This window comes from Peromyscus eremicus, chromosome 4 (assembly GCF_949786415.1).
Source record: "Peromyscus eremicus chromosome 4, PerEre_H2_v1, whole genome shotgun sequence".
Taxonomy (NCBI): domain Eukaryota; kingdom Metazoa; phylum Chordata; class Mammalia; order Rodentia; family Cricetidae; genus Peromyscus; species Peromyscus eremicus.
This window is the reverse complement of record NC_081419.1, coordinates 84,153,740-84,269,864: the sequence shown is the minus strand read 5'-3', so window position 1 is coordinate 84,269,864 and position 116,125 is coordinate 84,153,740. Positions and strand designations below refer to the sequence as shown.

Sequence of the window (116,125 nt, the reverse complement as noted above, 5' to 3'; positions counted from 1 at the left end):
CATTGGGTAATACTTCTCTGTAAGATTCTTATAAAGAATAAAAATAACTACATCATATTTAGATGTGACCAAATTGGCCAACACCTGTGACAGGAATTATGTATCCTGGCGGTCCCAGTATTGAGAGATAAAAGCAAGAGAACAGAGCAGAAAAGATTACAAAGGCCTCAGTATTGAGTGTTGAAAAGGAGGGTGAAAAAAAAAATCCCATCTGGAAATACTTGTCTAGTTCAAGAAAAACACCATAAAAACCATTATGAAATTGCTGAGGCTAACCCCCTAAACATTCAAGAATTGTCTACTTGTAAACCCTCCTCTAAGTTACCAGATCTTCCTTGAGAACACGGAAAGATTAACAATGAAAGAGACATTGATTTACTCATTATAAAATGGTTATGAGCATAGTCACATAGTCACATAGTCACGGAACTTTTGATTTGGGAAATAAAAGCTGGAGTTACTAACCCGAGTGTATGTTGGTTGTGCTGGGAGCAGAGCCATGGAAAGCGTGAATAAACTTAAATTACTGGGTTTCAGGACAATGAATCAGTTATCTAGAGTAGGTCACCTTATTTTTGAGATAAACAAGTTTTTAATGTGTGATGGTTTGGGGTGAGATATTTTCTGCTGTTAAACTTCATATTTTTTCATGGACAAATGAAGAAAGGAAAGTCTAGAAACAAAATCATTGTGGTGCTTCCCAAAGTCATATTAAGAGCATGCATCAAGAACCTGATCTATTCTTCCTGTAATTTTGACATGTGTGCCTTTGTTAAGTGTGCTTTGTATTGAAAGATCTGGGCAGGTTGTACATCTTTCTCTTGGCCTGGTGCTACATAGGTACATGGTGGGAGTAGGGGCTCCACAGCACATTCAAGCAGCCAGGTTAGGTTTTGGGTCTGTCTAGCACATAACATCATCTGGAAGCATCCAAAAGCCACCACTTCATCAATTTCAGGTTCCCATCACTTCGTGATTAAATTCCTTCAATTAGTTATAACTTGTTGTGCATCAACTATGTGCCAGTCATTATTCTATGTGTTATGATACAAACAGACAAATAAAACACATCTCCATGCTTTAGTTTATAATCTTGGCCATGAGTTATAATGTAGTTCAAGGGCCATTTGTGAATTTGCCAAAGATGAAAACTTATGCTGTTTTGCTTGCTGTAGGCTTGTTGTACGGTGTAATACTGATGATCATCTGCATGCCCCATGTATTAGTGATGACAAGAGGCTGAGGGGGTACATAAGAGTTAGGGAGGGCACACCACAGTTAACTGGCACCTCAGTTACTGCTATTCTTGGTTAGCTGTGTTTTCATAAAACAAGCAAACAAGAGTGGAGAGAGTGCTTGAAAAGAAATGGGGCAAGTGATATTTATTGGCGGTAAATCATTTGTTGGCAAATGATTAGGTAACCTTTTTTCTTAAAATATTCTTTGTTCTTTTTATCTGTATATATGATGTGTATTTGCATGAGGTTATGTGTACCACATGTGTGCAGGTGCCTGGGACTGGAATTTTAGGTAGTTGTGAACTATCTGATGTGGGTGCTAGGAAGGAAACCTGGGTTCTCTGCAAGAGAAGTATGTGCTCTTAACTGTAGAACCATCACTCCGGCCCCAGGAGGATTTTTTTTTCTTCAAAAATGGTGTCTGGGAGTGGTGTGTGTGAGTGTGTGTGCTTGCTCATGTGTTTGTGTGTTCACGTGGGTTTAAAGGCATATGTATATGTATAAGGAAGTCAGATGTCAACCTTGGCTGTTGTTCTTTGGGCACTTTTCCTTCTTAAAGTGCCATACAACTGTTTTTTTTTTTTTAGAGAAAGGGTCTCTCACTGGCCTGGAGGTCTCTGAGTAGGCTATGATGCCTGTCTAGCAAACCACAGAAATCTGCATGTCTGAACTCTACAAGCCACCATACCTGGCATTTTAAGTGGGTTCTGGAGGTCAAACTCAGGTCTTCTTAAATTTTGGCAAACATTTAACAGACTGAGCTATCCCCTGGCTCCTGGAAGGGCTGTTATGGGGTGACCTTGTTCTCCTCCCTACTTACAGGCTTGTCATAGTAAAGCAGAGAAGTAGATTGAGCTTCTCTCTCAGAACTTTCAGAATCTAGCAGTGCTAGCACTTGGAAGCTCCTCCTTGTAGCCTGTTTTCATTGTTGTTACAATTAATATCTTATTTCATTTCATCCAACCTTACTGCAGATGAAGAACAGCTGCGTATTAACTTCCTGGTGTTGCTAAGTCACCACTCACACTTTTCTTATAGCAGATCAAATCTCACAACCTTCTTCATAAACTCCAACTTCCAGTCCATTCATCACTTCCCTTGCTCTACCCTGGACCTCCTCCAAGGTCTCCATATTCTTCTGAAAATGTGGAGTCCTGCACTCAACATGTGTGTGAAATTATCCAGGACTCAGGAAACATGGGAATCTTGAGTTATCTGAACACAGCTGTTGGGGGGGGGGGGAAACTAAGGGAGAAGAAGATTCAATCAGATTGACAAATCATCCCTTGTGAGTTGGAGACAGACGTGGTTGGTTTATAAAAGAACAAGCCTTTGTATCAAAGCTGAATCTTTATCCGTAGCATAAACATGCTGCGTTTTTTCAAAAGAAACAGATCCTGAACAGGATATGCAGTCCCCCACTCCCAACCCAGCCGCACACAACATTGTCTAAGTGTAAATGATGTTCTGTACTCTAGTTAATATCTCAAGTTGTGGACTTTTAACTATTAAATCGTAATGTTATTTTCAAGTTTGTGTTAATACTTTTGTGCACTATCTTAGAAAAATAAGATTTATGAAATATGACACTACTTTTGAAAACCATTGGTTTTTTTTCTTCCATTTTGTTAAGACATAAAACCTAATCAAAATGAAGTTAATAAAATAAATGCAATCACATAAGAATTACACTAACCATCCTGATACCTAGAATCAAACTTTCCTGCCTATTTCATCCAACAAATATACTTCTATCATGATTTCACAATCCACACCAAATGTATAATGAATTCAGTCTCCTTCCTTGCCAAAATTGGGGTAGAATTGGAATAAGTTCTTTTTATAGACTTCAGCATCTTTAATCCCTCATGTGACTTTAGCATCTCTGAGAAGACCATTGACTTGTGCTAAGATTTATCAACATGCCTTCAATCAACCATTTTAAACCACGCCATGTTTGCTTTCCAGGAGAAGGATGGATGCAATTTATCAAGACATCCAAGTAGGTGTATGACTCCCTTTTCTATGCTGTCTTATTGTGCAGTTACCCTTCTAGAGCTGGCGTTTTTACTTCTGAGTTGGTGCAAGACACAAAGGACCCAGATACCATTCTTGGCATTCTCCCAAATGAGATGTAGTTCCAGAGAGGTTTCAAGTTTGGAGTGGAGCCCTTAGAGGAAGAACACTGAATTGCACAAGGAAAGCCAATAAACATCTTAGTCCCCAGCAGGAACTATAAGCCTGCAATTACGTTTCAGGCTGTGCTTGTCCATTTTCTTCTTCTCCATATCTGTAAACAACATGTAAGTTTTGGAGGTTTGTCATTGACTGTGTGTCTTTGGAGAGGGTGTTCCTCATCTGAGCATCTGCAGTACCACAGCCAGTAACAGTTAGAAAAGGCAAACTTATGAAATGGCTTCTAAACACACTAAATCCCAATCTAAACAATTTATAATGTTTCTTACTCAATAACTCTTAGAAGTCAACTCATTTGGAACTGTTCTAAACAAGAAAGGAGTGAGACATCCTCCATTGGGTAATAAGCCAAAGTGAGTGCAAGAAATGTGCAGGTAAAGAGCTTCAGATCTCTAGCCGGGCTAGACACTTATTTCTGGAAAATTCTGTATTGATAGTGTCTGAGACATGACAACAATTACAACAGCTAAAATTGCATAAAGATTTGCAGGTTAGGTTAATAATTAAAAGAAAGCTTTGGCATTAGAAAGACACAGATTGGAGCCCAACTTTTCCACATTACTCTAAAATGAGAAGTAACAATCAGTCACTTGAAAGTCTTCCATTAATTAGCAAATATTAAAAATCATCCTAAAGTAGTGTTTATGACCACTAACATTTGGACTAACATCTATTGTAAAGAGGTATGGCAAGGACTGCTTAAGAAAATACTGTTATTACTTGTGGTGGTGGCACATCCCTTTAATCCCAGCACTGGGAAGGCAGAGGCAGGTGGATCTCTATGAGTTCAAGGCTAGTCTGGTCTACAGAGCTAGGTTCAGGACAGCCAAGGCTACACAGAAAAACTGTCTCAAAAAAGCAAAACATAAAAAATCAAAACAAAAAGAAAGAAGGAAAGAAAAGAAGGAAGGAAGGAAAGGAAGAAATACATGTACAAACCATATGTAAATGAAAGGAAGGCTTTCATGGCACCAAGTATGTAGGAATACAGGACCTCCCTCCCTCCCATCTCCACTTCCTCCCTCCCTCCCTCCCTCCCTCCCTCCCTCCCTCCACCCCTCCCTTCCTTTCCTTCTCCCTTTTTTTGTATTGGGAATTGAACCTAGGTCCTCACACATGCTAGGTAAGTATTCCAGCACTGAGTTATGTCCTCAGCTTTATTTATATATTTATTTTATATTTTAAGATAGAATCTCCACATGTTGCTCAGGCAGGCCTTGAACTTCAACCTCTAACTAACCTCAACCACCAAAAAAAGTTGAATTATAGGCCTGTACCACCAGACCAGGCTTAGAAGGCAGGATTCAAAAATGAACCCATACGTCAGAAAACTTTGGGTCTGAAGTTCAGCTTCACCACTTAAGATTTACTGTGTTTGTTTGGGCAAATTACTTCAACTCCCTGAGCTCTAGTTTCCTTGTTTATATAATTAGAATATAATCTGTCTCCAAGAGTTACTTTGAGGGTTAAATAATATATGTCAAATACAAAGCAAAGAGCTTCGTGCAGGCTAAATGGGAAGCAGATGTCTCCTCACCTCACCATTTGTGTAAATGTTCCTACAATGTAGCAATGACAAAAATGGAAGAGATTTCAGGCTGTTTGAGTTTGCGGAGGTTATACTAGCTTTCTGGGGACAATCAAATCCCCCGAAGTTAATGACCAGGCCTTAAACATTCATGACTTGTTTTCAGCGGGTGGCTGTGTTGGTGATCAAACCCAGGACCTCAGGTATGTGAAACAAGCACTCTACCACTGAGCTATTACCCAGCCTCCTGAACTTCCTGTCCTTTTCACAGGAGAGACCAATTTCTAGGGCTGTGGAGTTGTGATGCCAATACTAAGAATCCATGTTAGGGTGACAGGGAGCTCAATGAAAGAGCCCCTCATCATTTGGTCTTCTTCCCGCTATGTAGCTTGTCTAATAGCAAAAGTGAACTTAAAATTTTTTCTTCTAATGCCAATTTTCTTTGCCAGAAAGGAAAACCGAATGGCTAATATTGACATTGGCTAAAATTCACATTTCTGAATCAATGCTATGTTAATAAGTGCCTCCCACATGTTCTGTTGTCAAACATGTGTAGGGGATGTTATCCAGTAGTATTTGTAGACTTTATTACAAGTAGAAGTTAGACATTTTCATATTGACTGCCAATTGTTAGTTATTTCAAAATATAACAGTGCCTAAGTATCAAAATTATAGTAATCAGTTTGCTGTTAGATCTTATTCAACGTATGAGTACATATATTTCTATATCGTATAAAATATTACTTTTTGCATTATTATTGCTGTATAAAATGCAATTGGTTTCCTTTGTAACTGTAGACTTTTTATTATATTCATTTAGAAGTAATATTCTGAGATGAGTCTACAAAGGGTTTATCAGACTGCCAAGAGTTTATGCAATAAAAATGGCTACAAATCTCATGTTCAGTATGTCGTAAAGAATAAGAGCTTAATTCTTGAATATTGATTATGGAAGTCGTTGGAGAGGAAGACATTCTCAGAGGAGGATGAAGGTGAAAGTCAAGGAAATCATTGTTTCCTACTGAAGTAATTAGAACAATAATGAGCATGGAAGCCAGAGATCAGTCCCTGGGGGCAAATGGCCTGGAGGAATACCCACAGAGAGCCCCTGGATTATTTTTCTACTCAGTTTGTTATACATCTCCTCTCTCTTCCCCATTCATCTATGTAGCCATGCCGCACTCTACTGGCTTCATATTTGGGAGGACATTCATGCAAACACTTAATTTGCATATTTTGTCTTACAGAGGTCTTAATACTTAAAGATTGTGGGTATTCAGTAAGTTTCCTTGAACCTGGAGAGATTTTAGTTCCAACTCCTCCTGGTACTGATACAGATTCTGAGGGGATTTCTATTTATCACAGCACTTACCACATATTCTGGCACCAAGACCTTCACATTTTCTTCTGCTGTTGGATCCTACTTCCTAGTTTTCAAAGAGTATGCCTTCACTCAGAGGTTAAAAACATTGGAAAAGTCATTTCTATTTCTCATAGCAGTCCAGAGAAATGCCCTTATTGGTTTAAAATATCTCATATAAGTTGCATGTTTCTACCAGCTTCAGACTGAGTTGTTAATTTGGGGATTACAAATTGCTAAATGGTTAGCTTATAGAAACTTTCTTAAGGTTTATTTTTTTAGTTAATACTTTGAAATATATTTTGCCATTCATCTAAAATAGAATTCAAGAGTGATGTCTGTCATCCCTAGTGCATCAGAAGTTATTTTAAATATGGCATCTTTATAAAAGTCAATAGCTGCCTCATCAAAGGGCAATCATGTCCAGTGTGGGTGGCTGTGCCAATTGTTTTTGAACTACTGTAGCAATCTAGCCCATCCCAGGGAATGGCTTGCAGTCTTTCTACACCCACATTTTTTCTTAATTATCTCCACCAGGCTGAGTTAGCTAAGGACAGATCTATAGCATTTCCTGGATGTCCAAATGCCCACACACCTTCTGCAGGCCTTGAGCTACCACTTCTCTTTCATGTTTCTCCTGGTTGGTCCACCTAGTTATCGATTATCATGTACATATAATGCATTATTTATAAGAACAAGACACTTTCAGCATGCAATATCTTTAATTTTAAAAAGAAGTTACATAAAAAAATAGAACACTGATGTCACAAAGAAAACATAATAAAATTTGATAGTAAAGATTCTACCACATCACTCCTTTAAAAATAAATCTGAAGAAATTTAAGGTCATTGTTCTATCATAATCATCATTTTTGAGAAAAATGGTAAATTCAATATCCAGATTCCTCCTATGTGGGTCTCAAATAAGTTGCATTTAAGCTTTTAAAACTGTATTTAGACAGTAAAAAATAGATGGTCCCTAAAATTATAAATTATCCAAGGTTAGGGTAACTTAAACTCTACTTCCCATGAAGAAATGGGAAATCATTACGGTGCATATCTCCTATAATACTGGGGATGACTCCCAGGATCTCATGCATACCAGGCAAATGTTCTACCTTTGAACTACCACAGCTGTCTTTCTACTTTCTGTTTTGAGACAGGGTTCCACTAAGCTGAGTAGACTTTGAATTTACTCAACAGGCTAGGCAGGCCTTGAACTTGTGATCCTTCTACCTCAGCCTCCTGAGTGTCCATATACCCAACCTAGGTTGTTATCTTGCATATCAATCAAACATGGCACTGAAATGTACTTTAGAATTTACTCTGAGAACGTATTTTCTGTTCTATGGGTAAGGAAACAGAAACCAAGTTGACTGACCTTTTAGCTGTTAATAATGAGCTGAAGACAAAGCTTGAACTACGGCTTTGAGTCTGAGTCACTGTGTTTTCTTGAAGAAGGTACAAATCTAGATGTATGTACTCTTCAAGGGACCAGACTTTGTCACCAGCCTACAAGTTCCAGCAAGATAAGGATCATTCAGTCTTGCTCATGGCTGAATCTTCAACTTCTGACACAGTTTGGGACTCATAATTAATTGATATTTAATATGTATGGAATAAAATTACGACTGTTAATTTTCTGCAGAAGGCATACTTTGGGAGCAAATGTCATCATGATCCACTTAAGATATGCAAACACTATCTACCAAAGTAAACAAGTATCCAGGAATCCAAGACCAGGATGAAATTCCAGAGGGTTGAAAGAGAGCAAGCCAGCATGAACTCATGCATCAGATATGGACTGGGCTAAGTGACCTCTGACAAATATCTGGCCATTAGATTCTATGACTCATGAGTAAAAGTAATGTACTTCTTGGCTTTGGCCTATCTTCTGTGTTTGTTTTTCAGGGGAATTAGTGACTGTGACTTAGCTAGTGTGTCAGCCAAGGGAAGATTCCTGCCTACTTTGAGTCTCCAACTTACAGAGAGGAAAAGAATTCAGGAAGGCAAGGCCATGGGCTGGTTAAAACTTTCCATTAGCTTGACCAAGTTTTGGGAATTTTTGTAGATCCTCTTTTAAAAATTAAATATTAAAATAGGAGGAAATGATACCTAAAATTCCCTCAGAGGCTTTAGTTATGTCTGAGGGGGCACGAATGGACACTAAACAAGTATAATCCTTGGCACTGCAGTCTCCTCTGTAAAAGGCCATGCTGATCCCCACCTCATGTAGCCCAACAGAAATTAAATGTAGAAAATCGTAATGAGTTGTCAAAATACTTGAAATGCTCTTACTAGGAAGCATGTATTTGTAGTATTGCACAGTAGTGAAAAGAACGTACAGGATTCTTTTACAGTGTTTCAATGAAAGAGAAAAGGGGAGGGAGGGGAAAAGATGAAGATTTGCCTACATTAAAAACAAACAAAAAACGCACCAAGTAGAAATGGAAGCAGAATAATAACTCAATATTTTGACCCATGGTGTCAAATTCGGGGGGGGGGGGGATGATTACTGTTTATAGAACATATGTCTTTTTCTCAAGAGACACTTGTGAAAGCAACAGCTCTACATTTCCAAATAAAAGATGTAAGACTTTATAGTCTTGAAAATTATACTCACTCTGAAGTCAGAAGGGGAGAGAACATTTTATTGTTTAAAAATTTAATCTTCTCCACTTAAGGCAACCCCTCTACTTCCACAGCACTCAGTAGTGGTAAACGTTCACTGAATGCTAATGTTTATTTTATTATTAACTACTACACTGCGTTCTTTATGGGGATTACGGTATGTAATTTTAAGAGACTAGCTGCTTGTTAAACGCACTAGAAACACACACACACACACACACACACACACACACACACACACACCACTGACAGATCAGCAGAGAAAAACACTAGCAAAAGAAAGATAATTTGAGATAGTTCTGAGGTAGCAGTTGTAAAATTAAAATAGGCAACTCATTAAATTATCCATAGAGTGAAAAGAAAGCTACAAAAATAGATATTTTTCTGGCAAGTCAGTGCTGTTCTGAACAAATTTAGTTTTCAGCAGAGTTTTTATATCATATGATATAAGTTCATATTCGTTAGAATCACTTGCATGGTTGGACAAGTTTGCTCTAATTAAAAGCAAAAATTACGTAGAAGAATGTATTCAGTAAGAAAAACTCTTTCATTTTAACTGACAGATTGTAAGCAATATGACCAAATGAATGCTATCTGAGCAATTTGGACTATGGTCTCAAGATCACAGAAATAAATGGAAAAAACAAAAAACAAAAAACCAAACACCTTTTGTAAGTCACGTTTTAGTTTGAACTGTCTCAATTCAAGTTGCTGACTTTTGTGGCTGCTTTTTTGCTCTGTGGTCACCCAGTATCTTGTATTCTTTCTCTCCTTTCTGGTGCTGATACATTGTTTCTTATTAAAGTTTCCTCTAGAGGACAGGCCAGGAAAAGGAAAGTTGCTAAATTCACCACCTTTTCTTATTAAGAATTTAAAGACTTGGTAGGGAAAGTGCAAATGAAAGCAGCTGCTTACACAGGTTGATTCCACATCTTTTCAAAGCTTCTTTCCAATTTACACTGATAGATAACTGACAATATTTAGCAAGCCAATTAACCACTTGCTTTTAAAAACCTCCATTTGCTGCCTTGACCATACAGATGAGACGATCTTCTTAATTAGCAAGGACTCTGGTTCAATCAAGTACAAACTTTGCATGCCTAGTGATGTCGCCCATTTCTGGAGTGGCAGTTTGCAAAGCTTATTCAGACTTTTTTTTTCCCTGTCGTCTTTGCTGCGCTGTGGGTCTTACTATCAATGATACTGGAAAAGATACTGGCAAGATGCATGTATTTTCATCTGATTCAGTATTTATATATCCCACTGAGGGAGTGAGACCAAGGTAAAAATCTCACCTACAGAAATATTCATATGCAAGACCAGGGGCTACAAAAGTAGGCTAGATACTATTAAAATTATATGGTTAAAATCTCTCCCTCTCTTCCTCCCCGCCTCTTCCTCCCTCCCTCTCCACTTACTATGGTCTTTAATCTTCTGACTCCAAAAAGGGCAATTGAAATTCTTTGCTTTTATGTTAAAGATATCTGATATCTGTTTTAATACATAAAAATAGTGAATACCAGGGGCACCATTCTTAAAGTGACAGTCGAAATCATCTCCCCTTACAAATCAAGGATGCTTGGGTGTAAGAGGATGACGTGACACTTTTGAGGCTTATTTAAGTTGTTAAAAAAAAATCGAGGTTAAAATAATTAGACTGGTAAGTATTTTCCCTCCTTGCCGCCCACAGACATGATACCTACAATTTTCTCGGTTCAACTGTCAGACAAATTGTCAAGTGGACTACAAACATAATATTCCCTTAACGAAGCGTTCGTCTAAAGCCCTCGTAACTGTATTAGGCAGCCCCAAGTATCGCAAGCAAGGCATGGCGCGGGAGGGAAACTCTGCAATTTAGAATGACAGATGATTATTTTTTTCCCTATCCATTAAGCCTCCTCTAAATGCCACAATATTTACACCTTGTCCTTAGTGAATTAGATCCAAAGACAGGCAGACATAAAGAAAAAAAATAGAAAGAAAAAAGGAAAAAAGAAAAACAAAACAAAAAAAACTCCAACCGGTTGCCGCTGGGTTGGCGAAAAAGCAGGCGTTGCACCTTTAAATTCTGTCCCTTGGTTCCCTGTCCCCGGCCCCCCTTCTCAGGATTTTGCAATAAATCTCCCAGTTCTGCGTTCAGCCCTGCAGATCCGTATTTAAAACAGCACCATCTGGGAAGGGTGGGTGGCGATGGTGATGCGGGCGCCTTGGAGTTCCTTTGCAGCACGCTTGGAATTGCATCAGACTGATCCGAAATCCCCCCGCCTCCAAGCCCGGCCCCTCCCGCCACGCTTCCCTCCCGGCCCCTCCCCTCCGCTCCCTTCACGTAGATCTGACTGAGAAAACGCCTGGATCCCGGAACTGTCTGTGCCCCATTCGCTGCAGGCTTGATCGGTAAACCCTGCCCTACGCTCCCTTTGTGTGGCGAACAGCCTATGGGCAGTCATCTGATCCAACTGCCTGGTTCTCCCCCCCCCCCGCCCGCCCCCTAAATTTCCACAATATCCTCGCATCGCCTATGAATTCATCATTTCCACCTGCGCAGAGTTGGGATTCTTTCCTTCATTAAAAATAATCTTGAGTCTTGAGTTTGAGAAATCGTTTTTCTCCCCCATAACGCCCCTCACCCTCATCCCAAGCCTTATCTGGGGAGGGGTCCGGAGGCACCAAGCCCTGGATAGAAAGCTGCGGCAGGGCAAAGCTCCTGGCCTGAACAAAGGGCCAGGGAAGCGGTGGGAATGAGGGTTACAGGAGTGTGGCTAGGTGCCCTCACCCCTCCCCCAGGGGCGCGCAAGTCCCTGAACTCCCGGAAGAGAAGCTGGAGGACAGCGCAGCGGCACGCTCTGGGCGCTCTAGGTCTCCCGGGGGCGCAGGCGGGGGCAGGGGAGTTGGAGGAGAAGGCTGGGCGGCTCCCAGCCCGAGTCTAGCTTACCCCCATTCCCTCCATCTCCACTCCCTGCTAGGGTACCAGCCCACCCAGGTGGTGGCGGCAGCTCGGCGGAGAGCCCAGGCCCTCCACCCGCGCCGGTGGACACAACCTCGCCCGGCTAGGCGGTCTGCGCGCCCCGCTGATTGGTGGCTCTGTCCAGCCGCCGCACAGAGCTACGAGTGTTCTCCACCTCCACCAGCCGCCCAGGCCCCCTCCCCGGGGCCGCTCCCGGGCTCTTGGATCCAGAAAGGACCTTCCACTTCCCGAGCGGAGGCCCCCCCTTTCCCTGAGTTACCCTGACTGACTCGGACCTGGGCTCAGTGAGGCATCCGGCCCGGCAGGGAGTGGAGCGCAGTCTCAGCGGCTCCCCTTCCCTTGAGAAAGCGGGAGCCCTCCAAGCCAGCGCCGGGAACTCTCGGGGAGGGAAGATAGAAAGGGGTAAAAATTTAAAAAAAGAAAAAAAATCACCCAAAACATAAAGAACTATCCAGCGAGGATCGCGAGGGCTAAGGAGAGGTAGAGAGAAAATGAGGGAGGGATGGAGGCAGGAGGAGGGGGCGGGGTGGAAGAAGGGGGGCGGGAAGGAGGGAGGGAGGGAGGGGGAAAGAGAGGGAGGCAGGGATACTGAGAGAATGAATCCTCCTCACTAGAGGAGCTGAAATTACCTTGATTCATTTTGTGGGTATTTAGCTAGCCTCCTTCCCTCTTCCCAGCCTCCACCTCCTCTTTCCCACTGCACACTCCCTCCATCGTCTGATTCTAAATGGTACAAAGTCAAATTTTAGGAAATCAAATGTTGTGTAAAAGCTTCATAATTAGTAATGAATCTACTGTACACGCACACACACCACACACAAGCAAAAAGAACGGAAAAGAGGGAGGGGAAGGGGGGAATGAGAGAGATCTTACATTTGAATCAGATATTTGCGGTTCCAAGTTAACTAAACTCATTATATCCGCAGGAAGGTTGAGCTTCCCCCTCCTCGATTTGCCTCAGGTTCTCACCTAGGGCAATTTAAACTGGGCAAATACCAAGAAACAGCCCTTTCTCATGCTCTCCCTCCACTTCCTCCGCTCCACTACGCGTCCTTTCCGGAAGATCGAGTATCAAAATAGCTCAAGAATTGGGGATGCAGGGTCCCCGCCCCGGTGCTTACCTTCTTTGCGGCTTACACCACCCCGGTGGCTAGATCCTGGAGATAAACACTTGCATTTCCCAAAGTTAACCCAGTATACCAACCCGGAGCTTGCCAAGAGTCTATTCCAGCCTACACCGCTAGGAAGCCAACTTCAGCGAGCTCAATGAGGGGACCAAACTGGGGCTCGCTCTCCAAACGCTCCGCTCCAAAATCTGACTCTCTCTCCAGCCCCGATCTCAGTGTGAGCCGAACCTCGGAAAAGACGCTTTTTAAGGGCGACACCGGGTTGGCTTGACAGCGAGGAAAAGAATACCTGGATGAAGTACTACCACCTCGGACAAATCCGCTGGCTCTGTCCAAGGTGCTGAATGGACTCTGCTAGCCCGGATCACACACCCGGCGCAGCAGGAGGAAAAGGCTAAAAAAAAAAATCTCTAATTAAGTGGTACTTGATATTGCTCTAGTCGGTTTCTTCCACTTCCTTACGTTTTGTCACGTGCGGATGGCTTTGCCAAAGCCATCCTGTTAATAGTTGATCACATGTTGATGAGACCCTTTTCATGTATGAGAGCATTACCCATTTCATTATCGATGATAGGCACTTCTGACTTATTCCTGTCTCCCCCAACTCCACCCCTATCCTCGCCTTAACTCTTAGTCTCTACCCCATTCTTATCCCCTCCACTCGCAACCCCAACCTCTAACAACATTATTGTTTTTAGATGGAAATTAACCCCTTTGCGGATGTCAATTACATGCCCACATATAAATCATACAATATGCTCATGCACCATACAGTAAAGCAAAGAATGGAATACAAGACGGCTGGCAGACAAGCATCAGCTTTGAACAGCCAGTATAACAACCCCCTCCAGTTCCAAGTTTGTTCCACGCACTTCCACACTGCTGTGTTAAATCTCAAATGATTCCAATTAAAGTTGCAGTGGGTAAAACCCGATTCCCCTGGCCTGAATAGCTGCTGTTCTTTGGCGTGTGAAGTGCTAGGAAGAGCCGTGATATTCCTGTTGTTAGGCAACATGTCAAGATTTTCAATTATAATGCAGGGCTTATTGCTACTCACCATTGTGGCTTTGCTGTCCTGGAGATTCAGTGTCTTAAAATCTCGTCTCCCCAACAGATGCTGGAAGGTAATGTGTCTTGTTTGAAGTCATCATGTGAGAAGTTCGGCTTTGCTCAGTGGATCGCCCACCACTTGGTGTGACTTATGAATCTAATAACCCTTTGCAATATCCGCAAGCTTAAACTCTCAACCACCTTGACGACTACAGAAGACAAAGCAATTGGCATCGATGTTGAAAACCTATAGGTTTACGCAAACGCCCTCATTTTGAGAGACACGTTTCCCTTTGAGTTCATACGTGATTCTAATGAATGAGCGAGGTTACCAATGACTGTCCAACCGCTCTGCTATATAGCGGATGTTTCTTAAAGCATCCTTCTCACCGCCTGTCACTGAGTCCTGGCACAAAAAGTTCCCAGAGAAAGTGAGGGAGTTTCAGAGTACCCCCATAAAAATATTCAGTCTGCACACCGCTCCTTTGCCCACTGCTCAGGTCACACCTGGGGCTCTGACAAAGATTAGCTCGGCTCAGGAGATTTCCCTGTCGCCAGGTAAGAAAGCCTTCGCCTTGTCAGGCTAGGGCGGGAAGACCGCTGGGGAACTTGTTGCTTTTCTGCACCAGCCGGCTACCGCTTTAATAAGAATACCAAAAAAAAAAAAAAAAAAAAAAAAAAAAAGCGCAGCGGGGAGGGGGCTAGGGGAGGGGGCAACAGCAGCCTCTCTGAGTCGGTTACGTGACCAACCCACTGTGACTCCCTTGGTAAAAAGGAAACTTCTTAGAAAAGTTCGTGCCCCTCCCCCTCCCCCACCATGACTAAGGGTCTCCAGCGGACGTGGTCGTGAGTGACGATCGAATTGGGGGAGGGTGATGGTGCAGCGGGAGTGACTTGTCCTGAGGAACAACTGCGTGCATCGAAGAGCGTGTCAGCCCCGTAACTTTCCCTTTTCCTCTTAGGGACTGATGACTAGGCGAGAGGCACCCGGGCGAGCCACTAGTTGCCCACAGGAACCTGTGTTGTAAGCCGAGCTCTCAAGCGGCTTGAGTTGAATGAAGTTATGACTGCGTTTGCTCTAATGGCTTATGGCTTCTCAAATGCGAGTTAACAGCCCCTGTGTGCAGCTAGGTCCGCCTCGGGAGCCCTGGAGCTCCGAGCCCAGGGGTGAGGGGGTATAGGCTGGGGGCGGGGTGGGGGTGGGGAGATCCACGCCAGACTCTGGGCTGCACGTCGGCTCGGTCCCCCCCCCCCACACACACACACACATACACACCACCACCACCACTTGGTGCTGACATAATACGGGTGCTTCCCGGTAGCCGGGTTGAGAACCAGTGCCCCGCACTCAAGGAGGTGGGCTTCGGAAGCGAGTGCCCGGAGTGGGGGGCTCAACCAGGAAACCCGGCGCTGGCCACCACACTTCCACCAGTGACTGCGCAGGCTGGGAAGTGGAGAGGTCACGTGTTGGCGGAAAGTAAGTTGAAAGGAAAGAGATGAACTTCAAGAAGAAGGAGGCACAATAAAACATCCCCCCCCCGCCCCCGCGCCCAGTGTGTGTGCGCGTGTAAAATAAAGAGAAAGGCGGATGTGGTGGGGGAGGGGCACAGTGGGGGAAGGGCGAGGCACTGGGCTGAGGTCCTGGGCAGAACTCCGGAAATCTCTAGAAACGAGCTGTAAGTCCAGAGGTAACCGCATCCCCCAACGTAGGGAGGCGCTAGCTCCAGGTATTTCTTCACTAGAGCAGTCCTTTGCCTACCCTCGGCTTCCCCTGCGCAGCGGAGCACAGGAACCGAGGATGAATGTAAAACCAGTTGTTATGGAGATGCCGGTAGCTCCGAGGAGCGCGAGTGCACTGGGATGTCCCCAGACGCTTTTCAGGTTTCGCCGTTTTGGCACCGACACCATGATTTTACTCTTCCTCCAGAGTTCCCACCAGTGGAGCCCACCAACGGCCTAACTGGCCCTGGCTGTGGCGCTATTGACTGCAGGGATGAGACAGCGGCGCCGGCGGCGAGGGGGGGTGGGGTGGAGGGGTGTTGCAGAAGATGGTGGAGAATTCTGAAGTTTTAGACCACCCAGTCCTTTTCAATTTCCAGTTTCTTTATTCCAATCAGATGTGCCGTGTTCGAATGGAATTCGTACTTCCTGGTGTATAAAATCAGAGTTACACAGAGGATGAGTTTAGAAGAAGATTAGCATGCAGTGGCTGCTTCGAGGTTCAGCAATCCCTGGCCCACCAAGAATGCTCTCTTTAGGGAAACTAAGCTTTACTTCCTGACTCCTATGGGTTTCTGCTCTTGAAACCTCTGTTGGTACTGGATTATTAGTATTAGTAGTAAGTCCAGTGTTGAGTATCCATATGTACCTCTAGAGAGATGTTTCCAAAATCCACCCAGCCCATCTTCGGCTCCAGCAAACATATGTTTGTACAAAGATTTTCTTCACCACATAGACTTGCCAGACTCCTGGAGACTTGGGGGTGATCATCATTAAGAGGTGACCTTTCACCCATTACAGTCACCAAGGCAACAGCTACCTCCCACTAAAAGAACTGTTCATATTGTTCACAAATTGTCACTTTTTGTCCATCCATGAATTAACCAGCAGATGCTGCCCTAAGACTAGGGCCGCTGGCACAAACCATCCTCAGAGGTCTTGGGGTACAAGTTTTGTGGGCAAAGCCAGTTTACTGAGAATGCAATTCACAAAGGTGTTAGTAACCACCCTTGCCTGTTGGTGAATTCAGACTGGTCTGAAATCTTAGAATGATGTGGGAGGATGAGCTATATGTGAACATACTTATTTCTTATTATTATCTGTCTACTTTGTCAACTGTTTCTGGCTTCTGTAGGGAATAGCCTTCTCTAACGGATGTTTATTTTGAAAATTATTGCTATGTTTTAGAGGTACCCTAAATTGATGGCTTAGGTATTTTTGGATTCAAAATATGAATGAGTGATTAGATTTGAATTATTTAGACAGCACAGGATTGTATTGAAAATATTTCCAAAGGAATATTTTTCCACCTTCCTTGCTTGTATCTATTACTTAAAATACAACTTATGGACCAAGATGAGTTATAAAAACTGCTATATAATGAGATTTATTGTAGTGAGTTGTCGAGAAGAGTGAAGAGATAATATTTGATCTACATAAATATGTGATATGTATATGTATAATGACTACACATGTGTGTATTTTCTTTTCTTGATTTCCCAATGACCTGGGGAGAATTCTCTTCTCTTGGTTTATTATCAGCTCTCCAGGTTTTTATCTGCTCAAACTCACTTATATAATTCCTTCTTGTTTTCCATCTGTAGAAATCCAGTACCTAATACAAGCAAAGATTGCAGTCATTTTATCTGTTAAAATAGATGCCAACCAGTGTACCTGCTACAATTTTAATCTTGGGAGCACTTGTTCCTGCGGTCATGTCATTTTTTCCCACACAAATCTAGTCAGCTGTGATATGAATATCACACATCTCTAAGTTCATCTGACCCCATTCATTTTTAGCAATGATAGGACCATTTCAAAGTAAATGCTAAACAAATGTGTCTGAACTATCACAATCTGAAAATGCAGCCAAATTTAAAGCAAAATATGAACATAACCTAGCAGGAAGGATTTTTTTTTGTTTATATTCACATGGGTCTTCCATCAATGCCACAGTTAAAAAGCTTGTCTTATATATTTAAAGATAGGCACAAAAATGAATAAGGGCTCCACAGAAGTAGACAGTACAAGAATACAATTGAAGAGATGGTTGAAACACCTTAGAATTAGTGGGAAAGGGTAACACAAAACAGAGTGAGAGAGAAATGTTTTTTCCTTAGCAAATTAAGAGATGCTTGGATATCTTTTGAAATATCTTGGGTTTGAAATGGAAATTTACAACATCACAATGAAATGATGGGCTAGGAACTCCTCTAGAGTGTTGATGTAGGTGTGGATGAGATAGAGCTCATATTCTTTCTTCTCAAATATTTTCATCAAGTCAATTTGTTGTTGTTGTTGATGAGTTCTCTATTTCACCCTGTGTTTCAGGTCTTATTTTCTTCTTTCTCTCTTACTACTACTTTTAATCCTTCCTCTTGTACTTACTCTGTGGCAGGCAGAGTGATGAGGGCTACTGAACCATATATTAATAATTCCATAAGGCATCCTTGAATCTCAGAGTTGAGTACTTTGTTAATTACTGTAAGATAGTAATAGTGCCCCCTTTCCTTCCCTCAATATTCCCTTTCCTTATTCATTACTTCAAGATTGCTAGTTATGGTCAATGCAGGGTAGTGGCCACAGAGAGACTTTCCATAGTAGCGGAGTTGCTGACTTGTAGACTAAGAAAACAGGTAACAAAATTTTTCTGTTTATGACATAAGAAGTGATTCTGTCCAGGTAGGAAGAAAGATTGGCTCTCTTAGTCACTTCCTGATCCCTAATGGTTCTCCACAGGCAATAGAAGGAGAGGCAGAGAATCACGATGCACAATTTGGAAAGCTTTCTGAAAACAAGAATGGGTAATGATTGCCAAGAACCTGGTGTTGAGCTCATATTTAAAAAGAACTCACAAAATCTTCCATCTACCAAACCTAGTTTAGCTGGAAAGGAAACGATCAGAGCATTAAGGGGGGGGGGAGAGGACACACACACACACACACACACACACACACACACACACACATGGTGTGGCGGGGGGACAGCTCTTTTGGAAACTCATGATTTAGTCTACAATAGGTCTGATGTATTCCTCAGCTTGACAACTAAACTTGAGATAGAAGATTGAAACATGACCTAACTCAGTTTCAGAAAACCAGACAACCTCACAGCGAAGCTGAAATAAAACCACCATGGAATTTGGAGCTTGAGCTGAGTGACTCCTCTTAAACCATCTTACAGGCAAAGATGAATAAAAGTGAATGTAAAGAGATGGATCGCCAGAGTTAAGATCATGGAAAGGCAAATGAAAATCAGTGAGGAAAACAGCCTGAACGTAATGTGGTGGGCCTAGCAAGAGAGACACTTGAGCTCTCTTCTGCCTGCAGTACCTGGAGGGAAGATCTCACAGCTGCTGAACTGCGGTTCTCATAATTTAATATACACACAAATCTCCTTGGTGGCTTGTTAGAAAGCAGATTCTGAGTCTGGGATAGGAACCAAGATTTGGCATTTTCAACAAATTTCCAGGTGACAGGGTTGCATTGTTTTGCACAGCTGAGTGCTAAAGCATGTTCTTCCAGGCAATGGTTTCACTCACATTATGGTGTGATTGACAGCTAAGAAATCTCTTAAGTAACTGGAGTGAATGTCATACAGTTAAAAAAAAATCAAGGGGAAAAAAACTTGGATTTTTAAACCTTAATTCTGTATTAACTATAGTCTCTAACCCCTCCTTGAACCTATTAATTCTAGAATTGTCTTGATTGTAGTGAACATCAATCTCTTGTAATAAATAGCACTGGCTTAGAGTTTGAATATTTGTCATTTAATATGTACTGGAATAAAAGAAGAATGATATGCTCCGTTTGAGATACACTGAATAAATTGCAGAAGGGAAGAGAAGTTGGAGCAAGCTATTCTAGTCATGTAAAGAGAATTGGTTAGGTCATATGATGAGTCCTGAGCTCATTCTGGGTTTCCTTCTATAAATAGGATATTTTGGAACTAGAGAAGGCAGAGCAGAAGCCAACTAGAATGACAGAGGGACTTGGGGAATTTGTTGAAAGGTTAAAGAAACTAGGTCTGTTTTCCTTTGAAAGGAGAGGAAAGGCAGTGTCTCACTGAGGTGATACCATCCTGAAAACAGTGGAAGTGTTAGGGTAAGACAAGAGTGTCTTATGGAAGCAAGGATAGAAGGATTCTGGAAAGAAATGAAGACCAGAGAATAGCTGTTGCTTTTCTAAAGGGCCTCAGCAAGTAGTGTTCCTGTTGGCAAAACTCCACTGCTCAGAGATCAGGAAGTAGGAGAAAGACGCAGAATGAGGAATTAGCTTTTTGTTCACTAAGGAAATTTTCAAATGGCCATTTATTAATTCTATGGAAACCCTAACTTGAGCATATGGTGAACTTTACCAGTGTTCCCCAGGCTCAAGGACTCTGTTTCTATAACACATCACATTTCTGCCTCATCTCAAAATGGCACTTATTTCTCTTCAGTTCAGCACAGAAATGTGAGTAGCTTCAGTGTACTTTCTCTAAGTGACTTTTCCTTCCATGTGAATCCCGGAAAACAGTCTCTTCTTCACTCGATAGAAAAGTATCTATCTATAGGATGTGTCCTGAGCTTATTCTAGTTTCATATGGTGACTTTACATATATCTTCCCAGAAGCTCCCTCATGTCTGTGAAGTTCAAAGATGGTAGAACCTTCAGGTAATTCTGGCTGACACCATCCTTTTACATCAGAGAAACACAGTGTTTATCCAATTGACCATACTCGTTGCTGTCTGTATGGTATTGAATATGTAGACATGCTAGAAAATGAAAATTTCCTGTGAGCTCTCTGGCAAATGTCAGCCATTCTAGGACTTATCAAAGGACTCTAGTCTTCTGTAAAAATTCATTTTAGCTTTATATTTCTTTTTTTTTCTTTTTTTCTTTTTTTTTTTTTGTTTTCCGAGACAGGGTTTCTCTGTGTAGCTTTGCGCCTTTCCTGGGACTCACTTGGTAGCCCAGGCTGGCCTTGAACTCACAGAGATCCGCCTGGCTCTGCCTCCCGAGTGCTGGGATTAAAGGCGTGCACCACCACCGCCCGGTTTAGCTTTATATTTCTTAGTAGGGTAATCCTCAGAAAGAACTTTTGTAAGCCTCTGCTTTGGGTGGTTTCAGGCTGCTGTGAGTGGTCAGTAATTCAGGAAGCAGGTAGGACAAAGAGGTGGCTTCCTCAAGTGTCTTCCTGGGAACAAATAGCTGACGGTCATGTACATTCTATTGTCTGTAACTCCCCCAACCCAGACACCCAGACACCCCAAGACCATGCATCCTTACTCTCATACAGCCTGCTTAACTATACTTCTTCTTTTTTTTTTGTTTTTTTTTGTTTGTTTGTTTTTGTTTTTGTTTTTCGAGACAGGGTTTCTCTGTGTAGCTTTGCGCCTTTCCTGGAACTCACTTTGGAGACCAGGCTGGCCTCGAACTCAGAGAGATCCACCTGGCTCTGCCTCCCGAGTGCTGGGATTAAAGGCGTGCGCCACCACTGCCCAGCTTTAACTATACTTCTAAATAAGGATCGGTCTGACCAAAAAGGGGGAAAATATTCTAAGAGGAAAAACTAGCCACTATAAAACCCTCAGGGTGCTATGTTGGTTTGCTACTCCATGTAAGAAATCATTCCGAAACTAGTAGCTTACTATGAGCTAAGGATTCTGAATCAGCTTAGCTCAGCATTTCCTGCTGTGGGGGAAGAATAGTGTTCCCTGAAAATGATAAAGTCAAGGTTTATCCAAGGCTGCACTCATGTGGAGATGTGACTGGTGACCCTGTAAAGACTAGCTTAGAGGATCATAGGTTGGGAGTCTAGTTGGAGTTCACTATGGTTTCCAGGTAGAAAATGACAGACCAAGAGAAAAAAGTATGCCTTGAATGTAAATCACAAGGAGGCAGGCGTGGGTGTGGGTGTGGGTCTGGAGAGATGGCTTAGCTAGTAAGAGCTGTTTTTTCCAGAGGACCTGGGTTTGATTCCCAGCACCCACACCCACATGGTGGCTCAGAACCACCTGTAACTTCAGTTTCAGGAAATTTGATGTTCTCTTCTGGCTTCTGCTGACACTAAGCATGTATATGTTGCACAGCCATACATGCAGGCAAAACACCCATTTGAGAGAGGGAAAGGGAGGGGGAGGAGAGAGGAAGATGGAGAGAGAGAGAAAGAGAGAGACTGAGAGTGAATTGGGAAGAGAACTTCAGTTAAGGATTGTCTCTATCGGTATGGCTGATGGACACTTCTGCAGTCTTGTCTTAATTAAGTTAGCTTGTTTGTGAAGACCCAGCTCACAGTTGGTGTCGCTACTTCTTAGGGAGGAGACCTTGAACTGTATACAAATGGAAAAAATGAGTTAAACAAAAGCAGGTACAGATGCATGCATTTATTTTTCTCTGCTCTTAGCTTTGGATGTGATGGGACTAGATATTTGAAGTTCCTGCTTTGAGTTCCCAAACCCAATGATGGACTGTAACCTGAAATTATAAGACAACAATCCCAAAGGAAGTAAGCAGGAGAAAGAAACAGTTTATTGCAGTGTCTCCTTGGAAACATCTGACAGGTATGTGCTTTCCATTGTACTAACTACCTCTCTTGCCCCAGACAACATGGGACTACAAATTTCCACTTTCAACATTCTGCCTTCCTCTGCTTCTGACTGGCTTATGGAACATGAGGAGGAGGAGGAGGAGGAGGAGGAGGAGGAGGAGGAGGAGGAGGAGGAGGAGGAGGAGGAGGAGGAAGAGGAGGGCAAAGTTCTGGCATGACCAGCTGGATGTTTGAAGAAATCATTTAGGAAGTGGAGAAGATTGGAGAAAAATCATACTTGCAAGGTTGGTGAGGAATAGGACACATCAAAAGGGTCAGCTGTTCACTTCTTACAGCCATGTTAGGAAGCATGAAAATGGTAGCTACCATGTATTGGGCACTGATTTATGCCAGGTGCTTTGTTCAGTACCCTACCTATGTGCTTCTGCTTAAACCTCTAACTAACAAACCGTGGATCACAAGGTTTACAACTGATAAAATAAGATTGAAAAACTCTGTGTTTTTAGCTTCCATAATTCATGATGTTGAACAGTATACCACATAAATCCTTTCTGCCACATCCTTCTCTTAATTCATGCTTGTGTGTTTTGTGTTGTGACAGGCCAGTTTCACTTAACTATACTGCATCTTCCCCTCCCCCAACACCATAGTGATACATAATAGAAGCTTAGCATAATTTTATTAGATGACTTAGAATTAAATTACTCCTTTTATCTCTGGGAGGATGTGTCTTTTAATCTCATACAGCATGGAAACATAGATTAGAATACAAGGAGAGACTGCAAAAAGAGCATTGAGCACTAATTGTGCTACATTTCCCTAGAGACTTAAACGATTTCTTCTAACCCCTCTATCCTGGAAGGTAGCAGATGCATCCCAGAAGAAGCCTAGACAGATTATAAGCCAATTTCTTTCTAAGATGCAGGTTATTCTTGAAATCCAGGAGCTGCAAATCAAAGATGGGGTATACACTGCAAATTAGGGGGCACTAATGCGGTGACTCAGAGTCCCAGAATGGGTCTATGTTTGCAAATTACTGTGGAGATGTTCTCAAAGTCTTGACAGCTCTATGTTAAGGTATAAACAAGGACATCATATTCTCCAATATTACTGTGATTCAGAGTCTAAATAGTGACCTGCATTCTAGAAATGTCAGCCAAGAAATGGGAAGAATGAATGGCTCAGAGATCCGGGTGTGCTGAGAAGCCCATGACCTCAGTGTCCTATGATAAAAGTGGTTGTAAGAATCCTGAAATTTCTAAAGAAAAGGGGGAAATCTCTAGTCCCTGCACTGAATCTGCCTCTGTTTATTGCTCCCACAATACAAAATATAAATCTTGGGAAAATTGTCCAGTATTTTCTTAGTGGGCTGCATGGGAAAGAGTTCTCATTCTCTCTGCCAAAGGTTGGGTTCTCTAACCCTAGCAAAATATTATTTTTCTCTTTGGGTCTCCCTCCCCACTTATTTAAAAGCACTAGGTTAACATTTATTGTGGAGTAAATTGCTCATCTTCCTCCTTCCCACCGTCGAAGTCCTAATCTGTAGTGTCTCAGAATATAACCATGTTTAGACCTGGTTTGTAAAAGAGTTTTTTAATTTAAGACGAGGATGTAGTGTGGGACCATCATTTAGTTTTTCTTATAGAAAGAAGAGCTTTAGGGATGTGCATGCACGGTGGAGAGATTCCCTGAGGACAGAGCTAGGGGACAGCCAGGATAGCCATGGGACTACGATAGAGAGAGGCCTCAGACGATACCAAACCCACAGTGTGTTCTGTCTTAAGAAATATGAGAAAATAGCTTCCTCTTTTTGAAACCACCCCAAGAATGGTCTTTATTTTCACAGATCAGAAAACTCATTGAGATTTCAAATGGTCACATTAGTTACCTTCCTATTCCTGTAAACGTTTCATTCCGTAGCTTTAGTATTGGGATAGACAAGTTGATTGCAACTAGCATCTTGGAGCTACCACATGGGGAAGCTGTGAGATTTCGTGGAAACACAGAAGGACGACCTAGGTCTCATCTTCAGTTTGCCCTGAGGTGCTAGGCCTGTGAGTAAAGTGGTCTTGAATCCTCCAGACCAGAGCAGCCGTCAATCATCTAAGTGATCCCTGTCAATGCCACCTTAAGGGAGTTACCTGAATTTGAAACCAATGGATGTCTCAGATATAAGATGGTTGTTGATGTCAACCATTAACTTTTGTAGTTTAATAACAGCAGAATAAACACCTTTAAACTGACTTATTGGGTGCTTACAGTCCTGTCAGTCCGATGTAGCTGAAGTTTTCTCCAGTCCTGCCTGACCCACTATCAGGACAAACCTCTCTCACCTGCCAGTCCCACAGTCACTCAGACCCAACCAAGTAAATACACAGAGACTTATATTGCTTACAAACTGTATGGCTGTGTCAGGCTTCTTGTTATCTAGTTCTTATATCTTAAATTAACCCATTTTTATTAATCTATGCCTTGTCCCATGGCTTGTGGCTTACCAGTATCTTACATGTTGGTACTCATGGCAGCAGCTGGCAGTGTCTCCCTGTTTTAGCCTTCCACTTTTCAGAATTTTCCTCTTTCCTTGTCCCGCCTATACTTCTTGTCTGGCTACTGGCCAATCAGTGTTTTATTTATCAATCAATCAGAGCAACATATTTAACATACAGAACATCCCACAACAGTCCTATATAGGTTCATTTTCATTTCCTCATCTTGTGCTAAGTGAGGAAGTAAGCTGCGGATGTCAAGAGACTGGGCACAGCACTGAGACTGGATTCTGGTAAGCTATAGACAAGTTTCTGGCTTTGCTTAAGACCAGTCACTTGGTGCCTCTGAGTCCTCATTTCTTCATCAGAAAAGCAGGGGAAATGTAACTGTTCTGTGGAGTTTTGTGAGGATTTTGGGGTGTTGATTAGATACCATTTTAGAAGGCAGATAGTGAGTGTTCAGTAAGTGGTCGCCACCTTTATCTTACTTGCAACACAACCTCAGCCGATGATGGTGACAAAATTGGGTGAAGTGGTCTGCACCTGGCAGCCATGCTGGGTGAAATTCCCCTACCAAAGAAGGAGCCAAGATACCACCACTGAGTCCGGTGGCATTCTGGTTTAAGGATTCAGTATCTTCTAAATTTGCAGTTACATCTAGCAAAATTAATGTATGCAAAAATATTACAAATGGGAAGCAATGTAACGAAGTGGAAAAGCATATGATTTAATGAACAATTTTGGCTGCAAATAGCTCCAGACCAAAATAATAATAATAATAATAATAATAATAATAATAATAATAATAATAACAGTATGGGCAATTTTCTACATGTTGACATCCAGTTTTGCCAGCACCATTTGTTGAAGATGCTTTCTTTTTCCACTGTACAATTTCGGCTTCTTAGTTGAAAATCAGGGTCTTCAATTTGATTTCATTGGTCCACATGTCAGTTTTTATGCCAGTACCAAGCTGTTTTTATTACTGTAGCTCTATAGTAGAGCTTGAGGTCAGGGATGGTGATGCCTCCAGAGGTTGCTTTATTGTACAGGATTCTTTTAGTTATCCTGGGTTTTTTATTTTTCCATGTGAAGTTGAGTATTGTTCTTTTGGGGTCTGTGAAGAATTGTATTGTGATTTTGATAGGGACTGCATTGAATCTATAGATTGCTTTTGGTAAGATTGCTGCTTTTACTATGTTAATCTGACCTACCCATGAGCATGAGAGATCTTTCCATTTTCTGATATCTTCTTGATTTCTTTCTTCAGGACTTAAAGTTCTTGTCATACAGGTCATTCACTTCTTAGTTAGAGTTACTCCAAGGTATTTTATATTATTTGTGGCTATTTTAAAGAGTGATGTTTCTCTGATTTCTTTCTCAGTCTGTTTATCATTTGTATATGGAGGGGGGACTACTGGTTTTTTTTTTTTTTTTTAGTTAATCTTGTATCCTGCCACATTACTGAAGGTGTTTATCAGCTGTAGGAGCTCCTTGGTAGAATTTTGGGGTCACTTATGTATACTATCATATCATCTGCAAATAGTGAAAGTTTGACTTCTTCCTTTCCAATTTATATCCCCTTGATCTCTTTCTGTTGTCTTATTGTTCTAGGTAGAACTTCAAGTACTATATTGAATAAATATGGGGAGTGTGGACAGCCTTGTCTTGTTCCTGATTTTAGTGGAATCTCCATTTAATTTGATGCTGGCTGTTGGTTTGCTGTATATTGCCCTTATTATGTTTAGGTATGTTCCTTGTATTCCTGATCTCTCCAAGACCTTTATCATGAAGGGATGTTGGATTTTGTCAAAGACTTTTTCAGCATCTAATTAGATGATCGTGTTTTTTTCTTTCAATTTGTTTATGTGGTGTATTACATTGACAGATTTTTGTATGTTGAACCATTCTTGCATTTCTAGAATGAAGCCTACTTAGTCATGGTGGATAATTTTTTTTGATGTGTTCTTGGATTCAGTTTGCCAATATTTTATTGAGTATTTTTTGCATTAATGTTCATTAGGGAGATTGGTCTGTAGTTCTCTTTCTTTGTTACATCTTTGTGTGGTTTGGATATCAGGGTAATTGTAGTCTCATAAAAAGAGTTTGGTAATGTTGTTTCTGTTTCTATTATGTGGAACAATTTGAAGAGTATTGGTATTAGCTCTCCTTTGAAAATCTGGTAGAATTCTGCACTGAAACCATCTGGTCCTGGGCTTTTTTTTTTGGTTGGGAGACTTTTAATGATTGTTTCTATTTAAATTGTTATAGGTTACAGGTCTATTTAAATTGTTTAACTTTGGTATCTTGTACCTATCCATAAAATTGTCCATTTCTTTTAGATTTTCCATTTTTGTGGAGTATAGGTTTTTGAGGTATGACCTGATGATTCTCTGGATTTCCTCATTGTCTGTTGTTTTGTCTTTATTTTCATTTCTGATTTTGTTAATTTGAATGCTCTCTCTCTGCCTTTCAGTTAGTTTGGATAAGGGCTTTTCTATCTTGCTGATTTTCTCAAAGAACCAACTCTTTGTTTTATTGGTTCTTTTTGTTTCTATTTTATTGATTTTAGCCCTTAATTAGATTATTTCCTGACATCTATTCCTCCTGGGTGGGTTTGCTTCTTTTTGTTCTAGAGCTTTCAGGTGTGCTGTTTAATCGCTAGAGTGAGATTGCTCCATCTTCTCTATGTGGACATTTAGTGGTATGAATTTTCTCTTAGCTTTCATGGTGTCCTATAAGTTTGGGTATGTTGTATATTCATTTTCACTGAATTCTAGGAAATCTTTAATTTTTTTCTTTATTTCTTCCTTGGCCCATTGGTGATTCAGTTGGGCATTATTCAGTTTCCATGAGATTGTAGGCTTTCTGTAATTTTTGTTGTTGTTGAAATCTAACTTTAAGCCATCCATGGTGGTCTGATAAAATACAGGAGGTTATTCTGCTGATACTTGCTTTGTGACCGAGTATGTGGTCAATTTTAGAGAAGGTTCCATGCGGTGCTGAGAAGAAGATATATTCTTTTGTGTTAGGATGGAATGTTCTGTAGATATCTATTAAGTCCATTTGAGTCATAATATCTGTTAGTTCTCTTATTTCTCTGTTAAGTTTCTGTTTGGCAGATCTGTTCACTGGTGAAAGTGGTGTGCTGAAGTCTCCTACTAGTGTGTGGGGTTTGATGTGCAAATTAAGCTTTAGTAATGTTTCTTTTACAAATGTGGGTGCCCTTGTATTTTGGACATAAATGTTTAGAATTGAGACTTCATCTTGGTGGATTTTTTCATGTGATGAATATGTAATATCCTTCCCAATCTCTTTTGATTGATTTTAGTTTAAAGTTTATTTTGTTAGATATTAGGATAGCTACACCAGCTTGCTTCTTAAATCCATTTGATTGGAAAGTCTTTTCTCAGCCTTTCACTCCAAGGTAGTGTCTGTCTTTGAAGTTGAAGTGTGTTTCTTGTATGCAGCAGAAGGATGAATCCTGTTTTCGTATCCATTCTGTTAGCCTGTGTCTTTTTATAGTTGAATTGAGTCCATTGATATTAAGGGATATTAACGACCAGTGATTGTTAATTCCTGTTATCTTTTGGTGGTAGTGTTGTGTGTTCCCCTTCTTTGGTATTTGTTGTTTTCACTTAGGTATTTTTGATAGGGATAGAAAGCCGACTAATAAACTCAGCCTTCTGAAAGAATAACTTGGGTTCATATTAGTTTCTCCAGACAGGCTAACAGCTTTTAGAAAGCAAAGACCTGCTGGGGTTGGGGATTTGGTTCAGTGGTAGTATGTTTGCCTAGCCCTTCATTTGATACTTAGCTCTGGAAAGAAAGAGAGAGGGAGGGTGGATAGAAGGAAGGAACGAAGGAAGGAAGGAAGGAAAAACCAAGCATCATTCATCACATTAATCATAAATTTCCAGAATTTGAGCAAAGGGTTGAGTATAGAAAATACAGTAATAATAGTTAGCTAATTAAATTAAATTGAGGAGTGTGTGGACTTGGGAATACAAAAGGGAGCATGAAACAACAGAGTTCAAACCCAGGTTTTTTCTTTTTTTTTCTTTTTCTTTTCTTTTCTTTTTTTAACCTTGTGGTGTTTTATGCCTCAGTTTTCTTCTGTGAAACAGAAGTCAGAGCTATTGATCTCTAGGATTACAGTTCTGAACCTGACATGTGTGAACTGATCAACATCTCCCACTTTGTATTCTCAGGGTGCAGGTTTTATACCTGGAACTAAGGTGAAATCCAATCCCAAGGCCCCGTGTTCATTAAAAAGGCCCACAGCATTGCTTAGAAGTGTCAGAAGCTGGCTTGACTGAATTCTAGCAGGGATAATTGCATTCCAACTGCCTCAGGTTCCCTTGTATTCGTCAATTCAATAAGGTAAGCTTTGCTCCTTGTCCCAAATTATTTTGAAAGACTGTCCTTGGCTGTTAAACAGAGATGTCACCTCATTTGTAAGCCATCTTGTTCCTTCTTTGGTAGGGCTATGTAAATTTGCTGAGGTTTAATAATAATTTTAACCAGTTAAGACACTTAGATTTCAGGTAATTCTCATGGAGAAAAGTCTGGTCCTGCATACTCTACTGAAACTCTTCTAGGATATTATTTGCTCTTCAGTGCTGAAGGCAGTCATTTTGAATAGCATGAAGATTTCATTAGAGTCATCCATTCCTATGCTCATGGAAGGGAAGTAAAATGAGATGAGAATTCAAACTCTCCTTTGTGTAGACACACACAGTCTTGGTTCTAGAAATTTCCAGGGGTAATATGCGTTGTTTAGTCAGTTAAATAAATATAGCTTCCATTGGGTTAGGTGTTGATTCAGGCATCCCACAGCTGCCGTCATAACCCTTGCAATATAATAAAGGAATGAAAACACATGAGAAAGGTTCCTGGAAACTGAGGTGGCTCCAGAATTTTGGTACGATTATGAAGGCATTTATTTGTTTGTTTCTGTCTTTGTTGTGAAGTACAGTAACTGTGTCCTCGTATTCAGTTCCTGTAAGATACCTTCATCCTATGCAAGCATGTGTTTTCTCTTAAGGAGGTAATTTAACATGTTTTATCAGGCCTTATTTTATTTGAAACTGCTATAATAAGTCTGCATCTAATCATTCTTCTTGGTTATAATAGCATCCTTAGCTTCACAATGATGGAGTTTTCTCCACTTCTTTGCTATCTGTGCTGATTGCCATCTATTGTCATACTTGAGGCTGGAATTGGAATAAGTTCCTTCCTCCATTGGCAGCTCTTAACTAAAGTGAAGTTGTGAACACAGCGACACCAAATCAAACCCAGACTTGAGGTCTAAGACAATCTTGCTTAATAGCAGAGAGTCTCTTCTGTTACACAGACATGGTCTACTCATTCCTTCCACTACCTAATGTTTCCTGAGCACTTCCTCTAATTAAGGATTGGGGATGAGCAGACTATTGTGTTAGACATGGCCCTTTCCCCCTTAACCCTCAGTAATGTTTCATAGGGGAAAAATGAACCACTTAATAACTTATATCTAAAGTTAAGATGAGTGAGGATGGAACATGTAATAAAGAATAATGGTTAAAGAAATACAAAGTAAAGGTCTGTAGGAAGTTTTCTACATTATTTTTTAATTTATCTGAAATCTCCTCTCTGAAAAATATACCCACTTCTCTAATTTTAGAGGATTACTAGATCCCCTAGACTCCTCTATAACAGCTAGAGCCACAGCTGGATGTTTAGATAAAGCAGATAAAATACTGAAGTTCCTACACAGAACATGTGAGGTGCTACTGGTAAGATTGCCCATGTAATCATATTGACCTAGCTCCAGAGCTTTACACATTACTCACATGTCACCCAAGCGAGAAGATTATTTTTAAATGGTCAGACAGCAGGTCTTAAGCTTGCCATCATTCTCAGAGTCAGAATTGTGTCTTGTGACCACTTTGTGGATGGTTAGCCAGTCTTCGAATTGCATGTCCTTTCAGTCATTTTGATCTGATTTAAGGAATTGTCAGTATCCTTTAGTAAAAGACTAAAGACAAATCTATCACATGGTATTTGTACAACCTCTAAGCTAACTCTGTTCACTAATGTTTCACTTGTGTACTACTCTGATAAGCCTAGCAAAGTGATTTTAGCAAAATTAATAACCATGGATAGCAATGAGTTAGACTGAGTGACTATAGGTGAATTCTAGAGCAATACAGGTTCCACTGGCAAAGAAAAGCAACTCGAAATCTCTGCTGTCATATGTTATGAGAGGGTAAGAAGTAAGTGTGTGTGTGTGTGTGTGTGTGTGTGTGTGTGTGTGCATGTGTGTGTGTGTAACATAGTATTTGAATTTAATATTTGAGTCTCTTCCATGTGGAGAGGAAAGAATTTGACAGTCTGTTTGTGGAAAGATTTCTAGTAAATATGTGTAGCAGGAATTGTTAGAAGGTCTTATTAATAAAAACAAACCCAGAGCCAGGTATTGGGGGAACGCTGAAAGATCAGAGAAGCAGAACCATCCACAGCTAACCTCGCCTCACCAGTTTCTCAGCTGATCTCATTTCTTCAATCTGGAAGCCTCTGTATCCTCATCCAAATGGATCTCAGCTGAACTGCTGCTCAAAAGCCTAAAAGCTTAACAGGCTCTAGTTCCTGGTTTTCACACCTTTTATACCTTTCTGCTTCCTGCTGTCACTTCCTGTGTGTCACCATGCCTAGCTGTTTCCAGTGTGGCTTTGAACTCACAATGATCCATATGGATCTCTGCCTCCAGAATGCTAGGATTAAAGGTGTGTGTGCCACCATTTTCTGGCCTTATAGTGGCTGTTCTGTTCTCTGACCCCAGATAAGTTTATTAGGGTGCACAATATTTTGGGGAACACAATATCACCACATTTGGTTGAATAACAAAACTACCATATTTGTATAAAGAAGCCAGCAGAAGGATTGCAAATATCCTTAAAATCCACCATCCTTCTCTGTAACTGGATTAAATGAACATACTCTCTTCTTCTAAGGAAGTCAAAGATGCATTCTCTCTTTTCCTGAAGACATTTCTTTTTAGTGCGTTTGGAAAGCACATGTATAAATATTCTCCTTCCTTGCTCCCATATTATATATTTCTCAATGAACATGTTGCATTCTCAATATAACCTTGTGTTCAGTCTTTTAACACCTCTTAAAGCTTTGGAAAATTCTTCACAATCTGAATGGTACTGATCAACAAAATTCATTTGCCATCATAAATTTAGGGGATAGAGAGGTATCTTTGGCATCAGGAAGACCACAGCCATCAATAAAAATGAGTGTTTTTAAAATATTTGCTATATGTTAAGCCAAGTTCTCACCAATATGTTATCATAGCAGTGTCCTACAGATGAAAAAACTACCTAAAGAGATCCTATTTAGGATCTCCCTATGAAAAGCAAAGAGTTATTTTGAAAGCAAGTCACTATCCTTTGATTGATCTGTTTGATGAGATCAACTGCTTATTGAGTTTTCTTTGTGAACCACACTCCTAAGAAGAGAAAAGGGCTCAATATCAATTGCCTCTCTCAGGTGTGAGATGAAGGAGAACGAGTAGGAAGGAGTGGTTTTTCCTAAGAAAACCAATGTGCAGTAGAGAAGCAAAGTTAAAGACCCCCAAAGTAGAAGAAAGAATAGGGAGACTAAAAGTCTGTACAAATCTCTTCTCTCCTCCATTGAACACAGAAAAAAAAATCATTTCCCTTTCCTTCCTTAATGAAATCAGATATCTGATCCCTGTTAGATTAGCTTTCTTAAGAACATCTAATCCTTAATATGTTAACAAAGCATAGAAGATTTTTTTAAAAGTAAGGTATATCAATTTAACAGGGGCTTTCCTTAGAACCCATGGAAGATTTAAAAAGGTGATGTATATTTGCACACACAATGCAAAGAGAAATACTGCAGCTGCAAAGAGGCTTCATGTATGACATTTGTTAAAGGGTAAAATAAACAAGCACACCACTGAGACAATTTTCAGCCCCATTGAAAGGTTTCAAATAACCTTGTTTTCTAGCTCATTCTTTCTTCTTAGGGACTCCTGGGCTTAAAACGTGTTTGAGTAAACTGGTGATGTCTATTGTGTACCAAATAATAATAAAAATAATAAGTATTGGGTATCTTTTGAGTGCCAGAAACTGTCCGGGGAGCATGATTTATGTGACTTGACATTTAATTTTCTTAAGAGTCCTAGGAAGTAGATACTGTTGTTATCCCAACAACAATTAATTGGCAATTAATTTAGTCAAAGTTATATAGCTGTACTACAGCTGAAATGAGAAGTCTCATAGTCTGGCCCTCATACTTACTCTTACCTAGTGATTCGTCATAGCCCCAATGGAAACTTAGACCCAGAATAGGTATGGGCCTGAAATGTTAATATTAGGACTGTTTGTATTCACGTCTATACTTATACTTTTGAGATTGTATGTTAGTAGAACCATAAAGATGGCCAAGATTTTTTTTTCCTAGAACCCACAGTCTCATTCATTTGATTGTTTTTAATACAAATTAATTACTGGATTAATTCAATTAAATTAATTCAATAAAAATTAATTACATTATTTTGTTTTCTTTTCTAATCACTCCTTTTCCATCTCAGTTTGCTGATTGTTTCTGAATGTGCAGAATCCTAAATTATGATGTTCAGCTCTCAGATTCAGTCCTTGGTATTTTTCTGTGCTTACAATCATTTTCTAATAGACTATTGTGAGTTTGAATGTAACTCATAGTGACAAGAGAATATACTTCTACCTTGGGCTTCTCCCCTCAATACTAGATGTATGTATCTTACTGCCTACTTGACAGACTTGGACGTGTATGAAACAACTCAAATCTCTGGTGACTCAAACCAAGCTAGAGATTTCCATTCCTGCTTCCAAAGCCTGCCTTTTCCATTGTCTCCCACACCAGTAAATGGAAATTCTATTTTTTTTTCCATTCAAGGTGCTATTTCATGTGTTTTGATGCCTCTTGATGCCCTTTTGAAATATACCTACAAATTCCATCAGCTGTCTGTGAACTAAGTGCAAACTAGACAGTTTCCAACCACTTTCAATCTCCATCAATCCAGGCTATCAATATGGCATGGTGCACCTGTGTCATTTTATCAGACCCTTTAATTTGTCAACTGACTCCTCTCTCAATCTGTTTCTGGTAGTGGGTTTATAGTATCCCCAAGCACAGAACATGAAGTAATTATTCTAGAACAGAAGTCAGGTCAAATTCTTCTTCTACTCAAACTCTCCACAGAATATGACATCAATATTGGACTTACTAAAACAGGACTCTGCACTGTTTTCCTGAAGGCTCCTACTACTTTTCTTCTTATCTTTTCCTGTACTCTACATTTCATATATTTTGTTCCAATTATAGTGACTTTATTACTATTCTTAATAGATGTCAACCATAGTCCTTCTTCCATACTGCTCCCTCCCCTGGTGCTTGAACTCCAGACAGCTTCGTGTCTCACTTGCTCACTTATTCTGTCTTTGATCAAATATCACATTGGCAACCTCAGACCACGAACCTTATCATTGCTGCTAGGTTTCACTTCTCCCTGGAATTTCCTGTCATGCTCCTCATTTTTATTGTCTTCTAGTGCATTTATCAACACCTAGCATTGCGTACTTCATTCCTCCATTGGGTGCAGTAAGAACTTTACCCTCCTAGCTGTCTCCTCATCGAACTTGTGTGTGTGTGTGTGATCACATGTGTGTGTGTGGACATGGTTACCCATTTGGGCATGTGGGGAGGCCGGAGCCTGGCACCAGGATGTCTGTCCTTCCCTCATGGCTTTTTCACTTTATTTTTTGAGATTCTTATTAACCAGAAGATTATCGTTTTAACTAGATCGGCTGACTAGTGCGCCGCTGGAGTCCACTTGTCTCTGCCACCAAGTGTTGGGGTTGTGGCATGTGTACTCTCATATCTGATTTTTACGTGGGCTCTTGGGATCAGAACTCAAGCTTCAGGCTTGGACAATAGGCAATTTACCCACAGCATTTCTTTATTGTTTGAGTCCTTCTTTCAGAATATAAGTTCAATGAGGATGGGGATTTCATCTAGTTTGCCTCTAAATCATACATATCTTGTACAGAGTTGGCAGTTAATAAATGTTTGTGGACTGATGGCATGAAAGAAAGAGATCATCCATGACACTTGTCTTGGCACAATGGATTTGGCAGTCAACAAGGCAGATCTGGTTACCGCTCATAAGATAATCACATTGTCTCAGTAATTAGCATTCTTACTTTCTCTAAGCTATAACTCAAATTGTTTCTATGACCCTTGAAAATGAAGTGTAATGAGAAAGAGGGGAAATATACAGTGGTGTGACATTGTCACAGCTAACGAAAGGGAAGGGTAAAAGCTTTAAAGTACAACATATTAGAAGTCACAGTGCCCATTCTACATAAGTTGTATCAGTAATGGGGGTTAGTTAAGGAACCTTCAGGTACAGGCTGTCTCAAAATTTGTCCTGTGGTCTATCATAATGTACCAGCATGGAAAAGAAACGGGAAGTCAGGCCAAACTTCCAGGGTAGTTCTTAGACACACAGACACTTTAGAAATTAATTTAAGTGGTTTTAAAGGAATATTTTGAGAATTTCATATAATATATTTTGCTCATATTCACTCCTACTTCTCCCTCTAACTGTGCCCAGGTGCACCCCCACCTCATTACTCCGCTACCAATGTCCTGTTCTCCTCTTCCTCCTCCTCCTCCTCCTCCTCCTCCTCCTCCTCCTCCTCCTCCTCCTCTTCTTCTTCTTCTTCTTCTTCTTCTTCTTCTTCTTCTTCTCCTTCTAATTAATTCATTGAGTCAAATTTGTGCTGCCCATATACTCCTTGGTATGGGGCTATCCACTGGAATGTGATCAACTTAACAGGGGCCATTTTGTTAAAGAAAATGGAATCTACTTCCTTCAGAAGTCATAAATTGTCCATAGCTCTTCAGTTAGTAGTGAGCACTCATGAACCCCTTCCCACTCTGCTCTAAAATGTTGATTGGCTTGATCTTGTACAGGAAACCACAGCTGCTATGAGTTCATGAGTGCTACAGTCCTGTAATGTCCAGGAGACCCTGTTTCACTCCAGTGCTCCCAGGCCCCCCACTCTTACAACTTTCCTATCACTTCAGTGGTCCTGAGCTTTGGGGACAGGGTGGTATATAGATGCTTCATTTGTGGCTGAGTACTCCACTGACATTTATTCTCTCCACTTTGACCAGTTGTGAGTTTCCGCATTAATCAATGTCTACTGCACAATGAAACTCCGCTGACAATGCCTGAGAGCTGTACTGGTCTATGGTTATAGGGACACTTATTTAGCAGACAGTTTAATACCCTGCCCATTTAGTAGAATAATAGTAGTAGGTTCACCCATGGGGCCTGTGAGCTCCTCTACAATGATCTGGGGGCAGATTTACAGTGTCAGACATGTGTTTCCTTCTGTGGAGAAGTCCTTGAATTCAGTCAGAAGGTAGTTGGTTATCCCTATAACATTTGTGTCAATACTGCACCCATGGGCATGTTTTGTCACACTCGTCACTACTACTGTTCATGGGGTTTAAAGCAGGATAAGACTGTTGATGACTTCCCCACCAGAAGCCTGAACAGCACTCTCTAGTACTATGAAAGCAAGCCAGCAGGGAGCGTCCTGGTCAAGAGTGATAGACTGTAGCAAATCCGTGTGTGTGTGTGTGTGTGTGTGTGTGTGTGTGTGTATGTGTGTGTGTGTGTGTGTGTTGTTGAGAAATATATATATATATAAAGAGAGAGAGAGAGAGAGAGAGAGAGAGAGAGAGAGAGAGAGAGAGAGAGAGAGAGAACGATCTTTTATTTTTTAGGAAACATATTTTTAGGCAGAATCTCTCACTAGGACCGGGGGCTTGTCAATTGGGGTGGCTGGCTCATCAAAAATCCCCAGGGATCTAAAGCTGGAATGTTGTATGTGCCACCATATCTGTCTTTTTACATAGGTGCTGGGATCAAATTCAGGTCCCCTTATGTTTGTATGACAAGCCCTCTACTTGACTTTTTATTGACAGAGCTATCTTCTCAGTAACCCCAAACAACGTGTTCTTTACCCAGTGTTGTTCTTGTAGCTTACCTGTACATGGAAACTTGGCATCTTACCATCTGCTTTCTTCCGTTGACCATCTACTCTTTCTGACTTGTAAACATGCCCAAGGTTTCATGTGTGACAAATCCAGGGAACAACACATATTACAGAAACTCTCAAGGGCAAGTTGAAAAGTTTGAAAATTATTTTCCCTATCTCTACTGAAAATTATCAGGTTGTCCTTTACTGACCTCTTTGCTGTCCATTTTTAAAAGCTGGCTTATGCCAGACAATGTGCAGAGAGTGAGAAACTTTGAACACTCAGTACTAAATGGAGTCTCTTCATCAAATCTCTCCACTCAGGGATCAGGGAACTCTGTAGAAGAGGAAGCAGAGAGAATGTAAGAGTTAGTGGGGATGAAGAACACCAAGGAAACAAGGCTTTCTTAACACAGGAGGACTGGCACACATATGAACTCACAGGGACTGTGGCAGCATGCATAGAGTCTCTATGAGTCTAAGATGAATGGGGGGGGGGTTTCCCAGTTCTGAGAGGAGAAATGGTGGACACAAGCTCCCATCTCTAACCCAGAAGCTTTTTCTAATTGATAATCACCCACAAAAGAAAAATAAGTTATCTCCAGTGGCGTCTCTGGGGATACATACAACTCTTAAGGGTAGGCCCCATACCCAGCAGTAGATGGCCAACACAAATGAACTCAATGGTGTCTTTGGAAAGTCTTTGTCTCATAATATTTTCTCAGGATTTTTTTTTAACCTTACAGGTCCTTTGTGTATATATTGTGGCTGCCAGTTTGGTGTTTTATGGGATTCCTATGTGTATGAATGTGTGCATCTCTGAGTCTATGTGTGTTTCTTGTGCTTTTTCTTTTGGTAGTTTCATCCTATTCTCGTTTATTTTTTTCATCCTATCCTTTGTCTTATTTTATTACTATTATTTTTTAAATGTCTGTGATTTTTCTAATGAGGGACATACAGGGTGTGGATTTGGTTGGGAGTGGAGGTGGGGAGGATTTCAGTTGAGTTGGGAGAGGGGAAACTAATCAAAATATATTGTATGAAAAAAATCCATGTTCAACAAAAGAAAAATAGAAAAACAGAAAATAAATAAAAGCCAGCTTATGTAGGAGTGATAGACTCTTTTTCTTACTCTGAAGGTAACTCCCCAGCTTCTTTGACCTGTAAAGAGGCCATTGGTAGAAGCCGTGCAGTGTAGAGGAGCATCAGCAATCTTTAGGATTCCTTGAAGGCTTTCTGACGTTTTAGGGTTGGCTTAGGACTGTGATTGCTTACTTGCTGCTCAGGAAGTGGATTTTTCATCTTCAGCTGTATGTTTCCAGGATTCAGGAGGAATACCGATGTTTTATAAGCTACTGTGAGAGTCCCACAGTAGTAGAATACCGTACACACATTTTGCTTCTTTGTGTGTACATGCTCATGTGGGTGTGTGCACATATGAGCAGGTGCATATGCATGTGTGCATGGAGGGCAGGGCTTGACATTGAGTGCCTTCCTTTTGCTTGCTCCACTTTAAGTTTTGTAATACAGTCTTTTTGTGAACCCAAACTTCAGCAATTTGACTAGGCTGACTTGTCAGTGAGTTCCCGAGGATTCTCCTGTCTCTTTACTCGCAGCAACGGGATTATGCTACACCCAGCTTTTTGCATGGGTATTGGGGATTCAAACTCAGGTCTTTTAAGTTTGTTTAGTAAACATTTTATTGTTCTATCACCCCAGCCCTTGCTTTGCTTAAGATTAAATTAGTGATAGTGGATGATTAGAATTTGCTTGTGTAATTCATGGATATAAGTTACAGTAACGAAAGGTATTGTGACGTAGAAACTACAGGTATGCCATATTCTTGTAGCTCACTGGAAGTTTCCTCATGGTTTTACCTTAGCCAATGGGTGTTTTCTGGTCACTATTGGGAAACTATGCAGATGGATCTGGCCAAAGTGTTAGGGACCCAACAGTGATCACTTTAAGATGATCATTGGGTAATCACTGAGTAACCTGATGGCTGTTGTGATTGGATAATCCTTGTGGAATGATTTAAAAAAAGACTTTATACAGCCATCAATGTCAGGGTGTATACAGGTATTACAGGAATAGACAGGGAAATACATAGGGGCATTGGGACAATTCTCTATTGCTGGATACTTTAAGAAGTTGCTGGCCTTTAGCCAACTCCAGAACTATCCCCCTGTTTTTATCTAAGACAGTCTCTCCCAAAAATTACCTTTTCAGTCTTGCAATCTTAACTTGGTGTATGAAAAAAAATAATAAAACTTAGTTTTAGTCTTATAAGTTTTTTTCCCCTGAATTATACTTAGGCCTCCGTTTTTGAAATGTAAGAGCCAAACATCTGAATGCCTTTCTGCCCTGCTTCTCACTTAAGGCGTAGAGTGAATCTTTTGCGGTTTCCAGGACTCAGCATTCCTGCACATGAGATAGAAGTGGAGGGAGGAAGCCAGTGGATCAGAGTTGAGAATGTCTTCTCCTGTAAACTGCTTAATTTGCTACATTCATGTCAACAGTGCATCAAACCCTCTGTCAGGCATTTCCTCACAACCCTATAGTAAAGGTACTGTTTTATGATTTAGTAGATGAGCAAAGGAAGTCCCTAAAAGTTAAGAAATGTATACAACATGGATAATTAGGATAACGGGCATTCAGACTCCTAGCTTTCTAACTTCCAAATCAATTTGCTTACCCATAAATTGACCACTGCCAGCCTAGAGAGAGATGATGCATTTTGAGGAAATAACGCTGAGCCCTCTCACTTTATGTGTCTGATTCTAACACCAGGTTAAGAACAGAGCTTGCAAACTGGTGTTGTGAGGTGAACACTTCCTCTGGCTTAGACCTGGGCTATGTGCTAACAGCACACACATTACTGGAATGTTAAGAGGTTGGGCCTCCTTTCGCTGTCTGAGTCAGTGCATAGGCGTCAGCTTTTGTTTTATTTACTGGGGGTGTCTCCTGTGGAATCCTCAGGGATCTGCAGGCGCCCAGCCTGCATCCAGCACTGTCCTGCCTTGGGAGGCTATTGCAGAACAGCAAGCAATTGTTTCCCTTCCACTTCACTCTTAACGGTCTCTGCTTTCACCTGGGCCTCCTTCTAGTAAACTCTATTCTTCACCTTCCTCTGGATGGCTACTCTGGCCCACTGCCATCTCCACAGGAAAACAAGAAGCCTTCCTTTCTGGAATAAGAGATTTCACATTCTCTACTGTAGCTCCCTTAGTAGATAAAGATTTCTGGCATGTCTTCAAGGATGTTGTAGATGAATTATCCACCTCTGTGCTTTCTCCCATCTGCTTTTATGACATTTCTTCCACTCTTCATTATCCCTTGTAACTTTTGTTGATGACAAAAGATACCCTCCATTTATATTTGAAAAAGGATAGCGGGTGCAGTGGCAAAGCCAGAACAATGGTCCCACTTAATTTTATCCTCATTTACTATTCTAATAAAGACTTCTTTTAGTATCTGATGCTGTGTCTGCGAAGTTTATGATGCATCTTTTATATTCATTTCCACGTTTAAATTCTAATATCTGCCCTCTCATCCCAGAGCAGCTTAATACACCGCAAGGAACACTTTCCCTTGATGATGAAAAGAGTATTTGTAAGGTAAGTGGGGCTTTCAGTTTCAGTATGAGCAGGAGACTCATCAAGGAATGTGTTCAATGTCCTAGCACCTGATTTCCCGTTGCTATGTGTGTCTGAATTTAGAACATGGTTATTTGATAATTTTGGAGGATTAGAGAAGAATTAAGCCATTTGTGCTAGATGACTGAAAAATCAATTAAGAACACCTACTGTAGCCTCAATGTTGACAGCACCAGGAGAAATCGGATGACGTAGGCCCTGGCTAGGTTTACAGTCTCTAGAACCTAGAGAGAAGAATTATTTTCAAAGACAGATTTATACTAAGAAGGCATGTTGAGATTGTTATATAATTGCCAATGTCACCTTATGAATTCACAAGTAGCAATGTAATTATTATCTGATCTGGAACATGTAAATGGCAATAGCCAGCACATGAATTCTCATTATTTCTCTGTGTAAAGGTTTGCATGTGAAACTAACCTGTAACCAGAAGTAGGCATGGAAATCATGGACTTCGCATCTCTGTCATATGTACTCTAGCATTCAGCTAATATTATCTAATGTAGCGGTTGCTTTCTACCCAGGTTCTGGCTCCAGGATTATTAGGGCATGCAAAATTTTCAGAAGCCTGGGACAAGTGAAGTCTGGTAGCCCAGGAGTTTGTTCTGGGTACTTAGGAAATTGAAGCAGATGAATTGCCAAATTCGAGGCCAACTTAGGAAATCTCGCAAAACACTGTCAGAAATTAAAAATTATAAAAACCAGACGTAGAGATATGTATCAATGATACAGCATGTGCCTACCTTCAGATCCCAGAACTATATGGGACACAACATAACTACTATTGCTACTGCTGTCATAATAATATATATAGTGATAATTATTATAAATATTATTGTTATTTATTAAGGATTTTACAATAGTGCCATTTTTCTCAAAGTCTATTGGGCAAGATTCTTCTGAGTGGTGTTTGCAATCACACCACCAAAACAAATACTGGCTACTTATCTTTGTTTGGGGAATCAAGGATGATTGATTCCCTTTTCCTATTGGCTTTTGCATCTACACAAGTGCTTACTCTGGCAGGGTGCTTTTAACTTTAGACTGCTTTAGCTGTGCTTTGCTTTAACGTGCGGTGGTCACACACATTCCTTAATGTAGAAACTTGTTATTTTCTTTGCAAACGTCGAGAAGTTCCTGTTATTTTTATCCTACATTCCATGTGCTTTCTCCCCTCCCCAAAGAAACAAATTAGTGGGCAAAAAGAGGTTTCTCTCTATCTGTATAATTGTGTATAGATATAAAATGTTTCATTGAAACAAGGAGTTGTGGATTCTAACAGAAGGGAGGAACAGTTTCCCCTGATAGTAGCCCAGAATGATCTTTATGAAGTAGAAACATGATGTGCCAGTACCTTTCAGAGAATTCTGTTTCTTCTGAGTTCTAAACTAGTTCTCCTTTGGTACTGTGCTTTCTCTGTGAGCCTTTCTGCTCTTCCTGCTGCTCTTCCCAGGTTCCGTTCACCGTGAACTTTTATAGGGCCCTCCACTCATATGATCACAACTCACGTCCTGCATTAAAAACTGCCTTTTGGCCGGGTGGTGGTGGTGCACGCCTTTAATCCCAGCACTCGGGAGGCAGAGCCAGGCGGATCTTTGTGAGTTCGAGGCCAGCCTGGGCTACCAAGTGAGTTCCAGGAAAGGCGCAAAGCTACACGGAGAAACCCTGTCTCGAAAAACAAAACAAAACAAAACAAAACAAAAAAAAAACCAACTGCCTTTTGGAGCCTTGATTCAGAGGGAAGAGATGGGTTCTACCTCAACTTGATGTGCCGTGCTTTATTCAAGTTCACGGGAGGCCTGCCCCTTTAAGAAGAGGAGTGAATGGGAAGGGGGTAGATGGGAGTCAGAGAGGGAGGGAACAGGAGGGGAATAGGGAGGGGAAACTGTGGTAGGTATGTAAAATAAGTAAAAAAATGTTAATAAAATAAAAAATGCCTTTTGGTGTAGTGGATTTTAGGATAAAGTTCTAATTCAGCCACTCCTTTCATAGTGGTAACTTATTTCAGCCATTTTTTTTTTTTTTTTTTTTTTTTTTTTTTTTTTTTTTTTGCTGTGGGATGTTCTGTATGCTGTGAATGTGTTGCTCTGATCGGCCGAGAAATAAAATGCTGATTAGCCAGTAGCCAGGCAGGAAAAATTAGCAGGATAAACAGACAGGGAAAGGAAGGGTGACAGGGAGCAGCAAGTAATGGCACACAGGTAAAGCCACAGAACACTTGGCAACATATAGCTTAACAGAAATGGGCTGAGTTTAAGTGTAAGAGCTAGTCAGTAGGAAGCCTGAGCTAATGGCTGAGCAGTTTTAATTAATGTAAGCCTCTGTGCGTTTATTTGAGTCTGAGCGGCTGTGGGCCTGGGCAGGACCAGAGATAACTTCAGCTACACCTTTTTAATCAAGCCCAAACAGCAGAAACACAGTCCAGCCTTTCACTGCTTTCATTTAAATATATATGGTGATTAGAATTAAGCATAATTTTTACAGATCACAATAGATGACATTAGAGAGGTGTGATATTTAAAAGATAAACTTAATTAAAAATTTGGGGCTTTTAAAAATTACTTATGAGTTTAATTTCTAGAGTTATTACTTACTGTTAATTTGAGTGCTGTTCTTCCCAGCATCTCTATTAAGTGGAACAAGAGTAGGGAGAGAGAGGGACTCCTTTCAGAAGTAAGTTTATGCCATTTCTCAGGGTAATTGAGAGAGAGTTTGTGGATCTGTGTGTTCACTCTAAATAGATCCAGGGCTTTTCAGTGGAGTTGATATATAATGTAACTTTATTGTTTACATTGACATTTTAAAAAATATTTTCCTGAAGGAGAATGTATTTGTAGGATTTTAAAGTTATAAATTCATGAGCTTTCATAAATCCTTTGTTTCTGGTTCTGCAGCCACAGCTGCTTTCTTACAGGTGTTCCGTGTTTCCCCAGCAGCTGGTGAAGGCGGCAATGCTTTTCTGCCCCTTCACCACCTCTCCTCCCATCCTGGGTACCATTCCTCTCTTCCTCAGATGCCCGACTTCTCAGAAACACCTGGATTCGCCTTGGCTTCACTTCCTTCCTACCTAGCTCTGTCACTTAGCACTTATTTTCTCCTCTAAGGGTTAATAATATATGATGAGGAAAATTAACTGGGATGGTATTTGTAAAATATATAACATGGTTCCTAGTACAGATCTAGATGAAAAGAATGAGATGTCTCCATTTTCAGAATATTTTCCATTTTGCAACATACAACCTTGGGTCTCCAGCCAAACCATGCCTATGGGTACCCAGAGTCCTGCCATTCCAGTGACACTTCTCCTCTTACGTTAAAAGTCATTAACTTGCCCTGGTGCTGAACTGTCTCCATCCTTCAAGAGAGAGTCCCTGCTTAATTGTCACTGTCCCTCCTGTGAGAGTAGTGATGGAAGTGGTGCTTCTCCCAGAGGCTGCTGTGAGGGTGCAGTGATTTAGGACCTGCAGATCTCTTCAGAGAGCACATATCCTGCTCTGAGAACTCCACCAGCACTAGCACGGCCATCTCTTTGGGTTGTTTTTGTTAGTGTCTAGCACTGGGCTTTGCACAAAGCCAAGCTCAATGAGGACTAAAGGAGCAGAAGCAGGGAAGAGGGAGGTAAACGTGCTGTTCTTCTCATGACAGCTACAGAGCATCATGGAAATAAATAGCAGTGCGATTAACCCCTGCTATCTCAATGTCCCTTTTTGTGGCGATGTTTCTGGTTTCCTGCTGGAAGCCATCTCTGTGCATGTTGTTCTGTAGGTATTAACCTTCTTCCTTCAGCTTCACAGTGACAAAGCTGTCAATAACTGTTCACTCAATATTTCCTATTCCCTACTCACTGTGACACTAGGCTAATAGGATGGACAACGAGCAAAGGTTTATCAATACAAGTCAGGCACAGGACTTTTGTTAGCACTTCTGAAAAAAAGTATGATTATTTGCTTCAGGATTATTGACTTATTCAGATATAAACCTGGAGCTGCTGGTCGCCATGCTTGTTCTAAGAAAGGAGTACCCACCTGAGAGCAGAGTTAAGCCCTCCTGAGTCCTGACATAGCTAGTCCTGAATTCAGATCTACTCCTGAACCTTTCTCTTAGGTATGAAACTGTAAATGTGGTACAAGCAATCCTAGGGAGCCTGGTATTCTCCTAGGTACTCTCAAGGCTAAAATTAAAAAATTCACAATAATTAGATTTTATGCCTACATTTCTAGTGTCATTTTCTGAGATAAAGTAGAGTTTGAGGAGATAAATTATGAGTGTCAGTCCAATAAACTGAATGTAGGTGTAGGGATGAGAATGCAACTATTTTCTATTAAGACAAACATTGAAGACATAAGAATATGGAACAATAGCTGCCTTCTGATTTTTTTTTGTTTTAAGTATATAGTTACTTTTTGCATAAAAGTTTAAAGTAATTCTTAGAATTAATTTCTAATGTGGTAACTATGATCCATATCAAGAAACACTCTTTGGAATAAGTTCTTTAGGATATAAAGGGGATTCTAGAGTGAAAAAATTTATTAAGCTTTGAATTATTCAAACCAATAAATTCTTCACATACATACATGTAGAGGTCATATTTAGTTGAGATTTCCTCATGGTCAAATGAAGGAGTCTTAATATTGTGTTAATATCCTAGGAAAAAGTTATTAGATGAAGTTAAGGTGCCTATTTGGTCAATAATAAATTTTTGTGGGAAAGAGGAAATTGGTATTTTCCCTTGCTAGAATATGAGTTATAACCATGAGTTATAGAATGGATTAATATTTTTAGATGATGGAACCATTAGAAAGTGAGGCCTCATGGGCGGTCCTTAGGTCATTGAGGATGCTCCTCAAAGGAGACTATAGTCCCCTATTTCTAGTTTTTGTTGTTGTTTTTTTTGCTTCATGGCTCAAGATGTGCCCACTTATTCCAACATGGATTCCCACCATTAATATCTACCATTTTCATTAGAGGTCATGGGGACAACCCATTTTGAACTTAAAATCTTAGAAACCATTTGAGAAATGAGCCTTGAGTCTTTATAAATAACCCGTATCAGGTATCTCATCGGAGTACCACGAACGTGAATAATTAACCCTCCTCTCCTAATGCAAAATGAGGAGATGGATAGTAAAACATGAAAGAAATCAGGAGTGTGCTGAAGTATGACCTAGAAACTCTCTTACTCCAGGCAAATGAATGTATGAAATTTGACCCTGGTGATGGGGTTGTGCTAGGGTCTGTATCTACACCTTTGAGATTATTGGCTATGGTTTTAGGCTGGCAAGACAAATTAAGTTTTTGATTAAAGGGATACAGTTCTTTTGGCTTTCTAATCAGGAGGGAAGAGGGAGAGCTGTGATTGGCATATAAAATGAAAAAAAAATTATTAATAAAAAAAAGTTTAGCCAGGCTTAGTGGCACATACCCAGCAGAGGCAAAGGCAGGTGGGTCTCTGAGTTTGAGGATAGCCTGCTCTAAAGTTCCATGCCTCCCTGGACTGCAGTGATATCCCATTTCTAAAATAAGCATGTAACAAAACAAACACAGGACAAGATTTTATAGCCCTAACTCATATAACCCAAGTTTATAATTTCTTTTTCTTTTGTTGAAAACTGATTTTTTTGTCATATAATATATCCCAATTACAGTTTTCCTTCCCTCTACTCCTCCTGGTTCTCTTCATCTTCTTTCCCATCCGGTTCCATCTCCTTTCTGTCTCTCATTAGAAAACAAACAAGCCTCTAAGGGATAATAATAAAATAAGATAAAACAAAAACAAAGGTCAAAACAAAGAAATGGAAGAAAAAGAGCCCAAGAAAAGGCAAAGAAACAGATGTAGATGCAAAGACTTACTAGTTTGTACACTCAGGAATCCCAGAAAAACACAAAACCAGAAGCCATAACATATACATGAAGGATCTGATGGTTAAAAATTAAAAATTTAAAATACAATTTTTTTAAAAAAAGAAAGAAAAAAAAAGAAAAAAGCCTTGATAAAACATTATGAGACAAGGAACCTCCCAAGATGCTATTGAGTTTGCTTTCTGTTGGTTTTCGAATGTAGGGCATGCAACTTACCCTTAAGAAAAGTTTGTTGGAGCTGGAGAGGTGGCTCAGCAGTTAAGAGCACTGGCTGTTTTTCCAGTGGACCCAGGTTCAATTCCCAGAACCCACATGACAGCTCACTCTGTAACTTCAAGATCTGATACCCTCACACAGACATACATCCCTGGGCTATCTAGTCTCAAGTTCTTACTCACCCAAGTGTTGGGCATGAGTTCCATCTTATGGAATGGGCCTAAAATAAAATCAAATATTGATCGGTTACTACCACAAGCTTTGTGCCACTATTGGACTGTCATTTCTTGCCGTCAGGACACCTTTGTAGATAGACGAATTTGTCACTGTTTTTTTTTTTTGTTTTGTTTTTTTTTTTTTTTTTAGTATGCAGAATGCTAATCCATAGTGGTGAAGGCTGTAGGTAGGCACCAGCTTGACTTCTCCTTGTTCAACTAGTTGTGTGGATGTTGTCTTCAGCATAAGGCCTTGCCATCAGTTTGTATCCTTGGAAACAGCTTGAGTTGTTTGGGACCTCTTTGACCAACAGCTAAATTAGATGTAACCCAGTTCTGGGTACTTTGTTTGGTGACAAGAGATGTCCAGTTGGGGCTCTGTCTCCCCTGTTAATTTGGCAATTTCATTTAGATCACCTTCATATATCTATATATTTTAAAAAATGTCTACTGTATTCAGTTTCCATACTACTGACCAAAAGGCTTTTAATTTTAGCTATCTCTCCCCATATTCCCTCCATCTGTAATTTGTTTTTTAAAACATTATTTTCAGTTTCACATCTTGAGAAGGTGCCATGAAGATGTCTGATGATTAGGCAACGTATTAATCTTGATATTTGGGGAGGTCTAATCTACCTCTATATAAGCCAACTTGGGGAACTACTTTTTAAAAGTAAAAACAAACTTTCTTTTCTCTTAAATTACAAACAAAGGTAAGGATGCCTAGGTGTGTTTGTTCCAGAAACATTTCAGCAGAATGTCATAATGACATGTCATGATGGCAGGTAGAGGAAGACTCTCTCTCTGATGAGGTGACATTTTGAGCTGAGCTCTGTCATGGAAAAAGAAATTTACTGGCAGCACAAAGAGCAAAAGAAAAAAGTTGTAAAGTGCCAAAGAGTCGATAGATTTGGAAACTGGAGGAGGGCGGGGCAAGGGACTAAGCACAAAGGTAGAGAAGGGGCAGGCAGCAGACAGATCAGTAAGTCATTTTATCATCACTGGAGGATGTGGGGCAAGTGTGAGGGGGAGAGAGATGTATGCGAGGAGAAAGTGAGGATGCTATCTTTGAATTAGCACTCTAGAGAAACCAGACCTCTCATGGCTTTGAAGGTTGCTATGTGTTTGTCTCCTTAGTGATAGTTCTTCCACTTCCACCTATGAAATCCAGCCTGAACTGTAGAGAAGCCCCCACATGCCATGGATCCTTGATGAGAATATCAGCTCTTTGGTAAAATGCAGATGACTACTAGAATCCAGAAAGTCTGGTTTTGTTCCTCATCCATTCATTCCTTTATTACTGTGATCTTGCACAAAAAATCTATTCTCTCTAAGATATCTATCTCCAAGAGCTGTTGTGAAAATCAGAGGAGATGTTTTATAAGGGTGTTATATACATGAGAGATGACATAAATATTAGTTTTCCTCTGCATTGAAAAAGCAATATAACAGTGTTTAAGGGCATAGCTATCAACTACAGAGGTTTGGATTGGGGTGCCACTCTTCTGTATCCTTCTCAGGTGATTATAGGTACTATTACACCTCTTTGTGTTCCTGTTTGGAGGATTTAATGAGATAATATACTGAAAGTATTTGGCACCATGCCTGATGAATAATATATACTCAGTAAATACTTTCTGTTAAAAACTACAGTAGTACCTAGAACAGTGCTTTGTGAAACACATATAACAGGGTCTGCTCATATTGTATGTCTGAAAAAATGCTAATAGAGGTGAGAAAACTCAGGTTTGTGGCATGGACAGCTGGGAAAGTTTAGGGATGAGAGGAATAGAGAACTAGTGTGAATCTCTATAAAGATCTCAGGCATCAGAGAGTAGAAACTGAAGGCACACAAAGTGGGCTGAGGAGGTTGATGGTGACAAATGTTGCCTTCTTCCTAATTTTGGTGTATGAACACCATAAATAAATAACCTAAGCTAGAAACAATGAGAGAAAACTTCTTAAAAATACAACTGACTTTCAGTGAGTCATATTTTCCTCTTGATGATATTTGGAGAGATCTAGGGTCCAGACGTGATTGCTCCCACAGAATGCATGTGTCTCTAACTCTGCTGGTGTCATGTCAAGCTTGCCAGCCCCACTCAAAGAGGGGGTGGGCATCCAGGCTGGTTGCCCTTGACTAGTTTACAAATCACAAGCCCTCTACTGCCACCCCCGTAACAAAAGATTGCAACTGGCCTGAAATCTTTGAACAAGACGTCAGTGAAATGCCAAGCAAGAAGACTCCAGGATCAGTATTAATCACTGATGACATGCTGACTCTTTTTCTTGATATAAGCCCATACTCTAGGTCCATGAGTTATAGAATATATCCAAGTGGATGACACACGTTAGTTCCTGCCCTACAGATTTCACCCTAGACACTCAGTTCCGTTTACTGAAGTTATATTTGGTTGTAGAAAAGTGGAAAATCTAAAGGTAGTATTCACAGAAAGTAATAGAGTCTTGAACATCATTACTTTCTTAAAGACATATCTCTGTATAACTCTACTCTTACTGCTGTCAATATAACAATTCCCTCTGGAGTTGTGCAGAGCATGGGCTGTGTGGTCATTTTGAGCAGCATTAGAGTTCACAGACTAAAATATAATCCCAATTCCAAAATTCACAGATGAGTAATTGAATCTTTATTGTGTGGTAAATAATTTATTATAGATGATATTAGTTTACTAAATCCCTGGACTTGCTTTTGCCTCCCTATTTTCTTCATCTTACTTCCAACTCAATAGCAAGGCATCATCTTGAATTTTCAAGAATAAGATGAGCATCCTTAACGCAAAAATCCTGATTGATTTGAAATCCAAAAACCTTTTTTGACAACTGACATGGTAAATAAAATGGAAAATTCTTCACATGACCTCATGTGATGATATGTTTTCAAAATGCATGGTAAAATTATTATATACCATGACTTTTAGGCTCTGCATAGAAGAAACATATGAAATATAAATGAGTTTCATGTTCAGACTTAGGCACCATCCCCAAGATATCATATATATGAATACTTTCCAAAACATTTAAAAAAACTAAATCTTAAGCACTTCTGGTTTTAAGCATTTAACATAAGGGATTCTTAGCCTGTATAATATGAGCCTGATCATTCTACTTTATGCCCAAACCTCATCATTCTATACCTGGAGGACCTCAACTTTACCACCTGTTTCTATTCCCTGCTGGAGGGCTGCAGGGAAATACAAGTCAAATTATGCCACTTGCCTACATATTATCCTCCAGAGGCTTTCTATCACCTCAAATAAGATGCAGCCTTGTTTGGGGGCCTCTACATGGCCTGGGCCCGATGCCTGTCTGTCCCATGCCAGTTCTCCATCCTCCCACTTAGCAGTCGGCCACACTGGACATTTGGCTGTACATGGAAACCTTTAGATAGGTTTCTTCCCTGGAGGTCTTTGCCTTGATGCTCTCTCTTACTGCAATGCCCTTTTCCTGGAGTAAATACTTTCCTCCCTCTTATCATGTTTTCGATAAAATACCTCTTTCTCACTGATGTTTTCCATCACTGGCACATCTGGAATGCCGCTCTCAATGAAACTCAGTAATTCACTGACCAATGTGTGCAGTTACTTGAGATAATCTCAAATGTGGTTTATTTATAGTTCACTTATTCTCTACTTTACCATGATAATGCAAGCTTCATTAAGGGTGGAGCTTTGCCTTATTAACTATTGTCTTCCTTCCATCCTTGGAATAGTTCTTGGCACACAGTAGGCACTCAAGAAATGTTTATTAAATAAATGATCAATAAATTGACTCTTAAGGGCTCTCAAAGCATTGCCCCAAATCAACTAGAAAATTGTTAGGAGTATGCAGTCTTAGCTTCAGTCTCAGATCTACTGCTGAAAACGGGCTGAGCAATCAGTGTTTAGAATGGTCTCCTGCGACTCTGAAACATGCTCAAGTGTGACATCCAATCTGTAAAGTATATATGTTATATTTGTGAGATAGGATCTCATGTATCCCAGGTAGGCCTTGAACTTGCTATGTAGTCAAGGATGGCTTTCAACTCCTAATCCACTTGCTTCCACCTCCCCAGTGCTACCACAAGTGGTTTATGCAGTGCTAAGGATCAAACCCAGGACTTTGTGCATGGTAGGTAAACGATTATCAACTGAAGCTATATCCCCAGCCATAAAGTTATATATGTTTGAAAGGTAATGTAATTAAGCCAGCCTTGGCAAATCTAAAATTCATTACTTAGAGTCACCTTGCAAGAACTCAGTCAATAGAATTAACAATAATACTCACAATCATATCATTACCTATTACTCACTAGGCACTACAATGATTCTTTATAATAATTATTATCAGTAGGCATTAGTGCTTATATTGCTTATATCAACTCATTTAGGCTCAGGAGGGTGAATAATTCATCTCAGATCATCCAGGAAGCAAGACACAGACAGATTTGCTTGCTTTCTTGTTTCTTCTTTTTTTTCAAAGAGATCTAACTAAGGACAGATCACTGATGTGGCAGCAGATATGCAAGGAAAACACATTTGGCATTTTCTGAAACAAATGCCAACTTTCCACATTTGGCAATGATAAATTGTGGGTCCTGACATCAAGGAAACCCTCAGAAAGGGAAGTAGATGCTCTTTCAGCTTAGTGGCTTCTGTTCAGAAACACTGGTGCAAACTGATGGTGATGAATCCCATTTTCTTCTACCTGGGAAACCAAGGCTATTTGAACTTTAGCCATGGACTGGGAAAATCCTGGCATGTACACCAGGAAGTATGACTAATTGTAAGCTCTACAGATCACATGGGCTTAACAGTCTTCATGGAGAGGAACTGACATTTGATGCTGATAGAGAGGATGATGGTGGAAAATATAAATATGTATTTTTCTAAAGTCAAGTCACAGTTGTTCTTGGAACTGCACACCCTGAGTACATATAGAGAAAACCTCACATAGCAAACTCCTAAATTATACTAAAGAATTTTGCTCAATTTAACCACAATTATTGATGGGAGATTGCATCAGTTGGCCTTATGGTTCTTGCTTATTCTTGTCTCTGTTTTGCAGTTTATAACAGCATCAACCCATTCCCTACTTTTTCGTCACACACACACACACACACACACACACACACACGTATTCATGTAACACATATGCTTTTAAGTTTTATTGTAGACAAAACCAGTCTTGAATTAGTTTCCACTCAAAGTACGTATGTTCACAGATGTTCGTTTATGCTCAGGGTTTCCCAGCTACCCAAAGCATCGCTGTTGAGGTTTTTTTTTTTCTGTGAAGGCTTTTGGCTTAGACTGTAAGAGTTAAATGCTAAGGCTAAGTAGAGTTTTAGAAAGCAAAGTCAATCTGTTTTGAATTACCTGAGAAAAGGACAATGTGCTTAGTAGGCATCTAGTAAATGTATATGAAATGAGTGTTCAGAGGAAAAATGTGTAATAGAAACTCAACATTTTTTTTTTAAATAAATTAAAGAAGGAAGAAAAGATGGATGTGATGTGCATGTCTGTAATCCCAGCATTGGAAAAGTAGAGGCAGGAAGATCAGGAGTTCAAGGTTAGCCATGACCACAGTGAGTTTGAAGTCAGTCTTAGCTACATGATACCTGTCTGTCTTAATACACACACACACACACACACACACACACACACACACACACACACACACACCCCAAAACAAAAGAAGAAAGAAAGCAGCCATGCAGGGTCTGTTGCCATATGCACGTTTCTTGACTGAGAAAGGGATGTCAGGAGACTCAGTAAATGTCCGTGAAGGTTCAGATAGATGACTGGTACATATTAGGCAGTTGAGAAGCAGCAAGAACAAATAAGAATCCTATTTTGTTTACATAAATGGCATCTACCAGGTTTAATGGAAAGATGTGGGAATATTTGTCCCAAACAGTTTATCTGCTGGGATTGTTCTCCTTTGATTAGGTCTGTGTCTCCTAAAGCATCAACAGAGGCTGTTTATAATAACATACTTGTTTCTTTTCTCAGGAGCATATAGCCATTCATTTGCCCAAACTCACACATCAAGTGTCTGGTCCAGGCTTCTGATGTATCTGCTTCTTAGAGCCATGAGAGGTCACATAACCTTCCAATGGCTTTGCTTAAACACAGATCCTCTGTGGCAGTTCCTGTGAAGGAGTTCTCATATATGTTGATATTGCGAACATGTGGTAACACGGATTGTTCTAGGCATTTTACTTAATTTCACAGATATGAAAGCCACATAAGCAACTTTGCTCGGTACTTATAAAACACTTTTGGGACAAACATTTTCTGGACAGCAGTAGCACTGTGCCTATGACTGGCATTTCTTTGAAAGGCAAGGTGCTAAATTCTGCTTGCTTTCACTTTCTTTGGGTCAGGAGACTAGTTATCATTGGGTATCTTTCCCCATTCTTTAAATCTTATTCTCTTAGGAGTCATAATCCTTCTAACCTTTAAGCTTCTTGCACATCAGTTTCTTCCTCTGTAAAAATTGTTAGTAATAATACTTACTCCAGAGGATTGTTGTGAAGGTTAGGAATTCTGAGAAAGACTTAGCACAGCACTGAAATGCTTGGGTAATCTGTTTCCTTAGCACAGACTTGAAGCCTAGGAAACCACCTCCACGATGGTAGGGTCCTTAGATTATATGAGTTTGAGAGAAGAGAAAGAAAGACAACAGGGATCTCTGCACTCTTGTGCTATTTCAACCCGTGCAACATGCTTACCAAATAATTCAGGCTTCCAAATCAGATGCCCAGTAGCATGCTCTCTCAGCTACCACTGAAGAACAAAAGAGAACTTCCATTTTTGTAAATGGAAAGGAAGACTGGGGACTGAGGGGTTGCTAATCCCTATACCAGTGATGACTGCATTCTCAGGTCTGCCCTTGATTTTCTCCTTAAAATAACTTTTTCGTACCTTGTATCTACAACCCCAAACTCTACAGGATAGACTTAGGAGAGATTCAAATCAGCACTTATTTTTTGGTTGAAAAATAAAGCCTGTATCTTTGAATAACTTGTCCAAGGCTATGCAGTTAAAAAAGGTGCTTTGGCTATAATGTGGGTTTCTTTTGTTCATCACTTAGCACAGTTTCTAGAACATCTGCCATGTTTTAATCCCTGTCAATACCATTTGTATGTGCAGTCTAGGACACATTGCTTGGGATAAAGCTACAAGAAATGAAAGAGTGAAGAGTCCCATAATGCTTCAGGATTCCTTTCTGAGGTTCTGTTCCCTTTTACTCTTAAGGAGCTAAAAATTATTTAGAAAACCATAAACATTAACCAGTTGACTAACACAAACACCTCATGGTGTGAGTATTAAGGCTCAACCACCTTCATTTGGTACATTTGATTTCTCGATGTACTCCCTTCCTCCTCTTCCTTAGAGAAGACAGGTGAGAATTTTGCTGTGATATCAGTGACTGCAGATGTACAGTTGACAGGGAGGGACATGAAAGGCTTCTGTGACAACACCTAACTGTGCCCACCCCCCACCCTCACCCCTGCCCCAAAGTAACAGCCTAAACAGGAAACTATTGAAAAGAACTCTTAAAAGTGTGATAAGGATGCTCTCTACAATTGATGGTTTCTGGTGGGTGGGGGTGGGAGGCATGAGGAGAAGGATTCAGTTCTATTTGAGGGGCAGGCCACTGAGAGTTTGACCATGCTTCAGGGGGTAAATGGATAATACAAATTGGACTTTAAAAAAATTTTTTTTTCAATTCTTATTTTTATTTTTACTTTTGGAAGGTTGCAAGGGTTTGGGGTGAACATGGAAGGACTGGGAAGTGAGTGTGGTCATGGTGTATGATGTGAAATTCCCAGATAATCAATAAACATGTTATGTTGAAAAGAAAAGAAAAGAAAATGTCCACCCAACAAGGCTGGTGGGAAATCCCACATGAAGAAATACAGTCAAAGCCTAGACTTAGAAACAGGTCTCATAGAAGGAGAAATTCAGTCCACTGGTTTTTTTCTTTTTGATTCACACAGATACTTTGGGTTTTATTTTAGAGTAACTTTGTCCCTACCTTTCCCCATTTGGTATAAGTAAAAACTTCTATTTGTGAACTAGCCCTCACAATACTCCAGTCCAATCCTGTGGTCATCACCATGCCTGTGTTTAGATAGGAGTTTTTTTTGTTTGTTTTTTGCTTTTTGGTTTTTAGCTCTAATCTATGTCCCATGCATTAAGCAAGGCAAGGGGCAAGGGGCATTGTTTCCACTCTTCAGACAAAATAAAACAAAACCCAAACCCCTTGTGTTTCAGAGAAGCTATGTGACTTTTCCAAGGTCATACAGCTCTCAGTGTCTGACCTGGCATTCAAATCCAGATTTATTTGCCTGTCTTGGCTTCCTAGTGTTGAATCTTCTGTTTAACCTTTCCTAACACAAAGAATTGTATTTTTACATAAGACCATTTTAGTCACCAATCAATGGGTGGTAAAAATACTAGTTAAGGAGGTCATTCCACCTTAGTGTCTGCTTCTAAGGCCTGGAAGCATGTGGGAGGCAGGGGGAGAAGCTTGGAATAACGTTCGGCCTCCTCATGGTGAGAGTTGAGGAGGTGGGAGACATTGGGACAAGTCAAGCGTAAAAGAAGGATGAGAGTTTCCAAGCACAGCCCTGTATAAACACAACCCTGACAGAAGGAAGGTTGCCTGCAAGGACACACTTGAGGTTTCCTTGAGTGTTCAAGGGGAAGGGCTGAGTCACCATGGAAATGCCATCACTTTTCCTCCCCCTGCATGCAGACAACCCAAGTGTGACTTTTAAAACAATGGGACTAATGCTTTGGACTCTTGAGCGGCATGCACAGCTGCCGGAGGATGGTCCCTTTTGCTGACCATTTGCTCAAGTCCTCTTCCGTTTTCCTGTTCAAGGCTTCAAATGAAGGTGTTCTTCCAGTTGGGAATCAGACACCTCAATCCTTATTTTTTAAGCCCCTTTTCTCTTCCATAACTCTTAGGTAAAATTTCACCTGCAATTCACAGACGATATGGCACAAAAGTAGCTTAATTTAAAAAAAAAATAAATAAGAAAAGATAAGGAGGGTGAATTAACCTAGAGCCTTCCTTCACAGCAGCAGCTCCCCTTCATCTTTCTCTGTTGTTTTCTTCAGAGGGTTAATCTTTAGACTTGAATGATTATGCTCTTAAGAAGCTTCCATACATAGTCCCAGGTTTCACACTTTTCAATAGAGGTACCCAAATGCAAATGCAGAAAGGGGGTCTTTCTTCTTATATTCTCTCTCTCTCTCTCTCTGTATGTATCATGCACATTCTTGTGAGCGCACATGCCTGTGTGAATGCACACCTGTGTGGCAGGAGCCAGAGGCCAGTGGCGGGTGTCTTCCTCAATTGCTTTCCATCTTTGTCTTTATGACAGGCTTTCTCACTGAAACCTGAGCCCACCAATTTGTCTAGAAAGGCTGGCCAACAAGCTACAGGGATCCTCTCTTTTCTACCTTTCCAGTGTTAGGATGACAGGTGTGTGTTGCCATGGTACCTTTTTATGTGGGTGATGGGGATCTGAATTCAAGTACTCATGCCTATGTGTTTACCTATTAAGCTATCTCCTTAGACCTTGTTTGTTTTTGAACAGAAAATGGGAAAATCAGAAAATGAGGCTTCAGGACTATTATTTTTTTTCTCATCAAATATCATCTTGCCCTTAGTATAAACAATCTATACCAATAGGAATGGAATTACTGTCAATATCTTGGATTTTTCAAAAACTGGTGCTCCATTGACACACCTTTTGACTTGTAACAGTAGGAGCATATTGCACACATTAGAGGATGAATGTGGTTTTATAACATGACCAGATGTCATGGCAGTTCTTGTGTCATAATTATTTGAATTCACAAAGAGGAGTTACACTTAAAAGTCCCAAGTTACATTCAAATTTTGATTCAGAGATCATGTTATATGTCACACAGGCCCCATTTCTGAAGGCTGTCACCACTACTTAGTGTTCATCTGTAAAATGGGTATATTAGATTTCACTTCTTTATAAGTTGAGGTAATTAATGCAATAGTGGGACCCAATTGTGTCAACATCCAATCAATATAGTGATTACATTAGATAAAAGGGAATGACATCTGCCCAGATGCTTGTTTTGAAAGTTACCTTCACACTGGCTTGATACAATAATACAGAACCAAGGGGTTAGCCACTAAAGGGTTTCTACTTGATTCACTGTTAGCTATAACTAAGGTTTTTAAAACTTCTACTCAGAAAAACCCACCCAAACTATGGCAAACAAATTACAAATTTTATTTTAGAGATACAGGAGGACTATGCAGAACTCCAGAGCAAAGACATGTGTCTGTTGTGCGTGGTACCCTGCCATGGTCTCTGCTGCTTCTCTCCCAACAACTGCTCCACATCATTTGAAGACTGACCTCTTGCTAGTTGGCATATACCATGTGTTCACAACTACAGGGCTTTGTGCTTCTCATCCCTGTCTTAAAAATTTGAATTAATAAATATGAACTCTAAGTACAAGTTCTCAGGTAAATCAGGAGTTCTTCCTATAGGAAAAAGGGATAGAAAGGCTTCTCCAAGTTCAGTTGAACAGGGTGGCATCTAGGATATGTGACAGCTTTGCTAGAAAGGGGTTCATATATTTTCTGGATCTCTATCAACAAGATATTAGTACTTAGGGTACTATGTTTTATCCTATGATTATTTATTGGTTATCCAATGTGAAGAACTCCCGTTTGTCATTTAGAAATCCTGCCAAGAGATAGGACTGGACATCCTCAGAAAAACTGTCTCCTCTATGTTCCTCTCAGGCAGAACTACTCTTTATATCTTAGGTGTTGTTCCTTTGTGAAGAAGGCCTGGTGTCCACCCTGGGCAGGATGACTGGCCCTCAGCAGCACTGCTGACAGGTGACAGATGACCCATTGCTACAAGTCAGTAGAGGTATTTTGCCAAAAGAAAAGAGGGAAAAACCCATGAAAGGAGAAGAAGGGTGGGTCTTTAACATTTTGGTCACTGAAGTCTTGTTATCTATCTGGAACTCTGCCATTTACTCACTTGGCCACCATTGGACCAGAAATGATAAACATAAGTCATTGTGGGTTTTGGGGGGTTTTCAAAAATAGAAGAAAAAGAAATGTGGCTAGAATGTGGCCTGTCTGGGTTTCCGGATACATCTATTTATATGAAAAGATAAAAGCCCTAGGGCATGCCATTGTAAATGCCACTACAGGGGTCCCTTGAATCTCAAGGCTACCAGTCCCTAGAGAGCAGAGGAATATATTTTTGCTTAGCTTTATAATTTTTTATGATTATAAATACAATAGACTTTCATTCTGAAAGAAAAAGAAGTTTTATAGAAATGAATGTCCTTTCTAATTTGATACCACAGTATAACCAGTTGAAGCCATTTGGTTCATATTCTGGCACTTTTTTCTCTACCTGTATGTAAATACAAGTCTAAGCATGGTTTCCCAAATAATTATTTTTACTTAAGTATACTAACCCAAAAATATAGCCCTAGAGCTCTTTTTACTGTAACCATGATTCCTTGACATTTCCCCATCAGTACCTACAACTCCTACTCTTTAAGATTTCAGTTTTCTATTGTGTGGGTGCACTTTAGGGTATGGATTCAGAAAGCATGGAAAGTATTTAATGATCATTTTTATCCCCATGAGCTCCTCTTCTTGCATCCCACACCTCTGATTTTATTGAGCAAAGGCGATTCTCAGATTAAAGGTCAGAAGTGGTTTCTCTCCAGCAGCTGCTTGGTTGCTTTAAAATTAGCCCATCTCAGGGACTTACTGTAATGCTCCATTACATGATTATTTAGTCTCAACTTAAAGAATTCACCCTCCATCAGTAAGTTTAATAATATAGACTCTGTACAGACTTACAGAAATCTGAGAAGGATCTTGGTGCTGTGTAGCTTTGTAGAGAATCAGAAAACAGGGCGCAAGCTCTTTTGTAGTTTCTGTACTGCCTTTCGATTTTTTGGCCTTGTTTGGTTTCCATGGGAATTGTGTGTGTGTGTGTGTGTGTGTGTGTGTGTGTGTGTGTGTGTGTGTATGTGTTATGCATGAGTGTGTGCCTGAGAAAAAAGGGCAAAGTAAGCATGAACTCCCAAGAGCAAATGTCTATCTGTGCAAAGTCAAAGGGGGTCAGTTCGAATTTTAGGGTCATCAGGCATTTGGAGATGTGACCCTAAAGAAATAAAACACAAGACAAAGTTTGGATGCTATTTCTGTGGCTTTCATGAATCTGGAAAAATGATTCCATTATTAATGTAATGATGTCTTGGGCCTCTCTGATTAATTAAATGCCTCTGGCCCCCCTTTGCAGACTTTGTGACTTCTTCATAAGAAATGTTCAAATAGAACATCGTGGAAAAACAATCTTAGATAGATCTTCTATGTTGTTTAGACTACAAATAGTGAAAAGGGGCTTTGATTTAACGTGGATGCAGGTTGCCAGAGACTGTGGGGTAGGGAGGCACAACCAGTGTGAGGTGGGAGGCGTCTGAGCTGCATTCCAGGCTTCTTGTTACAGCTTTCAAACACTGTTATCTGCAGTGAGAGAAATGATGTTTCGAAGGGCACCCTGTCTTGGAGAAGCTTTTATTCTTTGAGGGCTAATTTAAGCACAGCGTGGTTTCCCAAGTATCAATACAGATTTAGTGTGTACTCTCGCCTGCTCGAGACACAGATGTGGATCTGCAGAAGCCACCTTGCTCTCTGCCTCAGAGTGCTCAGTGCAGAAAGAACTGCATAGCTTTGATTTTGGCTAGGCACAGAGATGGTTTGGTAGTGACCAAAAAGAGGTCACTGTGCCCTTTGTAATAATAAGTACAATTGTTTACACCACATTATCTTTTTAAAATTTCTTTTCTAATATTTTTATTCTGACAGTTTTATGGATGTCATCTCCTACACCTCATCTCCCAGTACACCTCTTCATCCTAACAAGTCTCTTCCAGTTTTCATGTCTTTCTTTTGTTTTCTTTCTTTCTTTCTTTTTTCTTTTTTTTCGAGACAGGGTTTCTCTGTGTAGCTTTGCGCCTTTCCTGGAACTCACTCTGTAGCCTAGGCTGGCCTCAAACTCACAGAGATCCACCTGCCTCTGCCTCCGAGTGCTGGGATTAAAGGTGTGTGCCACCACCACTGGCTTTTCTTTCGTTTTTCTTTTTTTCTTTTTTTTTGTGACCTACTGAGTTTAGTTAGGGTGACTTTCATGAGTACGGGTGGGAAGTTATTTGTTTGAATGTACCAGTCTCTACATCATATTGAAAAAAAAAAAAATGTCTCCCTTGCCTCCAGAAACTGCCAGTAGCTCCTCAGGGTAAATAACTTCTTAATGTATAAAGCTCCTTCAGTTCTTGATTTCATGTACTCCTCTTTAGAAACACCTGGGATTTAAGCATGAGTTATGCCTCCTAGGTAAAAATGATTTCAGAAATAGTAAGGCAGAGGCCCTGATGGTTAGTAACATGAAATATGGAGTCAGGCAGAATTAAGTTCAAATCCAAGTTTCACCCTTAACTCTTTGAGACTATGGGCATGTTATACAATTCCCTTGCCCTTCATTCTTCTTACTTTAAAGCTAAGATGGTTATTTCTACTATATAGAAATTATTGTGGAATTGAGTAAAATAAGGTATATTAAGCACTTGGTAAGGCTTGGTAAATGAGGAAATTGCACAATATGCTCAAGTACACAAAGACAGTAATTTACAGAACAGAACTACAGTTCGAGACTCTGAAGGGAGTAGCTCGCTTTGTTTGTTTGTTTCTTTCTTTCTTTCTTTCTTTTTCAGTCATCATATTACAGCATGTCCCAAGCTTGTCATAGGGAAGTGAATTTGTTTTCCATTAGAGCAATCTAGACTCATTGGGAACTGCACATCTGAGCTACTATAGGAAAGAAAGAATATTGAAGAAGCTGACAAGTTCTGAGTGCCTACTGGTGTCAAGTACCTTTACAATGTCATTATCTTCTTATTCTCCTTAAAAACAATTGCGCGTGTGTGTGTGTGTATGTGTGTGTGTGTGTGTGTGTGTGTGTGTGTTGAATGTACGTGTGTGAAGGTGTACTTGACTGTGTGTATGCATATAGAGGCCAAAGGTTGGCTTTGGATATATTTCTTTATCACTCTCTTTTACTTTCTTGAGACAGGTCCTCTCATAGAACCTTGAACTTCCTGTTTAGCTAGAGTTTCTTCCTAGCCAGTCTCTGAAATCTACCTGTTTCTACACCCGCAGTACTGAGATTACAGACAAAATTCAGCAGGCCTCTTTCTTTCTTTCTTTCTTTCTTTCTTTCTTTCTTTCTTTCTTTCTCTCTCTCTCTCTCTCTCTCTCTCTCTCTCTCTCTCTCTCTCTCTTCTTTCTTTCTTTTTTTTTTTAAGTCAGTGCTGGGGATTTGAACCTAGATTCTTATGCTTGCATAGCAAGCACTTTATCATCTCCATGCCCCTTATCTATACGTACTTGCTCATTGCTAAGAAAAGGAACAGGAGGCTGAGAAAGTAGATAATTTGCCCAAGGTCATGCATATTATATGAAGTAGGGAGCAAGAACCACAGCCGTCCAACACCACAGCCATCTTCCTGTTGCTTCAAATAAAGGCCACAAGAAAGGCCCAAGAGATAAATTTGGGCTGAGAAGGTGTGGGCTGTATTTGGTTTGCCTGCCTGCTTGAGACTCCTTCTTCAGTCTGACTCCCTGGACTATTTTGGGGCTACCATGTCATTTCAGCCCCACTCAAAGAGCCTTGCAGAATGTGCAAGGGAAAAAAAAGAAACCCAAGAAAATCTATTATTGGCACTAGCCCTTGATTCGCTATTATGACGTCCATTCTGCAAAGTGTTTATACCCTTATAAGGTTCCCAGCATCAATTTAACTGTTATCTCCCAGTAGATGATACAAAATGCAATCTCAGTAGCAGAAGGCAGAGAGAGGTGGGAGAGATTTTTGGCTGGGGAATGAGAGAGAAATTTAAAAGGGCCTACTATGCTGAGTCATTCGGGCGAAGCAGCTTACGGTGGACCACATTCAGACCTGAGCCAAGCTGCAGCAGCAAGTTGGTGATCGGTTAGGACTGTGGAAATGCTGCTCATTGGGAACACAAGAAATTGCAGCCAAAAACTGAGGGGAAAAATACCAACATCCTGAACATTTTAAGTTCATCAGTTATATTTTTATACAGTTAAATCAAGTACAAAAACAGAAAAAAAAAGAAAGTCATATTTCCACAGTTTCCTTGTGCCTCCCCCTACATAGGCTCACCAGCATGATGCCTTAGCTCTTCTCACTTGGTCCTCATAATAATCGACTCAGAATTCCTGAGTGTTGCTCATAGACCAGGCCCTGGGATCAGAGCATCACATGCCCCATCGTTCCTTGCAAAGACCCCACGGGGTGAGTGCATTCATCATTTCCATTTTTGAAAGGAGGAAACTGATGCTTAGCTGTGCTAGGTTATTTTTGAGCTAGAGGTAATGAATCGCACATTTTCTGACACCAGAAACTGAACCATTAAATGATGCGCACTACTATTGTACTACTGAAACAAAGGAGGACAGGATATCTTCCGGTTTACAGACACCCAGGCCTCACTTACTATCCAAATAACTAGTTGAACCTAAAACTAGACTGCTGCACCAGAATGAAGCAAAGCAAACACTTGTACGAAGTCCCGTCCCCCCCACCCCCTCGGAGTGGACACGCCCACTCAGGTTCCCGGGCTCCCCCCTTGTCTAAACAAGTTTTTCTCTTTCCCTCCAAGTCTTCACAGGTTTAGCTGTACAGTTCCTGCTCAGAGGTTTTTCTCTGCTGCTTCATTCCTTTTAACATCCCGGAAAGTTCAAACTGGACCTTGGAAATTTAAATCCATTGAGATGTCTCCTCCTCACTCAAGATTGGGTCTCACTTATCCTACATTTTCAAAAGCAGCAGGTTAGACTATGGCGTCACTGGTACACCGGAGGTGACTCTGGCACGCCTCCCCATATTCCTGTTCCTACCAGCTGATTAATGAACCATGTAATTATAGCAATAAACTAGGCAGTAAGCTTTGGTTTATGGGTTGGGGACAGTGGCATGTGGGGATATTAGTGAGGGCCAGACTCGTCAGAGAAGATTCTTCGGAAGGGGGTAGGACTACATTCAGCAGTAGTCCTCAGCATGCCAGACTCAGTTCTCAGCAAGTAGGACTTGAACAGTTGCGGAATCATGACCAAATCCTGGGTATTTCCAGCAAGTGAGAGAATTGCTAAAAGTATACATGAGAATGAGATTGCTGTGTCAGGACATGAAAATATTCCAGTGGGAAGAAGAGTCCATTACCTAAAGATGAGGAAGTGCTAGGTGAACTCCAAGAGAAAATAAAACAGTTAAAAACAGCATTTAAACAGCCTCCCGGCAGTGAGCAGTGGCCATCTTGCTTGCTGTCCTGAGAGTGAAGTTCCTTTTCACGTCTGGAGTTTTTTCAGTGTGTCTGTGGAAATGAAGGAAGCTGGTCGGATAGTTGATCTCCTAGCCTCTGGAAGATGGTGTACAGATACAGTGCATGGTGAGATACTCCCTCAAAGTTGGTTCCTCTGATCAACTGACTTTTAGAATTCACATGATTGAGGAAAGGAGGCCATATAGGCTCAACAGGGCAAAGGTGAGACTGAGCAGAGGTGGGGCTTGATGTCTGACCAGACTCTTTCTGGCATGCTGCTTATTTATTTGTTCATTCATTCATTCATTCATTCATATTGTGGACATGCCTACTCCCTTGTCTAAACAAGTTTTTCTATCTTTCCCTCCAAGTCTTCACAAGGTTCAGTAGGTTCAGCTGTTCAGTTCCTGCTCAGAGGATTTTCTTGGCTGCTGCATTCTTTTAAACGAGTTAACACTTTTTGTAACCAAGAACCTTGACCTGTGTGCTTTCCATCACCAAAGCCTACTGCTTCCCTGTTACAGTTTCTCCACAGCCTTGATTGTCCTGCTTCAGCCTCTTTTCCTAATAAGATGGCACTTTCAATTGTGTTTTGCAATTTAATTTTCATATGTGAGATAGTTATAACTAAGCCTCCAGTTTTTTAAATATCGGGAAAGAGGAACTCATGATAAGAACATATGAGTCCAGGTCCACACTTTGATACCGAGTTATATGGTGTTGGGTGAACTTTATTAACTTCTATTTTTCATTTAGCTGACTTTGAATAAGAAGCAATGGCATCTGCTTCCATAAGTCACTGGATGACGGAAGGCTCCATGATGACAATTAGGGTAGTCACCAAACTGATTACAAGGGAAGGAAGGCCAGTTCAGGCACCCTCTCCTATGGTGGGATACCTTACTCAGCCTTGATGCAGTGGGGAGAGACTTGGGCCTGCCTCAACTTAATGTGCCAGATTTTGTTGACTCTCCATGGGAGGCCTTACTTTCTCTGAAGAGTGGATGGGGGATGGGTGGGAGGGATGTGGGAAAGAGTGTAGGAGGGATGAGAGGGGGAACTGTGGCTGGTATGTAGAATGAAAAAAAAATTTTAAAAAAAGAAGCAATGGGTACATATCCTCCAGCATTGTTGGGAGGAGGAAATGAATGGTAAAAAAACAAAAAAATCCTGATATAAAACATACCTCAAATAGAAATCATTATAATTGTTGTAACTTTGGCCCCCAGAAAATTCCATGTATTTTAATTCACTTTAAATTTATTATCTTTCAAAGGAATACTATTTATAGCCCAATGAAAGTTCCACATACTAAAGGCTATCTGAGTCAACATGTGAAAATACTGAATAATTTTCAATCAAATTGGTTTTCAACCGCATTCTGATACCAGCTCTGTCAGTCGCTCAGTTTCTTGTCCCTGATGCAGTATTTCTGCTGAGGTCCTGCTGCTCTGTAGGATCCGTGAGTGAAGGCATCTCTTCTGAGAAAGACCAGTCAATATTGACTCAGATGGGTTGGCCATTTCCCCTAAAACACGTCTGAGAATGGAAAGTAAAATTATGTCTTTTAATCGGAACCTCCCGAGACCTGACCTTCCACAACAACAAAGCCACCACTCAGAACATTTGCCAGCCATGCCAGCTCCAGCCACCACCCTGGGTGAAACGCCAAGGACTAATAGCCGGAGGCGTTTGACTTCTTGTCTTGATGCTAACCGGGAAGAAGTGCTTTCTGGGGCACAGAGGCCTTTTCCTTGGAAATGATTCTGCCAGGATGGTGCACTGGTGGCCATTTTCATTTGGAGTCCAAAGGATTCGTGCTAAACTCTCCCAAGGAAGATGGGAGATATTGGTCTTCCCTCTTTGTCCAGAACAGAGAACAACTGGTCTCCTGATCTTGTTTATAGCTCACTTCTTCTTGTTCTTTCTTCTCATGGCTTTTTCCATGTTATTCATGCTGCAGCCCCTCTGAATACATTCTGTGAGCCTAAAATACATTTTTATCTGTATTTATACCTGGTTTTACTCCCTTCTCCTGATTCCCTGCATGACATCTCAGAAGGAAAGATGTCATTCACTCACTCTAGGCCTGACCCCTAGAGAGAGGTCTGGACCCATCTTTCCAACATATTCTACCTTTATTCCTTTTCCTTTTTCCAATTCTTCAATATCTCTGCTTGTTTTGACTCTAAAAGCTGTCCACAAACTATAAATTTCTATTAAAAATAATTACTTAAAAATCATACGTTCCTTCTTTGATATAATTTTCCCTTTTTTTTTAGTTGAGCAACTGGAAAGAATTATGTCAACTCCTTTACTTACTTCATCTTATAATATTTACATCTGGCTCCCACTTCTACCTCGCCACTGAAACTTCTCTTCCTCAGGCTGTCACTCACCAGTCAGTGGACACTATCAGTCACCATGGACTGCTTGTCTCTGAGGACTCTTCTCTCCTCCTTGAAGCACCCTTGCACCAGGCCTTCACTGTTCCTTGACACATCTCTTGGTTGCCTCTGCTTTTCTGCCATTCCTGTTCATCAGCTGCACCTTCTGCATTTTCTTCTTTTCCTGACTTCATGTTGATGCTGTCCAAAAGTGACAATAATCACCAAATCTTTAGCTCTAATGCACAGATTTTATATAGAATGTACCATTTTACAGGTGAGGAAACTAAACTAAAGAATGCTAGCATGGTTAAACTTCACAAAGCTATTATGGAGCCAGAACCCAGAGTCGAACTCATTCTGCTTCCCACTGTCAGAGTCCAATTATCACAAAGTGATTCTTTTTTGAGAGCTTGATCTGCTGCTTGCACACTCCACATTGGCTGGTCATCTTTTCCCCATGATAGAGAACCCTCACAAGTTCCCTTCTTCTCGGGCTAAAGAACCGTTAGAAAGAGGAACTACAATAACTCCATAATGGGGTCTTCAAACTTCTTACCAACCTAACCATCACCCTTCAGTCTAGACACACTCTGGTTGCATTAGAGCCAGACACTCCTTGTGGGACCTAATGCTATCCCACGTGTGTGATATGACCAGGGACTAAAGACATGATCGTGTTCTAGAAATGCTAAACAATAGTATTTGACAATTATTGGTCATTTACCATGCCAAGCCTTTTCAAAAATGTTTGATTCTGTTTTAAAATGACATTTTAATTAATTTTTTTTTGTTTTTTGTTTTTTTTTTCAAGACAGGGTTTCTCTGTGTAGCTTTGTGCCTTTCCTGGAACTCACTCTGTAGCCCAGGTTGGCCTTGAACTCACAGAGATCTGCCTGCCTCTGCCTCCCGAGTGCTGGGATTAAAGGCATGTGCCACCCATCACCCAACAATCTTTTAAGAATTTCATACAATGTATTTTGATGATAGTCACCCCTAAAGCCCCTTCTTAACTCCTGCCAGATCCACTCTCACGTCCCTACATTCCCCAATTTTGTATCATCTTTTTATTTACGTTAATAACCCATCAGCTCCAGTTTTTCTGTCCATATATTTCTGGATATGGGATCATTCACTGGAGTGTGCTTGACATTCCCAGAGCCACACACCTAGAGAAAACTGACTCCCCACTATCCATAGTTCCTGATGAAGCCCTTTTCCTCCATGATGAAACGCTTACTGGCTTGATCTTGTGCCGGTCTTGTGCAGGCAACCACAGTGGTGCAGTGCTTCTACCATTTGCAGAAAACACTGTTTTGCTCTGGTTCTCCCAAAATCCTAGCTCTTACCATCTTTCTGCTACCTCTTTTGCGATGATTCCTGAGCCATGGGGAGGGTGTGTAAGGCAGACGCCTCATTTGTAGTTGAGTAGTCTGCAAACACTGATTCCCTGCACTTTGACCAGCTGTGAGTTTCTGAATTAACTATCATCCACTGCTGATGAAGTCTGAGCGCTACACTAACCCCATTTCAGGATTGGTCCCCATGCTAGGTCTTTCATACACATCAAGCTTTTCAAATCCTTTTCAGATGTACCCTGGAGATGGAAAAAGTGACTGTGTATTCTTAGGGAATGAGAGGTATAGATCATGCAGCAGCTGTCTGCTATCTTGGAAATTCCTTACCATTCCATGCTTTAAAAATGGCAGTAGATTTTTCTTTCTACTCAGTAAAGCTCTCTGTCTGGCTTAATATAAAAATAGGTTGTAAGTGATTTGCCATTGAGTAAAACAGAAACACTGGGAACATGCCCTGTGTTTATGCCATGGCCTCCCATACTCCCAAGCATACTGCCAAATACTCCTAGGAATTTGCCAGCCTAATCTAAAAACTGTAGCCATACATTATTTCTACTACTTAAAACATCCAGGCAAGGGAAGCATATTTTGGCACAGTTCAAAAAAAATAGGCTCAGAAACAACTTGCCCAAATTCTCAAAAAATACATTGACTCTAAACCCGCCCAGATACTTCCCACTAAATTCTGGACTGCCTTCTGAGATGATGTGTGTGAGCATACATCTGAGAATCTAATGTCAATCTTCTGTGGAGCAGAGGATTTAGTTTCTGAACCTTCCTGAGCCAGCTTCATTCACGAATGCAAACAGTTTTCTGTTAGCTCAGCCCAAGCTCATGTGTGGCACGACTAGCTACTTTGCAGCCTGGAAGCATCTTCCAGGACCTGGTACAGGACTCTGTGCCATGAAAAAAAAAATCAATGCTTGGACCCACAAGCTAAACTTAATGTTTGCTTCTGCTATCTTCCTTCCTGCTGTCCTGTATGGCACCATGCAGAGTCCCAGATCTGAATTTGGTGAGCAAAGCTGGTTCTTTACTCTCATCATGTATACTATTATCTAAATTACAACAAGTTTTCTAGAGGACACTTTCAATGGCAGAACTACTAGGTAATACTGCTAATGAAATATAATGAAAGATGTGTGTGTGTGTGTGTGTGTGTGTGTGTGTGTGTGTGTGTGTGTGTTAGGACTCAAACTAGCTTGTTTCTAGCTAAATGGCATTGAAATGCACTATTCATCCTTTTCATTGCATTCAGTGAACATGTATTCTTGGTGGATCTGAAACTAGGATGTCAGAGGATAGGAGGGGCTATCCAGTCCCCGAATTCCTGTCTATTTTCTCTGAAGAAGCACAGAGAGAAAATTTATCCCTGAAAGTCTGCTTGGTGTTCTCAACCAACTGTGAACCTTCTCTTCTCAGAGCCTTTCCCGGGGCTGTTCCATGCTGGTCCACTTACCCATTTCCTAGTCCTCCCTGCCTCACTGTCAGCATCTGGGTCCCCACAAGCATTCTAAGTTCACAGCTCCCACCCTATCATCAAAAGCATAGCCAGAAGAATAGAGAGCATAATGTCTGGGCATAAATAAATAAATGATGGCAAGCAAGAAAAAAATATGAGATAGAGGAGGAATAGAACACAGGCTGTCTGATTATCAGCTACACCAAACAAACTACTACACTTTGTCTGTAGTCAAAGTCAAGTAGGACTTGTTTTCCCTTCATTTACTCAGAACTCCTTTCTTTTCCAATGAGAAAAGAATGTGGTTTGAAACAACTGATCAAGTCTACTTGCATGATGTGTAGAAGGTTACATAGAAACATTTTCTTTCCCTATAGAGAATGTTTTCAGGCCTGACAGTGGTGGCACACACCTTTAATTCCAGCACTTGGGAGGCAGAGCCAGGTGGATCTCTGTGAGTTCGAGGCCAGCCTGGACTACAGAGGGAGTTCCAGGAAAGACGCAAAGCTACCCAGAGAAACCCTGTCTTGAAAACAAAAAAAAACAAAAACAAACAAACAAACAAAAACAAGAAAGAAAAAGAAAAGGAAGAAAAGAGGATGTGTTGGCATCTTGGATGATGCCGTTTTTATAGCCATGGGCACAGCCACAGAAACTCCCCCTAGCCACCAAAGAAACCTTAGAACTGAATCAGCCTTGTTGCTAGTTGTTAACTATTTGTTCTTGTTGGTCAGACAATAGAACACATGCAGGACAACACTGTAGGCCTGCCCTTTCCACTGCTTTCATTCTGAAAACACAAAGCCCAGCATGGAGTCCCTTGACTTCCTGTATCCTTTGGCAATGCACCAGATGTACTGGATTACCTTGGTGACTCTCTTTGACCTTGGGCTTTATATATGTCCACTATATCAATGTATTCCCTGCTGATTGTCTGAGAGTTCTGAAGGGTGAACCTCAGAGAAAGGACTCTTAGTGGAGAAACAGGATCAAGTCATGGTTTAACATTGGGCTGTAATGTGGAACTTGCAGGCTTCAAATCCCACTTTACCCATGGAGCTGTAGCATCTTCTACCTCTGGCAAGTAAACTACTCTTTCTCGTCTTCAACTTTCTCATTTATCAGAATGGTGATAATAACTAAAGCTACCTGGGATTCTGGTGATGGTCAAATAAAATAGTGCATGTAGTCAGTACCCAGTTAGCCATTGTTAACATTGTTAACAAATCACGTGCCTTTCCAAGTAGTATAATGTGAAAGTGGTAAATATATTTAAAGCCCACAGAATAATACACATATGTAAACAGAAAGACTTGGACTCAAGGCTGCTCTGATGTTTCCTTCACTTAGTATTCTTATCTGCAAAATGAAGGCCAGCTAATCTTCTTCTGTAACATACTTTATGCCTCCAATTTTCATGAGCACTGTAAGACAATAGGAATAATATCTGAAAATTAGTGTTGGCTACACATACTACCAGTAATAAGAGCTTTTTACCTTCTTTTCTTGGCTTTCCTTTAACAAAACAATGTGGTGCTAGGCAGCTTTCTGTGACTTTGACAAAGTTCTTGAGAAAATCAACTTGAAGAAGGAAAGGTTTGGGTCCATCCTTCTAGAGCTCTCAGCCCACGGCCATCTGGCTCATTGCTTTTGGGTCTGGTTGAGGAAGCACATGATGGAGGTGAATGTAACCCATATAGCCCAGCAAAGCTGCTCTTCTCATGGTGGCTTGGAATCATCTGGAAGAAGTCTAGATCCCCTTATTCTCTTTACAGGCTCAGGTGCCCCAAGTATTTGACTTCCTTTTACTAGACTCAACTTCATAATAATCATTATCTCCCAGTAGCACCAGAGGCTGCCAATCAAGCCTTTGGCACATGGCTTTTTGGACACAGTTAAGATCCAAACTTAGCAATTAGGGGTAGGAGAGTCTGTGCTTGAGGCCAGAAAGACACAAGGACATTCAACTCATGAACAGACACAATTTGGGGAGAAAGTGTGTGTGTGTGTGTGTGTGTGTGTGTGTGTGTGTGTGTGTTTTAATTAGAAATCCAACAGAGTGGTAGGAAATTAAAATGGTTTTATTCATATGACCAGAAAGGTAAATATGATAGAGTTATGACTAATTTGCAGGTAATGTAAGCTTTAGAGGTGAGCCTTCAGGTAGTAGATTGACATGTGCTATTTTTACTGTGCCCCTTCCTCCCTGACTATCCAGAGTCTCAAGTGAACCTTGCTCACGGACAGGTAGGAAATTTCTTCGATATGCTGATGTAGTATAGTAGCCAGTTTATTTGATTAAAATAGTCAGATGAGCCAAAGCAAAGGATGCCTGGTCACGTGGGAAATGTGATCTCACTTGCGGAGTCCTGACTGAGAATCCAGGCTCCAGACTGTCACTTAGGTTTATGTCAGGCATCGTTCCTATTAGAGGGTCTGGTCAGCTTGTTGCCTTTTTTTTTTTTTTTTTTTTGGTCACAGGAGACATGGTGGACATCTCCACGGTAGGTAAAATTACTATGAGATGTTCATCTGGCCAGAGGGGAGGGACAAAGATCTATGGTGGGTAAGGAGCCCCACACTAGATCCCTGTGAGCTTATATTTTCCCATTAATCCCCATCCATCTCATGGAGCAGGTATCATGGTCCTTATGTGAATTAAGAAAGCAAAGGTCCAGAGAAGTTAAGAAATTGATCAAAGTTTAGGTTACTAAGAGGCGACAAGCTTGGTATTTGGATTGAGATACACCCAATTCCAAAGTCTTTGCTCTTTCTAGAAAAATCATACTTCTGAGTCAGAGCACACCCACAACTATTTATTATCTGCTTTTTATTTTCAGTGTCGCCTGTATATTATTCTGTAAATTTATTAAAAATGGTGAGTAAGGAGTCCAGGATTGCTCCTGCTTGTAACCAGAAAGGAAAAAAGTCTAACTTTGTTAAAAAACGTATTTGGTATGGATCATGTGACTTGTACCATGTCTGGTCCAAGGAAATTAAATTTCAACTATGAAAAAATTATGATTCAGTAATATTATACAAACTACGAAAGACATATTCCTGGGGCTGGTGAGATGGCTCAGCAGATAAGGCACTTGCCACCAAACTTGACAATCAGAGTTCAGTCCCTAGAAATTCCAAGGTAGAAGGAGAGAACTGACTCTCTCAAGTTGTCCTCTGACCTTGATGCTCATATTGTAGCATGTGTGTACCCATGCATGCATGCATACACACATATATACATACATATATACATACACACACAAATGCGCAAATGTAAAAAAATTAAAAGAAACACTTTTCAAGGGAAGAAATATCTTTAAATGTAAATATGTATACCAAGACATATACAGTAACTCAAAGACAGAGACGTCTCTAATCTGTGTAAGGAAGCAGTCAGTCCCTAATCAATCTGGAATTTCTTTTGTAATTCTCATTTTTCAGGGAAACTATTTCAGCTTGAAGCAGCAGCAATGTTTTCCATGAAGAGGCTGTATTTTAGAAAGGTCTTTAAAAATAAGCATTTTATTGGCTAGGGGGATAATCTTTTTTTTTTCCATTCTCCTGTGTATGTGTGTATGATGTGCATGCATGTATGTGAGCTCCCTTTTATGTGAGTTCACAGGTACGTGCAGGTGTGGATGTACACATGTATGTGGAGGCCCAAGGTTGACATAATTGTCTTCCTAGATCACACTCCATACTTGAGGCAGAGTCTCTCAGTTAAACCGAGAGATCACTGATATCACTAGTCTAGCTAACTAGATTCTTTCCCCTGCTTTCCCAGCATTGGAATTATAGGTAGCCACCACAACCAACCAACATTTATGTGGATGCTGGGGATCCAACTGCAGTCTTCATGCCCCCTTTACCTGGTAAACTACCTCCTTAGCTTCATGACAGTGTTCATCTTAACTGAATAGCATAGCATGAGCAAAGTAAGGGAATTGAGGAAAATGTAGACTGATGAGCAATCACTGTCCTGGTGTGTGTATGTGTGTGTGTGTGTGTGTGTGTGTGTGTGTGTGTGTGTGTGTGTGTGTGACCTTGCTAAAATGTTTGTACTTTCCTTTGTTCTTGAGTCACGCTCATGTGCCTTTAGGAATAATGTTTCTGTAAATGTGGAGAAGAGAGCATGAGAAGGCTGAGGAAGCCATAGGAAGTGGAGTTGTGGGCAGGCAGCAAGAGTCTTCAAAACTGTAGTGAGTGAAAAAAAAGTGCAACCAACAAAATAGTACAAATGGAGTTGGTGGAGGGAAGGAAGAAATGGAAGGCAGGGTGGGATGGTAGGAAGGGAGAGAGAGGATGAGAAAAGGCAGGCAGGCAGGCAGGCATTTAATAATTTTGTTTTGGCATTGTTAATGGCTCTCTGATACTGTAGTGAAATGATGGATGATAAATCACTAGTCTTCATATATTTTAGCATTAGATGGGTGGTAAAGTAATAAGTGAGTAAGAAACAGCACAGAGAAGGGTTAATTAAGACAAAGATAAGTGGGGGGGGGAGAAAGTGAAATAGTGTGACACCACTAAAGACATGACTGAGAGAGACCAGAGGGGGAGCCAGGGAGGATTCACTGTGGAGAGAATACTGGGCTGAAATCTGAATGACAGAAGGATCAGCCAGGCAAGAATCTGGGGAATCAATGGCCCTTAGGAGGGAAAGCTCTGTGACAGAAAGGGATGTGGATGACACCAGAGAAGCGTCTCTTTGTCTCTTTGGCAGCTATTTGGAGATTCCACTGACATTGCTTAGAAAACTATCTTAGTATTCCACGCTAAAACTGTTGGCGGCTTGAGCTCATAAGGTGGTCAAGAAGGCAGCAAGAAACATGCAGATTCAGCTTATATGTTAGAAGCAGACATGAGTGCCACTGATTCAAATTAAACTTGGTATGGTAAAGAAATAAGGATGATCTGTAAGTTTGATGGTTGAAAAGCTGGGTGGATGAAAAAAGAAAAGCGATACTAGCTCTGTGACACGTTCCCAGATGGGCTCAACACTAATTACATTAGTAAAGCACAACCCCACCATCGTGGACACTGCATGGTTTGCCAGAGCTTGGCAGCTACTGCTCTGAAGATCACAAGAAACAAAAACACTCATAAAACTTCCATTCTTCTACACTATGGAGGGAGGGAGCACAGTTATAGCGTTTCTGAAGAGCCATTTGGCAAACTGTATCAAGAGCCATAAAAACGTTCACACCCCATTGACTGAGAAATTTGAATTCTAGGAACAGATCCTAAGGCGATGCTCAGAGAAAAGCATAATGGTTGTGAACATATGTTAATGTCAACATTGCTTACAATACGATAACAAATGTGAACATCCTAAATGTCTGACAATAGACAATTACTTAAAACTGTGATATGGTCATGTCATGTTATATTAGACAACAATTACAGAAATAAGGCTTTAGTGGAATAATTAACAACTTGATAAAACTGCAAATGTATAGTACAGAACCATAAAATATATGATCTCAGTTTTGTAAACAGCTTATAAAGACAGCAGAGAGGAAACGCATGACCATTGGTGCTGGGTTTAAGTATCACACACACTGGGAATTTGGGGTCTGATAAGTGCGGGGATGTGTGCAAGCCCCCCAATGTAGATTCAACTAATAAATAATCTTTAATCCTTCCTGTTTCCTGTGTTGATGCATTTTATGGATTGTAGGGGTTACTGAGCAGAAGATAAAGGAAATATGTGGGTCTATAGACAGAACAAGAAGGCTTTTTCTTAAGTAGAGAGGACAGTGAAGAAGCCAGGGTACTGGATGGAATGAGTAAGAAAAGGGAGAAAGAACACTGGGAGGTGGGTGCAGTCAGCCTCAAAGTGAGAAGGTGAGATAGTAAATGTCCTGTCGGTGGTCTGGTCCTGTCCTGGGTTTTTGTTGTAGATTTTCTTCCAAGCCCCTTGATAAACTCTAGTGCATTACTGATTCTTCACTAATAAGAGTTGGTACCATATAGACAGGTGTGGCAAATGTTAGTACTTAAGGAGTGGAAGCAGGGAGATCAGGAGTTTAAGGTTATTGTTTGCAACTCAGTGAGGCTCTCATGGATTACATGAGTCTCTGTCTTAAAACAGAACAAAGCCAGCTGCTGCTTAGTCCTATTCAAAATTGATTCTGTCAGTAACATCTTGGTTTTCTTTTAGGGGAACCACCCATTCCTCTTTTTAAGTTCCTGTGGTTTAAGGGCATTTGACCCACCTGCCAAACCCCTCAAACTGAGGAGTAAATGCACACCTCACACCAGACTAGTGAGAGCATCCTTCCTCCAAGGCAATCAGGGCAGAGATGGGCCTGTAAGCCCACAGAATGAACTGTAGATGTGACAGTTTGGGTCCAAATGTCTTCCACCTGCTCACGTTTTGAGTGCTTGCTACTGGTTCAAGGTGGTTTTGAGGAATGTGGACCTTTTAGGAGGTAGAGCCAGCTGATAGTTGTGGGTCATTAAAGTCAAGTCTTTGAAGATTACATACACCCCAGGCCCTGGTTCCTGGCACCTCTCTGTTTCCTGGTCTGCTGGGTATACAGAGCCTTAGCCAGACTGCTTTTGTTGCCCTGAACCACACTGTTCCTTCTCCTATGACAGACTGAAATCTTAGGAAGTTGTGAAACAAAATTAATCTTTCTTCCACTAAGCTGAACTGTCAGGCATTCTGTCACATAGTTCTAAAAGTACAATGGTGTGTTCTTTTTAAGACTGTTGAAAGATGGATTCTTGCCCTCCTTGGGTTTATAGGGGAAAACATCCACTTAAAGCTTTGGCCCTAGTCTCCTAACCCCCACTGTAAGAAGAAAGCTTACCTATAAATGGAACCAACCAGAAGACAGAACTGAGACACATACTGATACTGGAGTTCAATCATAAAGAGGCTAGATCATCCCTGGATATTGTAGTGAAATGTGAATGTATGAGAAGAGTGGTTGGTGGTTAGAGGGGTGTTCTTAAAAGTACGTATTGTAAACTCATTCAGATTTACAGACATGTAGAGAGCTAATGCAATATGAGCCTGGATACTCATCATCCAATCTGAGAAATAAAACATCACCAACCTAGATACTGGCTTTGCTTCTGGATCACAGCCTCTTCCACCCTCCTCAGCTTAGGGTTTATTGTTTCCAGACATTTATTTTCCCTTTTAAGACATGTATGTATGAGACCAGTAAGATGGCTCAAAAGGTAAAGGCACTTGCCTCCTAGTGATATAATTCTGGCAATTTCCCTTGGAAGCCACATGAAGGTGGAAGGAGAGAACTGACTCTGCAAAGTTGTCCTCTGACCTCCACATGTATCTATATACACTAACAACAAAATTGAAAAAAGATATGCATGTATTCTTGAGCTTTACACATGCAAGGGACTGGAGAGATGATTCGGGAGTGAAGAGTACTGGTTGGTTTTCTAGAAGACTTGTTTTCAACTCCCAGCACTCATATGGCAGTTCACAACTATCTGTCACTACAGTTCCAGGGGATCTAACCCCCACTTTTGGCCTCTATGCACCAGACATGCACATACACAGCCATATATGCAGGCAAAATACTCATGCACATAAAATTATGCATACAATGGAATTAGTATATGCATTATTCTATAACTTCCTTCCAGGGTTATAGTTGTGAAAATTGTCTTTCTTTCAGTGTGTGGTTTTAGTTCACTTATTTTCTTAGCTGTACAACATTTCATTGTGTCCCCACATCATTGTTTATCAATCCCATTTCTTGTGGATAGAGACTCAGCTTGTTACACTGAAAATTTCAGTGATCTAGTAAGTTAATCTTCTGCCTAATCCAGTTTTAGCTGAGTATTCAGTTACTTTAAGCATTCTGATAACTACACAAATTTTGTACATATCAAAAGCCCAAAATAAGGAATAAAGAACATAATCATATAGCTTATAATTATACACAATGAAAAAAATATATCAAGTTGTTTGGTGGCACAGCAGGTAACTGTTAAAATTTTGTTTTAATACTTTCTCTGTTTTCTGTATTAAATATGTGCTATTACTATCACAAAAATAAGCTCTTATAAATAACTATTAGGAGGCAGTTGCTGCAAATTAACTTCTCTAGGGTAAAAATAGCACAGATTCATTAGTGCAGAGCTCGAAAGAGGAGTCACAACACAACCAACATGAAAATACTATTTAGATATTGCTCCAAAGATCTTCCACATGTCACACAGCTCCCTGATGACAAAAGTCCTTATTTATCAGGAAATAAGAGCCTTGGTGGTGGGCCCTCTTTGCTCAGAGGACCTTTCTAGTTTCTCTTAGGTGAGTGTTCTATTGGAATCAGGTATAGCACAACCATTTGGGAGTGGCAAGCTAACTTACTTCCCTCTCAGTGCCATAGCTCCCCCCTTACAAGAATGTATCTTAGTCTCCAGCTGGAACCTAGCTTCGTGAGTCACTCCCACTTAATAGCACTAAATCAAGGAAAAAATAACAGCAAAATACTATCAGTCTTTATATAGGTGCCTTAGAAGGTGGTGCTGAAATGCAAGAGGCAGTGAGAACATGTTACCTAAGTTAGGGATAAAAAGGTTTGGATTTAGAAGCCTACTACCAAGAAAGGGCTTTGAAAGTGATACAGAAATGACTTATGTCCGAGGTCATACCTATAACCATGATAGATGTTGAATTTGACTATGTTTTTGTCCATTGTTTTAGCTGAAGAATAACAGTAAATAGACTGCTTTAGTAAGCAGCTGTGATGAAATCACCACTGTTCACATAAATGATATAGGTTGTCCCTTTTCTAGCTGCATTTCAACCTTTCTCTATCAGCTTTATCTCAGTTTCTACCATCTCTGTGGTCTCTATCATTTCTAATTCTATCTCAGTAGTAGGAGAGCAGAGCAAACAGCAAAAACCTAAAACGTGTCTTTGGTAACAAAGACAACAGATGTCAATCTGGAGCTCTTCAGAGACTGTTGGACAGTAAAAATATTCCCTGTAGTTTGGGATAAGAGAAGGTGAGTCTGTTCAGTGATGCCAGTATGAAGCTCTTTAAAACAAGAATGCAATAGTAAATAGAAAAATTAAAATTAAGACTCAGTGTCTTAGTTAGGGCTTCTATTTCTGTGATAAAACACTATCACCAAAAACAACTTGGGGAGGAGAGGGTTTATTATATCTCTCAAGTAGCATTCCATCACTGAGTAAAGTCAGGGCAGGAACCCAAGGCAAGAACTTGGAAACAGTACCTGAAGCAGAGACCATGGATGACACTGAATATGGGCTTGCTCCTCATGGCTTGCTCAGCTTGCTTTCTTATAGAACCCAGGACCATCAGCCCAGGGATAATACCACCCACAGTGATCTGAGCCCTCCCACATCAATCATTAATTAATACAATGCCTCAATGCCTACAGGTGATCTGGTGGAGGTATTTTCTTAATCATGGTTCCTCTTCCCAAATAATTCTAGCTTATGTCAAGCTGACAATAAAACAAAACAGGACACTCTAGCAATTTTATAATGTGGGAAGTATTTTTCCCCTGACAGGTGGAAAAACAATAGGTAGACATCATTGTCTAATGAGAGCATTGCTAACAATGAAAGATGTTTCTAAACAAAGTCATATGAGCATACATACTTCATTCATTTCTTAAATTGCTGTATGTATGATTTGGTCAAGAGGCAATGAGACTTGATATTATAACTCTGGATTCTAGGAAAGAACTGCTCGATTGCCTTTGGTTTTAGGATTCAATGAGGGCAGCTTTTCTCTCTCTCTCTCTCTCTCTGTCTCTCTGTCTCTGTCTCTGTGTCTCTGTCTCTGTCTCTAGCTCTCTCTCTCTCTTTCTGTGTGTGTGTGTGTGTGTGTGTGTGTGTGTGTGTGTGTGTGTGTGTTTATGTGTGTTGGTTGGTTTTGGTGGACTTGAGACAAACCTAGAATATGGGCAAAAGGCATTTTAATTGAGATAATGCCCCATAAGATGGGCCTATAGGCAAGTCTGTGGGGTATTTTTTAAATTAATTATTGATGTGGGAGGGGCCAGCACATGATGAGTGCTATCACCCTTAAGCAGGTGGTCTTGGGTTGTATAAGAAAGCAGGCTGAGGAAGTCATGAAGACCCAGTCAGTAAGCAGTGTTCTTTGGCTTCTGCTTCAGTTCCTGCCTCCAGGTACCTATCTCAAGCTCCTGCTCTGACTTCCCTGATGACAGACTACAAACTGTAAGATGAAATAAACCCTTTCCTCTCCCAGTTGCTTTTAGTCATGGTGTTTTATCACGGCAATATAAATCCTAAATAAGACATGTGTGTACATGTAGATGAGCATGCACCTGTATGGGGTGTTTGTGTGTTTAGGCCAGAAATCAATTCTGAGTATTTTCCTTGGCTTCTGTCTACCTTTATTTTTTGAGATGTAGTCTCACACTGAACTTGGAGCTTGCCAGTTGGCTTGGCAGAATATCCACCTGTTTCTGTCAACTCCCCCTACTTCCCATTGCTGAGGTTAGAGGTGTTATACACAAGTCTCATATCCGTAAGTTTGTGTGGCAAACTCTGAACCAACCGAGCGATGTTTCTAGTCTCCTGTGTTACCCTTAAGGCAGAAAACAAAGCACAAAATTAAAAGAAACTTTTTTTATATATGTCTTCAAAGGATAAAACTATGTTAGGAATTTTTCCTATGATAACTGGAATAGCCATTTTTTTTCCCTCATCCTTTAAGGCAGTTTCTTGTCCTCCTGTACATAAAATGGTAGAAATCAAAATTTGTATAGATAATTTAAAGGGGGCAGATTTAAATGTTATTGCTTCAAGATCTAGAAAAAGATGAGTCTATAGACAAAAAAAATCTCTAATGTGCAAATGTACTCACCACACTACACCATTTTCTGAGAAGCATCAATGTTCATTTATCCATTTAGGCAAAATTTTAAATGAGTCACTGAGAACATAAATGGTGGAGAATGGATATCTAGGATTGTAAAGCAGAAGCTAAAGCAAATATTTAAACTATAAAATGGAGCTGGGCTGCTGGGGAGACACACTCCAGGAACAAGAACACCCAACTGAGAGCAGGTGGCTGGACCAACAATAGGCTAGGATGTAAGTAGTGACGCCATGACAAAGGACACAGAAAACGGAGAGGAGAGGATCAAAACAAGTTATTTAGAAATATTTGATTATTAACCATGTTCTGTTAAAGGATTTCCAACAGTCTAATGCACACTTTTAAAGATGTTTGCAACTTGTGGCAAAGGACCCTGAATTCAGAATCTGTTTGACAATCATTGTGCACCTACCAGGTTTAGGGACTCCATTCTTCCTTAAACCACTTCTTCCCAGTAATGTTCTTTGTTCCCACATGAAATCACCATCTACATTGCCTGTCTTAACTCTCCTAACAGTTGGTCACCTTTCTTGCTACTCACTGAACCAGCTTCTTGAAGACTTCCATAATCAAGCCAATCAGCTGTGTTCCCTGTCCTCCAGAGATCTCAGAGCATCAGATGATCACTAGTCTCAGAAACTTGTTATTTAGAGTGTGGCTTGGTCATTAGTAGACTTATCTTTGATACCTATATTCCAAATCACCAGTATTAGTAAATTCCTGGAAGAGAGGAAACATTTTACAACAAATGTACAGGTTAAAAAAATCTTTGAGTTTTAATCAGAGAGTCTGAAATACTAATACGTTTGTGATTCTTTTTTGAAAAATTATTTATGTGTATATGTCAAGTGTGCAAGTGGAGGTCAGAGAGTCAGAGGACAATTTTCAGGAGTTGGTTCTCCCTTTTACTGCATGGATCATGGGGTCATTAGGGTTGGATGCAAGTGCCTTTACCGACTGAGCCGTAATACTAGCCTGGGGATTATACTTAACTGTGACTTTATGTGACTCTTTTTTACCTTTTCATCCAAAGTGTTAGTGTAGTGAAGACATAATATTTTGTGACTCAATGGCTATCTCTGCCAAACTGGCTCATGCTTGTCTTGTCATTGATGGAGACACTTTAGTCACCATGAAACATTGACAGCTATCTTTACCCTGCTTCCACTTCTAACCAGCCTCACCATCTTATAGATCCTAGAATAGGATTCAAAGCTTTTTTTTTTCTTTCTATTGCAAACCATTTTTTAAGGCAGCACCTATCTTCATGTTGAATGTTCTACTAACAGGTTATACCTTTCTACCTACCTCTGATTCATCCTCCATTCTACATTCACAATGATCGTTCTAGAACACAGAGCTTGTTAGGTTGCTGGTTTTCCAAATGTTCCTGTGGTTTTCCGTTGCTCCAGTCTTTAAAATGACTTCAGTGACTCTCATCAACTTGATACTCACGTTCTTTGTCCTCATGGTTTGCTTTCTGCCTCTAATTCTTTGCATTCCAACTGCAGCAACTTTCTCTGTTTCATGAGTATAATAGGATGTTATCACAGGCTGTCCTATCATCTCCAATTGCTCCTCCAACCACTCTTATTCTTCTTGGCGGTGGTAGTGCTGGTCTCATCTTTTAGGACTCAGCTGAAATAGTCAGTTCCTTGGGGAAATCATTGCTCTTACAAATCAGAACAATCTCTTTCCTAATCAGCTTCCATTGTGCCTGTCCCTTTCCTGATGTAACCATATATAGAATCAAATGCTTCTTAATGGAGCTGACACATTCATGTCAGTCATCCTCACTAGACTCCCAATCCAATAAAGAAAGGCCTTTGTCTTGTTCATCTTATGTTTCCAACAATTACTACAAGGTCCACAGTATATGATAGGTTCCTATTAGATAGCTGTTCTTAAGCAATGAAACTCAGTATGTGTTTTCCAACATACCTTTTCCTTCCTGAAGTGAAATTCATAGATTATAGAATCTGGATAGACTCACACTTTTAAATAATCATCTAGAATATTGTAAGTATGAAGTAAAGAATTCCATTGTCTAAAAGGAAAGCAAATTATAATAAAATTAGGCATACTTCAGTATGTGTTTGAACACAGGCACACACACTAGACAGTATTATGAAACAAACTAACACTTCACATGCGCATGCACACCAAACCTCCAGGAATCTTACACATGCAAACGGATGCAAGTGTCAATATCAAATGTCACCTTTCATCGTGTAAATTCTTTTAATGGTAAACAACTTCCAGTAGAGTTATATTTAAAAATTACGAGACTTGTGGTTTGTGCGGTATTTGAATTTCTGGAAATCCATTGTATATTAAAACTTGGCAATTGGTATCTTGTTCAGGAAGTTGTCTCCTGTGCCAATGCATTCAAGGCTATTTCCCACTTTCTCTTCTATCAGGTTCAGTGTACTTACATTTATGTTGAGGTCTTTTATCTCCTTGGAATTGAGTTTTGTGCAGGGTGATAGATATGAATCTATTTGTATTCTTCTATATGTAGATATTCAGTTATACCAACACCATTTGTTGAAGACACTTTATTTTTTCTAATTATAATATTAGCTCCTTTATTGAAAATCAGGTGTCCATAGGCGTGTGGATTTACATCTGGGTCTTTGATTCGATTCCATTGATTCTTCTGTCTGTTTTTATGCCAATATCATGTGGTTTTTATTACTACAGCTCTATAGTAGAGCTTGAAATGAGGGACGGTTATACCTCTGGAAGTACTTTTATTGTACAGGATTGTTTTGGTTACCTTGGGATTTTTGTTTTTCCATACGAAGTTGAGTTTTATTTTTCAAGGTCTGTAAAGAACTGTGCTGTGATTTTGATAGGAATTGCATTGAATCTGTAGATTACTTTTGGTAAGATAGGCATTTTTATTATGTTAATCCCACAGATCCATGAACATGGGAGATCTTTTTATCTTCTGATATCTTCTCCAATTTCCCTCTTCAAAAATTTGAAGTTTTTGTCATACACATCTTTCACTTGCTTGATTAGAGTTACACCAATATGTTTTATATGATTTGAGGCTGTTGTAAAAGGTGTTGATTCCCTGATTTCTTTTTCAGCCTTTTTATCATTTGTATATAGGAAGGCCATCTCCTGTGATCAGGCAAATGGAGGGAGTGGGAAACCAACCCAACTACATAACCTTAAACCTGTAGTTTGGACAAATGGGATGTGCTGGGGTAAAGGTTGCTTAGAGATTGAGGGAGTGGCCAACCAATGACTGGTCTAGGCTAAAACCCATGCCAGGAGAGTAAGCCTACCTCTGACACTGGCTGGAGGACCAGGACCCACAGGCTGGATGACCCAGAAACCCAGGATAAAACCAAACATGACTGGAGAAACTAAATGTCAATGTAATGATGCCTAACAATATTCTACTATACTTATAGATTGGTGCCTAGCCCAATTGTTATCAGAGAGGCTTCATCCAGTAACTGATGGAAACAGATGCAGACTCACAGCCAAACATTAGGTGAAGTTTGGGGAATCATGCAGAAGAAGGGGAGAAAGGATTGTAGGAGTCAAAGGGGTCAAGGTCAGCATAAAAAAACCCACAAAATCAACTAACTTGGGCTCATAGTGGCTCACAGTGACTGAACCAATAACCAGGGAGCCTGCATGTGACTGACTTAGGCACTCTGCATGTATGTTACAGTTGTGTAGCTTGTGGAGTGGGAAACCAACCCAATGACTTGTGGGATTCCAATTGTGGGAGCAGGGGCTATCTCTGACTCTTTTACTGGCTTTGGGACACTACTCTTCATACTGGGTCACCTTGCCCAGACTTAATACATGGGGAGGTGCTTAGTCTTATGGCAACTTATTGTGCCATGTTTTGTTGATATCCATGGGAGACCTGCCCTTTCCTGTACAGAAATGGAGGAGGAGTGGATTTGGGGGGGGTGAGAACAGAGGTGTGTGGATAGGGGAGGGGCTGGGAGGAGAGTAGGGAGGGCAACCTGTGGCCAGGATGTAAAATAAATAAATAAAGGAACAAATAAATAAATAAAAATCTTTGCAAATAAAATGAAGTTATATATATGGAAAATGGAACTGGATTCTAGTCATAGATAAATATAAATAGGTTTCTTTTTCATATAGCTGAATAATGGGCAGGGTATTTGAAAGTCTTGTATAACATGGACAGTTTTTCACTAGAGAAGATGGCCCTGCATTTTGTGGCATGTAGGATCCCTGCTGCCTTTTTATCAAAAGCTACCATTGCTTACACTAATCATCCCCACTGTTTTCTAAAATATTTTCCCAAGGGCTGGAGTTTTTGAAAACTATTTGTATTAAGTGTAATTTTCTATCACTCAAAGGTTTTGACACTTATTTTGCATACAGGTAGGATCTTTAGAAAAAAATTATATATTGGTTTTAACCAGGAGAATTGGGCATCAGATACTTGGTTCCCTGATTCCCATACAATAAATAGTCTCTGCAAAGACTGATTGGAAGGCAAGGACAGCAAGTATTAGCAGCTGCCATCTTTTACAGGTGAAAAATAAGTAGACACATTTATTTTCCCATATTCCTCAAACATGAATTTAGCATCATTAAGCCACTAGGTTTACATTAAGGCCGTGGCACCCAAAGAGGAATGCATAAGACAGTTATACCAGGAAGGGACATGGTATTGAGAATGAAATGGAATGTATTCTGTAGTCTGGCAGTCAGCAGAACTTTTTTCTCTTTAAACAAGTTTTTATAGTGTTATAATTTTATTAAAAATCCTAATTTTTTACCCAAGAGAATCACTCTGCTGGAGCAACAAGCAGAAACAGAGTCAAGTGGGTGACCTCTGAGAAAATGATGTTGGCACCGTAACCTGCATGTGCTGTACTATAAATGCCATCAATTCATGTAAACTAGCAAGAGTGGGTAAGAAATCTGTTAGATCGAAGGCACTTTAACATGTCTCACTTTTGCGGCTGTAGACTAAAAGAAAATCACAAGATACTGAAATAGAAACAGATTGCTGTATTCTGCAGAAAGGTTGACAGGCAGTGAATATTTCTGTTAAGAAATATTCCCACCTTAATCTTTTCACCTCTGGGCTGTCTTCAAGTAAGGGGTGCTGGTAGAAGGTAGGGTGACTGAATAGCAGGTTGGCTCTGTCCTAGTGGCCAATATAAGTACAGCAGCTGAAATCAAGAACATTGCTCACTCATTCACTGCACAAATGTAGACTATCTACTCTGAGCCATGTGCTGTTTAGTTGCTGAATTATAATGATAAATAAGATTGAGCTCTTTTCGTAGGCTCTTCCATGTCTGAAAGTAAGTACATAAAGAGGTGTGTGTATTCAATAGGTACCAAGAAAGATAAAGTCATCGTTGATGGGTGACTGAAGGTGAGAAGAGAAGCTGTCTGTCTGGGGATGTCAGTGAAGTTGTCCACTGAATTGTTAGAAGGCTTTTATGTCTGATGTGGTTGCCTAGGAACTGAGATATGAATGAAGGCAAGAGCATTCACTTACTCTACACCCTCATCTCGAAGTGTTCAGGCCCAGTGGAGTGGGTGTCCTACTGCTGAGTCCCTTGATTACTATTGGAATTGGAAACTATGCAGGACATGCCTGTGTTTCTTCCTTTCCTCAGGGAGTACATCCTATGCCCTCAGGAGATGATATAGCGAAGTGAAAAGCTTGGGCTAGAAATTGGGTCCTACTTCTGTGATAGTAGACACACTGGTCATCGGCAAAGTATGCATTTGGGCTTGATTTATTTCTTTGTAAGGTGAAAACATAGTGTGTTCTCCATAAGGAAAGGCCATGCCTGAATTGTTTCTTACTGTCTTCCTAGATTCCAGAATCCAGATCCTAACAAAGGTGAAGTCTCAATAAAATCTATTATTGTTACTTCTATCATCATCTAATAGGTAAGATTTCTTCTAGCCCTAATATTTGACTAATTTAATGTGGTCTCTTTATGAACAAAACAACACGTATTTTTCAGATTCTGCCATGTCTGGCTTTACTATGGAGGATATATCTTCTTTCTGGAACTCATTTCTTTTATCTATAAAGTAAAGGAGTCTATCACTGCAATTTGTCTTGGATCTAGAATTATAGGATTAAAAGGAAATTTTGTAAATAAAATTGGATTTCCAATACACTGGAGGGACCCATGGTGAATTTTAAAAATAAGCGTGTAGTAGAATTTTTTCCTAAAGTGAAATATATCATTTTCTGTATTATTCTTCCATGTTGGGTCTTACTGCATGAGGACAGGTTACCTTTTCTTAGAAGGAGTGTAGCTAGAGTTTTCCTGCCTGGCCCACAGTCAGGACAAATCTCTCTCACCTGCCAGTCCCACAGCCGCTCAGACCCGACCAAGTAAACACAGAGACTCATATTGGTTACAAACTGTATGGCCATGGCAGGCTTCTTGCTAACTGTTCTTACAGCTTAAATTAATCCATTTCTATAAATCTATACCTTGCCACGTGGTTCGTGGCTTACCGGCATCTTCACATGCTGTTTGTCATCGTGGTGGCTGGCAGTGTCTCTTACAAAGCAGGGATGTCATAGTTTTGAAGCATCACTAATGCTTGCTTGCATTAGTGGCAGGGTCCTTTCTCCACTCAAATAACATGTAGGAAGTAGGAGGCTATGTGAGTACAGGATGTTAATATTCTTCTAGAATGGCATTCTCTTTTGGAATTGGACTCTCTTTGTCTCTCTTCCTACTTTCTCCTTTCATATTGTGCCTCCATTTGCTTGTATGTCTTCATAAGAATTAAGAAAGGACTTTGTCTTTCACAATGTTATTCACAGCTTGAACATAAAATTAGATGTCTTGGCTTGGTACTTCTAGCCGCCAAAGAAGAAATGATGTTAGTGAGGTGGTTGTATCACTTAATGTTCACTTTGCTACAAATAATAGAAAACTCAATTAATTATGGCTTTAATCATGGAACATTCATTTGTTATCCAAGAAAAGACTGGAAGTAGATAGATCTAGTCTTCATGCAGGAGTTCTATGGTTTGGGGGTCTTGGGTCTGTCTTAGTCTCCTTATGGTCAAAAGATGACCACTGCAGATTTCTAATTATTTTCAAAATCAAAATAGAAGGCAGAAAGAGTAACAAAAGATACTTCTCCTCATAAACTCTCTGTTATCATTCCATAAGAACCTGGTGGATTTCAGCATCACTGTGTTGCCATTTTTTACTCGGATTAATTGAAAGATTTCAATCTGGAGATAGGAGAGAGCCTCAGAAGACTAGAAAAACTAGTGAAATGTAAGATGCCCAGGGAGCTCCTGAAATCACAAAACTCAGGGGGCAAGAAAGTTATAAGCTCATGAGGCCCTGACCAAGGTTATATATACATAGTAAACTCTTGCTGTATAAGGGACTTTCTTTGGTGGGGCTATCTGCCAGCTGCACAAGGAGTTCAATAGCCACAGCTTTCATGAGTTAACACCCATGTTTGAGCGAGCATCTTAATAATGCAGAAGTCTTTGAGTCAATCAGGCTCTTATAAGTAATGTCATAAAACTTGTTGATTCACCAAGCCAGACTTGGGTAGGATTGTTTCTTATACCTGTCATCAATGCCTTATCTGATGTAGATATACATTTGTTCACTTATCTCCAAGAAAAGTCAAGCAACACAATTAGTGAACAAACACTGCCCAACAGAACCAAAGGTGCTGTGGAAACTGGATGATTTTTATGAGGATAGAGTATACATAGGGACAATCTCAATATGGCTACCTTTCTCTGATACGTGGTATAGGATGATGGATGTTCCCTACTTACAGTCATGAGACACAGAACTTCAAACAAAGCTGAGATGTATGAGAAGTGGAGTGCTCTTAGGGAGAATTCCAGAATAGCCATCTTCTTCTATCTGCTATGGAATGTCATGCCTTCCTGAGGAACTGGGACTACTGTAAATTAATGAAGTTGTTTTTGAAATGACTGATGGACTAAAGACTATATTGTGATCCTTCAAAGTAGCATATATAGAGCAGGACTATAAACAGGCTTGGTTAAGGTTGTGTGTGGTCCTTGCTATGGATAGACATGCAACTGAGGCTGTACTGTCCTCTTAGGACTTGCTTATGTAATGCAGTATACAACAAGAAGATAAAGTGTAGATACTTCTGATTTGTCAAGGAAAGTAGAGAAAAGAGGAGAGGGAGATGATGGCTTGCTCTTTCTTACATTTGGTGAGTCACAAGTGAGAGAGTACAAATTAAATCCATGTTGAAGAGGCCTTTCTGGGATCCCAGAACTTAGAGCCCATGGAAAGAATAAAACATCATGGAAGAATAGAGCAAGGAAAAAATGGTAGAATATATTCTTTAGGTTTAAAAACAGAAGAAGAAAAAAATCCACTACTCAACAAGGAAATGGTAGCCCTAGTAATAGCCCAGTCAGGGAACCATGATAACCAGGAAATATTTTGCTTCTGTATGTTTGAATTGGGAAAGACTTTTAAACAGGAAACCACAGGGCCTCCCACAGATTGGCTTATGTAGTCATGAGACATGAGAGTAGATGATATTCATCTGAGTGCCATTCAAATAGAAAAACTATGTATTATGATTACCCATACCTAAAATCAGCAGAAACAGAGGCAATACGAGAGAACACAGTTCCTGATGGACAAGTTAGTAGGAGATGTTAGAGTCACTTAGTTATCACTAGATGAGGGCCCCATGAATATTAACAACTAAAGGAGAACAGGCAGAGGATGAACATAATTGAGGGAACTGGTCATACAAGAGACAGTGTTTGATGCCCAGCTCACTGGGCCTAAGGGCAATGTGCTCAGAGGAGAATTAAGAGAAGTTGATTCAGCAGGGACTTAAGGTCTGATGCCATGATTTAGTGGCTTTCTTTGGCTCTACAGTAGAAGATGATGTTTCTATTTTTTTCTGATTCTTTGAGAATTTCACACAATGTATTTTGATTATATTTACCCTCCTCTTCTCTTTAAGTCTCCCCACACCCGCCCTTACCATTCTACTTCCTTAACTTCATATCTTTTAAAAATAGTCCATTGAGAAGCATTTGTGGCTTCCATATACTCTGGGTGTGGAGCCCTCCATTGGAACATGACCAACCTACTAGGCCTCATACCCTTATAGAAAACTGACTCTCCCTCCCCCAGAGGCCACTTGTCCCCCATAGTTCCTCAGTTGAGAGTAAGAGCTTGTTAAACCTTTCCCATTCTGTCTTAGTTTGCTTCTTTATTGCTGTGATAAACATCATGACCACAAGCAACCTGGGGAAGAAACAATTTGTTTCACTTACACATCCTAACAATAGTCCATCACAAAGGGAATTATCTTAGTTAGGGTTACTATGGCTGTGAAGAAACACCATGACCAAAAGCAAGGGTTGATTTTACTCACAGTTCCATTTAACAGTTCATCATCAAATCAGTGAGGGCAGGAACTCACGCAGGGCAGGAACTTGGAGGCAAGAACCAAAGCAGAGGCCGTGGACGAGTATTACACACTGGCTTGCTCCCTATCACTTGTTTGTGTGTGGTTTTTTGTTTTGTTTTGTTTTAATATATACCACCACCTATTCAGGGTGGCACCAACCTCAGTGGTCTGGGCCCTCCCCCATCAATCATTAATCAAGAAAATTCACCACAGACTTGCCTACAGGCCGTCTGAGGGAGTCATTTACTCACTTGACATTCTGTTACCCAGATGACTCTCACTTGTGACAAACAAACAACACCAAACAAAAATAATGCCCCCAACACAGACAAACACCCTCCCCCCAATACAGCCATCCAGGAAACATTCCATGTTAAAATGTTGACTGGCTTGATTTTGTGAAGGCAACCATAGCTGCTATGAGATCATGAGTGCAGAAGACATGTTTCACTGTGGTCCTCTCCAGTCTTTAGTTCTTACAGTCTTTCAGCCCTCTGTTCTACGTGGTCTCAGAGCTGTTTAGGGTATGTGATATAGACAGACATGGTTTTTATGAGGTGTAAGAGGCTCTAGTAGACTGGATTGGATTGGATTTATAAAGTGTGCAAATATTCTGGAGGAGAGGAATAAAAGGGAAAGCAGATGATGGAGTACTTCTAAACAACTCAAAACAAATGTGGCAAGATTTGTGTAGAGCGAGAGCTCCTAGGTAAAATAATCAACAGGAAGCCAAATGCTGTGATACAGAGCTATAGATGGCTTTAAAAGACAAGTGTTTTTAAAATAGCCACGAAAGGGGTGAAAAAAGTGATTGACAGAACAATAGAGATGAAAAAGTTCATTGGCCCTAGGGATGGGCAGATATTCCCTCCCTGGGGCATTTTGTGTATATTGCTCCAGTCTGTTGGAGGTGGAAATATCCTAGAGCCCTTTCACAGTCAGATGGGGCTGACGGACAGACTAATGGCCTTTCAGAGACTGTCAGAACCAGACAGCCTGCTACCACAGTGGGTAAGGCAGGCAATATCCTATCCACGGTCTGCCTTGACCCAAAGTTGGATAGAGTGGTAAAAAATACTTCCCCTATCAAGCCTTTAAGGAGTTGGTAAATGAGTGGCAGAATCATGACAGTGCCCCAGGATTAAGAATTGGAATAGCTCATGGAGAATGACTGTGGGCTACAGAGAGTTAAGTAAGGTAGTATTTCCTATCCATATCGAATAGTGATCTATTGATAGACAAACTGACAGACATCATGAAACCTCTTTATGCTTTATTGGATTGCTAATATGTTGTTTATTATTATTCTAGCTGCTGAATCCCAAGACTAACTGGTACTTACTTGGAATGGATGGTGGTGGACCTTCAGAGAACCTCCTCCTTTCATTATATAATGCTAACCCTTGAGTGCCTTGTGATTTGGAAAAAAAATTGAAAAAGAAATAAAAAAGAGCAGATATCATGGGAATGGAGAGAAACCCGATGCTAGGGAAGTGGCCAGGAATTCCCAAGGATGACCCCAGCTTGGACTACTAGAAATAGTGGAGAGGGTGCCTGAACTGAACTGGCTTGCCCCAGTGGTCAGATCAGTGAATAACCTAACTGTCATCACAGAGCTTTTCTCCAATGGAGTCCAATTGAAGAAAGAGAAGAGGGATTCTATGAACAAGTGCATCAGGATTGTGATGGGGAAACCTGCAGAGATGACCAAACCAAACTAGTGGGAACTCATGAAAGTTGGATCAATGGCTGTGGAGCCTGCATGGGACTGGACTAGGCCCTCCGCATGGCAAGACAATTGTGCAACTTGATCTGCTTGGAGGTTCCCCTGGCGGTAGAATCAGAATCCATCCCTGGTGCATGAGAGTGCTTTTTGGAGCTCACTACTTATGATGGGACACCTTGTACAGCCTCGAGAAAGGCTTAGATTTGCCTCTACTGGATGTGCCTCCCCATGGGAGACCTTACCTTCTTGTGTGGGGGAGTGACAGTGGGTTGGGGGGCGAGGCTGAGGAGGCTGGAGGGGGGAAGAGATGCATCTTTGATTGGTGTGTAAAATGAATAAAAAAAATTCTTAATAAAGAAAGAGTTCAAATAAAGTCATCCTGTGTAAGTAGAAAAGAAGCACTTCCAGGGACCATAAGGTTATTGGGTGAATATTGCAATTTTGTAACAACTCCTCCAGACTCAACATTGTAGAAGAGAGAGTGGGAATAAACTCTAAGACAGAGGAATGGGTGGAGTGTTGTGTAGTTATTTCCTCTAAACTGGAACATTTCCCCCGGAGGGAGGAAGAATACTCATAAGAAGCAGGAAGCTGATAAAACTTATAAGGCTGAAGAGTTCAGAAAGTTACAAGATTCATCATGCCCCCTCCCAAAGGTTATACAGGCAGTAAATAGTTGGTGGTTCTATTAGTTACTTGTTTCATTGCTGCAGAAAAATACATGAAAAAAGAACTTAAGAAAAGAAGGGTTTATTTTGGTTTACAGTTCCAGGAGATGTAGTCCATCATGGCAGGGAATGTATTGTGTCAGGAGCTGGAAGCAGGTGGTCACTTTACCTATAGCCAGCGACCAGGGAGTGATGGATGCTCCTGATCAGCTAGGTGTCTCTTTTTTTATGCAATCTGGGACCACAGCTTATGCAATGATGCTGCCTACATTTATGGTGGATCTTCCTATCTCAGTCAACATAATCTCAATAACCTTTCCCAATTACATCCAGAGGATTCTTTTCAGAGTGATTCTCATGACATTTTCTATCAGGATTAACCACAGGGTGGACTAAGTTGAGCAGAGATCTCCAAGAAATAGCTTTCATGAGTTGACACTCACACTAGGGCATATACTTTCATGATGTAGCTGCCTTTGAGTCACTCATGATCCTACCAGTAGTCCCAATAAACTCTTGGGTTCATCAAGTTAGACTAGGTTGGGATTGTGTTGTTTGTTTGTTTTTATTTTGTTGGTTTGTAATCAGGATTCTATCTGGAGTCGACAGGCATTTGTTCATATTTACTTAGGAAAAGTTGTACAACATATGTGTATGGTAAGTCAGAGTCAGTTTACAGACTTAGTGAAAGATAATATAGAAAAGCAAGATGTGGCTTAGTCTTCAGAGGAGTGCTGTGGGCTAAAGGAAGTTTGAAAATGTTTCTCGGTTGCACAATTCACAGGATCATCTGTCCTAACTCAGGTTTGGAAAGCGTGAAAAGTTTTGCTAGTGAACGAGCTGTCTGATCTGAGTCTTGGAGGACTGGTTAACTTCAGGAAAGAGAAGGGAGGAGCCAGAGGGTGGAGACCTTAGGGAACAAGGCTAGAGCCTTGTGAGAACATGGCAGCAAAAAATTCTGCAAGGTGTGGTAAGATCACAGGGAAACCTGAACATATGTGATGAGAGAGGAGGGGAAGAAGTAAGGTCTAAGTGATGATGAAGGGAACTGTACACTGCATGGAAAAGGCAAATTGTATACTGCATCCTGAAAATAAACTATTTGTATTTATGATGTGCCAGGAAGATGTGTGAGATTTTGAAATGTGTGCAATCATGTATCTTATCAAGTACCTGGAAATTCACTATATGGCATCCCAACAGTGAGTTCATGATCTCAATCCCTTATTGAGGGACATTATTGATATAATAAAACATTATTGATATGTCCATTTTTTAAAAATAAAACCCTGCGGGATGCATGACAGTGACAGCAGTGATGATGCTGAGGGCAATGAAGACAATGTTTACTGGGAACTTGTTATACAGAAGATACAGTCTAAGAAGTTTACACACAGCAAATCACTAACTCTTTCTAAAAGCTCTACAAAGCAAGCACCACTTTCTCTTTGGCCAATGGAACAAACTGAGTCACAGATAGGGTAGAGTACCTTGGCTATGTTCAATGCAGCATGTTTCAACCAAGAGACTGCTGTACATGCTCCTGTTTAAAATTCTGAGGTGCTGGAGAACTGGCTTAGCTATTAAGAGCAGCTACTGTTCTTTCATAGGACCAAGATTTGATTCCCAGCATACACAAAGTGGCTCACAACTGCCTGCAACTCCAGTGCCATGAGATCTGACATCTACTTCTGGCTTTCATGGACACTGGTCACACATATTGTCTTAGTTAGGGTTTTATTGCTGCAAAGAGATATACCATGACCACAGCAACTCTTATACAGGAAAACATTTAATTTGGAGCTGGCTTACAAATTCAGAGATTTAGCCCATTATCATCATGACAGGAAGCATGGTGGCATGCAAGCAGACATGGTGCTGGAAGAGAGTGAGCCACACTGGGCCTATCTTGAGCATCTGAAATATCATAGTGCTCCCCCCCACACACACACACACTTCCTCCACACATCTACTCCAGCAAGGCCACACCTCTCAATAGTGCCAGTCCCTATGAGCCAGTGGGGTCATTTTCATTCAAACCACCACACAAGTACATGAAGATACTGACACACATATATAAATTTATAAACCTTTAAAATTCTTCTTTGTGTCTATGTCATTGGATCATCTCTCTCTCTCTCTCTCTCTCTCTCTCTCTCTCTCTCTCTCTCTCTCTCTCTCTCTCTCCACATGTGTGCGTGCATGTGCATGTGTTAGATGGCTAACTTATGAAATAGTTCTGAGGGACAGAAGTGAGAGCTGACTGGTGTTTACTAAGGATTGCTTTGCTAGGGAGAACAGCCTGAAAGCAGGGGGCCTGGTTGAGAGAGATCAATATGTCAATGTGAATGTTTTATTAAAACCTTAGCCTTGGTTTCTGGCCCAATGAAGTGTTTTGTTTAGAGACTAATCAGAGCTATTGCTGCCACCCACATTCTGTGGCTGACAATAGACTCAAGTCAGTTTAGGTCATTGATTTCAGCTCTCTCCCCCCTTTTATTTCCCACCATGAATCTTACATTAAATGCCTGGAATATGATGCATCCTATAAGAGGCCTTGGGGATGGCAAGATGAATAAAATACAATCTTTGTCCTTGGGGAATCAGGAAGTCATGTTTGTTTACTTGCTTTCCTCGAACATGCTGCATAGCTCTCTGTATTTTCCATTGAAAAAAATAGAGGGATATTGTTCATTCAATTTGGCCCAGGTACCAGAGGAACAGCCTGAAATGACATAAAGCACATGAGGCTGGAAGTTAGGAGACTACGCCTCTGCTTTGGACTCTGTATCTGTAAGGCCATGGGACTGACTAAAGGCTGCACATTGGGCTGGTGGTGTGGGAAGATCTGAAGATGTGGACTCTATTATATTATTGATTGGCTGACTGTCTCTGCTTCTAAACAACATGCAGAATGTCTCCACAGTGGCTTAACCCTAAGGAAAGGTGGTGCTTCTGGTGCCCAACCATGTTTTCCAGCCAGTACTGTCAAACTTCCAGAGGTCCTAGGAGGTTGTGTCAACTCCAGAAATTGACTAGAGTAATCAGAAGATCTGCAATTACACCTTGGGGATATATGTACTCTATCCCTTCCTAGCTCTGGGATCTGAGGGCATGTGATAAGGGAAACCCCCAAACAACCATGACCTAACAAAATTAAAATGTCCTTACCAAAAATATGTTTCTTCCAAATAGGCTATTGATGATGACTGTAGTAGCCCATTCAGAGACATGGGGGACATTGATTCCATCTATCTTTTTATTCTACCATCTCTAACATGGAGCTTCTATCTTATGGTTCAAATTTTTTTTCCCAGCTGCAGTAATCACAAGTAAAATCCCAAATGGAGAGGAAGGCTGAACAAGAAAGAATTTTCTTCCTTCATTTAAAAATGTTAACTGTTCTATTAGGATTTTGGAGGGTGAGAGGACATATTCATATCAATATACCCAGCGCATTCACATACTCAAGGGATGGGAATAAGTGTAGCTATGAAAGTGAAATGTCAGATGGTAGGTCTCAGTAATGCCTCACTCAGTTTTTCTGATTTTATGTATGTTAGATAACATGTATGAATGAAGTCAATCAATGCCAGTCTGTCAAGTGTAGCCACTGCTTTTCCTACCATCTCCCCTCACAGGTTTCATGTCTACAGGAGTGACAGCAAAGAGCACATGACAGAAATAACTCTTTAGTGAATTACCTTTCTATGAAATCTATTTTGCAGCAGTTTTCCTAAGTAACTTTTATCAGTGGGGAGAAGTAAAGGTGAGTGGGGACTCCTTCATCAACCAGACACTCTTCATCCTTGGTACAGGCTAGGTAAGTAAAGCTAAGCTGTTAAAACAATGGAGAGCTGCAGCTACGAGCCAAACCAGTGTTGACTCCTTCTATGGGGACAAGTTTCTGGCTGTTACTGATCATATCCAGGCAATGCCCTCTTGGATTCTGTAGAAAAAAGACAGAGCTGGAGGACAGGGCTCCCGTCTACTGAGCAGACATCCACTTCCTAACCATCAATGCCTCTTCCACAGAAGCTGTGCTGCCGTCCCCAAAGACACACATAGCCACCAGGTGGAAGGCATTTTAGTGAAACCACATTTAGGATTTCAAAAAGGCATGCTTCACTGAAAATACTTCCTCTAAGCTCCTGTGAACAGACTAAGGCACAAGAGTGAAAAGTGTAGGAGCCTCAGGGTTGAGCCTATTCCAAGTAGGGTATTAACAAGACCACTGCTTGAAATCCATTTCCCTTATTAATTAGCACATTCATTCATTCTTTCAATGGTGATTATTAAATGACTATTATGTTCAAGATCCTGGAAATGCTTAATACATCCCTAAAGGGCAGCAAGCATTATGATGGAGGTCAAGATGGAAGTGGAATTTGACAAAAATGGAAAAGAGGTGGAGAGATTGTGGTTAAGAGTGCATACTGTTCTTGCAGAGGCTCCAAGTTCAGTTCCCAGCACCCAGAAGTTATAGAAAAACAGAAGAAAATGAATATCCAACATAAATTCACAGGAGACAGAAGTTTTCTCAATTTGTAGCTAAGAACCATCTCCTGCAATTCTCTACTTCCCCCTTTTCCTTGCAGCATGGGAGTCACCCCTAAACAATTCTCAGTAAAGTATGGGGAAGTGGTACAATCTTGTGTAGGAATGGGCTCTTCTCTGTGTTTAGTAATAGTGAGCAGAGACACCCCACAATCCGTTTAAAAGGTTTGAAAGGTAAATTGCCTATACTTAAAGCACACAGATTTGGAGTTTAGGAAATTATCAGGACACTGCAGAGACTTTGAATTTTTAACTTGTAGACTGCTGGAGGGTTTTGAACAGATGATGCTGATGAACGTAGGTAAGTTGAAGCTACTGTGAGGGTCTAAGCAAAATTTGATGTCTGGGAGATGGCTGAATGGAGTACTTGCTGCACAACCGTGAAGATTCATGTTAGAATCCTCGGAATCCTTGCAAAAGCTGAACTGGTAGATCACACAAGCAACTGCAATTCCCTTGCCCCAGTGGACAGACAGGAGGTAGAGACAGGAGAAGCTTGCCTGGGGTATGCAGTGGGAAAACAGCAAAAGAGAGCCTGCTTCAAATAAGATAAGAGGTGAGGACTTACAGGGAAGGTTGTCCTCAACCTTTCACATGGATGCTGTGGCATGACTTGTGCATAACTCCATTTACCCAATGTGTGTGTGTGTGTGTGTGTGTGTGTGTGTGTGTGTGTGTGTGTGTGAATTTACACAAGCATGTACACCATACACAAACACAGATAGAGTCACACACACACACACACACACACACACACACACACACACACACACACACTGAGAGTAATAGACTGAATAACGACTCTCCAAAGGTGTCATTTCCTAATTAGATATTCCAAAACAATGTGTAAATGTTACCAAATGAACAGAAAGGGTTTAGGAGGAGATTATGCTGTTGACCAATAGACTTGAAAAATCTGTAGACACAAACGTCTTTTCCAGAGAAAGCCATGTGGAAGAAAAGGCTCTGTGAAAACAGACAGAGATTGGAATAAGCCAAGGAGTATTATCCCACCAGCATTTCCAATGGAAAAGTCGAGGAGCTGATTCTTCCCTGGAGCTGCGAGAGGAAGGATAGCCTTAGTGAATTTTTCATGTCCTACTTATGCTAATCTGTGACTGCTGACCTTGAGAACTATTAGAGAATAAATCTCTGTTGTGTAAGCTATCCAGCTTGTGGTATTGTGTTATAGCATAAGCCAGAAACTAATACAGATATGGTGCTGGGAAGCAGAGAGCTGTTGTAACAAATACATAATTAAGTAATGGGTAGTAGCAACTGGAAGAATTTTCAGGGCCATGGTGGTAACAGCCAGATTTTCTGAAACATTCCTATTGGCAAAAATGTGGAAATCTACGGCATTTATGGCAAGAGGTGAGAAAGAAGAATTCGGCAGAAAAGCTTGCCATATGTACACTCATCTCAGAGAGTGTATATATCACCAAATGTTAACATCTATGGTGCTTTTATGTGTGGGGACTGGATGAAAATGGAGAGCAAATTATTGTGGGAAAGCAACCTTTTTTGTACAGTGGCAGAAAACTTACCTGAACTGTGTCCTGTAGTTGTATGGAAAACTGCCCATGTAAGTGATGGACTTGGCCATTTGCTTGAAGAGATTTCCAAGGCAAATTTGAATTTGTGGTGTAATTTCTTCTGGATACTTGTGCTATGATGTTATGCGAAGAAAGAGAAAAGCAGACAGAAAATTGCTAAGCAGAAATGAACCAGGACTGGACTCTAGAAAATTCTTATTCTAGTCTAGATGATAAAAGATGCTAAAACCAGAAAAGTCACGGTCAGGAAAGAGTGCTCTGGAGAAAATTCCAGTTGCTTTGCTAGTTCTACAGAGCGCATGGAGGAGACGATTCAGGAAAGAATTTCATGGGTAGTTTTAATAGTCTGAATCTGTGTGGCTTACACTGAAGACACCAAGGGCTTTCAATAATGCTATAGCCCCGCAAAGTACTACCAATTTAGACCAAGAAAGAGTAGTAGGATGATATGAGAGAAGGCTATTGGATTTGTAATTTTTCTTTTTAAATTAAGACTTTATTATAAAGAGATCAACATAAAAAAACGGACAAATTAACTAGACTCAAACCCTGGACATCTATATAGTTAGCATGGCCCATTCTGAAGCTGTAGAGCTTCACATACTATTTTATACTTTCAATACTTTTTATGGACTTAACGACCACTAGAAAATAAAAATTGCATGACAGACTTGAAATTGGAAGAACAATTGTCTTTATATCATCTTTTGTGACTTAAGTGTCTGTTATTCATCCCCTAATATTTTCCCTTTCCTTTCTTTCTGCTTGTTATACTGTACCCACAGGTACATTTGTTTACACAGATACATTTATATTCCAGGCTAAGATCAGCATACCAAGAAGAACATGCATTTCTTTTCTTTCTGAGACTGTGTACATTCTCTTAATATTATACATTCTAAGTTTTTACAGTTTTGAACAAATTTTGCCATTTCAACTTTAGAGCTGATTCGTATTCCATTTTATATACATACCCATTTTCATTATCATTCATCCACATATGGAAAACGAAGTTGGTTCTATTTCTTTGCTATAGTGAGTGAAGCAGCAATAAACAAATGATGTAAGTATCTCTATGGTAGGGTATAGAGGGCCAGAAGTTTAAAAGCTGAGTCAAATGGCCCGATTTTCTATAGGCAGGACACAAACTGATAAAAGTATTTAGCTAAAAGATGTGATATCCATATATACATATAGTCTTCCAGTGTGGTGGTTAATATCATCAACTTGAAGGGATCTAGAACAGTGGTTCTCAACCTGTAAGTATTTAAAGGTCAAATGAATCCTTCACAGAGGTTGCCTAAGACCATTGGAAAACACAGATACTTACATTATGGTTCACAATACTAGCAAGTTTACAGTTATGAAGTACAAATGAAAATAATTTTGTGGTTGGGGGTCAACATGAGGAACTGTATTAAAGGATCACAGCATTAGGAAGGCTGAGAACCACTGCTCTAGAACCGCTTAGGAGGCATGCTTATGAGAGATTTTCTAGAATGCATTAGTTGAGATGGGAGGATTTACCCCAGAAGCAGAAGGCACTTCACTGGGTTGGGTCCTAGACTGCATACAAGGGAAGAAGCTAGCTTGGTGTAAGCACTCACCACTCTTTCCTCCCTGACTGCGGGTGAGTTGTGATGAGTCTTTGTGCCTTTGCTGCAGTGGTGGGCTGTACTGCGGAACTCTGAGACAAAGTAAACCCTTCTTTCCTTAAATTGTCTATGGCAGATGTTTTGTCTCATTAACCAATAAGTAATTAATACATCCAGTAAATGCAAAGGCTGGACTCTGAGTTCTGGGCTACCTACTGAAAAGCACGTAGGATTTTAGATCTATGATTCTGCTGCAAAATGTTATCAGGCTGGGCTGACCAATTCTCATATTATATTCATTTTCACAAAGAGCTGCCTGCCGTTCAAATCCCAAATCTCATTTTACCAGTGACGGTTTCTAACGCATCTCCTGTGGTTACCTCTGAAGTAGGTAGTATTGATCGGATTCTTTCAGATGCTAATTGACCAATTCTAGAATGCAAATTCTTTTTAGAGACTTTCATTTGTTTTACCTACTTGATTAATTACTAGTAGTTATTATGTTTATGCTGGTGTATTTAAAAGTAAACTATGCTTGGAATACCAAGTTTGAATTGCCCTGCACTCCAGTGCTTTAGTTACCCCATCTGTAACTGATCAGTGAGGTGCCTGCTTCATTACAGTCATTGGCAGTAGAACAGTCCCTGACATGGGTCTGGCAGAACAAGAGACAAGAATTGGTAAGTGGTTTATTAATGAAGGGCTCCCAAGGGAGAAACACTGAAGGAAGGGGAGAAGCTGGACATGGGAGAGGAAGTAGCTAAATAAGGGTGTCACCTCTGGAGGAGCTCCAAAGTGGCACTCTTATAAGGTGATTTTGTAGGAGCGCTCTACAGTCCACACCATGCCTCATTCCAATCTGAGGCAGAACTGCGCTCTTATAACTCGAGAGTAGTCCAATTCACTGGACACTGGAAAAACACACCGAAGTTCAGAGGAAGAACACCTAGAAATGGCAAAAAGAATATGAGACTGTTAGCACAGTAGCTCTTGGCTTATGTGACATTCAGAGTGTTTCCTGGCCTAGTGCTGTCTAAGGACTCATCTTCGATGAGATAATCACAGAAATCACAATTCATCACTTAGAAAAACTCACAGCAATATGACAGTAATTTGATGTCTGTTGAATCTAATGTTAATACTAACTGGTGTTATTTTATTTCATTTTTCTAATAGTTTTCTTAACTCAGGGCCACAGAACACATTAAAGTGTTGCTATTACTAAAATGGAAAACCATTCACCAACTTCCCAACTGAGGCTGAAATTTAACCTAGATTGTGTGGTACCAGAGACTAGAAACTTAATGTGACTATGGTGATTAGAAGTACATACTTTTAGGAGGTGATGTAGATTAGAGGAGGTCATCAAGGTGAAGTATGATGAATACTGATGGCTTTGCAAGAACAAAATATCAAAAGAGAGACACATGTAGATTCCTTTCTCTCTTGCCATTAGGTTCCATAGTCATTGGACTCTGCCAGCAAGGAAATCATCACCATAGGCCTTATGCCTTGTGCTTCTAGAACTGTGAGCCAAAATAAATATCTTTTCTTTACAATGTAATTTACCCCTGCTATCTCATTATAGTAATGGAAATGGGCCAATAGACTATTTTTAAAATATCTACTTAATTTCTGTTAGGATCCAAGTTACAAATCAGCTATGAATTTTATTTGATTTTACATTTTAGTGGAGGATCAAGATAATAAATACCTAAATAAAATTTAAGTATGAGATGGGCTAGAAATAACAATCATGTGTTATAGAAAAAAGTGAGGGGGGAATAGATGACAGGGACATAGTTAGGGTGGTTGTATTTGTTGTCCATTAACACAATCTTAATGCCTTACCAAAATGAACTCGCTGATTCTGTGAGTAAAAATACTGGCACAGCTTGTCTGGCCCAGGGCTTCAGATCTTTTAAAGTCATAGTCAAGGTGTTAAATGCATTTTATTCTCCGCTCAAGGCTCAAATGGAGAACAATCTAATTTTCTTTTGTGGTGCATGGAATTGACTCTAGGGTTTGGCACATGCTAGTGCTTTACTGACTTCACTTTATTAATTATTATTATTATTATTATTATTATTATTATTATTATTTTCTGAGACAGGGTTTCTCTGTGAAGTTTTGGTGCCTGTCCTGGATTTCACTCTGTAGACCAGGCTGGCCTCAAACTCACAGAGATCCACCCGGCTCTGCCTCCCGAGTGCTGGCATTAAAGGCGTGCGCCACCGCCGCCGCCGCCTGACTGACTTCATTCTTTTGACACGGAGCTTCATGTTAGCTTTGAACTTACTATGTAACCCAAGCTGGTCTTAAACTCAAGATTCTCCTGCTCTCATCCTCTAAGGTATGAAATTACAGGCGTGAGCCACCATGCCTGGCACAGGACAATCCACATCTAAGGTCATTTGAGTTGCTTTGGAGAACAAAAACATCTAGTTTCTTGTGATTGCTGGTCAAAGGTCACCCTTATTCCCAAAGTCTACCCTTGGCTACTTGTCAGTAGGTGTTCTATCATGGACATTTATTCCTTCAATGTCAGTAAGGGAGGATATCTTTAGAATGACTCTGATGGCAAGAGAATCTTAAACATAGCATAGTCAGGGAGTGATCTTCCGTCTTCTCTCCTGACACAGGTCCTGTTTATAGTCTATGGTAAGGATTATACAAAAGAATGAACAGAAGGAGGGTATGATGACAGCCATGTTAGGTGTATCCATCATAGTGGTCAAAGAAAGTATAAATGAGGAAATATGTAAGCAACAATCTGAATGAAGAAAGAGAAAACTTGGAAGACAGCTGATAGAAGATTGAGCAGTGTAAATGTAAAGACCTGGAGGTCAAATGTGGTTGGTGATCCCTTGATTAAGGATAACTTGAGCAGAGGGAAAAAATATAAGAAATGAGCTCAGAGGGATACTTGGGAGCCAGTCCATGTAAGGCTTTATAGATTTGTCTGAGGATGTCAGCATTCACTGAGTGATATGGGGACACTGATGGATTCTGAACTAAGTGCTAACATGATCTAATATAATCTGTCTACCTCTGGTATTAGAGAGAGAGAAATTAAGACTCTACTTAATAATAGACACAAGCACTCTGTCTTATTAGACCAGGATAGTAAAAGTACTACTTGAAGTATTCAGGTGGTAGATACAATCAGAAGGGAACACTGATAAGATTTGCAGCATGGTTAGATATATGGCAAAGAAAAAGAGCAGAGCCAAAGATGACTTCAGAGTTTCTGGCTTAAGCAAGTCAAGCAATGAAGTCAGTGATACTGAGACCAGGGAGATGGTGACAGTGTTAAGGATGCATTGCACAGGAAGTACAGAAGTTTGGTTTTGGACACGTTATTTTGGTTTGCTTATGTATCAGGTGAGTGATGGTGATAAATAAAACATAGAGTGTGTGTGAATCAGAGATTCATAGGTGAGGTCAGAGTGAACAACGGAACTTGGCAGTCATCAGCACAGTGATGGCATAAAACCACGAGATGTGATGAGTGACCTGATGGAGAAATCTGAGAACTCAGTCTCCAATAAGAAAGAAGAAGGAGAGGAAGAGGAAGGAGGAGGAGGAGGAGGAGGAGGAGGAGGAGGAGGAAGAAGAAGAAGAAGAAGAAGAAGAAGAAGAAGAAGAAGAAGAAGAAGAAGAAGAAAAGATCCCTTTTCAGGGTATGGGAAAGGAATGACTTGTTCATGTGGCAGAGGGAGGAGAAGCTAAGAGAGTGATGTCCTGGAAGTCTAGAAGTTTAGAGATCACAAAGGAGAGAGATAAGCTTACAATTACAATAAGAAGGACAAGGAAGCATGATTGATCATTGGTTTTAACTACATGGAGGTTACCAGTGACCTTGACAAAGGTGGTAGTTAACATAAGACCTGATAGTATAGGTCTGATGGAAAATGGAAGGGAGGAACTGGAAAAGAAAATGTATGCAATTTGTTGGAGACATTATCCAGTAAACAGGAAGAGAAGAGTAGATGATTATTGGAGAAGTCTATGTCATAAAGCCATTGATGCTGGTAACATGCTTACTTTGCAAGTGTGAGGACCTGAGTTTAGCGCTCCACCACCCATATTAAAAACAAAACAAAACTAGCATGATGTCACCTCCATGACATCCCTGTGCCGGGAAGGCAGAAACAGAGGGATCTCAGAGGCTCACTGGCCAGACAGTCTAGCCAATCCATGAGCTTCAGGTTCAGTGAGAGACCCTGTCTCAAAATGTAAAGTAGAGAGTAATAGGGAAAGACATATGGCTTTAACCTCTAGCCTCCATCTGCGTCCACACAGGATGATGCACAGAAGGAGGACACTAGGCCACTTTTGTGTGCTGATGGGCAGGACACATTGAAATCAGAAAACCAGAAAATTCAGACATGGAAGTGAACAAGTAAAGAGTGAGTACATCAATGTGGTAGCAATATTTCATTTGGTTGAGGGGATGATCTAAGATTCCTCCAGTAAGACCTCAAAAAGATACTTAATAAATATAACTTGTCAGAAAATTGTATTTAACTCTTGTTGAACAGTATCTTGTGACAGAGAAAAGGGTAAAAGCAATCTTCAAATTCAGAAAAGTTGAGATTCAGATTACAATCAAGGTAAGTAGTCAGGACTAGTGTGAAATGGACAGTCCAGAAACTGAGACCTTTTAGGTAGTTCAAGTTTGATTTGTCTAACTGGGAGAAGTAAGAGCTTCTGGGGCCAAATGCAAACAGCCTTGGAGGCACAGTGCAGTCTCTCCCTATCAAAGCTTCATCCAAAGGAGCAAATCCCTGAGTTACTTCAGGCCTCCATCCTCTCTCCCATAAAAAGAGGTTTCACTATTTTGACTTGGAAATTAATTCCTTAAAAAAAATTAAATTAATCAAACAATATCAGCCAGTCAATTAAGTGTGTGTGTGTGTGCGCGCGCGCGCGCGCGCGCGCACCCATATAGACTCAGGAGTCAGGGAGTGAATGTAGAGGTCAGAGGAAAGCTTGTGCATGTTGAGGTTTTTAACTCAGATCATCAGGCCTAACAGCAAGCACCATTACCTGCGGACTGATCTTGCCAGCCCTAGAAGTTATGTCTATGAAAGCAGCAAGGCTAAGCTGGAGAAAGTTGTGTGTGTAGAACAGCCTCTCTGTAAGTGAAAATTGGAGGTGTCTCAAATAGCAGAGAAGTGGGGATTCCAAAGACTCTCTGGGATTAGAAAAACAAATACTGTACTGTATACAATAGGTCCTTGACTCAGAAGGGAGGGGAAAAGGAGAAAGCAGAGAGGTACAAGGGGATCAGGAGTCAAACAGCAATTAGGGGAACAAAGGTCAGCAGATAATAATTACAGGCGGGTAGGGAGGGAATTAAAGCTAGAGAGGTGCTAATTACATGAGCCATTTAGACAAGGGTGGGGCTTTTCTGAGAACAACAAAATGAGGGTTGATTACCTGCTAAAAATAAAGGCAGGCCCTCTGAGCCAGCATCAGAAATCTGGCTCTGTCTCAGGCAGAGATAAATCCTGCACTAGCTCAGCGACTCTGTTGATCCTGTGGGAGTGGCCTGCCTCCACCTTTTTCTAAGTTCTGATGCACACCAGTTCCAAAGGAAGTGGCAGAGTAGAGTGGAGTTTGAGGATACAGAGTAAGAAAATGAACATCTAGAAATCCATGTAATCCTTTTAGTTGCTGGCTGGGCCCTATAGAAAGATGCTGATCAACGAGAAAGAGTGAAGTCTAGATCCTTTTGTTCTTGGTTAAGTTGTCCACAACTGCAGAAGGAGGGATGTTTTTCTGTGATTTGAATGCAGTCAATTTCTAGACTAACCTAGCTTTGTAACCAGTGCAGAATGTTGGTCTAGCTTTCCCAGTGGCTGGCATAGTAACCTCCTGTTGCTTTGTGAGATCACATTTCCTACTGGGGTCCATGGAAGTAGGAAAAGGTACAGCAGAGGTAGTAGCAGCAGGACATGTACACTCAAATTATATTCTGCTTGTGCAGCCAGAAATTCATTATATCTGTACCCATTGGGCTCCATTGGGACATTTGCACCCACTTTCTGAATACGGACAGTTTTTGTTGTGAAGATTTTCTGTTATGATGATGATGACATAGTTTACTAGGTACTAAGGTCTCTGTTTCAGTAGATATTTTTATCCTTTGTTGGGCTTTTCTTTTGTAATATTTTTCTGTTGTTGAACAACAAACTGACCCCAAGACCTAATGACTTCAAGCAACAATGCAGTAACACTCAAGATAGCATCTGGGGTTGCAGTCATCTGAGGGTATGATGGAACTAGAGTGAGGTGGCCTACTCAAAGAGCTGCTATTTGTATTCGGTGTTGACTGGAGGTCTCATTTCCCCTTCTTGTAGCTCTTAAATTGTGTACTCTTATGATATGGAGGCTGGCTTCTTCCAGAAGGAGAAATGTGAAAGTCCAAGAAGGAAGCACCTGTGTGAGTTTGTTTGTGTTTTATCCAGTCTTGAAAGTTACATATCACACACTAAAACTCTCCCAATATTAAATTGAGCCTACATTTCATACCCAATTCACAGGGTGTAAATACTACTACCATATAAATTTTTATTTTATTTGTTATGTAAGCAATGTGTAAACATTACTTAAATCCATTCATTGATTTAGCAACCCAAAATACTTGTTGGATCCCCACTATAAGCTAGGTACTGTTTATAAACTCCTGTTAAAAGACAAATGAAGTCCAATTGATCTGTTCAAGGATCCCAGTGGTGAAGAATCTAGGAAACTTAGCACCACTGAGCATTTGATCAACAGTTGAATGAAAACATAGGTGAGTGTACTTCCTATCTTCAAAAAATTAAATGTATAATGGAGGACTTTTATTAAGAGATCTTCACATAGAGATAATAATGGGTTAAGTACACATACTTACCACATATGTACACACACTCACACACATACAAAACCTTACCTAAGAAGTGTTCAAAAATTAGTATTATTTGATTACTTGCACTCAGTTAGCAAGCAACTATTTTATTGTGTTTTTTGAGGGTGAATGAGAGTGTTTGCAAGGTTAAAAACAGAGGCACACTGTAAATTTAGGAGTATCTTTCCAGAGAGCAAGGTAGGTGTGGTTTGGGAGAGTAATGAAGAGGAGAAACATGGTACCAAATGTAAATCGAGTGTACATTGCTTTCCTGGAAACATTTAAATGAGAAAACATGGGTTTATAATTGAGTAATGTAGCACATAAACACTTAAGAACCTTGCCTTTGCCTTTGCCAGCTGGGGCACTTCTACAGCTGGAGTCAAAGCAGGATGTCAGCAAGCCTTTCCAAGAATAGAGACATGATTCCATGGTTTTGAGGAGGGGAGAGAGTAGACTTTTTCAATAGTATAATTTACATACAATCAAATGCCCAAACACTATGTGTACATATAAGCCCATACTCAGTGTCATATATACTCTGCCACAATAACTTAAACATGTTTGAGTCTGGATATAATTATATTGAAATTTGGAACAAATGTGTCTAGATACAATATTTATTATAGGAAAATTCCTCTCTTAATCAATATCAGAATGTTTTAAGGGCTTGGGTGGGAAGAGAGCGTGCACATAATGAACTTCCACTCAAGTCCTGCCGTGTCTCTGTGATCTGCCTATTAACACCTCCATTTACAGAAGGGAAAATCAAAGATACCCTATATAATCTGTTCCAAAGTCAGATTAACACCTCTGCTGTGGGATAATGCTCTTATACACTGGTTTAATAAAATGCTGATTGGCCACTAGCCAGACAGGAAGTATAGGCAGGACAAGTAGACTAGAATTCTGGGAAGAGAAACGGCCGAGTCAGGAGTCGCCAGCCAGACACAGAGGAAGCAAGATGACAAGATAGAACTGAGAAAAGGTACTAAGCCATGTAGCTAAACATAAATAATAATTATGGGTTAATTTAAGTATAAGAGCTAGTCAGTAATAAGCCTAAGCTAATGGCCGAGCAGTTATAATTAATATAAGCCCCTGAGTGATTATTTTATAAGCATCTACAGGACCACAAGGCTGGGCAGGACTGGAGAAAACTTCTGATTATACCTCCATTTACAGAAGGGAAAACCAGAGATACTCACCCTATATAATCTGTTCCAAAGTCAGATTATTTTGTGATTGTGAATGAAACACAGAACCAGGCTCTATTTTTCTCAGTCTTAGTTGTAATTTACTAAAAATTCAACCCATTTTTTATTTTATGGATACCAACACTAATTTCCTACGTGATTTGATTGAGCATCTGTGGCCAGCACTGCCTGGGTGCTAAGGAAGAAAACTACAATAAAATTTTGATGTTGGGGTTCTTAACTGTTATGAACAGTCTAGAACAGTGGTTCTCAATTTTCCTAGTGCTGTGATCCTTTGTTACAGTTCCTCATGTTGTAGCGACCCCCAGCCATAAAATTATTTTGTTGCTACTTCATAACTGTAATTTTGCTACCATTGTGAATTGTAATGTAAATATCTGTGTTTTCTGATGGTCTTAGGTGACCTCTGTGAAAGGTCATTTGACCCCCAAAGGGGCCATGACCCACAGATTGGAAACCACTGATCTAAAATGTGTCCAAATGAAATGCAGCAAAGGAGGAAATATTGTTTGGTTTGTTAATCATAGTTTGTATTAGTGAGGAAGTAATAGAATGAAATATGTGAACAAAGCTCAGCAGCACTGAGAGATTATTAGATTAGATAGAGAAGAAAGAGTGAGAATGAGAGACAGAAAGAAAGAGATAAAAAAGCAGGCAGAGACACAGGGAGAATTGCTGCCCAGTGCTGACTCCCTAGATCGACAGGGTCTTTGTCTGCCCAGATGCAGAAAAAAAAATCATCCTTCTAATCAACACACATTCCTCTGTCCCTGGAAGGTGGCAAAGTTGTCGATGTCATTGAATTCAGTGTCTTTACAGGAAATTGTCTTAGCTACTTTTCTATTGTCAGGGAAGAGATAATGTGGCCAGGGCAATGTGTAGAAGGAAGATTTTACTGCGGCTTACAGTTCCAAGGGCTAGAGTCTATGGCCATCCTGGTAAGGAGTATGGCAACAGGCAGCAGTCAATAGGCATGGGGCTGCAGCAGTAGCTGAGAGATTATATCCTTATCTGCAAGTAGGGGCCAGCGAAAACTAACTGGGAATATCAGAGATTTTGAAACCTCAAATCCTGCTTCCAGTGGCATATCTCCTCCAACAAGTCTACACATCCAAATCCTTCCCCAACAGATCCACCAACTAAGGACCAAGTATTCAAATATATGAGCCTATGGGAGAAATTTTCATTCAAACTACAACCTAAGTCTATCTAAGAATTTGTTAATTAGTGAAGTCCATTCAAAAGCATGATGCAATAGGTATCAGGAGAAGGAAAGATTCACGTTAAGGTCAGTGAGATGGAAGAAGAGGGAAGGTTAAGATTTCCTTTACAAAGCTCAAAGTATAGTTTGTGAGACTCCATGAGTTCTGTTGTTAGAACCATCATCCATGGTGTTATAAACTTGTTTTCTAGGAAATTCTTCTTCTTCTTCTTCTTCTTCTTCTTCTTCTTCTTCTTCTTCTTCTTCTTCTTCTTCTTCTTCTTCTTCTTACTATTATTATTATTATTATTATTCTCCTCCTTTTCCTTTTCCTCCTCTTCCTCTTCTTCCTCCTCCTTCATTTCCCTCTCTGTTTTGATGGAATGAAGCCCTCCTCTCTCTCTCTCTCTCTCTCTCTCTCTCTCTCTCTCTCTCTCTCTCTCTCTCTCCTCTCTCTTTCTTCTCTCTCTCTCTCTCTCTCACACACACACACAAACATATATATATATATATATATATATATATAGAGAGAGAGAGAGAGAGAGACAGAGACAGAGACAGAGACAGAGACAGAGAAAGAGATATGGAGGAAGGGAAGGAGGGAGGGAGGGAGGGAGCTATTCCTTAATACAATACATTTGTTTCTGTTGGAAGTTATACAAGGGTACCTTATGACCAACTCTCATATCTATTTTAGAGAATGCAGAAGTTCATTAATAGGCAACTGTCTTCACTTAGGCCCAGTAATTTTCAGGGACAGTCAATCCTTTCCTTTATAGAGCCTCTTATGAAAGTGTCCTATCCCTCAAAATGAGAAGTGGAGTGAGACCAGCAGGTGAGACTACAGATGATAGGCAGGTCTGAGATACATGTACTGAAGATGCTCCTTTCATTCAGTAAATATTTACAGAGACTCTTCTTTATAACGGATCCCATGTTAGTAATACAGCAGTGAACATGACAGTCTTTGCCCTTGCAGATCTTAGCCTGTGAGGTTTAAAAAGAGATAAGTCATAGCAAAATATGGGACAAGGACCTCCAATTTAGGTTTTCATTTTACATTTTTATGTTAACTTCACCTTTCAACTGCTTGTTTCTATGCCCCTTTGATGAAGACTAGTCATAATATTAAAATATCTGGTCAGCCTCCCATGATGCTCTGTCTTGTCAGGGTTCTGGCAAGATATTGGCAATGAATCAAGAAATTGCCTGCCCCAGCAGTCACGCACTGGTTTTGTTTTGAAAGCTTTGATTGCCAAATAGTTTCTTGCTACCTTAGTTTGCTTTCTCTTGCTGTGATACAGACCATGACCAAAAGTAACTTGGGGAGAAAAGGACTTATTGTATCTCATAGCTTACTTTCCCTCCTGAAGGGAAATACGAAGGAGAGGTCATAGAGGAATGTTGCTTCCTGTCTTGCTCTCCAGGGCTTACTCAACTTGCTTTCCTATACAACCCAGGCCTTCCCATGACAAGGGGTCAGGGTAAGGTGTTGGGTGCTCCTGGGATCAGAACATATTTTCCTGTTCTTGTTCTCCTCAGTTCATCCACTTGTGAGTCTCTGACCCTGGCCCTACTTCTCTGTCAGCAGGAGCCTTTTCCATCAAGGAGAACGGGGTAAGGAGGGGTTTGGTAGGAATCACAAAGAGTCCATTTGTGCATCACCTGTGACTGACCACCCTTTCCCGACGGTCTGAGTCAGAAAGTGTTGCCTGTGTGCCTCTCTTCCACTCAGGGTGTCTGTGTTCAGAAAGGAGGCCCTTTCCCAGGTCCCTGCAGTTGTGGCTGGTTCCACGTTGAGTGATGTTCCTGGTGTTTTTCTGCAGTTTCCACAGCTTTGCGTGTTCACATATTGGCCCCAGAAGCACCTGGCCTTTCCCAACCTGCAGTGGAGATAACAATGCTGTAGCGGCAGCAGCAGTGGAGGCAGAGGTAGCAAGGACCTGTGCATGCCAGGAGCCACCTTTGTGGTGAAACGGATGAGAATAAGCCAAATAGTTTGCACTAGAGAGTAGGGTCCAGAGTGGAGGAATCCAGTTCCACTTTAACCTCATTAGAGGGTCTCTGGGTATTTCTGCTTTGTGGGAATGTGGCGAGTCACTATGGGCCCCCCAGAGGAAACCCCATACTGTCAGATCATGGGATCTCATGGGTTTTCCCATCAACTTTTCCCTGCCCCCTGCAATACTTGTTCCTGGCTCCTTCTCTGGACTCAAGTGGCAAACACTTCAGCCCTCACCTTGGATCTTCTCAAAGGATAGTCAGTAGATCAGCCTCTCCTTGCACATGGCTGGATGCCCTGGGGCAAATTAGGGAACAAGGTGCATACTGACGTCACATGTCTCCTATGAAGCAGTAAAACAGGATGATTAATGTTTCAAGTCGGGGTGGAGACAAGCACAAGCTGATTTGGAGGTCAACAATGGTAGAATCCGTAGCAATAATGAGTGTCTACTTCTCCCATTTCCACACACAGCAAAGATGATATCTCTGCACCCATGCTCAAGCGAAAGTGTCATCCTTGGCTGTTAGTGGATGCAAATATTCCCTCCTTGTTCACATGCTCCTCCCTGAAAGGATTGTGATTATAAAAATAAGATGTTCTGCTGAGCATGTCTGAGGTCATAAGCCATGGGGTAGAGTTATTATCACAAAACTACATTGACTGAGAACGTGGTACTGATTGTTCCATGAGAGAAATTCAGAGTGTTATTATAAAAAAATTAGTAACAGAAAATAAAATCAAATTTATAACACAGGTCTACAATTGTAGTCAAATCCTGAAATTATATTTATTCTTTCCATCTCAAGCCCTCTTTCTTAAAGGCAATAGTATATGTGTATGAATAAATACATCTAATTGTAAATATATATATATATATATATATATATATATATATATATACATAGACACACACATTGTTATATTAAAACACAGCAGTGAAAAGACAAACTCCAAGGTCCCTGTTCCTACTGACAGGGCAGCAAGCACATGGTTCTCTGTCAGCATCTTGGAGAGGGTATAGCTAATCCTTTGATGTAGTGGCCAAGGAAGACTTCCTCAGAGAAATAAAGTAGAGAACATAGAAAAGATAATGAGGGGAAAGGGTGGACAGAGGGAACATTGTTACACACAGGAGCCTACATGTGGAGAGGCAAGTCTGAGGACCTACGAGCATTTCATGAGAGACAAACTAAAGCCTACGAGAGTGAGGGGTTGACAAGAGACACCTGTCCCAAGCTTAGAAGGACCTTGTGAGCTCTTTTGATATGTGGATATTTACATTGCAGTTTTAATTTTTCACATAAGAAAGGAATCCAGGATTTAAGAGAGTCTTTGATGATCAGGCTGGTGTTGTTTATAGGGGAGAGATGGCTAAGGGAAAGACAGGAGCATGAAGCTGTACAAGTGTATTGGCATTTCTGCCCATCTGTCCCATGGCTCCCCACTTTCTCCATGGTGCTTGGTTTTTTTTTTTTACAAAACTTAGCATCGTCCTTACAGATCTCCAGGTCACTATTGAATATCCTTAGTGGGGACTGAGATCCTAAAAAACACCATGACAGCAACAGGGAAGGGTTAGGGGAGCTTCTAAGAGGTGCTGAATTTGAGCTCATGGATTTTTCCATCATTGGAGAACCAACCCCCAGGGACTCTTCTGGTAGTTGTTACTATATTTGCACTGGATCTTATATATGGGAGGAATCCATAAAATACTTTTAGTTTTGTATTTAATCTCCAAAGCAGATGTCACAGATAGTCTTCCCACTTGACAGAAGAAGAAATTGTGGCCTTGATGGCTTGTGCAGATACACAAAGTCCATTTGTAGCAAAGGTTGATCCAGAATTTGACATAATTCCTGGCAACAACATATAATATACTATGAAGGAAATGGTCTTTACTTTTGAAAGGTAAATATTCATTCATTCATTTGATTTGTGACAGACATTTATTCATTCAAAAATTTAATGTTTTCTGTGTGGTAATGAATACTGATAGTCAGTTTTGTTAATTTAGCATGTACAATGTAGGTGAAAAGTAGGTATGTTTAACAATAACAGAACTTTTTAGTTTTCCAAGAATTTCTTCCTTTGAGAATGGCTTATTATTAATTTTATTATGGTGTATATAGGCCTCCTGAAGTATGTACTTACTTGTTTCCCTATAAATCCACTGAACCCAGAATGTGCACGTGGCCCATTAGTGCCCTCTGACCTTAGAGATCGATTTGAAAATGCTATGTGATCCAAGACTAGATTATGTCTAAGAATTTACAGAAGCAGTTAGCAGAGACAGCTGTGCTTTGCCTCTCTGGGATGTTGGTTTGTCACTGGAAAAGATAGTGACCACTTTTTCTTTCACCCTATAGGGTAGGGAGGGATGGCTGGTCAAATATCTTCTTGAAATTAAAAGATGGTAAAAGAATAAGGTGGAATTTAGAAATTAGGAGATGAAGACAAAAAGAGCTCCTGGACATGGCAAGGGAACATGTGGGTCTGTAAATGCCTTGAAAGCTAGGTAGGAGGATTATTTCGCTTTAAGTTTGTTTGCTTTTCTATCCCAACTGATATATGCACAATTATAAATTGTGAAATTATTAGGAAAAAGTAATCATGAGACTAGGATGGGGGAGTAATGGTGAGGATGTGAATACTGTTTGCTCCATGTTTCACTTCATTCGGAGAGTGGGTTATATCATAGCACAACTGGAGGTGTCCACACAGACGTAGTCCACTACCCTTACTTCAAGAGGACTGTTATTGAATGGACCCCCTCAGTTTCTGAAGTGCTGTTGTCTGACTTTTCCCAGGGAAATGTAAATAAACATCTGCTCACCTAAGATAGGTTGCCAGGAACAGACTCAATGAACCATTTCATTCAAGTCTAGTTGGTAAACCAATGAGTTGATTGGAATTAGTTAGAGGACCATTGGTGATTCAAAGGCAGCTAAATTACTAAAATGCCCATCTCAACATCAGGAGTAGCTTGTGAAATGTGTATCCCAGGAACTCCCTGTCCAACTTGCTGGCTACTCTGTAGAAAAGCCTTCTCTTCCCTAATAATTAATAGCCTTGGGAAAGAGCCCTATACATCTTATAACCTTCTGAACATCTTGTAAGTCTCCTGAGTCTCATGATCCTCCAATCTCCTTCTAGGAGGAAGCGTGTGTGTGTGTGTGTGTGTGTGTGTGTGTGTGTGTGTGTGTGTGTGTGTGTGTATGTATGCGCACGCATGCTAGAAATCAATTTCAATCTCAAGTGTACTTACTTGCTCAGGAGACATCTTCTATTTTATCTGTCTGTCTGTCTGTCTATTGTGATGTGAGATCACCAAATAGATAAAGCTGGATAGTCAGTGAACTCTAAGAGCATACCTGCTTCCACTTTCTCAATAATGGGATTGGACATATTTACCAGCATACACATCTTTTTTTTCACCTGGTCACCGGAACTTGAACTCAAGTCCTCTTGCTTGTATGACAAGTGCTTTATAAACCGAGCTATCTTCTAAAGCCCAGGAATGGTTCAATTCTAAGGAAATAGCTATTCAATAAGTACCTAGTTTCTGCCTTAGATGGAGCTGCTTTGGGGGAGATTTTGCCATTCCCCCCACCTACACAGGGAAGATATGATTCAGCCTAAAGCTACTAACAAGTAACAAGCTCATAGACAAAGGGTGGCCTGGGTTCTGGGAATTGTAATAATGAGGCTGCTAAGGGCCTCTGGGCCCAGCCAGCTGCTAAGGACACAGGCTCTGGCCAGCTCCTACCTCGTGTGGGCTTTGAATGGAAACAGTAGAAGCTCATTAGGGACGAATGGTTTTAAAAATAGTACCATCTTCTCTAATCAGGCAGTGGGCTAGTGCTCAGACCCCTCTCAATAGGAATGTGGGCTGAGCAGGGAAGGCTGGGGCAGGCATTGAAGGGCATAGTAAGACAGCTGTAGCCAGCTGCCACAAGCTATAATTCTGGTCATATCATCACCACTTCCAAGGGTACAGTGCTTGAAGGTCTAATTAGGACCCCCTACCCCTACAGTACAATGGATTTCTTAGGAAACATTGCCAACTACTACCCCCACCAGCCTTCTAGAAGAGGAAACTGTATTAGGCTTGGGCTTAGGTTAGGGCAAGGCAAATCTAGATGGAGTAAGAGTAGAGAATGGTATCTCACCCACACAGGTCTGGCTTTGCCAAGAGCTCTGGGCTTGTGCTTCTGGGATTTCTGATGGGAATGCTGAGAATGGATGAGAGGAAGGCCCAGACTTCCTCCCCACCCAGACACTGCTTATTGGAAGGATGTTGGCGCAAACCACAGTGCTGGCTGTTCCATGCTTCCCCTCAGCTCAATTAAGGCAGCAAATCGGTATTTCTTAATTGCTGCTCCCGTTCCATCTCCTGCCCCTCCTCCTCTCTTTGTCCACTGCTGTGTAGTATCAGGAGACCAGTTTGTCCTTTGGGAATGGCCTGGGAGGGAAAGGGAAGTGACTCAAGAAGGCTGAAAAGCCTTAACACCTACAAGAGTCTTGCCGAAATAGTTGAGTAGTTAGAACACTGCTTGGCTAACCTCATACTCAAAGCTGAAGCTTCCCTCTAGCAGTCAGGGTGACACACGGCCCAGCACTTTCATTCATCTTTATCTGCTTTTATTTTCTATACCTGTTTTCCCTAGTTCCATGATTCTCACTTGATAGGTGTCTTATTTTATTCCTACTATCATAGTATGAGGGGCTTTGTGAGAGATCAAGTATAAATATTAAATGGAAAATTGAAGTTATTTGTGTGGAAAGAAAAGCAATAACTTGAATAATGTGATAGGAAAGGATGTGTGTGTGTGTGTGTGTGTGTGTGTGTGTGTGTGTGTGTGCTATAAACTTTAAAGAGGTTGGTTTGAGTCTTTCAAATTGAACATGTATGGCCTTTGAGCAGATAGATACTAAAGAAATTACTTGACATAAATGAAATTCCAGAAGTATAATGGTTAATTCTAATTGAGGCACTCTGGGATTTTGAAGTAGCTCCGTGGATGGTATGGGGTTCTCAGACTAAGATTTCCTAACAAATGTGTTTCTTGATCTTCCCTTCCTTGTTTCTTCCCTCCACTCTTTCTTCTCTCTTGTCTTCTTCCTATTGTTTTCTTGCTTGCCTGCATGGCTGCCTTTCTCTTACTTCCTTGTATTTTATGGAACATTCACATTTAAGGTTCTGTATTGAGTGATAATACCGTAATTAATCAGATATAGATCTTTATTAGAAACATCTTAGTGCTAATTCCTAGAGATCAGACACATTCATACATGAGCATTATAAGTGTGTGTGTGTGTGTGTGTGTGTGTGTGTGTGTGTGTGTGTGTGTGTATTTAACTTGGTATAGTCAAAGTCCTATGGAATTTGCTATTTCTCTCTCTTCCATTGTCTTGGCTCTTCCCACATCATCTACTATGTTCAATTCCTAGTGACTCTCTTTTGGTATTCAATATATCACTATTCAATATGCTCCCCTTCTTGAATAATATTTATAAGCCTAGAAACTCCTTGTTTCAAGGCAAATACCTATTTGAAGCCCCTGAGGCCAAAAATCTGTTTAACTCACTTCTTGGCTATGTCCAGTTGATTCAGACATTCTTAATTGGTGATTAAATTGGCAGTCTTGGTGTGCCTGTGAGCTGTGGATAAAATGTGAAGACAGACGTTATAACACCAAAATGTACTCCTAAATGGTTAATTCCAACTAATGTTTTCTCTGAGCCTAACTTTGGAATCTGCCTCTTTGTTGATAGTTTATTTATCATCTCTGGCAAAAGCCTAGTAAGTAGCAAGAAAGGTCATGATGCCACAGTCTGGAAATTC

At 40.5% G+C, this 116,125-nt stretch overlaps 2 long non-coding RNA genes across 7 annotated transcripts; one reads left to right on the top strand and one right to left on the bottom strand.

Moving 5' to 3' along the window:
- The first annotated feature begins 15,417 nt into the window (after positions 1 to 15,417).
- Positions 15,418 to 91,088, top strand: LOC131908431 (uncharacterized). 6 transcript variants are annotated; one of them, XR_009378600.1, is made up of 5 exons: positions 15,418 to 15,572; positions 22,202 to 22,358; positions 29,043 to 29,214; positions 57,718 to 57,875; positions 90,166 to 91,088. It is a non-coding gene; the product is annotated as an uncharacterized LOC131908431 (long non-coding RNA). The 6 variants fall into 6 exon arrangements; XR_009378597.1 differs by lacking the exon at positions 15,418 to 15,572 and adding an exon at positions 15,686 to 15,771; XR_009378596.1 differs by lacking the exon at positions 15,418 to 15,572 and adding an exon at positions 15,686 to 15,783.
- A 2,636-nt stretch (positions 91,089 to 93,724) lies between these two features.
- Positions 93,725 to 104,797, bottom strand: LOC131908430 (uncharacterized). The gene is made up of 5 exons (XR_009378594.1): positions 104,402 to 104,797; positions 100,290 to 100,482; positions 99,734 to 99,902; positions 97,353 to 97,474; positions 93,725 to 93,973 (listed from the first exon to the last, which is right to left on the bottom strand). It is a non-coding gene; the product is annotated as an uncharacterized LOC131908430 (long non-coding RNA).
- Between the last annotated feature and the right edge of the window lie 11,328 nt (positions 104,798 to 116,125).